The sequence below is a fragment of the Hirundo rustica genome, chromosome 10 (assembly GCF_015227805.2).
Source record: "Hirundo rustica isolate bHirRus1 chromosome 10, bHirRus1.pri.v3, whole genome shotgun sequence".
Lineage (NCBI taxonomy): Eukaryota > Metazoa > Chordata > Aves > Passeriformes > Hirundinidae > Hirundo > Hirundo rustica.
In genome coordinates, this window is record NC_053459.1 from 16,412,460 (window position 1) to 16,514,720 (window position 102,261).

Below are 102,261 nucleotides of genomic sequence, written 5' to 3' on the forward strand. Positions count from 1 at the left end.
ACATGTAGCTCAGGCTGTTTTCTTGCAGGACAGTGCTCAAAAGACTCCAGAAGGGACTTAGAAATGGTCCTACAGAGTGCTTTTGAGAGTTTGTGTTACAAAACGTGTCCAGACTGTAGAATGATCCCATACATGCAATTTTCTTTTTTTTTTTTTCTTTTTTTTTCCTTTTTTTTTTTTTTAATCTCTTCATAATTCCTCAGTTTATTAATCAGGCTGCTCTCTGACCACTTGAGGTCACGTGGTGCTTGAATGAGGTGCTGAGCTTCGCTCAATTTCCAGGGTGCCACTTGGGAAATCTGGAAATGGTCAACCTGGGAGTGTTGAAAACAAGATAAAGAGGCTTATACAGCCCTAAGAGGCTTCCAGTAAACCTATAGGAAAGAGTCTAGGAATGTTCTGGAGATGCAACAGGAAACCTCCAGAAAGACTAGAAAAACATCAAGGAAATGGCCAGGAAATGTCCAGAAATCTTCTGGAAAGATGATAGAAAACCTCAGAGAAGGCTCAGGAAACCTGTGGGATCCTGCCCCCATGCTAAGGGGTCTGACCAGTTTCTCTTGGGTAGATGAAGCCAATAACTGCAGGACTGGCTCAGTGCTTTGAATAATGTCATTTAGTTTCAGTGACTCATTAGTGCTGATAGCTGAGGAAGTGCTGCTCTCCTGGGCCTGTCTGGGGATGCTGCGGAGGGGCCCACCCTGATTGTTTGTCAGGGGCTAATTGGACTTAAATACTCCTGACTTTGCCAGAGGGAGAGGCCAGGGTGACAGGAAGTGTGCTTCTATCCCTCCTGACTAATGGGTTTCATCTCAATTAACCCCTGTGTGAATTAAATCACTTCTAAAGCATGCTGCTCTGACAGATCCCAGAGTCCCTCCAGGCTCTGGATATTTCCTTAGCCTCCCCTTTCCACTCCTTAACTCGGGTGCAAGCCTCCTGCTTGGCACCATGCTGGGGACTCAAGTGATGAAGGAGATGTTGGAGGTAAAGCTCCCAAGGCAAGAGGTCTTCAGGCAGGGGGCTGAGAGTCCTACAGCTCCCCAGCATTGCTATTCCTCCCCTGCAGGCATTCAGTGGCCTCATCCTCTCACCTCTGCCCATCACAGCAGTCACCCTCCCTATCAGTCCCCTTCCTTCCAGGGCCAGGCAAAGCTCTTCCTCCTTGCCTTTCAGTGTGAAGGGTGGGCACTGCTGGTAATGATGATGATGTTGGCCATTTATCTCCTGCATCCTGGCAGCTGAAGCACCCTCCACCCTCCCCCTGCCAGATGCCAGCCAGCCCCAGGCTCTTCCCTTGCTTGCTGTTGGCATTGGTGATTGGTTGGCTTTTCAGCCCAGCTCTTGGGCCACCTTGAGCGTGCAGCAGTGGCAGGATGGGAGAGTTGGTAATCATGGACTTTGCAGGGCTTTGCAAGGCTCATATTGTTGGCTTGTAACCTCTGATGGGACCAATGGGCCTGAAGGCCTTCACCCCAGGGTACTGATCTTTTCCCAGGGTGGTTTTATGTGGAAGCAAGGGTCTTTGGTCCCTCAGTGAGAGCAACTTGATTGCACAGACCTGGTTCAGTGTGTTTCTCCAGCACTTCCGGGATTAGCCTGGCCCATGTTCTCTGTCTTGGGAGGAGCTGCTGCCCCAGCCTCTGGAACTGGCTTGACTTGGCCTCTGAAATCCTGTTCTGTGTGGGTAAATGTTCCAGCTGGCAGCAGTCTGGATGTGGAATTTTGTTTTGAGCTCCATACTCCACTTCCTGGCATTGGCTGCACAGCTAAAGCTCTGGATTTTTTTCTGAAGAAATACCTGTGCATGTGCTCAGGTGAGCCATCGTCTCTGCCACTGGGGACTCAGTGGTACCCACATATGGCAGAGAGGGGACTCAAGAACATCATCCCAGACATCTCTGCCCTGTGCACTCAGTCTGATGGGCCTTTCTGCCTGACAGGATTTGGTTAAGCAATGTGTATGTCTGGGTTTTTTCTTTGTGTTTGCAGAGCATGAGCAGAAAATGGGCACAGGAGGGTCCACACAGTAAGGGTCCAAGTGAAGCAGGTCCTGGGCAGCAGGGCAGGGTGCTTGGGGGGACACCATGGGTTCACTGCCCACTGCCTTGGTGTAGGGTTGGCCAAGGGGAAGGACTGGTTTGGTGGCAATAGCATCCCTGGCCAAGGGTATAAATAGCTGCTCTGGTGACACAGGGAAGAATGGCTGCACAGGCGAGGTTAATTGTCAGCAGAAATTATGGGCACATTGTTCCTCCCAAGATAACCTGCAAGGGATGAAGCACGGAGCAAATTTTTCCCCTTCAGAGTGAAGGAAAAAGGGCCTGAAATATTGGTGCAGTGTCTTTGTTCTCAGTTTTAGGGTGGCTCTACCATTTAATTGGTTTTTTTCCATTCCATGTCAATGAGAACCAAGATGGATTAACTTTTTGTCTCCCTACCATGCCCTCCCATAGGAGGAGCTGAGATAGCTCCTGCAGGGCTGGGCAAATTCTCTGTTTACTCTAGCCTCATGCCAGGATCTTTTTTATTTTTAGTTTAAGTATGAAATCTGGGGTTCAGCAGTGGACAATAAGCAGCTGAAAATAATTTGCTGGAAACAACTGCATTGGATAGCAGAGTTCATGGGCTCCTTCACAGACGAAACCTGATGCTTGCTCTTCTTGCAAGACCTAGAGGTTTTGCAGTTTCTCCATGAGTGGTTGGGCTGCTGGCCATGGGACAAGTGGCCACTGGCCTGTGTCGGTGGCAGCACCAAAGCTGTGCTGATGTGATGAGGGCAGTGAGGTTCACTGGGACTAAGGATGCTTCTGCTGCTGCTGAAGCTCTCTGTCCTGCTGTTTCTGTGCACCCAGTTCCCAGACTATTCTGTCCATATTCTTTTTTTCTAACGGAGCATCTCCAGCTCTTCCTTTCTCCCAGCCCCTTGCCATTTTTTGGCTGGATTGCCTTGCTGTTACTGCAAACCAGCTCTCTCACACATGGGTATTGGCCTTGGTTGGTAGCTTAATGACCCATGTGTGAAGTGAGCACATGCCAGAAAGCCCAGCTGAGGCCCCTTTTGGGCCAGAGGGACTGAGCTGATATCATTCCCAACAGAGGCACCCCCAGCCTCTAAAAAGCAGAGTCCATCTCCCCTGGACGTCAGCTCTTTTCCTGTAGGGGATCTCTGGAGGGTGATCTCTGCTGGAAAGGTACCATCAGCTGTTTTGCTGGATGAAGGAACAGAGAGAGTGCTGGAGGACTCCCTCCTTCCACACCAGGGTGGTGGCAGCAGCAAGAAGGTTTTGCAGAGGTTGGAGAAGGCAGCGTCTCCTCCAGGAGCAGTTGAGACGCACGGGGGGCTGACATGGTAGGGGAGTAGGCTGAGCCCTGATGCTCCTGTCCTCATCTGTGAAGTCCTGCTGGGAGAAGAAAGCTCTGGCTCCTTCAGCACTGGACTGCAGGTGCCAAGGAGCCTCCTTCACTGTTTTCAGCAGTGAAGCTGAAAGGAGCTTTTTGGGGATCCACCAGCCAGTCCCTCCTCCCTCTCTGCCCTGAATTGATCAGACCAAGAGGTTTCTGGATTTTAAGTAGAGCTGAGTTCACCCTGTATCTCCTTCATGCATCCCAGGACACAAAATCAAAGTCTGTTGTGCTTCTCCTGGTCAGGACTTGGAAAGGAAATTACTGAAGAACAGTGTGATGTAAATAACCTGACACAAGCTCACTGAATCTTCCTGGGGAGAGGCAGAGGACAGCTGAAACCTGAGCCTCAGCATCCATCCCATGGACACAAAGCAGCTTTGTGGCAGCCTGATGCTGGGGAGAGCAGAGAGTTTGTGCAATTCCATTGCCTTGGTTTTCTGTGCAGACGGCCCCGGGGAAGCGTTGCTGTGTAATTCAGTGTGTGAGCAGCATCTCAGCTGTCTCAGCACGCGACACTGGTCCAAGCAAACCCCTCTGACCAGTAAGTCCCAGTAAGAGCCAGTCTGTGCTCCAACCCAACCAACAACAACATGTCATCAACTAAAATCTCAAATAACTTCCTATTTATTTATTGCCTCAAAGTTCCTTCAAAGTATTAATTGAAAATCCAAACCAAAATATTTTTTGGCAATTAAGAGCTGAAGCATGACACAGAAAATAACAGGATGTTTAAGCTTTGAAAAACGTTCCTCTTTTCACTGCTTGCTTTTCTTTTTAATGCAACCACTTGGAAAGGCTACTGCAAGAAGAAATTTCATGCAAAATCTTCCACTTGGATACAGAGAACAGCCTTCTCTTTTCAGAACAATCAACAGGTTATGATCCAGTCTGGGATCTGCAGCTAGCAGAGCCAGTGGCCCAGCCCCAGGAATGCTCAACCCCTGGCAGAGATGGGAGTGACACCTGCCCCAAGGAAAATCCATACTCTGGAGCTGGGATGGTGCCCCAGGTGATGATGAATGTCCTTCTTTGGATACACAGGACAGTGGAGTCTTGCTTCTCAGGTTTGAGGCACAAGTCTCACATCTTCCTAGTCTTTGCCCAGGTGCTGGCCAGCAGTAGATGTTCCCTTCCTTGGGCAGCACCGCCCTGAAAAAGTTTCCCTTCCTGAGAAGCCCAGGAGCATGACACAAGGCATAGCAGCCTTGCCTGCTCACTGGAGTAGAAGTTCTGCAAGAACGTGAGGAGAAAAAGAACCAGAAAATATGATCAAGCAAAGCCCAGATTCAACACAGCCCTTCCCACCATCCTGCCCTGGGCACGATGTCAATTCTGTCTGGCTTCTCAGAGGAGAAAGCCAGCTGGATGCACATCAACCTGAAAAATGAGACTCTGTAAATCTTTCTTTGGCCACTGAGCAGTGCCTGATCATCACCAAAACAAAGCAGGTGAGAGGGAACACAGGGGAAAGTGAAATTCCACTAGGAATTGGAATTCCTATAACCTCCAGCTTAGAAATTCCACTTTAGGAGACTTTCAAAGGAACAAAGATGGCGCTGCGCTGTGTCTGGTTGTGGGAGATGCAGAAGAATGGGTCTTTTTGGTGGAAAACAAGACTATAGGAAGTGGAACCCAGACCCTGGGCAGGACCTAACTGACCATACAGCGTTGTTTTACAGCGTGGAGCTAACGTTTGCTGGAAAGCTGTTGTTAATGGGAAGAAGTTCATTTCCACTGTTAAACGAAAAAGGGACAAAGACTCGGTAAGAGGCTTGGCCAATCCTCCCCTTTGCTTTGATGGGATTTCCATCAGGGAAGGATTTGCTGGACACGTGCGGTCCTGGCACGGCTCATCCGCCCACGCCAGGGCCGGGGTTCAGCCTCCTCCCGCCCTGCTCGGTCCCTGCAAAGCTCCGCCCTCCTCGCCCGGCATTTCTTTCAAACGAAACTTCCAAGCAGAAGGCTTTTCCCTGCCCAAGGCGGAGCGGGGGCACAGGAGCCCCTGTTAAGGCCGTTGATCATTTAAAAACCCGGAGTGACCCCAGCCCGTGCCGGAATCCCCTCAGGCCGCCGCACGACAGGCGGCGCTCTCCTCCCGACTGCCGCCAGCACGCCCCCGCCACGTGACCGCCGGTCACGGGTGGCGATTGGCTGGGAGTGGTCACGTGCGCGGGACGCGACGCGTGGGGAGGGGCCGCGGTTGCCGGGGCGACACTGGCGGCGGCTGAGGGGAGATTGGGACAGGTGGGAATGGGGGACAAGAGGGAGCGGGGGACGGGAGAGATTGGGACACGTGGGAATGGGGGACAAGAGGGAGCGGGGGACGGGAGAGATTGGGACACGTGGGAATGGGGGACAAGAGGGAGCGGGGGACGGGAGAGATTGGGACACGTGGGAATGGGGGACAAGAGGGAGCGGGGGACAAGAGGGAGCCGGGGACTGGAGAGATTGGGACACGTGGGAACGGGGGACAAGAGGGGACGGGGGACGGGGGAAATGGAGGACAAAGGGGACTGGGGCTGGAGGGAGTGGGGAATAGTGGGGATTGGGACGGGGGAACTGAAGGACGGGGGGACTGGAGCGGGTGGGAATGTGGGAGAGGTGGGGCTGGTACAGGGAGGATGTGAGGCAGTGGGATGTGGTGCAGGTGAGAGCGGGGCAGGCAGATCGTGGCCACCTGTATGCATCTGTGTGTGTGTCTGTCTGTGTCTCCTCATGCCCTATGGAGATGCTGAAGGGCCGTGCTGTGTGAGCCCTGTGCTGTGCATTAACACCCCCTTCTTTGCCATTTGCCAGCTTTATCAGTGATGAGAAGTAGCAGCAGCCCTTAGCAATGGGTGATGTTTTAGCGTACGAAGCTGAGTTACTTGGACTAGTGAAAGAGGTTGGTTTTCTCTCTATTTCTTTTCTCTTTATTCCCTTTTTTTTGGGGGGGTGGGGGTGGGGTGGGGTTTGTTTGTTTTGTTTTTGTTTTTGTTTTGTTTTTGTTTGTTTGTTTGTTTTTTAAGTTGAAATTATTCTTGCAAGGCAAGATTTCTCACTGTTTGCATTCAGAGCCAGACATTGTAACTGAGGTCTAAATTCTGGAGTTATTTATCTGGCTAAGTGTAGCTACAGTCTGAAATTGTCTTGACTCCTGTCATGCTCAGTTGGTTCAAAAGGCTCAATGTCTGTTAAATGGCAGCAGTAAATTTTCTTCTTTGGTTGAATGAAGTTACTGGCTAAACCAAGAGGCATCATTCTTTCAGAGTGGGTGTACTCAGTTGTCCCTAGGCTGCAGAAGGAAATTGAGAGGCAGTATTTTCCTGCCATGAGGTATCCATTCTTGGTTTATTATTTTTGCAGTCTTTGGCATTTATGGACCAACCTGCAGAGAAACTTTGGCATTTCATGGGTCATTCATTGAAGCATTAATCACCTAAAAAAAGGATTAATCATTTATTGAAGCATTAATCATCTAACAAATGTCATTCCTCTATGTTTTTATCTTGTAGTATTTGGATTTTGCTGGATTTCAAGAAACAGTGAAGGTACTTAAAAAGGAATGTAAAATAAAAGGGAAGCCACTACTTAAACCAGCAGATGTTTCCTCAGAGGCTTCATCGCCTGTTCAGGTAATGCTTCATTTACATTTACATTGAGTAATAATGAAAACAGAGGCCACTAACACCACTGTGAGTTATTACAACAGTAAACTCTCTGCACAGATTCTTCATATTTTGGGAATTCTTTTGGTAGTCTTCTTCCAGCACAGGAACGTTCAAGTTTGGGGTTTGTTTTTTTTTTTTTTCAGAACTGCAGTCCCTTTGAGCTCAAGACACTAGTTTTGATTTACACTACTTTAAGTTTTTACTGATATGCTTGAAAATTTGGGCTTTGCTTCTTGTATTGATGGTTGATTCAGGCTCTCAAAGATATTAAAAATACATGAAGGAAGAATATTTGGGTGGTCATTAAATGGTGGGAGATTTTTGAATAAAACTTCTAATTGGAAGTGTTCAGATGACACTGGAATTCTTCATTCCCTAATCTACTGCTGAGAAAATCTGCCTCTTCTGTGTTTGGGTTTTCACTTGATGCTTTTCCCTTTCACAGGAAGGAATGCTTAGAGCATTTGAAGATGGTGATCAGAAAGTTTTCTTCCAGCTCTGGGAGGAGCATATTTCGTCTTCAGTCCACGACAGTGATCCAGTTGCTCAGAACCTGGAGTTCTATCTCCACATCTACTTTGCCACCTTCCTCTTGAAACAAGCTGTGGGAAAGCCTGTAAGCTTAGCTCACAATTCAAACCTCACATTGCTGTTGTCTGTTTTACTTCATTTATTTGTCTGTAGTGTGGATGAGGATGGGATATTTTCTAAGAATCATTCCAGGAATATGTATCCAGTTTTGGCCACAGTCTGCATTTTCATTCAGCCAGACCCTTTGTATTACGGAGTACAGAGATGGAAGTTGGAGCTGTCCTTATCCCAAAGTTCCTGAAGTATTTCAACTCAGAAAATACCCAAATGGCAATACTTTCACACTTGTATTTATAGATCATAGCAGATTCTTAAAACATGTATTTTGCTCTGATTTTGGACTGAAGCTGTAAGTTGAAATATAATAATTTCTGATTAAATGGGAAAGCTCAGTTTTGACCAGCTCAGTATATCATGCTGGGAAATATATATCCCGAGATATTATAAAATAAAATCTCTGTTACATGGGACTTCTGTCATGAAGAGATGTTTAAGTAGCCTGGACTCAGCCAGATCAGCCAAGGCTTAATAGCTCCTGGCCTTCACCTATCAACTGCTACACGAGTATTTGCATGCCTGCAGTCTCTTTTTTAGCCTCTGAGGAACTTTTGTTCTGTTTTGTGTGCCATCTTCACTTCCCACTGCTGTGCAAGAGGATTTTTTTTTGTTTCTGCACTTACTACTGAAATAAAGCATGCCCAAAGTAGGTGTTTTCTCTCTGCCCTGAGTGTAGCAATGGCATTTTTCTTTAAAAACCTAGCCTGAAGTAAACATGAATAATTTACATGCAAAAAGCAATTTTCTGTCTCTTTTTTCTTTGGACCTGGGTGACAGAAAAAACAGCATTGGTTTATGTTTTCCTTTATGACTGGTGAAAACATACAGCATATTCTCTGGTTAAATGAAGACTGGTTTTTATATAACAAATATTCTGGAATTTCAAACTTGGTATTGATATACTTGGGTCTCTTCTTTTATTTGCTAGCTTTACAGTGCATTCAGAATGGTAGTTTTCTAAATTAAATCTGCTGCTTTATTTCCTAGGACAAAGCTGAACTTGAGGAAAGGATTTCTTATTTCAAGGCATACCTGGAAACAAAAGGAGCTGCACTGAGCCAGACTACAGAGTTTCTTCCCTTCTATGCTTTACCTTTTGTTCCAAATCCCATGGTACATCCTTCATTTAAAGAACTTTTCCAGGCAAGTATCTGTGTTACAGAGATGATTTTTTGATGACTTACACTGATCACTCTGCACACCATGCAGGTGGATGGTTAGATGACTTCCAGAGCTGTGATGTTCCAAAGTATTGCTGGCAATACCTGTGGGGAAGGTACAGCCACCATTTCCCCTGCTGGTGGCTTGCTCCTGCAGTACAAAACTGCACCTCAGCTTCTCTCTTGTGCTGAAAATGTCTGGTTTGTGGCTGCCCTTGGACTGGATCAAAGAATTGCTTTCTTGCCTGTGAATGTGTGTGTGAACAGCTCCCACATGCACGTACCTACACAAACTTGTATGTATGTATGTACAATATTTTTTAGAGTTATTTGCTCTGAATGCTCCCCTGACCACGTGGACAGTTGTGCTGGCCTGGCTTAGCAGCTGTGGGCAGCCGCTCTGGTGCAAGGAGATGTCTTCAGCCTGCATTGCTGCCACACTGCTTTTGATATCAAAGCTTAAGTGATACTTGCCCTAGGGCTGACTTTGGATGTAACAGCTGATGAGGAGCTCCAGTTTAACACCAAAAAAAGGCATATCCTGCCATTTTCCTTTGGGACTAGCAATAAATAATGAGATAGACTTGTTGACCTCAGAGATGGAATATGACTACTCTTTTTAAATTTTACTTAGCAACATTTTTTTTTAATGCCTTATCTAAGACAAGCTCCTCAGGTTTATTCTGAGTAACCCAGCATCCAAGCTCTTAGTCCACACTCACTCATATTTTCTTGTGGGAATTGTTCAACTCATTCCATGTTAATGTTGAAACACAGATTGTTTTATGTTTGAGCAGCAGTGAGTCACTAGTTTACTAAGCAGAGTTCTTATGGCATATATTTTTCTCAGGCATCTGATGCTTTATATAGCTGGAGTTCCTGTCAGTTTGTGTAACACATCTTGAAAAATCATATGCGTCCTCTCTGTAGGAGACAAGGTTTCTTGGGTAATATACAGCGTGCTGTGGTACACCACTGCCTGAGTGCTGAGCTGGTAAATGTAACAAGTAAATTCTGTACACTCTCCAGCGTGGTGAAATAAGGGCCAATCTGAGCTTGTGAGAACAGCTTGCAACATATATGTATACAGCAGTAAATTTAGGGAGCTCCTGCTACTTGCTGGAAGACAGAGCATTTTTTTGTTGTTGTTGGCTGGCTTTTCCTCAAGAAGAAACTAGCTTCACTGAAGGCTTGAAATAGAAGACGTGACTATTTGGTGGATTCTTAGGTGTAGTTTGACTTTTGTTCCTTAACTGTTATTTTCTTGTGCCTATGAGACGCTACGTCAGGCAGAGGACAGCATTCCAGTAATGCTGTTCTTCTGTTGTGCTGGTCTGTTTTTCCTGCACAAGCTGTTTTTCTCCAAATCCTTATTTTAGAAACATTTTTACCCACCAGTGTCACGTCATGATGCTTGCAGTAGTTATTGACAAGACTTAAAATTCCCAGATCTCGTTGAGAGCAAAGGATGAAAACTGAGCAGTGCAAAATTACAAACTTTGTACTCTATTTAATACATGTGAAAGTAATTTTTTATCTTTTTCTCGAGTTGCTTGTCTTTTAAAGATGCTTTTACTTTCGAGGCAACTGTTGCATGTGCATACAAGGCACCGACACTATGTGATAGTTTTGTACTTTAAATAAAGCTACATTGTGTCTCTAGAACTCTTGTCTAGAAATAATACTGAACTCCCTTCTGACTTCTGTGTGCTTTTAGGGGGAGTGAGCAAACACATTCGCTTCAGTAACAGTGAAGGGAAAATCTTTTCAATTCACTGCTGGCTGCCTTGTTTACTAGTGGGAAGTTGCTGTGATCTAAGCAGTACTTTCTGCAGAGTGTACATATTTGGTGTACAACTGTCATTATTTGTTTTTCTTTTCAAGGATTCTTGGAGCTTGGATTTAAGGACAAGATTGGAAAAGTTCCTGTCTCTGACTCTCAAAGCCAGACGGACTCCTCGGCTTCTTACTATATTTGTATCCTTCTAAGAAAACACTTTAGAGATTCGTTACAGAATTGCAATAATGTTGCAGTTCAGTGTTTTTATGCTAGGAAACATTGCTTATATTCCACATTCAAAAGTAAACTTCTGAAAAAGTCCTATAAAAACCATGTACAGATCCATATGAACCTACATGTTTATCATGTGATCATTCTTTGTTTCCACGTGTAAATACAGGATACCCAAAGGCACCAACCTGACCTGACTTTTTTCTTAGCATTTCTAAAGCTGTTAGTCTTTTAAATGAGCCATTTCAGGGGCTAGTTGAAGATTTTCCAGGGCTTTTAGGGGTTCTAGAAATTATTTTCCCTCATAGGTCAGGAAAAGACCCCAATTCCCTAGGCAACATTTTGAGTTGTGAACTTAGGATATTTTTATGTATTTCTTGTTGATTTACGTGTTCTGAGGAGCATTAGGCTCACTGTTGGCTGGGACAGTAGGAATATCTGGCTTGGTTGAGTTTCTCATTCTGAGTCTCTGGAACAAACACTGAAAAGATGCACATTTTCCTGAACTGCTCTTACTCTTGCAACAGAAGGAGAGTGGACAGTGCAACAAAGGTAAATACTGGGCTGTGGGTAAGGATGTTCTGTAAAATTGTCAGGTACTGTGAAAGTAGTGGGAGGTTCACCTGCAGGGATGGGGAAGCCAGTGGTGCATGGCAGAAAGTCCTTGGAAATCCAGACCCCAGCTTTGGTGATAGCTGTTGACAGCTGCTTTTTGAGCTCAGTAAGGTGCAAGCAGTCAATAAGTATCAATAAGTATGGGCTAGAAATGGGAAAGGGCCTAGTAGTGGGATTTGTATTAAATATCTATTCTGTCCTGAAACATGGTAAAAACAAGTGGAGAACTCCATACAAAGTGCATAGCAGCTCTCCTTTTCTAATTCTGATGAAAGTAAGTTGCCTCAGATTCCTTTCCTTTGTTTCCAGGTTTTATGTCTCATTCCATTGTTCTGATGACTGTCTGATGATCTTAGACAAAGTTGATTTTTTTCCTATTTACTCATTTTTTTAAAAATAGTACCTCCTAAAATAGTACATATTAGTATCTCCTGAATAAGAATGTGTTCATTTGAGTGTGACTGGCTGATGTGTTGCATTTTGAGGTAAGCTGCTTATACACTTATACACTTTAGTGCATGTGTATGGCTTGGGGCCCTTTAGAAATAATAATTTCAGCACAGAATCCTGTTAGATGCTGATAACACTTGAAATATGTGCCTTTAAAACTCAGTTCAATAAATAGAACTTAGGTTTCCAGCCTTGCATTCATTTTTTCACTTGACTTTCTGCATACACTTTCTAGTTAGGGATCTACATGAGACCAGCTGAATTCTTAAAATTACTTTTCCTCTTGAGTTATTTTAATCTGTAGGTTTACCCTGAGGATTTACTTCTTGTAGATTGAATTAAGCAGAAAGTTAGGTTTTCTCCCAGTGTTTCATGTATTTTCTTTGTTGTTTTGTGCTTTGTGTTCTTGCATTAGACTTTCACTGAATAATAGAAACGTCTTTTGGATTTTTATTTTCCAGATTTTATTTTTCCTTGTGGAAAGACTTTCCTGAAGGCAATAATCCCATGCTCTTATTAAAAAGAAATAACTACACAATTGGACCTGACTTATTTGGGGCCTAATTATTTTTAATTTGCACAGGTTCTGTGCTCTATCCAGGGACTGTCATGGAATTCAATTTATGCAGGTCAGCCTTAATTTGCAGATCTGTTATGTGCCTTGGAGGTTGAGTCAGTTTGGATTTTTCATAAAGGTTACTTGAGGACTGTCTCATATGAAGGTTTTGGATCCTACAGGTTATTTTTGCAGTATTCTGCACACATCATGTGGGATTCACAGCACTTACTCGCTGCTGGAGAATATTTACTTTATCAGTGAAGGGGAAATGCAAAGAAAATTTATAGGCAACACACGAATGAAGAGCAGCATGGCAGAGTCCTGAAAACAGCCTTTTGTAAATATTTGCCAGTCATCAGTCTGACATGCTGAAGTACTTCAGGTTTGGGTGGGGTGGTGTAAATGCTTTTGAAGGTGTCCTGGAGTTTTCAGAGTATTTACTTTGCTTGACTTACCTGCTACAATCTGGCTTTTTACCCATTTGCTAAAAAAATTCAGTTTCTGTATGACTTCCAAAGCTATTTGTGTTGCAGTTGTGCTTAACTTACAGTTCTCCCATATGTTTTCGGTTTGTCTGGAAAGGAAAAAATTGCAGAGTGGCTGGCATCTTGCACAGGGAGGTTCAGACCTTCTTTGTGTCCTCTCTACTAACAGGAACTGAGGGAATAAAGTATTTGGGAGGGTGTTCAGCTGCTGTTCCCTTCACTGCCTCATTACAAATCTGTGGATGAGTTCACAGCCCCCCTTCCACCGTTTTGGGGAGGGGGACGTGGAGGAAGTGTCAGGCTCCTGCAGTAGAGAAGGTGGAATGTGACCTACCTGTCTGTGAAGAATTGCTAAAGTCTAAATGACTATTTATGTGGAAAAATGTCAGTTTAGAATATGGATAGTAATTTTTAAGCAAGAAGGAGACTCCTGCTTCTCCTAAGAACAAGATTCAGTGTCCACCAGCAGCTCCTGAGACCTGCAGCTCCTCTGCCCAGAGCTCTGCTTCAGTGTGTGCAGGAACTCAACTGCCTTGAGTCAGTGCTTCTGGACAAGTATGTGAAGGTGGGCTGAGATTAGACAAAAAGAGACAGAGCAAGCACAAGTTCAGGAAATGTGTGTTCAGGTGTAGGTAAGTTGTGAAGGAAAACAACTAATCTCTCACTTAGAGAGAAAAGTTATCATGGAATTAAGTGCATGTGTGTAACTCTTTGGCTGCTTGTAGGAGCTGGTGTTAGAAGACTCGACAATTACACACATGAGAGAGCAGGCAAGAATTCTGGTAGAAACATGCAGTAGTTCAGATGATGCCTAGTGCCAGCATCTTCATTTGGCAGAGTCACAAGCTTTATTGTATCTTGTATCTTCCTACACCAGGAGGTTAGTCCTCTGTGCTGTATTTTTCCCCTCTTTTCCTCATATGAACAATGTTCCTGGTAGGTATTTGGTCCAGAGTATTTTTTTTTCTCTTCAATAAGTTTATCATATATGCAAAGCATTTGTCAGTGTTGGGAGTTGTGTCTGGGAAAGAGAGAAGCCACAGTGTTATTCTGATTCCTGTAATGATGCAGTTTCATCACTATTGCAAGGAGACATGAATGTCAGCTGAAATGCCTCTGAAAGGTGCCATTTCCTTTTACCAAATCTGGACTGGGATGGTGATGATTTACTGTTTTAAACAAGGAATTTAATACTAAGTTTTACCTGGGCTGGTAATTCCCTGATTTGTCTAAATGAATGCTGTTATGGGGATATGGCAGGAATGCAAGGAGGGAAGAGGGCAGCACAGGACCAGCTCTTCCAACAGCTGTCTGAACTTGGAACAGCTGCTTGCCAGTGATGAGAACTTCCTGCTCATTCAGCAAGAGAAGCTGTCATGAAAAAACTTCCCCCTTTTCAGTAAATTACTTATGTGTGAGAAGATAGTGATATAAAAAATGCAAGATATGCCAAGACCTTGAGATTCCTCTCAGACACCCTTTTCTCAGTTTATTTTTGATAATCCCTAGATTTAACAGCTAAGGGGTAAAATTGGACCCTTTTTCTGAATTTCCAAGACTAGTGTTCTTGAGCAGCATTGAGTTTTGGTTGTGTAGTTTTTTCCTGCTGACTCCAGTTGGAAAACATATTTTCATCACTGGAAATTTTACCCACTGGGCTATGAAAAGTAAGTAAACTCTGAGAGGGTTTATGCTTTGTGATTTGGTGCTTCCAACTTTCCTCTGAGTGAAAGTCACGCTCTAGATATATCCATTGGAAATTTTTTAATTGAATGTGTTGTGTCACTGTTAAATAAAAGTATATTCCCATTTCCTCATCTAGGCAGCAGAATAAAATTCTAGAGTATCTAGTTTTGTGCAATGGTTGCTCTCAGAATCTTTGTTAGTTTAGAAAAATGTTCTTTTTATGAAGCTGTATCATATTCAAGATGTGGTAGCAGTTTAACAGTAATGTCTGTGAAATAAAAAGAAAATCAAGGTTGAATTATTATCATCATGGCTGAATAATTTGGTTGTATTTGGAAGTTATTTTAACTCCTCTGATTTTTAAGTTAATATTGATTGGAGTGGAGATGATTTTAACAGCTCACAGAATTGTAAAAAGCTTAGCAGTTTCAGCAGGGCTGCTTAATATTACTGTTCTCGTGGTGTTTATTGGTCTGGGGTTTTTTAAGTGCATTTTGCTGGATTTGAGCAGGATCTGTGGCTTGTCACAGCTTCTGTTGTTATTTCACATCAGGTTTAGCTCCCTCCTAGGAAATATGAGAAATATCATTAGGGTGGCTTGATTTGCAGCCTGGTATGAGGTGTCAGTCACAAACCCTGCAGGTGCAGAATGCTGTGGGTCATGAATGGTTCTCAGAAAGCAGCCATCCTTAGAGGAGAGGATAACTTTGAGAGTAAGATTACTGTCTTGTTGGGGTTTTTTATCCTCTTGTAGAAGTATGAAAATATGCCTTCTTGTACCCCATGTTTTATATTAAGACTATCAGTTTATAGCTGGTTTATAGCTAAAGTCTACCAATGCACGTTATCTCTAGAAGATCCCATTAAAAAGATAACTTTGTTATATTTTCTGAAAGAAAAAATAGGCTGTTCTGCTGCCTAACTGCTTTAAATATCAGTGAGATAAATTGTGTTGTATTGGGTTGTTTAGAATGCTTTACTTTAACCCAGAAAAAATTTAAATCTGTGAGAGGGGGTTCCTGCTTTTGTCTGAAACTCCACAGTCAAGCTGATTCCTTCCCACTGTTTAAGAAAAGGTCCCATGGTAAATACTGCCTCTGTTTGCAGATGGGCCTGGTGCCATTGTCACAACACTAAAGCAGTACTGGCTTCTCAGCAAACCAATTTAAAACATAATGTTCTAGCAAGATACACAACATCAGCTGTAACAATAGAATTATTGTGCCTCCCTTGGTGGTTTTGTCTGGTCACAGAGATGTGCACTGTGGACCACAGCTCCAGGTTCCCTGCCCAGTTCCATGCAGAAAGCTGCTTTTGCTAGGTCTGAGACTGGGGTGGAGTACCCAGATTCTGGTAGTTGGTTTGCTTTTGTCTCTGAAGGAATTGAACCTGAAGGAACAGAATGTATCAGAAATGTAACTTTTTTATTTATTCAGATAGAAGTTAAAGACAAATTTGAGTTATTTTCAGAAACTGAGGATATTAAAAGTAATTGATGTAGTTTTCCATCAATCATTAAATAATGGATTATCCTCTTCACAAATTTATTCAGTGATGTTTACTGCTTTATAGTTGTGTTGCTACTGTAACTGTGGAGCAGTTGGTTCTTTGGGCAATTAAAGCTGAATAAATACTCAAATGGAATCTTGCTAGAGTTGTGAAATTACCCTTGTGGGCAAATTCCACACCTCAGAAACTGAGGTTGTCCCTTCAGAGCAGTAAAAATCCTTGTGGATTCTTTTGTCCTTTTGTTTGAATAGGTGATGCTATTCCTTTTTTTATTATTCTCTTGACAGAAATGATGCAACATCTTCATCAACAGTTAGTGAAGCGTGAGCAAAGGTATGTGGCCAACCTGAAACGATTTCACAGATTGCAGGTGGACTACTATAATCTCCTTGGAGTCTCTGCAGAGCTGGTGGATTCTTTGGCGGCCACAGTCACCGGCAAGATGGTAAGAGATGACCCAGGTGTGCACTTGCTTCCACACCCCCCAGAAAATGGAGACCAAAGGATGGATTAAACTTTGTACTTAGGTGCATTTCTGTTAGAGCTGTGGCTCTTTACTATTGAAACACAGTATTTGGATGAGCAGTTCTCCCATTGCCCTGATGAAAGAGGATAAAAGGAGTGCAAAAAGTGGGTTGAATTGTGTTGGCTCAGAAATCTTGAAAAAATTATCGCCATCTCACAAGACATCTCAGATCTCTTGTGAGAATCCCCTTTTGAGCTCTGGCATCAGCAGTGATTAGAGGGCATTTCAGTGATTACTGGCTGCAGTCCATCCCATCAACAATTGTTGTGTATTTAGAACTTCAATCAGGTCTGTTTTAAATTCCACAGTAGTGGAAACAATCTTCTTATCCAAAATTTTGGTGAGGAAAAGATTTGCTCTCTCTTCTGCTAAGCTGGACTTGTTAATTTTAATTGATAAAAGGAACAGGGAGATAGGGGTGAATAAGTTATTCATCATGTGAAATGGGTCACATGTGACTGGAGAAGGTACAACTTTCTTAGGGCTGTTTTTTATATGAAGATTGTCTTTTCCATGTGTTGTGCTGTCTCCTCTGGTACCTAAGCTCTGTGTGACCTCAAGGCTGTTCTTATGGCAGATGTTAGTGGCCTCTAGGTGCTTTTAAAGGAACTGTGAATTGTTAGCAGGGAGAATGACCTGTCATTTCCTGTGCTGCCTGCTGAAAAGTCAATATGTACCTTCCTCCTGTCGTCAGCGTGAGCACCTTAGGGTTTGTTACTCTGCATCTGGGATCACTGCAGGGAAGAATTTGCCTGTGAGGATGGATTATGCTTTACAGCAGATTAGGGAAGGTATCTGCTCCACAATAAAATCACAGTCATTCATTTGCTGCCTCCCATTTCACACCTCTGTGCTCTCCAGGCGATATCCAGTTACCCCCTGTGGGTGGGAACGGGACGCCGCTTCTCTTCTGTTGCGGATGTTCAGATCCCTTTGTGAGCTCGTTTGATGCTTCCCAAGTGTGTCCAGCTGAGGGTGCTCTTCCGTTATGGATCCTGGATTCTGTCATTTCTGAATCCAGAGTGGAGTTGGGTACTGAATAAAGTGATACTGAAGTTACAGCATTCTGAACTTGAAGGCGTTCATTGTCCTGCTGAAGGTCTGGGAATATAAGAACTGTCCCCAGTTGCATTTCCATAATCTCGGTCCTCTCATCTCACTTCTGGGGAAGGTGCTAACTCTCCTGAAATTCAGCTGTTCTCTTGTCCTGTAGATTTCCCAAAACAAAAAAAAAACCTAAACCCACTGAGATGTTTTGCATTGAAATACAAAGTGCTGTACTGTGTAATTCATAGTTATTCTCTCTGCTGTACAAGACAGTTGTGTAAGTTCAGCTCTTTAGGTACCAAACACGTCAGCATTGTTTCAAACTCAAAACTGCTTCATTTTTTAATTTGGTTTCATTTTGAACTTTTTGATTCACAAAAATCTATGCAAATAGAGGTATGGCAAAATCTGTTTTTCTCCTAGACTCTGGAAGTGTTTAGCACTAGTTTTGTGAATAGCATAACAGATAATTCCCAGATAAAGAGTATTTACAGTTTTTAAAATTTCTGTACAGAATGGGAGTTGCAGTATATACCTTGTGCTTGTGTCAGTGAACCTCAGGTGTATGATTTCTCACTCTTTAAAAAAACCAAACAAACAGCCTTTAATATAGAAACACTTGACTTGGTAGAAAGTGTAAATTTTGTGTAATACTGTTCTCACTTTGTTTCCTAATTTTTAGATTTCACCGGAGTATCTTCAAAGTGTTTGTGCTTGCTTGTTTAGTAATCATTTGAGGCAAACTGTAGCACACAACATTGACTTCACAAGGCCTGGAACTGTAAGTATAAATATTTGGGATTTTTACAGTAACTGTCTTAAAAGCCAATACTACTTAAGCTACATATGGAACAATAAATGTTCTGTAACAGGAACATAATGTGTTCAAGCTTGTATAAGAATATGGCAATACATTGTTTTGTTGATCTCAGATGCTGGTCAATGATCTGTTTGTGTAGTTATAGCTGTGTTAAGTATGGTTAATTCTGTTATTGTGAGGGCAGTAAGATTTGTATCTGTTAAAATGCTGACAAAATGCTTTAAAAAACCCCAACCCAAATACTAAAACTGATGTTCTGAGTATGGTTTGATGGCACATCTTAACCAGTTTAGTTTAGCTGAAAAAGGGAGTGGTGTTGCTCAGCTCTGGGCTCATGCTCTGTTCCTTTCTGTTGTCAGTGATGCTCCTATAACTCTACAGAGAATTGTCTTAGCCAGCTGAAGGAGAAACATCACACAGGATCATGAGAACAAATGTGGAAAAGAGGAGGAAGAGCTAGTTTTAGATGAGCAGTTAGCTGATACACCTTAGCGACTTTACTGATTTATGTGATGGTCTTTAACATCCTATCTAAGAAACTTTAATCTTATTGATAAGCAGCTCAGGGTCCTTAGGGTTGGGTTTTTCCTACTTGACCACTCTGTGGTTTCTTTTCAGATGACTGCAGTGCATCTCACTCATTTATGTTCTGCTCAATCTCTTCTGCTTAAGTGGGGAGAGAGCTTTGGGGTTATTTTTTGGCAGCAGAGCCAGCTTAGGATAGTTTCTATTGTCTATGAAACTATTCCTGTGAGATTGTAAATGACTTAATGATAGTGTAAGAGCTGTTCAGTGGTACAACTTCTTTTAATACCTCACTTGTTCAAGTTTTTCAAATAAGCATTAATCATAAAACTACATCAAAACCTTTTGCTAAGAAAATATTGTGTACCACTGTTTTACAAAGACAAGCCAAAATCATGAAGTGTGCTTATTGTTTTTGCCATGGCAAGCATTCATGTGTACTTAACTTTGTAGCAGGGGAACTTAGCGAAGTGTCAAAGGAAAAGCAGAAGAAAATAAAATTCCTCCTCCTTATTCTAGCCAAGTTTTTTAATAACAATGATGCTGTGAGTACATTTTGTTCCTCTTGAAAATTTGCTACAGAAAGATAAGGAGATAATACAAATACTTCCTTTTCTATTCTATGTGGTAATATTTTCATAGATAAGTATTAGTCCTCCTTGCTCTTCAAGCTGTTTTAAATGCCCTCACTTTCCTGTTAACGGTCAGAACTCTTTTCTCAGACCTGCCGTGAGTTTAGAAAGGGCACTCTTATGCAGCCTGCAAAAGCTGCTATTTCAGGGTTTCAGGAAGGAACCAGGATCTATTCGTCTGCTACCTCAATATTAGGTGCTGTCTGCTGCTAACCTCTCCTCAGATTTATATCATATCTATAGCTTATGTCAACTTCTATCCCATAATGTCCTTCCTCCCACCCATCTTTTTACTAACCAACAACTTTCAGAGATCTTTTTTCTTTCCTTGCCAGTGGCTTTCTGAGACAATGCTTTAGGTACCCCAGTAGTCTTCTGTATTTTTGCCTTCTGATGTTGAGGTTGTGTGTGTTTCTCCTTCCCTGTACTGAGATCATCCATTTTGTACAGCCACGTGCCCTCTTCTCTCTATTCCTGCTCTCTGCTTGCATCAAGACTTCTCTTTTTCTCCTGTGTTTTCAAGGTGCTCCATTTGCCCAGGGTTTTGCTCATTATTCCTAATCTTGTTATCATACATCGATCCTCCAGCCTCTTGAACCCTTTTAGGAAAGGGACAAAGGGAAGAGTGTCATCCTTATGCAAGGTTCTGATTTCTGCTTTCCTAAAAGTGTCTCTAAAAGCATTTCTGCTCCAAAAGCACTTCTGCCACTACACTTATGGCACTCTGGCCACTTTGACACAGTCTCCAGCTATGCAGATAGATTAGAGAAAGAGGGTATGTTGGTGGTGGATTTTTTTCCCTGCTGGAAGTAAATTTTTGTCTCCCTTAACTAGGTTAACCTGAGTAAAGCTGTGTTCTCCAGGCGCAGTTGTATCTATTTTTATACTAGGCTTTGCTAGCAGAACTATTTCTGTCTGGCTTTGTGGCTCATTTATCCACACTATTTGAGGTAGTTGCTGTGACAGCCAAGCTCTCTAGTGAAGGACCAGTTCAGTTATAGCCCTGAGACTGTTCAGATTAGGGGTTTCTAGACTGGTTTAGGTCACGCCTGGAGACTGAGGTTCTAGCAGCTACTGTGGTTGTTTCTATAAGCAGATCCACAGAGGCTCTCTGAGGCATTAGCCAAGTTTTGGAGGGCTAATCAGTCTTTGCATATAAACATTAACTGCATCATAATCAGGTTTCCTCATCTTATCCTTTTGTCCCCTCTTGATTGATCATATTTTCTTGTTTATTTCCCATGTAAAGAGTTCTGGTTTTATACATGGATAGCAAATATGTAGAAACACAATCAAATATTAGAAGAAAAAAAAGATATTGTCTTATGAAAAGAAAAATGAGACTCTTTTCTCATCCCAGAAGATTTCTAACCACTCCCTGCCTTTGTTGATGCAGGAAACCAGATGAGATGGACTAAAATTCTGTTTGCCACTAGGCCACTCAGGCATGCCATTACTTTTTCTTCAAGGATTCAAGTACTTCGTTGTTATACACTCAGATGTTATTGTTCTACCCTTAAGTGGTTTCAGGTTTTTGCATAAGTTTTGGAATAAAGCTGGAGGCACCGTGACCCAGACTAAGTAGTAGCACAAGTTCACAGCATCTGTGCTGGATTTGTGTTGGAAGGTTCCTTCACTTTTTGCCCATGACTACTTAGGCACTGGAGTGTGGGCTTTCCAGCTACTCCATTTCACAAACCTCCTTCTGCTGCAAGGGCAGCCAGCTGCATAATTGCAGAGGGAAGAGACTAGCAGAGGGGCAGCTACTTTGTTCATCCTTACCTTACCATCATCTTACCTCATTCTGTAGGCAAGATTAGTGAGAGGCTTTAAAAAAAAAAAATCATTGTCTAAAGAGTTTTACCAGGCATTAAATATGTGGTTTGTTGGTTGTTTGGTTTTTGGGTTTTTTTTCCCCACTTCACCTTGACTGTTCAGGATGATCTTATCTCACTTATCATCACCAATGTCATGACGAGACCCTGAAATAAATTGGTTCTGGTGGATCAATATCTAAATAAATGAGCAGAAAAATAAATAATTAGCAAGGAAATTACTTTCTTTTGTTGTAGTGTCATGCAGCCTTAAATTTGCACCACTGTTATTTAGAGTATGAGTGGATGTGCATTACATAGTTTGGAAAGAGGAGGTGCTTGAGTTCACAGCCAGTTGTACTGATGCAGCTCAGGGGACCATCCAGGTTTTGAGTCAGGTTGTGAGAGCAGAAAATGCTAAAACTCCATAATTCTCTGAGATCTGTACTTGAGCTTTAGAGTACATTTTGTTAAATCAGCTACACTGGTAATTTTTAGTTACACTGGGAAGGAGGATTATATGAGTACTGTAACCAAAATGAAGTATTGGCCAAGGAAGTTAAGGAATATACCTTGGATTACATCCTTGGTAGCACTATTTGTGTGCAAAGTTGATTTTGTTCCCAGAACATCGTGCTTAACTTATAATGTTGGGCAAAGTTATATTGTGTAATAGAAAGCTGTGAGGTCTCAGGCTTTGAAATTACAATAAAGGTGACCTGTATCAGTTGTTAATGTGCAAACATCAGCTTCCTGGCTTGCCCCCTGCCGTGGCTGAAGGCTTGTCCTTTCAAACTGGAAGAAATTTGTATCAGGAGAACAAATCCCAGAGGCAAGTCTTACTGAGCTGGCTTTGAGACCTGAGGCAATGACAGCCAGAAGGATTTTCATTGTAACTGTACCCCGAAATCTTATTTAGCAAGGGCTTCTAGTGTCAGCTTTGTGTTCTCTGGTGAGCTGGGTTGGATCTCATTCTTTTGCAGAACAACTCCATGTCTCTTGCCAGCTCTGTGACCTCCTGGGTCAGCTCGTGAGCCTGATCTACAATCCATTAACAGGATGCATCTGCTGCCTGCAGTGGGAGAGAGGCCACACTACTGTGTTACACTTGGGAGATGTTCCCAAGGCCTCTCTAAAGCCCTCTTCTACCATAAGGTTTTTCTCTTAGCTGCAGTTGAATGTTATCGCCACCTTCCATCATGTCATTTGACATGTGTGGTCCTGAATTGGGAGATAAACCTGAGAGAATTGTCAGAGCAAAAGGTGTGGATTTAAGAATGGAAGGTCAGGGCAGCAGGTCTGACAAGCTGAGGAAACATTTATTTGAAGATTTAATCAATTCCTACTTTCTAGTGTTCCTTTGGATAGTGAACTGATGTGTGTAATGGTAAATTTGAAAAGTATAATTTGTAGTACAGTAATCTGTTACAGGACTATCACAGTCCCTTATATTTTTAACACTCTTGAGATAAGTCTATTTTTAGTCTTTTTTTTTTACCATTTTCCTTTTCTAGTCTTGATTTGTCTGGTGGATAAAAAGCTGGGTTTGATGTCTGCAATTTTCTGTTCAGTACACATCATGAAGCCAAGAGGATTCTGGCTTTTTATCACAAACACTGTGCATTCACACTCCATCAAAAGTAGCACAGGCTCAAATCCAAAACCCACAAATGTGTTTTTGGGATTGAAGTAAGGTGTACACCTTCCTGGAATATTTTGGATTAGGGATAAGGTAATAATGTTCTCCTAAGTTTTGGATTAGAGGCAATACAGGAACTGCTTCTTCAGATGTGCGTTCACCACTGGAGAATCTTTCTGTGACCTGAAAGCTGTAAAGTTGTTTGCATGTATTGCACCTGTGTCATGGAATAGAATAAATGCCCATTATGTTTTTGCTGCTATTCAGTCTGATTATATTTACCTGTAGCTACAATTAGGTGAATTAATGTCCCTTGCAAGTTTTGGGTCTCTTTTGATACCACTCTTGAAGCTGTGGAAAAGCAGTGGGGTGGGTTTTTTTAACTTATGTCACTGGACAAAATTACCAGCTCCTCTGTAAAATTAAACTGTCACTTACAAACAGTGAACAAGGAAGATTTTTTTTTTAATTATTTTTGAGATAGCTGTAATGACTATTATGGACTTCTGTTTTTCTGGTACTCTGTGCTTTTTTTCCTCAAACATGGTTTTTACTCCAATTTGTGCATTTGCCATCAAACTGTAATAGTTGGTGGCAAGTATTCCATTTCTTACTTACAAAATTTCTGCACCAGCAGACCACATGAAACCTAGGATCAGGGTAACAGAAGGTTTCTAATTTGTTTTTTTTAATCACTCTCTAAACCATTCAGAGTGGATTTGCCAGGCATTATTATGCAGGTGTTTGCTCTTCCATTTAAAAATAAAGTGCACATTGCAGCAAACAGCATCTACCCTAAGTGTGCTTTTCTTTGGATGACATATTCAGTTTTGTGCATCTCTGTCCATGGGTTTACTTTTATATGTTCCCATTTATGTATGAAAAAAACAAAACAAGCCAACCTCTTCATGTAAGCAAGGAGAAGTTAATTTTTTTTTCCTGCTGATACAGTATATAATACCCTTTTCACAAGTTGCTGCAAGGTTTTTTGTTTACATGAACTCTTTCAGGGTAGGGGTTTACATGAACTCTTGCCTTCAGTAGGGGTTTCCACAATCTTTTCCTGTTACTGTCCTCAAATCATAGAAGAGCCCAGTTTGGAAGGGACTTTGAAAGGTTGTCTGGGCCAACATTTTGTGATTTCCTTTAATGTTAAAACTTTAATGTCATCTTTTATCTTGATGTCTACATCTATTTTCACTGGCTCAGGTCATGCACGTGTTGAAATATCTCTCATCATGATGCAGTTTATCTCCTGGTTTCTTTTGCTCACTTATTGGTCTCTATCAATGTCATCCTTTGTCTTAAATTTAATTTTAAATTGTCTTTGCCAGGAACTGTCTATATGCCAGTATAGCACCACGAATGTTAAAGTCATCATTCACATCAGGGAATTCTAATTGAAAGAAGAATGTCAGATTTTTAAAATTGGTTAGAGAATAAAAAGAACTTTATTTTCTGCTCACAGTGAAGAGTAGCAAATTTCTTATATCTTCTTTGTAAGGCTGTATATGTCTGTTAAAGCACCCTGCTAAACAGGGTGTTTTTGTGCTTATTCATCTGTACAAATATGTCCTCTAAAGTACGTACTGGCAGGTTTGCATAAAAAGATTGGAAGCAGAATAATTAATGTTGGTCTTATTTCATTGTGTTGGGCTGTGTACTTTTATTTTTAATTAAGACTATTCTTTTTAGATACAAAGCTATTCTAAGTATTTTAGTCTAATTAAGGAGAACATGGCATATTTTGTACTAAACTACTCAAACCCTGAATTAGCACCATTCTTTATTTTAGTAACTACATCCTAGGTTTCCCTTCCGAGACTTTCTTTGTTTATCCCTGGAACCTTTTGGGATGAAGAATTGATAACCTTGCTGAAACACCTTAAATTGTCTCTCTCAGTCTTTGTTACATGCTGGTCAGAAACTCCAGTCAAAGCAAGCGTGGAGAGTAGTGGCAGGTGCTTTCTCAGAAGCTGAGGTTTCTCATCCAGGCCATATTCAGGGTATCTCTCTTGGCTGCCTCAGTGGCGTGAGCAGGACAGATCCTACACTCCTGTAAATTTGTCAGTGCTTTGTGTGTGGCTGTTCTGGCACTGACAGTGGGGAGCAATGTGCAGACTAGGTGTGTTTGCCAGGTGTTGAGAGGAGAACTTCCAAATGTATCACAAGAGAGACACAGCAATTTCAGTTCTAAGACGCAAGTATGAGGATTGGGAGGACATGTTTATGCTTTTCTTTTCAAAGCTAATAGTCTGTTATTTTTTAGCTAATTTCTATTGGTTGTGGTTTTTTTAGAACTATGCATTTCTCTGTGATTTATTTCTGTTAACTTATTTTTTTTAATCTTCTTTATTTTAATGTGTGCCTGTTTGCCTATAAAGGGATATTACTCTATGAGCCCTTGTGATGACGGATATGTAAGTGTCCATCTTTATTTCCTTTCACGTTGCCTGCTCAATCTGTCACAGTCTGTATTTCTCTTTATTTCACAATGTGCAGCAATTTTCCCTGCATTTTAACTTGTAATGACATTAACTGTGTGGTTTATGAAGAGCCAGGAAATGTGCAGGGCTTGGAAATTCTGCATGGGGAATGGAATAGATGTTCTGGGTAACCTTGTGGCTTCATAATGCACCTAACACGGCATGTCGACATAAGAGCAGCTTTGTCCACATCTTTTACATGAAACACAGCTTCCTATAGCATGCAGAAAGCAATTGTTTCTTCCATGGGATCATCTGTATATAGTATACCTTCTCTCTGAAGTGTGCCAAAACCACCTGACCCCACAACACATTTGACAAAGCAAATAAATATTATTGCTCAAGATAATTCAAGTTGAGTCATGCTCTTCAGAGGGAGTTTGTATTCTACATATTTGTATTTTTCATTCCTGAACTCAAACTTCCTTTTGGTAGTAAAGGATATGAAATTCTTTCACACAGATAAAATGATCCTCTTTCACTGAAAACACAAAATTATATTCTCTGCACTGCCTGTGACTTCTGTAACCCAGATGGAAATTTGTATTCTGGCAATACTTATAAGTACACCATAAGTATCTAATTTTGCCCATAGTCAGTGCATTCTTTGTGAAGAAGGGAAATGAGTCTACTTCTAAGTAACTCAGTATGTAATCAATTCATAAAAGTGATTGACACCAATTCTGAAAAATGCCAGTCAATTCAAAGTAATACATATTTATATTTTTATCACCTTCTTTAGGTAAAACAAGATTTTGCCTTTCAAGAAAATCTGCCTAAATTTCAAACATATATCACCTGGAATTAAACCCCTGGGCATTCAACTTTCCACATTTTATTTTGAGAAATAGTCATAGAAGTATTGAATGCAGTGGACTATTCCTTACATACTTATTTTTATCTTGATGTAGAAAACACTACCCATGTCCACCTTTGGTGAAAGATCATTTTATCAATTAACCTATTCCCATCAGTGACATGAATGTCTATAATGGACACTTTTTGCATGATGTTAAGTGTTTTCTTCCTTCATATAGTGTTTTGAGATTGAGAAGGGTTGATTGACAGGTGAGCAATTACGAATCAAATAATTTTTGCTAAAGAAAAGCTTTTTCCTTACACGGATTAGTATAAAGCATTAGTTAAATGTAACTTTATACAATGAAGAATGTAATCCTTTACTGTGCAGGGTTGTTTATAAAATTTTTGTAGAGCTGTCTGGCTCTGATTCTGAGGTATTTCTTGAATACATGGGTAGCTTTCAGCTCCCCTCACTGTTTATGTATAGCGTTTTATACTTCTTTCTGACATTTGTGTTGTCATTACAATATCACACAGTATTACCGTGTGACTTTTTGATGTACACATCAGATGTCTTAGAGAACCTCTTTTATATGGCAAGTGGGAAGTTTTCATAACAGCACATCTCTAGTATAAGCAGGAAAAAAAATAATTAAAAACATTTGCAGATCTTCTTATGAAATAATACTTTGCATAGCCCCAGCAGCCTGCCAGGTTACACAAGCTCAGGGTCCAATCCCTCACAGCCTGCATGAAGCAGTCTTCTTGTTATTAGTGTGTAACAAATGAACTCAACGTAGATTAGTGACTTCTAATAATTTGCAGAAATCTGCTCGAATTTTGTTTTTACTCTTCACATATTCATCACGTATCTTTGATTATTAATTCTGAATCTGCACTGAATTTACAGTGAATTCTTACAGAACATTTTCAGAGTGGGAGCTGAGGAATCTGGCTTTCAGCTTTGCCTTCAGCTTATTATGAATATATACATCAAACAGCAAAGGGGATATGGCTTGAATATAGAGCTGCAGTATTTGATAAAATCAGTTGTGGTTTTGGCTTGCACATGAAGTGCATCTGCTTTCTTTTATAAAAAACTGATTTTTTTTTTTTTTCCCCTTTGAACTTCTTTGGTTTATTCCATGCTGTTCGTATTCCTGCCTGTCTTTGTTCAAAAATAAAGGGGTGGCATCTGTGGCTAATGTGCATCGTGACAGAATTATTTTATTTAATGTGGCACCTGGTTTGGCTTTGGCAAGAACCAGTGCAAACATAAGTCATACCCCATGATCCTACCAGAATGAGCTATGCTTGGCCTGTTTTTTTTCTTGTGTTTCTCTTTCTTTCCTTAAGACACTGAGCTTCTGCATGTCTTTTGGTTATCACAATTCTCTCTCAACATAGGTTTTGCATGAAATGTATTTTTTCAAGATGAAGTCTATGCGTGTTGGGACATAGGAACATGTTTGTCCAAGGTTCTTTACACTCAGTATTTCATTGGCAATCTAAGGTATACTGTTACTCAAAAGGTTAAAATTATGGTTAACCTGTTCCAGGAAGAGCTTGGAAGAAAATGCAGAGGAAATCTTGTAATCTAAGAAAAATGAGTAGAAGAGAGGCTATTAAATCTTACCTATTTATGGTGATTGTGCCATAAGTATTCAATTGTTTAATAGCAAAATAATAACTTTTAGATCTTGCACTCTGCCATTCATTGGTAGATCTCAAAACCCAGCTTGTTCAAGTTTGATGCCTGTATCTGCTTTTCAGATGAGAAAAATTGTGGCCCAGAGATGTGACATGACATGTTTGGATTCTGCCTGCAGTTGGTGGCTGAATCAGGACTAGAAGTGTATCTCCTGAGCCAATGCCTTACTCAGCATGCCACAGATACAGATTAGCTTGCTTATGACTAATTGCAATAATGCAGATGGAAAGGAAGAAAGGAAACCTCTGCCTGTAACATGGTTGCATTCTTTCTGCTTTATCAGTGGTGCTGACCATAGTAAGATTGAGAAATGACAGTGCAGTGAAGAACAAACTAGCCCCCCAAAACTTTCTCCATTCCAGTTTAGCCTTGATGATTGAACCTGATGTAATATGAACTTTATCCTTATTGCTTTCCCAGAAACACCAAAAGCCTGAAAGAACTTCCTTCCTCCTGTGCAGGCTCTAGCCTGATAAACTGGGTGTGATCAGCAAAGTGACCAGAAGTCTTTCCAGCTCAGTGGTTCTGCTCTCAGAGCCCCAGTGCAGGGCCTGCCTCACTCTCTGGTGCTTTTTTGGTGTAGGAAGAGTACAGAAGGAAACCATATTAAATACCTTGCTGTGCTCCATCTGCTGGCTTAAAAAGTAACTTGGGAATTAATAGGACCTTGTCCCATTTGATCTGAATGTTTTTCTAGTTGAAGTTCCTGTAGTTTGAAATTTTATAAAAGTTTTCAAAATCCTACATTTGCCAGAAAGTTTTATTTGTGTAGAAGAATGATATGTGTATCTTAACCAGTTATCCTCTGGATAGATTTTGTGTTGTCTTTCTTTCTAAGACAGCAAAGAGGTGTGTGAAAAAGACTTTGTTGAGAAGCAGAGAATCTTTATCTTCATCTATACAGCCCTAGTGCCCTACTCTGTTTCTTTTCACACTGCTATTCCCTGTTTGACCTTCCATCCCCAAGGACTCTGTAATTTTTTTTTTGCATTCAGGTGCTATGGTCACTTTCTTCCATTTCCTCTAATGGAGAAAGGAGAAGGGTGCTGACAGAGGCAACGAAAGTGATTTGTGATTTCATTGCAGAGGGAGCTACAAGGTTTTAGGTTTTGACTGGAAAAACATTTTTGTTTAAACAAAGTTAAGTCTTTATACTTCCCAAAAAATGCTAAGGAAAATGAACGAGGGCAAAACAGTGGCAGAGATGATACTTAGGAAGACTTTTGTATTGTGTGAGATAAACTATGATGTGAGGACTGCTGGTCCAGACAGGTTACTTTTGAGGTGTATGATCTGTTAATTGTCTATTGTGCACAAATCATTCATTGATATAATATAAAATGCTTTCCAACGTTCATATTAGCTTATTTCACATCTAAGAGAGCAGTTCCTTGTATTACAAAGATACCCATGAAGTTGTGTTTTCAAGAATATGTCAGCTGGAGTAATTCAATATTCTCTGCAGTATTTAATGCTTTTTGTCTCCTAAATCCCACAGTTTTAAATCTCACAATAGACGTTGATTATATAGTTCCCACTGAAAGAGGCTCGGTTAGGAGAGAAGACCAGTTTTACAGGCATAAGTGGTAATGAGAGATTTTTAGCAGAGAGATCAGCACAAAGAGATGACATTGAATATTCTGCAAATACAGCATGTAGTTGACATCAGAATGCATGACATGAAGCACTCTTATGCCAGAATTGCTGCTTCTTGGCTTACCTACAATTAAGTCTAGCAAAAAATATTTACTGAGGCAGACAACTTTCATGTGGAACTTTTATATGGTGTTGGTGTTCCCTGTTGCACAGTGGTGCCTGTACAGGCACTGAGTCACCCTGCATCAGAGAAGAAATATCCAGGATTTAATTATAATATCCTAGGCAGAACCACTAAGAAATGGCACGCTATTTCATATTGGTTTTATCCATACCAGAATACATAGCCCTGTCTTTACATATTAATAATTATATATAGGGGTGTATTTTGATAGCAGCAGGCACTTGATAACATTAGTGTTGAAACAAAGAATTACAATAAATTTATATGCAGGAATGCATGCTGGGTCTCCAAAGAAATATTATTGCAATTTTAAAGGTACGAAAATTTATGAAGTCAATGAATGTGCTTAGCAAGTTCATCATCTTCCTCAGCAGGCTTCCAATAGTAGTTTCTATTCATTTTTTATTATTATTTTTTAAATGCTTCAAGCACAGGTTAATTTGTGGAGTATGTGGGTGAGGATAATATAGCCAGATCATAACAAAAGAAATTTTTACCTGTGAAACACTTCAAGGAAAAAGAAAGATAAACACTGAAGTGTTCTTTCTTTAGCTGTGTTTCTGGTTTGCAGCACAGGTTTTTAGAGGACAAGAACTGAAGAACCTCAGTGAAATGAGGTCACTTTGGATCTAATTAGTAACATTATGTGAAAGTTGGACTTATATACTGTAATTTCCTTTTTTCTCTTTTTTTGTAATTCAGGCTTCCACACTGTTAAGAGCATCTTTAGCCTCTATGTAAGTATTTGTTGCTGAGCTTCATTTCTGTCCATAGAGATGAGGAGGGGTTTGTAAACTGAAGTACACACAGTGGTCTGCAAATGGGACTCACTCCTCCTCTGTGCTTCCTCTGACCTCAGTGAATATTGATGCAAATATTGTGTGATCTGTGTTCTTCTGCTGGGCAGCTTCAGTACCATTCTAATTTCAGCAGAACATGTTAATCCAGTAAATCTGCCACCTGTGAGGTTGTTGCTGTATTTTTAGTGTTTCCACATATTTCAGTCCTGTTGTTCTAATTGGTTTGATTCTCACAAATCCAGGAAAAGGGGAAATCATTAATATGGATTTTTGGGTGCCTTAACTTTAATTTTTTTGTGACTTGACTATGTCAAGAGCCACGAGCTGCTACCCTCATGCCCTTGTGGTCCAGTAGGGGAAGGAAAAAAAGGATGTTACTGTACTGTTTTGTGCCAGTAAAACTCTCAGATCATCAGCTGGCTGGTTTTCAGTTTACTGTCTGCAAGTTATCATGGTAAGCGAGCTGCGTGCGTAATTCAGAAGTAACCCCAAATTTAACAAGTCTGTTGTTCTAACACTGTAAAGGTAATAAAAGTAATAAAAATGTGAAAATGTGGAAATTCTTTTCCTAAAGCAGACTTCCTGTTTTGACTCTTCTCACCTCAGTAACATCAGCTGCACTGAACGAGGAGAGAGAGAGAGTTTTGATGGATGTCTTTTCCATTTGCATTTAGGAAGGTACAGGATGTGCCATTGTTGCCCTCTTTGGATTATGAGAAGCTGAAGAAAGATTTGATTACAGGGAGTGATCGTCTCAAGGCCCTCTTACTGCAGGCTCTGCGCTGGGTAAGGACAGGTTCTCTGGAGGCATCCAGAACTCAGATCCCTTTTGCAAACAAGACCATTGTTCTGGTGATGAGTGCAACATCACAGGCAACTTCCTTGGTGCTGAAGCTTGCTAAAGCTGTTGAGATGATGAAGGTAGCCTAGGCAGGAGGTATCTACCTGTAGTGTAGCAGTGTCCTTCTCATCTGAGGAGAGACAGATTCCTCACACAAGGAATTACCAGATTTCTGAGATATTCAGTGGAAATAATTTCTGGTATGCTTTCATACAAATTATTGGTTTAGGCAGTTCCTTTTTCTGTACATCCTTTTGGTTTACATTTATATAAATACTGCTGTATCTAAGACATACCTGACTCTAATCACCAGTTTTCCTTCATAATCAAAGTATTTTACAGGAACCTACCTTTTGGTTGACTTGGGTTAGTGACATTTCAGAAAAAATACAGGTGACAACAGGAAGTTACATTTTCCTGCTGAAAAGGAAGCTGATGTGTTCAAAGTGATAGTCATGAAAGATGATAATAGTGGAATTCTGATCAAGTTTCAGTGCCTGCTTTCACATAAAAAACAATCAGTTCTGACCAGAGGTACTTCTAGCCCAGTACTCTGTCTCAGATGTTTAAGCAAAGCGCCACATCTGTAACTATTAGAGGGGTTGTTTTAACTTTATGGGAAGTAACTCTGTATCCTTCCTGTAGGGAAGCTCCCCAGTAAGGGTTTTGTAATGGATCACAGAGCTGAGGTCAGGTGAGTTCATTTCATCTCTTTCCCTTAGGTCACTGAGGTTGAATTACTGCTTCCCATGAAAGAGGTTTCTCAGCTACAGAGTATCAGCACCTTTAAAATCTCCCGGGGTCATCAATCCATAGTTTTGGCTCTTTGCGGTTTTTTGCTTGTTTGTTTGGGTTTTTATTTGTTTGTTTGTGTTTGTTTGTTTGTTTTTAAACTTGTTTATTAATGTTGTTTTTTATTTTAGCGCTTGACAACTTCATATCCTGGAGAGCAGAGAGACACTATCATGCAAGCCTACATCAGCAATGACCTCCTGGATTGCCACAGCAACTGTCAGGTCAGCTGAAACTGAGAGTTGTCAGTTGTCCAACTTCTGTGTGATATTGCTCATTTGTGGCTGTGAAGTGCTGATCATAAAATTTTATTGCTCTCAGGAAGTGGAGAAGGAAAAAAAGGTAGTGCCAAAATCAGGTGACACATTTCGCTTCTGTATCCCAGTCTTTAAATGTTGATGGCAAAGCTTTGCATTGCAAGAGCTCTTAGTGTAGACACAGTTCTTGTAAACAAATGGAAGTTTATCACCTCTGTGCTTCACTTCTGTGAGTTCAAGCGAAGCCTGAGGCCCTTTATTGCTTACTTATCAGATACCGTGTCTCTTTTTGAATGATTGTGTATTGTTAAATAATACACTCAATTAATTTCACTGATATAAGATAAATTTGGACTTCAGTCCCAGTGCCTTTGTGGAGTGTCATTGTGCACCTGCAGTAGCGTGGTCAACTGTTCCTGTGAATTTGAGGTGGATTGGCACGTTTCTTTAGGAAGGGGAATTGCTGGTGTTTTGATTTTGAAAAGTTGTTTCAGTCCCTGATAGCCCAGTACTGTTACTAAGAAAAGCACAACTTTTTTCATTGGTTGTAGTGATTTTTGTGTACAATTGAGTCCCCCAAGGGGCTCGAGGCACTGAGCCTATTTGGTTTATTGTGGCTTCATTGTCTTTGCAGCAGTCATTTTTACCACTAGGAAATGTAAAGGATTTTTAAATCAACCATCAGTTTCTCTCCCTCTAAATTTCTGTAAGAGGAAAGTTATATGTAAAGCCTAAAATAAAACAGATTAGAAATAATTGCAATGTGGTGGTGGTGGTAAGTTACTGAGCTGCTTCCCACGCTCTTCGTTGTCAAAGAAAAGCATTCCTATTCAGATAATACTACTGCACTTAATTTCATCAGCAAAACTAAGTTGGTTGTTTTGTGGGCTTTTTTTTGTCACTGTCTGAGTATCAATTTTTAGGTACCAGTTTTAACTGGACTGTGTTGGCTCCTTATAACTTCCCCTCTACACCACAGAGTTTTAACAGACTCAGCTGAGGAGCTGTAATTTGCCTATTTGTTCATTTTCTATATCTCCTTCAGCCCCCTGCCAATTAAAAAAAGAAATCGTACATCATATTGACAAATCAATATGCATTCAAAGGGGTTTTTTTGTTCTGTGTAAGTTTAATGAAACTTTTAAAACATTATAGAAGACTAAGTTACATATTTTCCTTCTTTGTGGTTTATTAACATTTGCTTTGTTTTTCAGAGAAGTGTCCTCCAATTGTTATATTCTAAGAGTGAGGTAGTCAGACAGTACATGGCAAGGCTCATCAATGCTTTTGCTTCACTGACAGAAGGTAAAAAATTCACTGCAAAAAATAAGGTAGCATTTTCATGTAATGCTGTCTTATTGGTGCTTCACAAGTACATGTCAGTGCATGTGGAAATGCAGAGCCTTATTTGCACCCTTTTTCTAGGGATTCACTATCTTTTGGTACATGCACTCAAAACAGCTTTTCAGTGTCTGGAAAGTTTTCATTTTGACACTGTATATTCAGCATTTCTGACTTGTTTTGATGATTTGTGATCCATATAGGAACTTACTCAGACACTTTAATATAATCTTCAGTTTCTCCATGAGGGTTAAAGAGAAAAATCTCCATTAATTAGGGATCCCATGGGCAGACCTGCTACCAGGCAGGTAATAGTAACTACTGTGTCTCCTGCATTTTCCTGGTCCTCACCTGAATAAATCTTTGTGCATCACTGCTAACAATCCAGATGCATATATATCTAGCTTTGTATCTCTGCCAGCCCCAAATTAGCTCTTGATTTGCTGCTATTTTTGGAGCTAAGTATTGCTAGGCGCTGAAATCTCATTTGAAGTCAGTAGCAGGAGGGCACCTGACTTTCACAAGCTCCTTGAACATTTTTGTTTTTGTTTGATTGTGAAAAACTGATAGATCAGAAAGCATATACTCCAAGTGGATTCTGTGTGGTGCTGATTTGGCAGTGTGGCCCTCTAATACCCCAAGTGTCTGGATTGAATACAACTGGTCTGCTACACAACTTTGTACAGGTCTCTTTGGATCTTGGCACAAGATTGTGGCTTGTCAAGAGGAAACTGAGGTCAATCCTACTTACTTTTCCAAAGAGAGGGAGCTTTTCTGTCATAGCTGCTATCTCAGCATCTGTTCTTTCATCGCTTTTTGCACCAGGTCGTGCCTACCTTTCTCAGAACCCAACATTGCTGCAAATGCTGGAGGACAGACTGAAAGCTGAAGACAAGGATTCCCTTACATGGGAGAACGTTCTGGGGGCTCTGCAGAAATTCAGCCTCAGGTGATGAAAGCACAGCGTGTGGTGGTGACAGCAGGAGAGGAAATGCAGGCTAGTTAGGCTCTGTTCAGGGAGGAAAGAAGAGCACTTGATTTTCCCATAACAATCATCAGAACCCCTGATGGCTGATGAAAGCAATGTCACTTATTATGGAGGAGAACTCAGTTTTGCTGACTGAATTAACCTGACTTCCTACCAGCTGTCAAGGCTCAAGTAAATGTACATCTCCTGCTACAGCCTTGTGTGCCTTGTACGTGTTCCTTCACTGAAGAAAGTGAAAATCCTAACGTAGAAAGCTCTGACGATCCCACATGGAAAAAAAGAGTTGCATTACGTTCCAAAGCATAAGGTTTTCATTTTCCTTTCTGCAAACATTTTTTAGGGATTTCATCCTTATCCTGTTGACCCTCTTTCCTGGAGCTATCTATGCCTGGGCTGTCTTGTTTCTTACTTTTGCGTTAGCAGTTTGACTCAAGTGCCCACCACAAAAGGAATATGCAAAACAGTAAAGGGCATGCTCTATTTATTAAATGAATATGAACTTAGGAACTCTGTTTTCACAGCAGTCTGGAGAAATATTGAAAATTTGGCAGTTTTTTATTTTCTGAAAAGTAACGATCTTACAGAAGGTTAATTCCAGGTATTTGACATTAGGGAAACTTTTTAAAAATGTGGTCAGATGCTCCCTTGTTTTGCTTAATCCATGCCATAGACCTGCTGCAGTATCCAGCACTAAGAAACATATGAGCTTTCAGGACCAAAGCCAGGAAAGCACCTGCTTTGATCTTTGCAATTTAAATATAATGTCTCTTGGAAATAATATTATTAAAAATGCTGTTCTTCAGTAAGACTTTTCTACCAGTATATACTTCTTTTGTTCTATTTTAAAGTGTAGAATTTCTATTGTAGATCACAGCTGGCCACCTGACACTTTATTCAGCATAGTCTTTGAAGGTAACTGCAAGTTGAGTTAAAAGAGCATGGGATTTAAGAATCTCTAGAGAAAAGTGCAAATGGATTCAAGCAAAAAAACCTCATTTGTCAAATTGACAGCACAAAAGTGCTACAGTGCTATGGCTACCTATGACAGAAAAAGTAATTAATTTGTTTTATGGATCTGTTGTGTGTAGCTGGCTTTTTAAACCAATTTTAAAAGACAATTGAAAATGCCATTTTAGCTGGAGTAAGAAGCCTTAGGAAACAATGAAGAAATTTACCTCAGCAGTTCACAGGTTTAAAAAGAACAAAATCAAACAAAAGACAAAACCCTCTGATCTATCCCACAATCTTTTAGTCCTCTAACCATATGAGAATCTGCATCTTCAATTTCTTCAGGCTTTGTTAATTACTTGGTTTAGTGATTCTGTCAAAATGGGTAGTTTGGGGATTTTTTTTTTTTTTTTTTTTTTGGCAGGCTAGTGTATTTTAAATATCGTTGTACTGGCTGTAAATGTATATGAAAGCTATTTATGTTGTGATCTGGCATTTGTGATTTGTGATCTGATTTTGTTTTTTAATCCTAGGCGTACACTGCAGTCGGCAATGATCAAAGATGGGCTCATTTTCTGGCTGGTTGATGTTCTAATAGACCCAGATTGCCTGTCTGAGTACAACCTGGAGTATTGTGCTGCCTTGCTCATGAATCTTTGTCTGCGGAGTGCAGGTGTCTTGCATTTTGAATTACAACCTTATTCCAAGAAATAGATAGGGAAGGAAGATTGTGAATCTTTTTTTCCTGTTTTACCAGGATTCTTTCAAGTGACTACAATCAGCAGCAGGGAGCACAACCAGAGATATTTGAGTGTTTTAACCAAGGCTTTTGAGCACATCCCTTTTCCCAGGAATTCCAATTATGGGAGGTTAGCTTCACCAAATTTTAAAGAATTAAGCAAAGAAATAAGCAATGACACCCTATAAGATTTGATCTTTTTTTCATACTAGTATGTGAAGGCTGCCATTGCTACATTCCAGGCCCACTTTTCAAAGGACACTGTGTCCAATTACAGACTCTGTGTAAGAGATTTCTTTGTAAACAGAAAGAACCAGATTGAGGAGTAGTGGCGAGGAGCTTAACCTTCACCTTGCCTTCACTTCTACAATGCAGAGATTCCCCCCAAGAAAATAAAATCCTGTCTGTGTCCAAGAGACTTAAAAAGAGCTTAAATTTCCTTTTAAAAAGGAAAGCAAGGTAAGGGTAAAAAAATCGTCTGCTTCTTGTATGCAAAAAAATGCTTTTGTTAAATTTTTAAATCCCCTTTGTGTTTCATCCCATCCAAGACTACAACTGTGTAAATCCAGAGTAACTTCACTTGATTTCAACTAAGTTATGCTGAGCAGCTTTTGTCAGGAACAAGGAGCAGTATTGCTCTGTGCAAATTATATTTAATACTGATTCTAAAAAGTAAGAAAAACACTTGCTCTGATCGGTTCTATTTTTTTTCAAGCGTATTTATGTGTTCTGCCTTTGCAGGGAAGAAAATTTGTGCAAGTATCCCAAACCACATGCTCAGAGTTCTTTCTAGTCTTCTTGACCACGAGAATCCTAAGGTATTTGTACAGCAAACTTTGGGTTAATGAAAAGGTGGAAAGAAAAAATTTAAAAAAAAAAAAAAAAAAAAAAAAAAAAAAAAAAAAGATTGGTTTTGTTTCCTTTATTAGACCCTCATGTGATTAAGTTGTGTGACTTCTTCCTAAAATTCACAAATGCATAAATTTTACTTTGTTGAGCAGAGGTTTTTCTAGACAGAAGCATGTCTTGCTTTCACAAATGTTGGCAGCTAAGAATGGAAGCTTTTGGATGCAGTTACTGTGCAGTCCATGTGCCATGACTGCAGTTTCTGATGCTGCTTAAATGTCATGCACCAAATCTCCTCGAGCTTAACTCATTCATGAGAACAATGTGTGTGATGCAAACTCATTATGCAGAAAATCAGGTGCAGTAGTTTTAAGGAGTTTTAAATTGAACTACCTCAGAGGAAGATACTAAAAATTGTGAGTTATTTCTACCTGATACTTGTCAGCACATCACTCTAATAACTGCTGTCTGATATATAAAACATTGCTTCAGCTGTCCCTGCAGAGGGGCATTTTTTTAACCATGGAGTAAAATTTAAGGCAGAAAGAAATGCAGACAAATATTGTACAAAGCTGAATTCATGGAGGCAGATTTTTTACCAGGGTGTTCTAGAAAAATTCCATGATGATTGTGCAAGGTGTTTGGAAACTTCTAATAAAAATGAAATATAAATTCTACTGTCTTGTTTTTATATGCAATGACTTGATCATCAAGGGGTTTTGTTTATATCTTAAACTGACAGTAGAGAATACACTTCAACAAAGTGTTTCGTCCACTTGTTATGAATTCCTTAGGAGATGTAGATCAGTTCTTCACTAGCATTGTTTTGATTAATTTTGACATACCTTTATTGGATTCTTTCACTGCCTTGTTTTGTGAACGACGAAAGTTTAAGACATTACATAGTAATACAAGATAAAATACCTGTCTCTAGACTGAAATACTTAGAAAATGCTACCATGTTGTTGAAGTCTGTGCCTTAAAATTACATTGAAATGTCTCTCAGAGAGTGCATTCTTATAATGTACTTTGCACTTACTTTGGCAGAAGTTTTACTCTTGAAGTCAAAAGTACAACACAGTGCTCTGGGGTGTGAGGAGAGCTTTCTGAGAAGCTATGGAATCCTTTTGTAAATCCCAGTCCCTTACCTTCCCTGGCTTCCCCTGCTCCCAGACCTGCTAATTTTTCACTCTTCCAAAAGTACAAACAGAGGATGACTGAAAATCTTAGTGCTTCAAAAGTAACTGGCCTTTAGAAAGGGTCACGTAAGTGCTGGTAAAACTAGTTTGACAGATCTGGTGCCTTTCACTAGCCATAATTCAGAGCTTGTGTGCTGGCAGGTTTTTCCCCTGTCCTGAGGGACAGTACGAGGCAGCAGATTGAGAGGATGTTTGAAGCTGCTTTGGCTTTATCATTCTGCCTAAGGCTACAATGCTTGAAGCCTCTCTTGAGTTCATGCTGGCAGGGTATTTTCTCTGTTCTTTGTCCTGTTTTTTGTACTGCTATTAGTGTTTGTCAGAAACTAGCCCTTTTTTTTCTGCTTTTCTCTCTTTTCCTGTTCATTTTGGGGTTTTGGGAGGTTTTTTTTTTACTTTTTTTTTTATGGCTAGGTAAGTTTGCAAGAATACATTATCAGAAGCAGGGGGGGCTGTTTGGGAAATTGGCATGCAGCATACTGGTTTAAATCAACCATATCACAGTATAATTGCATCCTAAAAGTTCTCTGCTCCCCATGTGGGAATTTTTGCACGTCCAATCAAGCCTGGTTAAACTCTTTGAAGTATAGTTATTCTGCATTTTCACTTTACATTTTGCTGACAGTCAGCTGGGATGAATGTAAGTTTTTCTTCATGGTATGTCTATTTCTTCCTCTTAGGTCCAGTCATATGTGAATGGAGCACTGTACAGTATTCTGGCCATCCCCTCTGTCCGAGAAGAAGCCAAAGAAATGGTAAGAAGTGCTGCTTTGCATAGCATGAAAATCAACACCCTGCTGGGCAGGGCACAGCACGGCTGTGAGGTGGGAGCCAGGGAATTTTGAGAGGGGAACCCACAAGAGGCCCTTCCCCTTTGATCCTCAGGGAAATCTGAATGTATGTCTCAAACACTTCAGCCATTTTTTCAAGTCATTTTCCCAGGACTGGAGCCCCAGTAGTGTGAAGGATTCTGTCTGAATTATAAATTAAAGGTGTTCGTTTAGAACTGTGTGTCCTTCTAGCATTTTGTAGACTCCTTTGTGGCCCAGGAGATGCTTTCATCTCACCTGCTACTTCTTCCCCTTACGTAGCTCATTCTCTTAGTAGCCACTAAAAGGACTTCTTGCTGCTTTTCCTGCTGCCTGGTATAAGCATGGTTATTTGGAGAAGGCAGCAGGAAGAAGGTTTCAGAACTAGGAACTGATTTCCTGTGAAAGCTAGTCTAACGGTAACAACTGTGTTTCAACTTCTGAGTTTGAGAAAGCTGCTCCTGGGATAGCAGCATGTCTTGGTATCTTGAGAACTAACCCAGAGAGTTATGGGGACAAAATTGTTGTCAGATGTTCTACCTCACAAAGCACAGAGGATTGAAAGTGATCTTAAATGCTTAAAGACACATGAAGGCTATAAGGAGCCATAGAGACCAGGTTTAAGGTCAAAGCTGGTTCTGCTTTTTGCTTTCCTTCTCTGAACCTTTCACTGTTGTCTCTGTGGATGCAAATTTATCCTGTTCTGATGACTATTGTCTACTGAATTCAGAAGGCAAAAGCAACAGATCTGTTGTAAAAATTTGCTGTTCATCATGGACACGTCTCTGTTTAAGTCTCGAAGCAATCTAGAGAGGATATTTCTTTTGTCTATGCAAAACTTGGAGCTGGACACCATGGTATGCTTGACACTGCCTGTGTTTTTCCTGACCAAAAATAAAGATATTTCAGCTAACAGATCTCTGTCACCATGGTCACATGAAATACTGATCTACCGATGTTTTCTGCTACATCCAGGGAATGGAAGAAATTCTGCGCTGCTTTATCAAGGAAAGAAATGAAGAGATGGTTCGACAGATGGAATTTGTTATCAAGCAACTCAATTCAGGTCAGAACACATGCAGCTATCAGAGCTTTAAATCTTTCACAAAACCCATAAAAAAGCTCATGTTTTTACTTGGCATTGGAACCCTCAAAGAATAACAATAGTGTGATGGTCTGAGAGAGAGTGAATAATGAATGTCAGGATTTGAAAGCCATGTATTTTAAAATTTCCTTTATGTTGTAGTAATAAAGAAAAATAAAAGGCTGAGTAAGACACAATTCCAAGCTTTTGGGACCATAAATAAAATTACCTTGGCGGTCTTCAGTGTTCTGATGGCAATGAGAGACTACTGCCAAAATGCAGTAGAAATTTGTAAAACAGGATTTAGGGACTAGGTCTGTCTGTGCCCATCTCTTGCTCTGGTGAAGTGTAGCTTTATGTGAAATGGCTTATCCTGAATAGGGGGCAGAGACCATGCTTTTTGGGGAGTATGTTGATGGGTCATAAGAGTTGTAGATGCTGTTAATACAGATTGAGAAGCTGTAATATTTATTCCATTTTCTGCTGCCTGTGACTGAAAGGAAGGATGCAGAAAGAGAAAGAAACTAATGAAAAGGAGATTCGTTCTGGTTGCATCTTTCTGTACAGTAAACATAGAACAAGTTAAACTTTGGCTTTTGAAAAGAGAATGCAGCCTGTCTTACAGTAAGTTCTAGCTTCTAAAAGAACAATATAAATAAAGTATTTAAGCACTATATTGCCACTATACAATATTTGTTCTATGAGGTTATAGAGCCATTTTTCTTCTACTTGAAAACAGCATTTTTAAGAGCTTTTGTCTGAGTCATTGATGAGTACAGGTTGTGTTTTCAGATGTCCAGCATAAGCCTGGCCACTTTTTTCCTGAGGAAATAATTTTGTCCAAAAGTTAAAATAAATATTCTGCATGAGTACTGACTTTTTATGTACAAAAGCAGTACAATATTAAAGTGTTTGTAGGGAGAAGTAGAGTCTCTTATTAAAAAATATTTGAAAAATAGACAAATTTGCAACTGTACACACTTTCATTCAAGTCTTGTCAGTAAATACAGTGAGACGTCACCGTGGATTTTATCAGAAAGTAATTATTCCACAGTGTTTCTATTTCTGCCATTTTCCAAATTGTGAATTGATTTCAGTGATTTCTAGAATGCTTATAGATTCAAATTATTCCAATAGTTGTCCTAGTTAAATCTTGCTCCTGTAAAAGTGGGGTAATAATGAGATTCTGTTAAGTTGCACATGTGCAGCTTAACTGACACCATTTTGTTTTGCTTCTTTCTAGAAGAGCCATTCAATGATAATATTGTGTCTGATGATGATGATGATGAAGAGGAGTATGAGGAAGTAAGTAAAGGCTTTCTGACACCTTTTAGAAAAAATCTTAACCTTCTAGAAAGAAAATATTTGTGTCAATAAACCAGACTTTGGGTTTCTGGTGGGTTTTGGTTTTTACATTTACTTAATTATTCTTGCATGAACAAGAAAATTTAATCTGTTTCCATTACCTTTTCTTCATTTGGAGTCCTACTCTTTTATTTTGGCAACTCACCACCTCTGTGATAATTAGAAGAATGTAGCTTGACATAAGTGAACAGGTGAAGAGTTACTGTAGCAGTAGAAATCTTGTTTTCAAGCTGACCTATTGGGTGCAGTTAGGGGAAAAAAAAGTATAATACTAGAATAGTTTACAAACAGGTTGTCACATTTTCTTAAGGTATCATTATCCATTCAGAGTGTGACTTCATTTGCGGTTTAAAAACTTTCATAGAATGTCTTTTGCCCTGAAGAGGTCAGTGACATGGAGATTGAGTGAACTGCAAAATATTCATGTATTAGAAGTGTTACTGCAGAACAGATTCACTGAAAAACATGCTTTTAGACAAAATATAAGCTTTTTGTCCTGAACCAACAAGGAATAAGACAAATAAAACTTAGTCAGTTGTGTCCACGTTCTAGTAGCTCATTGCACATTAATGGGAATGACAGTGACTGGGGAAAACCAAGGCTAAAATTTGTCCTGTTACTGCAGCGTGACAGGATGCATTTTCTAGTGCATGTCGAACTTCTGTTCTGAAAGCAGATAAAAATGCAAATATCCTGATTCTAACAGGTGGGTGTGGTATGCTCTCAGCTCTATGAGGTGCAGCACCATGCAGGATCCAGCCTTTGTCTGGGAGTGTCCAGGGAAGCCTGGCACCGGTTGCATTATTTATCCAGTTTTTATGCTGTGGATACCTTTTGTGTTCTGGCACAATAGGTGGTGAACTAATAATCCCTTTGCTTAAAGTTAGAGCTATGTGGAAATTCTAAGTTTAGAGCCACAAGGTTTTATTTAACAAACAATTTAACAATCCCCTTTTTATTCTATGGGAACACAGTAAACTCTTTTTTTTCTTGTAAGATTAGATTATTGTTTCACCTTCCGCAGTCCTGAAGTCAGTTTTTGATGATCTTTCCACTCCTCCAACCAAAAATCAATGCCTGTGGTGCAAGATGGGCTTCCTGGAGATTAACCTTTAAAACTTCCCTTTGCTTAAAATGGTGCTTAACACCTTTTAATTTAATGGTTCAAGGCTTTGAGTGTCTTGGGTGTATGGTGAGAATCCAAGGTGATAATACCTTTGCTTGAACTTCGATGTACTTTTTTTAAAGGATACTGTGTTTCGTTGTGAAAACACATAGATAGGGAATTCCTTCCAGAAAGTGGCATTGAACCTTACCTGTTACTGGACATGAAAGAAGGGTGAATTTTCCAGTTTAGTCCTACTCCCTAGATGAGCTGCTGCTGTTTACAATCCCAGCAGAGGCTCTAGGTCAAATCCTTTTGAAACATGTTTTTGCTACTGGACCATCATGTGATTAAAATGGACTTCTGGCACTTCTTATTATTTGACTCAAAAAAATAACAGTAGGCTTTTGAAACAGACAAGTGTCTAATTCCAGTTTGTCATTAGCTTCTCCATTATATTTTAAAAAAAGCCAAGTTTGAAACTGTTTCTAGTGTAACATTAGTTGCAACATATTCTGAATCCTTATTGCTGTTGGGGACTATAATTCTGTCCTGCTACGAGGAAGTGTGGTTTCTTGGTCCCTCAGTTTAGAAAATATAGTTTACAAATATCATGGCAGTGATGCATAATGTTGTTACTTTGTTAAATAAACAAAGATTTGTTGACTCACTACCTCAATGCTTGGAACTCTTTTGTATTTTGGAATTGCAGTGAGTTATTGTTCTCAATGGTGTTCTGTGATAACATCTGATGTTGTGATCTAGCAACAGAAAGTTTTGGAAAATTTTATCAAAAGTCTTTCTTTTACGTAACTTCTAAACTACTACAGACTGAATGTATTTCAGGATATGTCCATATATTGCAAATTTTGCCAGTTTAGTGACATGCTTTCAGACTGCCTACTGATGTTAGAATTTGTTGTTCAATACCTTTATTTATACTTTTACAACTTAAGAAACAACAAAAAGACTCTCATGCAGCCTTAATTTGCAGGTTTTGCTTCAGCTTTAATTGTTTACAAGAGCATGCAAATGTTCCCAGTGCTGTTACTGTTACCTTTCATTGGGGTTTTTTTGCTTTTATCTGTATTTAATTTAGATTTGATCAATTCTCTCCTGGCTTTGAGCAGATCTTGTGGTACTTTCTCCTAAACACTGTGGCCAAGATGCAGTTGAGCCTGTTAGAGGAAAATTCTGGGATTTCTAAGGGCATCATACATTCAGAAATTTAAGATTCTGTACTGTGCGACACTGGAGCATATAACCATATAAAAAATGTCTCTGTGTGTGCTGTTATTCAGAAATAAACTGGCTTTTGTGTTTGTCTGGTAAGCTTTAAATTACCTAGTGTAGAGCTCAGGATACCCTGGCTCCTGGAGTACATACCCAGCCTTGTGGGGTGTGTTGACACCCACAGTCACGGTGTGTGTTTCCTGGTTCTCAATATTCTCTTGACTGCTCTGTTTAATACTAACTTAATTTATCTTCAGCATTTGATCTTTGCGTTTGCTTTTTATTTGACTTGGACCATCTTGAAAAGCTGCTTGTAAAAGTGAACGTGTGATATTGTAGCTCTGATTCAGAAGTTTAATTACAAGCTGGAGCAGTGTGAGGTGACTGTACAGTGACGATCTATCAGACACCCTCTGATCCTCTGTCACTCAGCACCTGGCAATAAGATCAGGGGGCTGCCGTGTGAAAATACACTTCAGGCACAGAGTACATCAAAAGAAAGAGCTTAATCACAGGGCTTGGAGCCGTTACACTGACGGGCTTTGCTGCCAGCATCTGCTGCAGCCTGCGAGCAGTGGGGAACAGGGCACCAATTGTGTTATTTCAGCACTGGAGTGATGGCACATCAGGCAAAGTCCTTATTTTGTACAAGGAGGCAGAGGGCGGACACTTTCAGGCTGGGTTACCTGGTAGGTTAAATAATGTCAGGGAGCAGGATTGGCTGCATTAACAAGCCTTGTAAAAAAAAAAATCCCCCAGACCTACTTATAGAGCTTATCTTTGCAACTTTCTTCCTCCTCCCCTCCCCATCAAAATACAGTATATTGCGGACTTTGGAGTGTGGTTTCTTGGTGAGGGGCAGGGGGTGGTGGGTTGTTTTTTGCTTGATACAGATGATTGTTGCCTAGTCTACAAATGTTTATCCTTTTGCCACCATCTGGATCATTTTTCACACATACCCAGCTTTCCAGGTAATTAAGAGCTGACTGTGGCTATTTAAAACTGAGTCTAAATCTCACTAAAGTAAAACTGCTTTTCATTTTCATTGTACTCTGGAGTTCATCAGAGTCCAGTGGCCATTGTTTTTAATGTAGTTTATGCCAGGCTCTCTATATAACTATGCAATAAACCTTTTTAGAATGATTCCTTTACTTTTTCTCACTTTCTGTTTTTGACAGTCATTTACATTTACTGTCACAACAAGTTTCAAAAGCAAAGAACGTTTTTTTCATCTGGAGTGGGTCTGTCTTAGGATATCTTGTGCAGGACAGAAGAGAATTCTTTTTAGTAGCAGAACACAAGCAAAAATACTGTCTTGTTCTTATACTACTGGTTTTGGTTTGCTGAAGGAATCCCTCAAACTTCAAAATTTCCTGGCTTTTTCAATCTGTAGAAGCTGCAAGAGTTTTTCTAGAAACAGGCACAGGAGAGTGAATTCTTGGTAGTTTTTACCTGAAGTTGGTTACATTTGGGTTTGTGGAATGAAATCAACAGAGGATTGTTGCTTTGTTGTATGATATTTTTGTCCTGAAATACTGATTCCGAGCTTTTTGTACCAGTCCTGTATTATCAGCTTTAAAGCTTCCTTGCACACCTGAGTTTCTGTTTGCCTTGCAGGAGGACAATAACATCCTGGAGCCTGATCTGGACAAAGATGAGGTTCTGCTGCCTCAGCTGGGGGAGCTTTCAGGAGAGAAGCTGCTAACAACCGAGTACTTGGGAGTGAGTACCACTCCTTAGAATCTTGAAATAAATTAATTTCCTGAGTTAAGTGTTTTATCTCAGTAGTTTCACCACTTTCTTCAATTTGTGGCTTGAAGAGGCAGGTGCTATCTGTGGAGCAGTCTGAATCTTTTGGTCTGTGCATGAGCTGCTGCTCAGGAGAAGCAGAACCAGTGTGGGAAAGGAGAAACCCTTTCACAGGGGGTGGTCAGGCTGTGGCTTAATAATAAGCTACAGGCAGCCTTAGGGTTCTAGTGCTATACCAGTGACTCTGCGAGCACACAAAGCAAAGTGCTGAGCAGGTTAATACTGGAACATTCTGCTGGTCTGAAATTATTTCAGAAAAAAGAAAAGTTGAAAAGTCAACTGCTCCTGCAGGCGTTGTGCCGGATCAAGTATTGTCTGCCTTACTTCAAGCAGCAAAAAGCTATTAAGTAAATAAGCATAAAGTTTTTATGAATGCCATTTAGTGTGCTGTGACTAATTTGAGTTATTTGGAGGGCTGGAGTACCTCTCCTGTGAAAACAGGCTTAGAGAGTGGCATTATTCAGCCTGGAGAAGAGAAGGCTCCAGGGAGAACTTATTGTGGGCTTCCTGTCCTAAAAGGGCCTACAAGGAAGCTAAAGAGGAGCTTTTTCACAAGACTGTGTAGTTGTAGGACAAGGGGGAATGTCTTCAAACTGAAAGAGAGCAGGTTAGATTCGATATAAGGAAAAAATTCCCTGTGAGGGTGGTGAGGCTCTGGCACTGGTTGCCCAGAGAAGCTGTGGCAGCCCCATCCCTGGAAGCGTTTGAGGCCAGGTTGGATGAGGCTTTGAGCAATCTGATGTGGTGAAAGGTGTCCCTGTCCATGGCAGGGGGCTTGGAACTGGGTGGTCTTTATTAACCTGTCCAACCCAACCCATTCTATTATTAATGTATGCCTTCTGGATTGGAGAGCTCAGAATCCTGACAATGGAAAAGTGACCTGAAAGAAGATGTGAAAGAGCCTTCCGTGATTCCTGGCAGTTTTATCCACTGACACCAGAATGCAATTTACTTTCTGCTGCAATGTCTCTATAGAATTTTCTCTATGGCTTCAAATACCTGGTTTTCCACTGCAATTTTTTTTCTTCATTTCCTGTGTATCAGATAATGACTCACACTCCAAAAACTAAGAAGAAACAATTTGCTGGTGTCTATCACAGTATGGATGAACCTCTCCAGAGACCTGTGACACCAAGTTATCACAGAACTGCATATGTAATGTAAGTCCAAACAAATGAGACCAAGTTGGGTTTTTTAAGCTCTTTTAAAAAGTATAACAACAACAAAGAAAAGAAACCCATAACTATGCCTGATAACTAAACCATCCCTATCTAAAAGTGCGTTGCCATTGTCGTTCATTACAGATAATTTCAAAAAAAGGAGAAGAACATTGCAGGGAGAGAACTCCATTGATTGAGATCACATTCTCGAAATAGTTGAATAAATATTTGCTGATCAGGTTGATTTAAATTTGCATTATATCCCTCATGTTCTTGCATCTTCTTGTAATATTATAATATAATAATATAATAAATATTCCATTGGAAAGTTGCACCAAACATCTACAATGCCTGGGATCTTCCACTTCACAAACAACAAAGTTTATTGCTCTGGGGAGGTTTGTTAGAGGACAGATGAAAAAGAAAATGGGTAAGATAAAAATTTTGTTATGTTGGGTTTCCCTGCTTTGGAAGAAATACATTTTGCATCAGAAGTGTGTGTGACACTTTGCTCTTGGTGTGATCTGGGTCAAAGTAGAAGGCTTATTGTAAATGGAGTAAAGGAGTCTTACCATGTAGATCTCCTTGAATAGTCTCTGCCTTCTGTTAGAAGAAATATATCTTAATTTCTGAGATGAGCTTTGTCCTGTTCACTGTGCTGACTGAGGAAGTAAAATACCAATGAGATCCCAAATTTAAATGATTTTTTTAAATTTTAGTTGCGCAGTTTTGGATTTGATCAAGTCCAGGTAGCTATGATACAGGCATATTTATTGTGAGGATTTAATGTTTTCATTTCTGTGGAAACTTAATCTGAGAGACTGCAAGACTAACAAAGTGTGATAATAATGCTCAAGATTCACAGGATTGGTATGGGAAAGTATGTTAAAAGGAATGGGTAACCTGAAAAACCACAATGTAATGAAATTACAGGCGGTTCATTGAACACATCAGTCCTGAAGATTGTCCCACGTCATCCCTCTGCCACTCTTTGCTTTCCTGTTTATATTTTCTATTTCTTAAAATACTTTTCCTCCTCATTTTAGTGTGGAAAACGAGTACAGAAGACAGTAAGGACTGATGTGGGCTGTAGTTGCACAGGCAGAGGTAACTCTGAGGGAAGTGTGTTGTTTTGGACAAGGAGTGATTACAGCTTTATCTTAGCATTAGCAATTAGCATTATAGTAGTAAAATAGTGATTATCTAATAATTTTCATGCAGTCCTCCAAAAGAACTGCAGGCCTTAAAAATCTAGACTGGTTGATCTATGCCTAAATATACATTGCCACTTTACTGTGGGGTCACTGTTAGAGTTCGAGGTCCCACTTCCCCTGCACAGTGTTTTACCCATGGTGGGCTTGGAGAGCTAGACTGATTTTGTGGAATTGGCTGTTAGGGCAGTGTTACAGTCCAGTTTTTAAAGTTATTAGAAATTCCTCTGCCCAAATTAAGGTGCAAATAAGACCATATGCCAAAGTCAATAGCGTGCATTTTATTTGATAATAAATATGTGAGAGAGAGGGAGAAGAAGGAAGAGAAAGAAATAGAAAAGAGGTGGGGGTACAGAAGGAGTGACAGAGACAGATTGAAGAAAGGATCACCACTCCTTGGATCCCAAGGATGTTCCATTGATCCTCTCCAGCTCCGGTCTTCTTGGTGCTGAGGGTGCCCCGAAAAGCACAGAATCCAACGGATTAATGCATGCTCAGGCCGGGTGGGAATGCCCAGGTACCTCCCCCTGCGGGAAGCAGTTTGGCACAGTCCCTTGCAGCAGACTCTGGGTCTATTGCATCCCTTTTCATCACGTGCACTCCTGTGGTGCAAGGCCTTAGGAATGAGCGTGAGGAGCACTTTGGGAGTCTTTGATGGGTTATGACACCCCCTCAGCTGCCTCCCACATCAGTGTCCCATGGATGTGGCCTGTGGGATTGGGGGTTTCACAGCTGGGCCGGTTTGTGTAAGGGAGGGTGGATGTTCAGTGCCTCTGACCAGAGGTTACACCCAAAACCGCCTCCCCCGCCTCGTTTTTGGGGGGAGTCTGTGTAAACCTGGCCTCCGTGGGCTGTGGTCTCCCTCACCCCACACCCGGCCAGGGATGATTCTCTGCTGCATTTGGCTTTCTTGTGGATGCATTCCTTTCTCTCAGCCTTGTTTGCTTCTCTCTAGACCTGAGATAATTGAACATATCCCCTTTATCTTATCTAGGTGTCTTAACTCACAGTCCTAAGTTCCAGCCAGCCGTCTTCAAGGAGGGCTGGGCTTCTGTGGTTGTAGCTTCTTTATACAGTTTTTGCTGCAATGGGCAAAACTCCTTCCAAACAGTGTTTAAGGCATGAACCATTTCAGTCCCTGACAGGCAGCCTTATGGCCTATTTAGAAAGTATACTTCCAGGAATAAATCATCATTATCACTGGAGTGTCTAAGCATTACATTCTTGCTTTATAAGTGGAGAGAAAACCAAGCTTGTGGAAATGAAATGACTTTCCTCTGGGAAGTCAAAAAAATGGTGTCAAACCCATGGGAATGGCTTTTATTTCCTGGTGTTGTGTACTGCACTGCAATTTTTGCATCAGAAATAATCTCTGGAAGTGATTGCTGCCTCTCTTTAGCACCATCTACCAAGGCAGGGTTAAGTGTCCTGGGTAGATCCCGGAGTGACGCGAGTCTTGCGTTTTGGCACGACTTGAATCTTCTCAGTTGTGCAGCTTGTGCCTCTGCAAGATGGCTTGAGGTCACTCCTGGGTACAAATTAAAAACACACTTCCATCATGCTGGTTCTGGTGGCTCTTTGGTCTAAGAGAAGTGTTAGTTTGATGGTGTGAAGCAGCCTTTACAGATTACCTCGCTGTGCAAACTACAGAGGAGAAATGTAAGCAGCAGAAATCTAACACTGTGAAAATACGTGAAAATTAATTTCCCTCCTGCTCTGCCTGAATGGCAGAAATAATTTGAGTGTTTGGTGCTCCCATGTTTTAAGCAGGAAACAAGCAATACCACCCTGAATGAGAAGTTTGTCCTTTGTACCTAACTAATTTGTGTGCAGGAAACTGCAGTGACTAGATGAAGACGTTCTCGAACTACATTTTGCAGCAGAAAAAGACAAAGCTTTGATGGCTTCTATGCTGTTCTAATTTTAGTACAAATTCATTTACTAAAAGAAGGAAATACACACTCGGAAATTACTGCAGGAGGAAGACAATAAAAGCTTAGCTGCCCTAATTTGAAAGCAATATCTGAACTGAATGTATTTCATACTTTAAATAATTTGAGTGGCTTGTATAATATGAAATCTTATGAAAAATGTCAGACACTTTTGCCTGGATACAGCTTGTCTACCGGATACAATCCAGGACAGTTCATCTGAATTATCTGAAGTCTCATATTCAGCAGAGTGATTAAACTACATTAAAAATTGTTGTAAATGCTTCCATTCAAAATTGAAGTGAATATAACTTGTCTGAAGTTCTTCACGTGGGACTCAATACAATATATTCCATTTAAAAACATCATGAAAGAGGAAGCAGTTGATGAGATGCTGTAACGTATCTCTTTGAGTTGTTGGTTCATACCTCCAAGAGGGAGGGGGAGGTAGGGGGTGAAGATCTTTAGTGCTGAATAGAAGTATTCACACAGAAAATTAATGCAGAATAGCTACTGCACACGTAGCAGCCATTTCATGCTAATTTTACATGACTTCCCAGTGCAGACAAGGCTCTAGTTACTTCAGATGAATTGTCATGGGAGCCCTGTATGGACAAGCTCTTGCTGTATGAAGCTGAGGGAGTCAGGAAATACTGGAACGCTGCCTTCTTTCTCTTTTCTTCATTTTTCCCTCCTTCTTTAAAGACTCACTGGCTGAGCTCACTCAAGGGGGCCTAAACTACTTAAGATTCTGCTAGCTATTTCCTTAGAAACTGATTTAGCTGTGAAATCATTAACTGCCTCCTTGGACTGCATCCATTTTACTAGAAATGTAGTTTACTTACCTTAACCTGATATTGTGCAGGGAAACTTTCAATGTCTGCCAACTTCTTTTCACACACTTTTCACACCCCTCTCACTTCTGCAGTGTTTTTTGGTTTTTTGGATTTTTTTGCTTACTAGTAAGCAATTGTATCCCTGTTCTGTCCTTCAGTTGCTTCAGTTTCCCATTGATCCACTTCACTTGTGAAATCACGAGTAGTATTTGTTGCCTACTTTGAGTCTGTTTTGCATATTGCTCTTTAAAGTGAAATCCTTGTAATATTCAGAAGCAAATCTTAAACCCTTGAAAAAGTCAAGTTTTGAAGACCTCTCAGGCCCATTTCTACAGTCTTTTTCTTTAAGTGTCATGGTGGTATTTTGGACCTTCAGACTGCAGGGAATTATGGTTTCGTTTCCTCGGCTCTTTTATTGCAGTAGGAAAAAATGTTAATTTCAAATACATCTGATGTCAGCTGTTTTGGGGGAGCTACAGTCAAGCGGTTAAATTACATCCTTAGTGTTGGTTTGCAGTATGAAATATAAAATAAATTTCAATGTGTACTATGTGATTACAGGCAATTAGAAGAAATTAGAATTTATTCTGATCAAACTTTTTATACTGTGAGCATTCACCTTGCATTCTCCTTTCTCCTCCAGGCCAGAAAACGGTACCAATTCATGTCACAATAGGGATGAGAAGCTGCAGTCTCCACTCAGTGGTCCTTCTTCCATTTGTGGCGGGAGCCAATCCAGCATTTCTGACTTCTGCATTTCCCCTTCATGTAAGGATGGTCTGTGGATGTTGTTCTTAATTGCTGACATCTTCCTTGACTGGGGCAGGTGTAGGGGGCTGGGCTGCGTGTTTTAGATTGGGGATTTTTTAGCGTGGTGTGGAAATGGCCCTCTGTTTGCAGGGCCTTGGGCCACACTGCAGACTTTGGCTGAAGCTGAATGAAAGGCCACAGAAGATAACGTGCGGTCAGCAGACACCAATGGTCTCACTTGCCTTGCTCCATCTTGCTTCCTGTGGAAATGCCAAGGATCAAAGCCAGGGCTTCCAGTGTGTGTGAAGGATACTCTGCAATGTCCCCTGCCCAGGGAAGGAGCTGCAGCCAGAGACTGCGCTTCCCAACGGGCAAAGCCCCTTGCTTGATCAAATCTACCCTTGTCCGGATCTAAATGAATCACTGTCTGCTGGCACCTGCAGGCTCTGTTGGCTGTACCTCAGTGTTAGAGCTGAGGGCAGCTGCAGTTATCTGCTGAGATTTGCAACTGCATTTGGACCAGCCAGGGCTGTGGAGGATGGGCAGCCCGGTGCTGTGTGGCTGCATTGTGAGTGATGCTGCTAAAGATTCTGCCCTTGCAGCTTCAGCTGGAATGAGTGCAAACTCAGCTGGGCCTGAGAGCTCAGAAACATGTGATGGAATTTAAAAGGTTATAGCCTTCTGGATTGCTGTACTTCTGATATCCACGAGATCACGGAACTCTGGATGTGGGAGTTTCAACCTTCCTGCAGGGATTCATTAACATTTCCAATTACAGATCTAAGGCAAAATGTTCAGCAGTCATAGATAAAGGATCTCGCAGCATATCCGGGACAGAATTATTAATAAGTTCAGGCAAAGTGTGCCTTTTCTTTTCTGAAAAATATGCTTTGAAGCAAAAAGGAATAGCATACTTTTTACTTTCTCTTCTATTTTTTTTCAATTTCCTAAAGGAAATGAAAAGGATTCTGAGAAAAGTAACCGAGGACTTGCAGACAGGAATTTGCTTGCGTAATGCCTAGAGCTGATAAATGTAACATGCTGAAGGAGGGAAGGATGGGAGATGGGAGCAGGAGAAGCTCCTGTCCAGGATGGGCACTTGTGTTCTTGCTGTTGTGTAGTAATGAGAGCTGCTCTTCTCAGCATCACTGTGTAACACTCGGGTACAGCTCGGGGGGTTTGGCCAGCCAAGGGCAGCAACTCACACCGGCAAAGGTTGTAAACCAAGCAAAAGCATACTGATTGGGCAGTTTTCCTGCAGAGAAGGAAAAAAAAAAGAAGGGATTTTTACATACCTGTGCTTTGAAAAGGAAATTAAGCCAAATAATTATCAAAGGTGTTCCTCTTTGGGGTTTTAAAGTGTAATTGGTTGCAATTCCTACGGCATTATGCAGCCCAAGTGAACCAGATTTTGATATCTTTCAAGTATTGAGATGCATGGACTCACCTCTGTCACTTTTGCTGTGCTGATTGTTTTATAGAAATTTGTGAGGTTTAAACAGGCAACCTGAGTCAGTCAGCAAAGAAAATGTTGTTAATTTTTGATGAATATTGATTTAAAACCTTCATGCTGAAGATATTTCTGCCAGCTTAAACATTTCATTTTGTCAGAACTTTGCTTGTAGCCTCTGTTTAAAACAGTCTGTTAGCTGCTTTCAGTCAAAATTATATGCAGGTGGCTACTAATAGGACTACTAGATTATATTATTTTCCTGTACAAAAATCTTTGAGATCAGAATATGCAACATATTGCTAGTTTATATGAATGATACATGTAAAAAGACAAATAATTTCTGTGTGTGGCAGAGGAAATTCTTCCTAGCATTAATCCAGGCTTTAAAATAACATTGAGCTACTTGAAAGATGGCCTGGGGTTTGTTTTGGGTTTCTGCAAGTAGCAGTGACATATGTGCTTGTCTTTCTTTTCTTTTGGATTTAGAAATAGGTGTAAGAGAAGAAAAAAGAGAGCCTGCACTGCTGGACCCCCTGGTTGTTATGTCAGTGACAATATTCTGCTTATTTCAGAATATTTTTTCCCAGCATCACATGAGTACCTTGGGACTCAGAGTTTCATGCAGCCAAGTCATGAAATGAATAGTAAGAGACAAAGAGTGGGGAAAAAAACAGTATAAAAGCTTCATGTGAACAATTAGCCTCTCAAGGGGCTATCTCAAGGAGGCTGAGTTTAGCCTCAAGGAACCTTGATCCTCTTTTGTTTCCTAGAAATGAGCATAGTTCCTTATGTCCTCCTGGAAATATTTGGTTGTTCTTGAACTGGTCTGATTTTGTCTGGTCCATCCTCTCCCCCTTTTTTCCTTTGGTTAAGAATCAATAACTCTTGCACAATTTTATTTTTTGTCTCCTGTGAGGAGAAAATTTGTGGACCAAAGATGAGTCCTGGTCATCTTGCTGTATTTATTATGCTGAATGCCAGACAGAACATGTGCTGGGCAGCAAAATGCCTGTCTGAGAGTGACCTGATCTGCATTATTATCAGCATGAGAGAGCAATCCAGGACAGCAGCCTGTCCTGAGCATGGCAGGAGTGAAGCTAGAGGCTTTCCCTAAACTTTCATTGAACTTGCACATCTTGGTAGCCTTGTGTTTCTAAGCAAACTGAGTGTCCTTCACTTCCCCATTTGTGTAAGGCAGAAATTGAGTCTGACAGAAGTGTAAAACACTTTTTGTCTGCAGTGGCCCTGTTACTGTGGGTATGTACAGACAACTGCAAGGGGTTGTGTTCCTGTGGCTTAAATGAGATATTGGACATAGCTGATGCGTGTTAACTGGGGGTCTATATGCTCCTATCCCGTTGCAAGTGCACAGTGTAGCCAGTTTACTTTTCCAACTGCAAAGTGCTTAAATTACCACACTTGTAGCTGTTTTGCTGAGGTGATGAGCCATAACACACTCTGCCACACCAACTCAGTAACCTGCCAGAACCTCAAGGTTTCCTTCATACAGCAGGAACCGTGATTTGATTGTATTTCTAATAAAACTGTATTTCTAATAAAACTAATAAAGGAGACAACTCCTCACTGAAGTGTGTTTCTTTTTCAAACAGCAGTTGAAATGAAGTCATCTGAAGTATCTGCATCAGGCCACAGAATGGAGCAGCACATCCCAGCTGGTGATGCCTCGTCTTCTCGATCTGCTGGCTTCACTGAGGACAAAGTAAATGGGCAATCACATAGGTATGATCTATGCTGAGGATGCCTGAAATTCTGAGAGGAGTCTGACAGGATTTACCAGTTAATTCCATGCTGCTGTAAAGACAATCTGTGAAGTCATTTGATGTATGATGTAGTCTGGCCCGAGACAGCTGTGGTGGTGCTTGCCAAACAAAATACCCTTTGCTGTGCCAGAGGCAGCTGTTCAATTTCTAAGCATCTGGTTCAGAATGGAAGAAGTCTCAAGAAAGACATTATTAATGAACTTCACATGTATGCTCAATGCAGCCTTCTGAAAATAAAACTTCCTGATTGCTTCCTTAGACGACTCAACACTAGCCCATGAAAATCATTTATTAGTAAAGAAATAGGTAGGAGTGTGGGAATAGGACAGGAATTAGCATGCAGAAGGAGGAAAAATGAAGCATTTAAGTGGGTTTAAGAGTGTTTAAACTTGCTGAATTGCTAGCACTGCTGACCAGAGTCCCTCATTATCCACTAGATGGGTATAGTAAAGGAGGCAAAGTTATGAGATCACCCAGCAATGAGTTTCAGCTCTTCCTTGAAATTTTTCCTGTAAAATGAAACATCTTTCTCTCCTTATCTTGCTTATCCAGTTCACCTTGAGCCCTCTGTGAAGCCTTTGTTATGTGTACAACTGTGATGTTACATCTTGGATGAGAACTAGGAATTAATTAGCATCAGACCAAAGTCTACCAAAGTTTTCAGGGCCTGCATATGTCCTTCAGACATTAACAGCTTTTTCCTACAGCTAATTCAACTGGGCCAACTTCTAAACAGTGTAGACAAATTTTAAAAGGAAATATGTTCCAGAACTAAAACACAGAATGAGTGGAGATGTGTTAAAGGAAAGGTTTTGCCAGCTCTTTATACACCTGATTTTTCAGCAGTGCTTGGTTACTTGTGTCAATTACAGCTCTAGCGCTTCTGAATGATTCCGTGTTTAGAACTTTGTTTCCTTCAGGCCTGCAGATGCCAACGTGTGGGTTTGGGGTTTTGGGGGTTTGCTGTGGTTTTGGTTGTTTGATTGGGCTTTTTCCCTGGTTGTGCTGTTTCCTTGGTGAGATCTGAGAAATTATACATTGTAAACAAATTATCACTGGTTTCAGCTGAAGTGCTTTGTAGTCATACCTCTGGCCCAGCATTACCGGTTTTATTTCTGTTGTAACAGTAGCTAAGCAGATAGTAGAAATACAAATAGACCATAAAAATTTATGGCCAATTTGTTTGCTTTGTGGTGGAGAGAGGGATATTATTTTTCAGGCTTTGCTTCCAGGAAGCAAGTCAAATTGGCAGCATCTTGTCCCCCGCCTTAGTGAGATGCTTTGCTCCTCTGCATAGCCTATTATTAAAAAGGTGTGTTCCCAGGAATTTTAAATATTTGTTCACAAATATTGAAATATGTCTAGATCTCAGGATGGATTTTACAGAAGTGAAGGCAAGGTGCAGTATTTTGCAGAGGAAGATCATCTCTCTTCACTGTGTGTTTCCTCAGCATGCATGCAGTAATTTGGATTACCAAATGCAGCCTCAAGTTACAGATACAGGAATGCAGCCTTTCATAGTCAAAGAGAGCATAGGGTTTTCTGTGTCAAGAGTCTTTTGTTAATATGTTGGTGTTGCAATAGCTAGACCTGCCTTTTCAATCTTTCACTCCTGGATGCAGACTATAATTTGTTTGCAAAACAAACAGGACTAACAAATCACTGCTTTGCTCACAGTTTTGTCCACTGTAAGAAATGTCTCCTTCCGGGAGACAAATACCTGTTAGGCAAATACCAAAACCCACCTAGCAGAGGTATGTATGAGAAAAGGAGTTGGGCTGTGGAAGTGATCACTTCTCTTTCCCCCCTTCCTTAGCAGTATAAATTGGGGACTAAACTGCACAGAGATGAGTGAAATGATGCAAAATCAATTGGAGAGAAGAATGAGACCTTAGTAGTGACATTTCTGCAGCAGTTGTTTTATTTCCACAGGAACAAATGATTGTTCCAGCTGATGCAAGTCAGGCTTGCGGCTGGTTTTGCACTGATATTCCCTGTTGCATTTTTATCATGGGAGAATATAGCTGTGTTGTGCTTTTTTTAGCCAATCAGGGATGCATTTGTAAGAGACTTCAGTCTACAATTGTGACTGGCTGAAAAAGCAGAGTTTTTTTGGTATTGTGACTATATCCAGTATCATCATGCTAAAAAAGAGCTTAAACTCTGCAGGACATTCTTATGTCTCTATTAGCCTTGCTTTTCTGAAAATCTGGTAAAAATGGCCAAAAGTCCCAGTGTATTCTTGGAGAAAATTGTTTAATTCATCTTTACACGTTCAGGTCCTGTCTTACTTCCTGGTTGATTATTCAAATCCTAGTGTCAGTCCATTGTGCACTTTTTTATAGACGATTATTTCAGTTTTTCCAAGTTAACAATTTTTTTTCTTCTCAATGCAAATGTAGGCTTTTGTGTGAGTTTGTTGTGGGTTTGGGTATTTCTTTTGGGTTGATTTTTGTTTTGTTTTGTTTTTTTCTTTGAGCACACCTTGTCATCAGTGACTCCTTTACCAAATGCTGAAGAACGTTTCCCACACTAGATTTTGCTTCTTCTTTCTTCAACTCATCAACTTCTAAAGGATAACAAATAGGAGTTTTAGGTGTTATCCTGAGGATCAGTTATTTTCTGTTGATCTTAATCTTTTTATTGATGCAGTAAAAGATGAAGTGATTCTGTGGTACTTGGACACATGGAGAGCCAGATCTGCTCTGCATCCTCTCAGAAGAACAACAGAATTTTTTCAACTTTACAGTTTTTGCTACCAGCCTGTTCATATAATCCTTTCCCGAAGAGTTTGCACAGATGTGAACCATTTTGTGTGAGATCTCTTTCCTTGGTAAAGTGATGTGACTCTGGTTGCATTGCTTTGCTCTGTCGCTAGCCTGGCTGCCGAGGTTACTGCCCTGAAACTGTGGAGATGGTTGAATGGCTGTAAATACACTTTTTTGTGTGGGAATACAGATCCAAAGGCTTTGTTATCTGCTGTTGAATAAGGAAGAAAAAACCTCATTTGTGCCTCAAAAACTGCCTTGAGGCTGGTGAATCTTTCTTTTTAATCTACCTAAAAACATCATAGTACACATAAGATTATGAAGAGCACTTAGAGAATTGAAAACCCAATTCACTTGAAGGAACTCTACCAAAATGACAAAAAAAGCAATAACAATGACACTGCTATATGGAGATAAAGATGTTTAAATATCTCTGTGGTCCACGCCTTGAGGTTTTTATCTAGCCAGTCTTAATTCCTGGTGTTGTTTTACCGGTCTGTTTCTGCTGCCATCTGCCACCTCCTCCTCTGAAGCTGAGACAAGTGTTAACACTTGTAATACTCACAGGTAGAGGGCTGCAGCGATGGCTCTTAGCAGAGCAGTTGGCACTTCTCTGCCCTTAACAGTTAGCATATACATATGCAAAATACAGACAATAATGCTACTTAAAATACAAAAGGAACACTTGCTCAAATCTCCCTGCGAGGTGAAGCAGGGCTATCGAAGGGCTAATCAGCACTGACTCAGCAGCATTCCCAGGGGAGGAGGGGAGATTAAATATCTTGAAAATCCTCCTAATCACCCTACTGATGGTCACAAAGGGTTCTTTTCATGGAGCTAATAACACGGGGACTTTCTATTTTAATCGCCGATTTTTAGGCGGCACCTATTTTTTTTTTTTTCGGTGTCCTGCCTTTGGCTCTCTTATTTACCTTTTAAAATATGATGAAGTTTTCACGTAGCTGTTACTTTAGTTTAACCTTTTCGCCTTTTAAGAGAAAATCGACTCGCTACTGCAAACATTAATTCAGATTCAGAATTATTTTAGAGGCTTGCTATTTCCTGGTAGCCTCCATTTTTATAACTGGGAAAAGCTATATTTGTGCTGGGGGCAAGGAAGGACAGTGTATCCTTGCACAGTTATTGACTAAATTTTAAAGAATGGTATTTTTGCAGCACATGTAAACTGTGAAATAGCAGCACCCAGTTTATGTTCTCAATGTGAACAAGGAACTTGTGTGTTTAGGGCATTTATTTTATAGATGCCATCACAGCTTTTTGCTCTTTTGACAAAGCCTTCAGGGAGTTCTGCAAGTCTTATCTCAGACAGGAGCCAGGGAGGCTGCCTATGTCTGCCAAGACTGACCTATAACTGGAAGAAATTGTGGTGTCTGTGCCCTAAAAGGCTGTTTTTCTGTGCTGTAGCATATCTGTGCATTTTTTGCACCCCAGAATGAGTCACTGGATGTGATAAACACAACAGAAAACAAGCTCAAGCTCAGTCACTGGTTTGCAGGGAATTTAACTGACCCTGTTCACTGCTGTTGTGCGAAGAGTGAGGTTTGAGCCGGATGGACGAGTCCCTAGAGCCAGGTTAGAGGCTGTGCAGTGAGCACACGTGCCAGGCAGTGCCTGTGCTGCCATGTTCCTTTCCATCTGCAGTCTCCCTGAGGTCTGAGCCCCTGCCCATACTGCAGGTTTCACTTGGTTGCAGGCTCGCTATGCTTACACACTTCATGCTTTGCTAACCCTTTCCCTCTCCTCCTCCAGCGAGTTTGCCTTAGCCTTCACCAGCAAACCCAAGATCCCTCGCACTCCTGATGGGCAGAGCAGCAGCCCTAGGAAGGGAAAGGTCCCAGCCATTGCCCCCCAGTTCTCTCAGTCTGGACCCATCAAACAAGCCATCCAAGCTCCTCGGGATCACCCACAAGGAGCAGACAGAGTAAGTAGAAAGTGTCATCGTTCTGTTTGTCGTTCCTTGGGCTGGGAAAGGAGGGAGCCTTGTAGAAACTCTTCAGGAATGAAGTCGTAGGCTACAAATGTGCCAGGAGTGTATGACATTGTAATTGTCATCTGCAGGATGTGCAGCCATGTAATTATATCCTGCTGAACACTGCTCCTATTTCCAGGCTGTCATGTGAGCAGTTAAAAGACACGCTTTTTCCTGTCTCTGGGTGGAGAAAAGTGGCCCAAATTCTCAGAAGTTTTTGGGGAAGCTTATGAGTCTCAGATTAGACCTTCTCTAGATGTCATCAGAGTTTTTCCTTTTCTTTAGACACTTGCTCATCCCACTGTGTAACTCCAAGTCGGATCCCTGGGTGTGTCTACACTGCAGCTGAATGTAGAGCAGATGTCAGGCAGCTCAGGAGATGGCTCAGGGCAGCTTGGTAAGCAGAGAGCCAAGCACAGTGTGCTGCTTATGGCAGTCTCCTTTCTGCTGGAGACTGGTACTCTAGAACCATGTGGGCCGTGCTGTGCCCTGGAAAACTTTATAAAAAGTGCTTCATCTGTGGGGGGGTTAAGAAGAGAGGGTGGCTTTGACTTGAGGATGGAGGAAAATGATGGACACTTGCTTTGAGCCAGGCAACACAAGCTCAGTACAGAGGAAAAATTGATTTTGCATGCTCACACATCAGTAATAACATGTGGTGTATCAGCTGTGGAGTTTTTTTGGGGTGGAGGAGGAAGAAAGGTGCATTCTTCAGTAATGAACAAACTTTTTCCCAGGCATGTGGATAGGAAAAGCTGGATTCAAATACAATTTTGTGTCCATCATCAGTGAAAATAGCTGGAGCAAATGCATCATAACAAATTTAGTGATGATTATTTGATCACAATGTAACATCAGCTCTATTCTTTAACTCAGTTACCTTGAAACATTTGACAAAAACATAGTAATACCTTCCCGAGAAGCTCAAAATGTGTGTATATCATTAGCTACTCATTACAGATAGGGAAAATAAAATTAAGAGAATTTAAGTAACGTAGTAAATCAGTAACAGAGCTGGAAAGAGCATTCTGAGCCTTCTGTGTTGCTCATTCATTGTTCCACACAGTTTCATGTGCAGAGAAGTGGTGTGGTTTCGTTCAGGGAGTACAGGTGAGGCATTGGAAGGGAATGTTCTTGGTGGTGAAAGGGGGTTTTGACCTGGAGGCTCCTGGCTTCAACACTCCTGTGCTGAGGTAATGAAGCTTTACCTTTGCTGCACATGCCCCAGGTTTTACCTCTGACATCAGTGCTCTCTGTTTCCTGTGACAGCAGCACTGTTCTGCCCTGACTGGATGTGGTGTTAACACCCAAGAGTCTGTCCCTGGTTCCTGTTTCGGTTCATTTCCAAAAGCATTGGCCCATTGAAAAGAAGCCCTAGTGAAAAAAGGAAAAGCACAGAGTGTGTGTTTGTGCACACAAAAAATCTCCTGCATGTTCTGGTTTCTCCAGGGCAGCTTTACACTGCTGGGGAGAGTGTCCTAGGAAAGATGTGACATACCAGTGTTGCTTTCAGGAGGCTCTGGAGCAAGATCCTTTTCTAGTGGCACGGTGTGAAATGTATTTTATTTTTAAATTGCTTTAAAGTCGATCACTTGGGGTTCTCGTGGATTCAGTATATGTGATCTGTTAGTCCAGATACTTGAGCTCTTCTAACTTTTATTATTTGTTTTACCCTGTACTTCTTCTCTTTGCTGGGAATGTTTGCTGACTGTATAACAGGCATCCCAACTTGCTATGTATCCATTTACCATTTCTCCCAATTTTTTGCTTGGGATTTCAGGTTATCATTTTCTATCTGTCCACATGTGCCACGAGACAGTGTCAGCAATTGAATGTTAAACTCTTTCTGCTAAAAACAGAAAATAAATTATTTTGCAAACAACTATCTTCCACTCACTTTGTGTACATGCATCCAGCCTTGTTGTCTGCTGTCAAAGAGCACCTGTTAGTTCTTGTCCATCCTGCAGGGGCTTCCACACAGGTAGAAGGGTTGTAAGGTTGTAAGGACGAGATTTTTAAAGGACTAAAAAGGGTTTGAAGTGCTATGCTGAAGCTTGAAGTTCTCAAAGGTAATTCTCAGCTGTTACTTAAAGACACAGGGCAGGGAAGGGGTCTGAAGCAAGTGAGCCCCTAATGTTTCCCTAGTAAAGCTCTGTGCATTTACTGCTCCTTTAATTTCCTTGCTGACTCATCTGCAGGTCAAAAATGGTATCAGATGCACAGATACCAGCAATCAGTAGATTCCAGCAGTTGCTGCCTCCCATTTGCCTGCTGCATAGGTATGTAGGACCTTACATATCAAGATTCCCTGTTCCAGTGGAAGACCAAGTTGAGGGTTTCTGGTATTTCCAGAGAAATGCAAACTTTTATAGCTGATGGACATGATGAGAAAAAGATGACTTTCTGATTTTACTTGATGCATTCACTTATTTCAGAGGCACGTTTTTAGCTTGATTTTAGTATTTATTACAGGTGTATTTTCTGGAAACAAGTTGATTTTATGTAAACCTACCTGAACTAGCTGGACCGCCCCTCTTGGAGCAGGGAGTGTGCGGAATGCCTGAGGAATGCAGAGGAAGTCCAGGTACTTAGTGCAGCTACAGGCCTGGGGCCAGATTCCTGCCTGAGATGCAGCCCCTGCTGTCAGCTGAACTCCTCCAAATAAAACCAGCCGTGCTGGGATCCCCTGCGATTTCCACTTCCAAGCTGGCACAGGGATGACACTGGCAGCCTGGCTGGAATACAGAGTTCCACAGGGAGCATAGGCACCTCCAGATTTAAACCTTTCAACTGTGCTCCATGTGGACATTGCTGTGTGGTTTAATCCGCTCCAATCCTTATTCTCTGTCTGTTCCAGGCAAGTCTGCATGGGCATGCTGAAGCTGTTTGCAGTGTACCAAGCTCTGTCTAAGGCACATTGGAGCTAGGGCAGTACAAAAATCTCTACCAGAAGAATGGGGAATGTTTTTTGGCAGGACTGCAACTGGGCCCCGGTGACATTCTTTCAGTTCTTTCAATATCCCCTGAAAAGGGGTTGCCATAAATACATTCTGCAGTTTTAAGTTGCAGCATCACGAGTTAAAGTGCCCTCCTGCATGTTTTTTGTGATGTTTGTGTCCCTGTACAAGTAGAACAAGTGTTGCCCTCAGGCAGCTTCTGTCTTGTAATAAATCCTGCTTTCGGCTGACAGACCCTTTCTCGATGTTTTTCTGCAGGCAGCCAGTCCTACAGGAAGTGAGAACAGTTCCTTTCCTCGAGAATCACCTGTCACATTGTTGAAGGACAGAGCCAGCTTCCTGTAATGAGCTGTACTGGTGACCTGCAGAGGAGAGTGACACTGCAGGCCTTGCACGGGAATTCGGGATTATCTGATGGGATGCTTCTGTGGTCTCTAAAGCTGGCGAAGACAAGAGCCTTGTTATTAGAATTAGAGGTCTCAGCAGCAGCCCAGGACTGACATGGGAGATGGATATTCTCTGATAATTTACTCCAAAGTGACATTGCCACCTTGGGAAGAAACTCTTGCTCTCTGCCCTCTGTGTCAGAGTAACTGGCCTTTGGAAACAGAATGTGGGCTCAGCCCAGGAGTCTTATCAAGCAACTGTATTTTTTTACTTATTGCTTGCTGAAGCAGGCTGCCAATTGCTTTTTAAAATTTTTTTCCTGTATGACGGGGTTGGGAAGTATCTGTGTTCAAAGGATCTGCATGAAGAGTGACAGTGTCTGCCACATGTGCAGAACCTGCCTGCTCAGAGCAGTCCTGTGTGGGATGAGATCTGTATGGCCTTCAGACCCTGAAGAGGAGGTATTTTATCAAAATATTTTCTGGTTGACCTGTAGCAGATGAAAAACACTGTTGCAGTGCTCAAGGCAGCATCCATGCTCACCTCTGAGGTCTTTATCGGCAGCAATTACTCCTATTCCTTCTTTCTGCCTTTTTTTTTTTTTTTTTTTTTTTAATTCTACTGTTTTAACATTTGTGGAATGAAAGATCTCTTTCTTTTTTCCCCTGGAATGAAGAGCTTTGCTTCTTTATTCATAGAAGAAACCATGAGTATGTGAACAAATCAGGAGCAGTTTTCTCTTTACATGTAACTGTGCTCCATCTTCTTTGGTCTTTGTTGCTTTTTTATGTTCTTCACTTCAGAGCAATGACTGTTTATGTCTTTATGGAATTTGTGCTGGTCTTTGGTGCATATGAAGTGCTGGCTAGGCAAGAGAGATTAGGAATCCTTCCACTAAATAAAAAGCAGTATTTCTGCCAGTGAATTACAAAGCTAGTGCTGTTTGTTGTTCTTTCTCTCAACAGTGACAGTGACCAGGAAACACTAAAGTCTTCACTGGGGGTTGGCTTCTTAGTAACACCCCCTCATGTGACAGCTGTTGGGACACATAAATGCAGTTTACATTGGAACTTGGCTGCTGCTGAGGCAGAGATGTAAAAAAGCAGACAGTGTATTTACCATAGTCAGAAACAAATGTTTTAATGAGTATGAAAATGGGGAAGGTAAGGCTTTAAAACCTTTCTCAAGGTTTTAAAGGAGTTTCACCTTGAGAAACAAACAGGTGGAATGCAACCTGAAAGGTATAACTACTGCTATGATGACACTGCCTTCCCCTAAAGTAAAGAGTTGTAAAGCCATTTCCACAGAGCCAGAAGAAAGCTCTGTGCTTCTGACAAGATGTTGAATTGCGCCTCTTGCTCTGTGGTGGCAACTGAAGAGCCAAAGCCACTGCTGTCATTGCCTCAGACCCACTGAGATCAGTGATGCTGTGGCAAATGTTTGCAGAAAAGGCTCCCACACACAAGTTCAGGAAACCCTTTTGGATAGACTTTAAATTGGAATGGGAGTGTTTTGTAGGAGAAGACCTGTAGCTTAAAATCCAGTCAATTCTTGTGGAAGTTATGATTTACTACTCAGTAACACTGACCCAACACCAAGCAGGCAGGGCAGGGGTGTTGCTTTAGCTCCCAAACTACATGAAGTGACTACAGGCACTTGATAGCCTCTGTCACACAGGTCCCCATGCCAAACAAAGAAATCACAGAAAATAAACCCCTGACTTGTGCTCAGATTCATCTGCCTCCTCTCAGAGCTGATAAACACAACTAATGGAAAAATGTCCACTGGTTTACAAAAAGGCAGTAATGGAAAACAGCCATAAAAGTTCACCTCGTGGCTTTCCAGGGTAGGCAGAATTTCCTCTGAAATTCTGCTTTTTTTCCAGCACTTAACATGAACAGCCAAGTTGTTAACGCTGAAGTGCTAAGCAGTTCATTTGCACACATGAATAACACAGAGTGCTCCAGCAGCTGAGTTTTATTTATCTTACAGCAGTGCTGAGTTTCATGTTGGATCTATGCTATGTTCATGCTAGATCTGATTCTGTAAGATGGAGAGAAGCTTTTGGAAAGTGTCGAGAGCAGACTAATTTTTTTTTTTTTTTTGGGGGGGTGGGGGGTGGGCATGGGACAACAACCCAAAACCTCACTGATTTTATGACCCACCCCTTGCCAGACACCCAGAGGTGGTTGGTAGGAGTGGCAGCTGCTCGAGCAGATCAAGATTCATGAAAACCAAAATGCATCTTGCTAAGCTGGACTGAAAGGAACAAACAGGAGTGTGTGTGCTTGTGTGAGTAAGAATGCTCTGTTGCAGTGCAGAACTCTGTGTGCATATTCTCCCATGTTCTCTTAGCTGTGTGAGTATGGAGTTTGAAATCCAAGACTATTTTTATATTAATGCCCGAGAATCTTAATTTTCCAAATACCTGAGAGAAACTATGGATGTGCTTAGAAATCAGTTATCAGCTGAACAGTAATTTGAGAGGTCGAGGAAGCAACACACGTCCTCCTTTCCTCTGTCTTATTCACAAAGAAGCCCCTGTGGTAGCAGTCAGAAGATTTGAAGCTAATGAAAAATGTCAGTTCAGCCTTTGCTCATAAGACTCCACTGTTTGGGGTAGAAAGGTCCCTGAATGGAGGTCAGTAGCACACACATAGCAAATTCAGCACCTCACTCTGAAAAGCTGTTGGGTGTCTTTTGTATGTGCCACGAAGAGGCAGCTGCTAGATTCAACACCCTCCTGGCGGAACAGGAGCAGTGGAAATTGCTGCCCCGGTGGGAGTGGTGTGATTGCACTTAGAGTGGCTGTAATGTCTTTCACAAAAAGCAAATAAAATTATTGCAAATGGCGCACGGATCTGCAAGGAAACTTTCCGGGACCGAAGTCCTGCATGGTGCTACCATGCCTTTTGGATGTAACTGCTATATTCAGTGTCATTTTGTTTATGCAGACTGTTATTTGAGACTCTGTACGTCTGTTGAAGTTTGCATAGAGGGCTCATTTTCTGTACGAGTGCTTTAAAATTATCTTTCAGTGACTGGATAAAAATGCTCTTATGTTTTGGGGGTTTTTTCTTCTTTCTCTTTTTGATATATTTGGTTTGGGAGTCATACAACTTTTTTTGTGTGCATTTCCTTTACATTTCACTCTGGTTTATTATTGACAGATTCTGTCCCCGGCAGTTTTTATCTCCATCTAAGTGGAAAACACAGCTCCTTCCAGTTCACCCTGGCCTGCCTCTGCAGAGGTAATGTTGTTTACTCAGAAGTGCTGCAAAGCAGGCATGAACCACTCATTGTTTGTGGTCTCTCATGAGGAGAGCCCGGGCATGTGGGATGCCATCAGCGACACTGGGTTGGTGTCAGAAGTGTAATTTGTTGTACAATCTACGTGTGTAAGGGAAGACAAGCAAGGAAGTGCTCTGGAGGGAAAATACTGCTGTGATGGGGAGGGACAGTGGTTGATGGGTCTGGCTTTGAGTTGTCCCTTTAACCAAAGTGTCACTAATCTTTGTAAATCATGGGGGAGATGGCAGTGCAGAGATACAGAGCTCTGCGGGGTGTTCATGCACGTCTTGGCGTAGTGGTGGCAGAAAAGCAAACACGCTGCAGATGTGTAAGTACATCCAGACCTACTGTTTAGCTAGGGGCTTGAATTTATCTTCGAGAAAGAACTTCCTGGCAGTTTGGACTATCCTCACGCTTGCTTGCAGTCTGACTGAATACTGGAACAAGCCCTTTCCCAGGAGAGGAAATGTGGGAGAGTTGGGGGTGCTCCTTGCTTGAATCTAAGGAAGGAGTGCGTGAGCCCTGCCAGGCACCCCGGGCACCTCCTGTGCCCCGTGAGCTCGAGGAGGTGTGTGGGCATGGCAAGCAGAGAGGATATATAATTATAGCCTTGCAAACCTGCACTGATCCTGTGGGAACTCAGTGCCAAAATACCTCTGTGACTGAGCCACGTGGACTTCTCTGGGCTAGGCAGCACTTCCCCGACCTATTCGTAGAAATTGTGAAAGGAGGGAGACTCTTGAGAATTTATTGACAGGTGATAAATAGCAAGTTGTTTCAAAATAAACAAAACAGGCTAAGACCAGACTGTTCTGGCCAAGCTATGGCAATCTGCTGCTAATGGACTTGAAAAAGAAACCAACTTCTGGGTGCAGAACACAGAACTTTGTCCTACTGTGTTATCAGACCAGCAATTCTGTAGCCTGACATCTTGTCAGGAGTTGGGATCTGATATTTCAAAGCATGTTTCCTCCCGACTCCAGGCCGCTTTCTACCCTGCAGTGACATTGTATTCAGTTACAGCATCACGATCCAAATTTCCACTTTTTGAGGACCTGGTGCTCTCCGAACAACAGGCTCAGTGGCACACCCTTGGACATCTAATAACTTTCTGGAACATGTCCTCCTTTTAGTACAAATTCTCTCAGCAGTCCTTGGCATATGGTCCAAGTTTCCAAGAAACTAGGGCAGTAACTGATGGCACTGAAAGTGAGAATGCTTCACATAAGCAGTAAGAAATCCAGGTGACAACTTTAATGTTTGGTCCTTCTTCTGATATGGGAAATAATGATATAATTTTAAGTCAACAGATTTGGGGAGTGTCAGTTATTTTGTTCACTCTGCATGTGAGTGACCCAGCGCTGCATTTAATTTCCAAAATGGTTTTCAGTATGCTTTGCTGGCTTTCATCTTAAAAGGCTTTAAAAGTGTTATGTAGTATTATGCAGTGAGCTAATTCTTCCGAGAAAGCAAATAAACAGGACAAATGAAAAGTAGCGGATACCTGAAACGATAAGGTTTATTCTGTAGATGTTTAAGGTGCCTTTTATGTTAGGCTGCGACTGACAGCTACAAATGCTGAGGCCATTTGAAAATCAGCCCGCCTGAGGAGGGATTTTAGGAGTTCGAGGACACCTCCTTCTACTGATCTCAAGGAAAAATTCTGGCCTTTGTAGATCCAGATTTAGTTCTCCTCCTCTGAAGAGTGAAAACGTCGAGCTGGAGCGAGGATGGGATGAAAGTGCTGGAAATAGCAGCTGTGTGCCAAGTGATACCGTTCCTCATTTGGGCTGCCGTGTGCCGCTCTCGCTGTCCGAGCCCTTGCCTGGATCCGGCTGTTGGCAGAGGTTGAATCCTTCCTGAGAACAAATCACTTTATTGTTCGTGTCTGCTCATGCACTGCCTTTTGGGAGCGTGGTTCATGTTGTTGCAAGAAGCAGAACCATTAGCAGCAAATGAATTCTTTGTCAAGCAGCACAGCCTCCCTGAAATTTTTACTCTTTTCTCCAGCAGCTTTCCCCCAGGATCAAATTTGCAGTGTTGTAGGGGACTGGCTCCTGTTAAGCAGTTGACTTTTTTTTGTTAATTCTGCAGATCATGGCCTACCATGATTTTCCATGAAACTGGCTCCTTTCTATTTCTTCCTCATCCAAGTGAGCAGCTGGGCAATGAAATGTGGCAGCTCTGGGACTTGGAAAAGTTTTATTTCAATTGAGCCCCTTCTACCCTCAAGGCTCGTGGAAACTGGGTGGTTTGAAACAGCCAAAATTTCCACCCTGACTAACTGTACCAAAAGCTCCATGCCAGGGAGCTCCTGGTCATGAGCCACCAGCTCAGGGATGATCCCTGGCAAAGCACAACAGCAGTGCTCAAGGGTCCCATCAGTCCAGGCTGTTTCTGCCCAGATCCAGGGACTGGGTCTGTCCAGAGCAGCTGCACTGGTGTAACCACACTGCAGCTGAGGGGAAATAATGGATTCTGAGCCACCAAAACTGGTCCCATGGCTCAGAGTCAGCCTCAGTGCTTGTGTGACACAAGGCCCTGAGCAGCTTGGCCCACAATTGAGGCTTTTAGCCCCTAACAGTAGACAACTAAGAGAAGCAAGCAAGAAGAGTTTGGCTTGCTCCTCCCAAAATTCAAAAGTTGGTCTGGTTGAGTCCTTAGCCATGTGTGCCTGGAGCTGACCTGATGTTTAGTATCATCATCTTGCTCAAACTAAGGATCTGGCCATTGCAGAGAGAAATAACTGACTTTGTTTTCCACATAGATGAAAAACTTCTGAGTGTCTGAATGGTTCTTTCCTGGGCTGCAGTTTAGAACCTTGGTGTGTTTTGTGCAGCATGGTAATGCTGTTTCCTCTCTAACCCTTGTTATCCTCGTGACTCTGAGGTGGTGAAGATGCAGGTTTAACAAAGCTGTGCTGAGCATTGCAGAAAGGGGGGTGTGAGCCACTGTGAACTTCCACAAATCTCAGAACCACGCTGGGGCTCCTAAGGTTCTCTGAAACCACATTTACAGCAAGTAAAGCAGTGTCAGCAATTGTGTCACTGCCCAAGTCACCCCGAAATGGCAGCAGTGAGAACCAATTTCATCTCGAGTGATTTGGCTCCTGGGTCATGTCCATGAATGGGGCAGAGACCAAGGCTTCTTAACCAAAACCAGTCCAGGTGATCTGGCACCTTTCTGGTGACAGTAACACATTTGTGTCTGTAGAGTCCGTTCTGAAAAAGACATTTCCTTGCTCTACATCTCATTATTTTCATTATTTGTTCCTAGTGAGATGGAAATATCTCCTGTGTTTCAACCCAGTCCAGCTTCCCCCAAGCAGCTCTGAGGAGGCAGCTACCTTTCTACAAGCTCCTTGCTGGCAGCAGGGGATTGTTAAACTTTTGCACAAAGCCGGTAAGTTTTGTTCAGGTGCCTAAAATCAGTTTCAGAGGGAACCTCAGCAGATTCATAAAAATCTGTCCCTTTATCCTGCAGCAGTGGCCTCTCTGAAGAGCGTCCTTGTAGTTTCCTGTCTCTGCTTCCTTCCCTCTCTCTAACTTTTTGTTTGGAGTGGGGGGTTGCCTTGTCTTTTCCTGCAATGGGAATTATTCTGTGGGGCTGGATCACGTTCATGCATTACAGAGGCAAAGGAGGCTTTGAAAGATTATTGTCCCAGGCTGGAATTCTGCAAAAACTGGCTGGATGTTTGGTGCTTGCTGGTTGTAACCCCTTTCATTTCACCTGTACCACAGCCTCTTCCTGCAAACGGACCTGATCCCAAAAAGATCCCAAATTAGAGTCTCTGGTATTACGCAGGAATTCCCTTCCCTTTCTGCTGGGGCTGATTAAAATCTCTCATTACCTTTACCTTCTAAGGTCAGTACTTCATGCAAAGTCATTTCCTAGTAAGAAAAGTTCAGGGCAACTCAGCCCTCAAGTGTTACCTGTGCAGAGGTGAGATCTCTGGTCACCCCTCAAACCATTTCTGGGCAGTAGGAGTGGGACAGTGTGATGACAGATGATCTGGCATATTTTGCTTCTTTCTTCCAACACCGACAGTTGTGCTGGGCAGAGAAGTGAGCTCTCAAGCTGCCTTATCTTCTGCAAAGCTGGCCGGTCCTGCAGCTTGGCACAGGCACTGGTGTGACCCACGTGCTGCCTTGAATTAATTTTCTCTGGGCTATGAGTGTAGTTTGTACCAGGAATACCCTGTCCTTGCTAGGAAATCAGCTCCTGGGGAAATATGTCCTTGCTTAGGCATGTGGGAGATGATGGACGGGGTGTTATCAGCAAAACCTTTGGGGTGTGTGGTGAGTTAACCCTGGGGGGCAGCTCAGCCCCACACAGCTCTCATCTGCTCCCCCCCAGAGCAATGGGGGAGAGAAGCAGAAAGGCAAAGGTGAGAAAATCCGTGGCTTGAGATAAAGATGGTTCAGTAGGTACAGCAAAAGCTGTGTGCACCAGCAAAGCAAAGGAAGGAATTCATTATTCTTCCCACGGGCAGGCAGGTGCTCAGCCTTCTCTAGCAAAGCCAGAGCATTCATCGTGCATAACTCTTACTTGGGAAGACAGACACCATAACTCCTTCTCTCTCCCAGTCTGTATTGCTGAGCACTTTGGCACACGGTCTGGGATGTCCCTTTGATCAGCTGGGGTCAGCTCCCTGTGCTCTGTCCCCTGCTCTTGGGCACCCCCAGCCTGCTCACCGGCGTGGGAAACAGAGCTGGCCTTCGTGCTGTGAAAGCAACAGCTGCAACACCCCTGCCTTATCGGCGCTGTTTTGCTCCCAGATCCAAAACACAGCACCACACCAGCGCTAGGGAGAAAACCAGCTCTGTCCTGGCCCCAGTCAGGGCAGCTGCGTCTTTTTGTTGTGCTCTGCGTGGGACCGGCCACAGCACGCGAGGAGCGGAGGCACAGAACAGCTCAGGAGAGGCCAAAGCTCCTCTGAGCCCAGCTGGGCTCCACAGGAACGGGGTGGGTGGCAGCAGGGGCTGGTGTGGGGCTGGCACCCCGGTACTGGACATAGACCAGTTAGAGAGGGTAGAAACTGAGCGTTTTCCTGAACAATTCTGGGAAATCTGAGAGGATGTGCATGGAGCCCTGAAAGGAGAGAGGACTCTTGGTCGTCTCCTGCATCTCCAGGGAGTGCTGGCAGGGGCCTTTAAACCCCCAGCAGAAGAGGATGGTGCTTGTTTTTCACCACTTCAGGAAAGGTTCATGCTGCTGCTGCAGCTCTTCCAAGTCAGGCTGTCACTGCCTGACTGTGCCAGAGCTGTTGCAGGCTCCTTTTCAGCCCTGTGGATCGGGATATCAGTTTTTTTAATCGGGAAGGGCTTTTCTTCTGTGTCTCATCATGAACTGACGCAATAGATCTGTAAGTGCCCCAAACGGCTGCTGCTGTGGCTGGCTTTCTGTGCAGACTGGGGCTCTGAAACAAAAGGATGGGGAAAGAACAGAAGCTAAAAACTCTGGTTTGCTAAAGTAGCACCAAATCAACAAGGAAGCCTGGATTATTGTTTAGAGCCATTTGTATTCAGGATTCTCTTAGAGCAGGTCAAACCTGGAGTTTGACCTGCGTTCAGGTGTGTATGAACCAATTCGTTTGTATTAGGCTTAACCACGAAGAAGGTCATACAATAGTCGAGGTGCAGGAAAGGCTGAATCAATATGAAATATAAGTTGTTCCTGTAAAGATGTAGGGATGGAAACTTAACCACCACACCTACTTTCAGAACTTGCACATCAAAAAGAAGTTGAGAAATACCTTTGTGGTGGATGGTTGTCTCAAATGCAAATGTAATGGTTTAAAAGTGTCTCCTTATTTTAACTCCTTTAAGGAGAGAGCTTTGCACCTGCCTCAGGGGAGATGGGGAGATACAGGGCTTCCCCCTGAGCCTCGCTGGAGTGTGGGCAGGGAAGCTGCCGGGGACGAGCACCTCAAACAGGTAAAGAGTGAGTTTTAGGAGGGGTCCTACTTTAATCCTTGTTGGTTAATCTGGGGGTCCCATTTCCCTCTGGTAGGGGTGATTCTTATGATCCCTTAGTCTCCTGTGTTCTTGCAGCAAAGCGAAATTATTTGGGCAGGGTGAGGGTGCAAGAACTGCTCTGTGCATTGGGAGGGTGCAGCTGGGGGAACAGCAGCAGTGTTGTGCTTATGGGGGCTGCTGAGATTGTCTGGAGACTTCAAATGTCAACATGATCAGTACTAGCTTCTTATTTTCTTTTCCAGGCACAGTTTGAAGCTAACATGCATCACCCTGAGGGTGAGAAATAGATGGTGTTTGTCTGGACAGCCACGTGTCTCCTCTACTGGTGTGCTCCAGGAGGAAAGCTCTTACATTCTATTAACTTCACAGTGAAATTGAAACAGTTTTGATCCTGCTTCTACATAAACTTATCCCGTGCTGTTCCCACATCAGCTAAGAGCTGTTACATAGGATCTGACTTTTCCTCCACATCCACTGAAGGTGAAACCCACAGCAAAGATTGGGGCTGTGCACACCCAGCCCAGGTTTGCCTTTGCTGTGCCACCCCAGTTTAATGGGGTGCAAAGTGCCCGTGCTACACATCTCCTGTGCACTGCTCCTTTTGCTCTAAACATGAACTTCACCTTTTCCTGCGGTATTGTTCTGCGTAGGCAGCATCTGGTCAGGTTTCTGTTGCATCAGTGAGTTTGCCAGTATTGGGTTTTACTCAAACAATGTGTTCTGCCACAAAGGAGCAGGTTCGAGCAGGTTAGAGCTGTCCAGCCTGGCCGTGCAGGAACCAGTGACGAATAAAGCTCCCTAAATACATTCTTCTGCCTCTCCCCTTCCTCCACACATATATCAATTGCTTTTCCAGATTATTGAGAAAAGAATCTCTGTGTTTCCTGGGTGTGAAATGTGTTGGTTCTCCCTTTGCAAGCAATGAAGATAATGCTGCTGGCAGAGCTGCGGCTTGGCCCAAGGCTCTGCTGCTGGATGGGTGATCCCAAGGCCAGCGGGAGCAGTGGAGATATTTTTGCCTCAGCCCCGTGGGCAGATTGCTCCACTGGGATCCACCTGGGACTCGGGACCAGCCCAGAACAGAGCTGCCTGCAGGGGCCGGGCTCCCCTCCTCCCCTGCTGACCCCAGCACACAGTGCCCTGCATGGAAAACCTTCACTGGCCCTTCCTCCACGTCAGTAACACTAAGCCTGGGAAGTGGGGTCCCTCGGGGCTCTGGATATATTTAAACCTCATCAGTGAACTGTCCCCCTGTGGCTGCCATCACCATCCTTCAGCATCATAACATCTGGCACAGCTGCCCTTGCCCTGAAAGCTGGGTCTGGTCCTCCCCACACACTCCTTGGGCTGTGCTAAGGGGTTCATGGGATCCAGCCCCCTGCTCCCTAACAAAACGAGGCAATGTTGGGAGGACAGCTGAGGAGAGGAGGGGTGGAGAATGTTTCTGCAGCCTGATGCAGCAGCACTTGCTCTGTGCTCCAAGGCAGTTCCAGCCTGTGGGCTGCGCTCACCACAGCATCCTGCAGTGCCTGGTGACAGGACACGTCCTTCCCCTGCGGCGGCCGGTGCTGGTGTCCACACACACACGGCTTCACCCCACAGCCAGGAGTGCACTTTCCACTGACCTTTCCAGGTTAAGCACAGCTTGCAAAACCTCATGCCTCTTTCCAGGCTTATAAAACTCACTCATTTGTTGTGACGGTTTCATTTGCAATAGGGGCTGAAGAGGGACTTCACTGCTACCGAAACCTGGCGAGCGCCCAGAGGGGAGGGCGGCTGTGATGCACATCTCAGCCCTTCAGCTACTGCATTCCTCCCACCAAGATTTTGAGATTTCCCCTCTCTTGCCCTACTTGTGGAAGAGGACAAACAAACCCTCTAAGGAGAAATGCCTGGGCAAGCGCAGAGGTTTGTCAGGCAGTTAGCAGCAAAGCCCTGGTGGAAATTCCCCTTGAGCCTGTTCAGCTGCCTCTAGCAGTGTAGCACAGTCAGGGTTGCAGGTTTTTCCCACTAACCCCGTTCCCAAGCTCAGAGCTGAGCTTGGTGCGGGTCCAAATGCTCTACAGGTGTAAATCAGCACAGCTGCAGCTACCCTGGTGACCCTGCCACGCTGGCCAAGGTGTGAGGGTGAGTGAGACCCCTTTGTCCCCTTTGTCCCATCTGCATGGAGAGCTGTGGTAATGGCGATCTCCCTGGACAGACAGAGAAATCTGTTTTGTCAAGGACTTTGGGCATTCTGGCAAACTGAGCAGTAAATGACAGGTGAAAAATGCACCAAAGAGGCAGGAAGGAAAGAGGCAGAAGATGTTCCTGCAGTCTCAGGCCCGGAGGTTGCCGCTGCATTGGCGCACATCCCCAGTGTCAGCCAGGGTCACAGGAGTTCACTTTGCTCTTTGTGTCTCCTGAGGCATGCACACCTTGCTGGAGAGGACGTGACAGCTGAGCAGCCCTGCTGTTGGGCTGTGGCAGGTTGGTAAAGCTCCTTTTGGGGTACACCTGAGCCTCCAGCGCTTCACCCCTGGCCATTAGACACAAGGCTCTGGGGAGGGCCAGCAGGGCCCAGTGCAGTGCAGGGGCTGGTGCTGCCCCGCAGGCAGCGTGGCCCCAGCCTGCTCTCTGCACAGCCCTGGCCCGGGGAAAGCGCAAGTGGCTTTTGCAGCAGCTCCTCTGATGGAGGATTTTGCAAGGTTTCCAGGTGAGGGGGAGGTTTGGATGGCGATGCCTGCTCCCCTGCTAGTTTGGGAGCTGGGCAATAGAGAAGCCCCTTCTCTGGCCCCATCCCCTACAACAGACAGAGCCCCGCTGTTGGTCAGAGGAAGTTTGGTGAAGGCAGAAAGGAGGAAAAGATTCCTGACAGATTTCATCTGTCCAAGCCAAGAATGGTCCCATTAGAAGCTTGTAAACCTTTTTCTTCTCAAATCCATCTATTTATTTTTTTAAGCCGCTGGCCGTTGCTCAAAGCAGACCCGGTCTGCTTGTCCATCCCATTCGGTCGAGCTCTTGCCTGCGCCTCATCCTGGCCCCGATTTCTCCGGGAAGGTCTTTGGCTTCCCAGCCATGAAAGCCGCTCTCTCAGGGAGGGCGTGGATGTCTCCCCTTGGCCAGGAGCCTGTGCCAGCAGCGGGGCTGGGATGACTGGGACAGTGTTCGGGGCCCAGGGCTGCTGAAAGGGCTCAGTGTGTGCCGAGCGTGACTCACCCGGGCCGGAGGGCAGCCGGGAGCCGCGAGGAGAGCGGGGAGCTGCCGCAGGAGGGGCCGGCTTCCCAGGGAAAGGTGGTGAAATGGATCTCATCGGCTTGGAGTGGGGGCAGAAGGGGCCGAGGAAGGAGGGAGGCCGGGAGGCGGTGTTTGCAGGGCTGGAGGGGTTTGAGGGAGCCTTGCATCACACCTGGGTGTCTGCGAGGGCTCAGGGAGGAGAAGGGGAAGGGGGCGGCGGGGGCTGGCTCTGTCTGCACCCATCACTGGATTTCCATGTGACTTCGGGTGTCAAACACGGCCTGGGGAAGGGCTGGGAAAGATCCTCGGGGTCCTTGAGATAGGGAGCTACCTCGTGTCACATTTTGGTGCCTCGAGCACTGGTTTGCAGGGCTGGGGCTCCATCCTGGCTGGTGTAAAACATCCCTGGAGCCGCCGGTTTTCTTTGGCTCGGGTTGGCTGCGCGCTTCCCGGTCTGGCTGACACACGCCCAGGCGGCTGCCAGGCTGTGCCAGCGCCTTACACATCCCCAGCATCAACTCCTGGTCCCCAGGGATGTCACCTGCAGTGGCAGAGCCAGGAGGTGGCTTGTCACTTCCTGGAGCCAGCAGCATTGCTCACAGCTCTGGGCAGTCCCAAAGGGAGAGTGGCTTCCTGGTGATCCCAGTTAGGACCTCTGTGCCCGGCTGCGTGTGAGATGAGAAGCAGGGAGGGATTTCTGGTTTGGATTGGATGCAGGCATGTATGGGAAGGTCTGGTTTTATCTCAAAAGCAAACAGCTCTGCACATGGGGTTGCTACCACCCGGAGAGGTCCCCCATGATGTGTCTGAGGGTCAGGCATGTCCTACTGTCCTCCAGAGGCATCACCTGCTTGTGTAAGACACCAGCAAGAGAAGAGTAGAGGCTCCTTGGGGTTCAGCTCGCCCCTGTCCTGGAGCCCACGGCTGCTGGGGGGAGCAGGAGGAGGGCACGGGTGCAGAGTGTGCAGAAAGCGCTTGCAGCAGTGGTCGATCAGGAGATGCATCCCAAAGGGATATGCATTTTAATGGGGATTTAGCTGACTGGATTGTGAGGGAGCTGAACTCTGATGAACAGTCAGATGAAGATATTTCTCTTTATCACAAATGGCTGCAGCCCAGAAGCAGAGGGTCTCACCGGTGGGCAAATGGGAGGGCAGCTCTGGGCAGTGTGGCCACATCCCTGTGCCTCCAGACCTGCAGAAAACCACCCCAGAGGCTGGGAATAATCCTATCAACTCACTGGCTGACATTTCAAGGCTAGTTCACCCACCACACCTCTGGTTTGTTGATCTGTGGAGCCCCATCGCTGAACTCTGCAGCCACGCGCTCGGTGTTGGCATCACGAGCTGCTTGTGCCAGGGAGTGTCCTTGCTGCCTCTCCCCAAGGATTGATGGGCTTTCCATCCTGCTCCTTCCATGATGCCCAGTTCTCTGTCCTTCCCCACCTCTCTCTAGTGTTGGGCAGATCCTCAAAGCTTTGGCCCTGCAGGAATGACCTCTTAGGGCGGTGCACTTCTGTCCTGTTGTCACCAGTGACAGCAGGAGGATGAAGGGAAAGCAAACCACGATGGGGAGCACAGTGTGATGATATAAACGGGCTGGAAGGACCCAGGAGAGCCATCAGTTTGTCCTCCACCCTGTGCAGGAGCTGGTTTCCCATGGTGAGGCAGGGATCAAGGCAGCAGCGGTGTCTGGAGCCTCCCCACACCAAGACACTGGAAATGCCAGAGCCACGTAAGAACCGTCGGCCCCACGGATGGCACGGGGCTGTGGCTGCGCCTGCTGTGAATCAGGGAAGGAGCTGGATCCATGCATTAACTCACTGGCCATCTCAGCCCACAGCATGGAATGACTTCACCGTCGGGTGAACATCCCACCATGGAAACCAAACCTCAGGAATGCGTCTGGGTGTGCCGACTCTCTTCTCCTCTCCAGAGGGCTCTCTTACGTCTCAACTACTCCCAGGCTAGCAAATTGCTGTTGTCACCTCTCTCACCAGCTCCCTGAGCCGGGCTGGGGAGCGGTGCCCACGCAAGGGGCATCCCCTGTGCCCAGCGTGTGCCTGCCCAGGGGTGGCACCGCGGGTGCCGCCCTCCCTTGGTGCGCGTGCGGAAGCAGGGAGCTTTGCCGTGGCTTGAGGCCAGTAGCCCCAGCCAAAGAGGGGAAGTCTGCACTCCACATGCCCTCCTTCTCCCTCTCTCCATCTCTCGCTGGAGGCTGATCCACCAGTGTCTGTAGCAGAGCCCAGGTTTTGGCGACGAGCAGCAGCAGCAGGGTGATGATTAATGCTGAGCAGAGCCACAGAGCCAGGGATGTCTGAGCTGTCTCTGCCTCTCTCCTAAACCGATTTGGCCAAAAAAGGCTAATGTGAGCACTTCTGCATCTGCCAGCCTGGGAGGGGGCCCAGCCTGAGCTGGGGTCTCAGCAGGCATGTATGGGGCTGTATGTTTTTCCACTTGGGCTGGAGAGGGGCCGTGGGCAGGCAGCCGCCGGGCTCAGGTGACTCCTGAGCCGCCCTTTCCATCTGACTCATGAGAGACGTCGCGAGCGCTCTCCTGCCCAACGGAAAACGCGTCTCCTTGCAGCTCATGGCTCCTGGGCCCACGCCAGTCCCCAGGCAGCACAGCTTCCCAGGGCTGTGCTGGCACCTGGAGCCCAGCTCTTGCCAGGCCGGAGCTGGGAGAGCAGCTCCATGGGATGATGCCCAGCCAGAGCTTTACATTCAGGCTGTGCCTGTTGCTGGCATGGCAGAACAGTCAGGGTGGCAAGGGCTGGGCTGGCAGGACAGGCCCATGGTCCCTGCGATGGGCAGGAGCATCTCTACAGGCAGAGCTCCTGCTTTCACTGCTGGAACATCGCTTTCCAAAACTCCTGATTTCCTCTTCTCCACCTCTTTGGAGGGTCCAGGATGGAAGTGATCATCCTTCAACACCAGGATTGGTTTTTCCCTTCCCAAGGCCAAGCACCCCATCCTCCTCTTTCCTTTCTGGGTTTGGGCAGCATGGGAGTGTCTACCACCACAAATCCCACATCCATCTCCCCTGAGATTTCTCCATCTTCATCCATCTTCATGGGCTTGTTTCTTTCAGTGCCTGGATGCCATCCCACCATAGGTTCTCGGGAAAAACCCAGACCCTGGGGCTTTCTGCACAAGGGAAACTGAGGCACGTTGGGGTAAGAACCTCTCGCTGGGGCATGATCTGGGAGAGACAAGCCAGGGCCTGTGGCTCGCCGTGCCCAGCCTCAGGCTGTTTGCATCACACCCCAGAGCCTGCCCCCTCTGTGCCCACCGCCCAAGCTGCAGCACTGGGCTTCCCCTGCTCCTCTGGGAAGGGAAATGTTTTCCCTTTCCCCTCCCGTTGTGCTCGCCAGCAGCCAGTGAGTCCTGTTTCCCCTGCGCGCTGCCGCCAAGCGTCTCTGGAACCACTGGAAAATGCATAAAAGGCCCGGGCAAGGCTGCGGTGAGGGTTACTCGCAGTCACAGCTGGAGGCAGCTGCTGCTTTAAAGCAACAGCACAGCCACACAGGGCTCCCCAGGACACCCAGGTGTCCCACAGTTTTAAATGCCATGGGAAGAGAAGGCAGCGTGCTCACTGAGCAGCAGCCCTGAGGCTGGAGGGGGCCTTTTCACTGGGGAAAACGGAGAAGGGGCAGCTCAAGGACACAAACCCTTGGGAGGGCCTGGGGTTTGCTCACCAAGGTTTGCAGAGTGCTATCCCCTGCCCCGCTCCTGTGGCTCACAATGACCAGGAGAGTGCTTCCCTGCCAGCCCCAGCTGCATCCCACGGCTGGGGGTCTGCAAAGGGCAGCAGCAGCTTGGGGACCCCGGAGCAATGGGGGCTGCCATCACCCTGCAAAGCAACTTACACTCCTCCCCCATCTTTGGAAGAAATCATGCAAATCCCAGAGTGGCTCCAGGCAGGACCGAGGGTGTGGCTCTCAGCTGTGGCTCTCAAGATGCTTCAGCAGCCCCCAGTGTTTCAGGGTGTGAGATGCCGAGGCCGATGGAGTGGGATGGAGCAGCTGGCTCCCACAGCTGGCTGTGGGGAGGCAGAAAATCTCCTGCATCCTGGTAGCCAGCATGGTGCTGCTCTGACAGAGATGCTGGGATGGAAACAGCCAGGGGGCACGGGGGTTAATGAGTAAAATAACTCGCCCCCACCCAGGGTCTGGTTTATGGCCCTGTTTGCATGGGCGAGCAGAGGGAGCTTTCTGTGGGGGTGGATGTTCTTCCCGGTGTTCCCACGTCAGCCTGGTCAGTCCATGACGTCTGCTCCACCTTCCAAGATGCAGCAATAAATCAGGTTAATAATTAATCCCAACCTTCCCTGGGACTAAGGCAGAGCTGGTCGCAGCTCCCAGTATCCCACGTGAGAGCCGCCGTGATGGGCGAGTCTCACAGGATTGCTCTTTACCATAGCATCGTGAAAGGAGTTCAGAAAACAAACATGGAAGAAGAAAGGACCATTCCCTGTCCTATCACATCCAGGATGTTTGCTCCTGAGTGTGTGCAAAATCTTGATGTGGTGCGAGTCTGGCTCAGCCAAACAAATTGCAGCCTTGACCTCCCTCCCTGCTCCAGGGTACACCACAGGTGAGTGGTTTAACAAAGAAAAACCTAAAAGTGTGACCACCCTGTGCAGCTGGTCTTGGGTCAGGCTGAGCCCTTGGTCCTGCTCCAGGCACTCAGAGGTTTGGGAGGAGAGGGCTGGTTTGTGTGTCTCCGCAGGGCAACGGGACCTTGGCTTGTGTGGGAAACCCAGCCCAGGGACCACAGTGTTGGCACAAGTGGTCAGGAGGTGTGAGAGTTCCTGGAAAAAGAAGTGAGAGTTTTTTCTGTGAATGTATAATTTGCTGGAATGAAAATAAATCAGAAAACAACGCTCACAAACACCAAAGGAAAAAAAAACAAAACATATCAAAGAAACCAGTGCAGCTTTCCCCAGTGAAACAAATTCCAAACCATCAGTGGGAAAACACTGGCTGGGTCAATCTGCCACTAGCCAGTCTTCTGGGATTACATAAACTTCATAAAAAAAGCTCACTTCTTTCTTTGTACTATATTTTTTAATGAAACATTTTAGCTCAGGTCCACTTTGAAATTCAAAGAGGATTCTTGAAACAAAAAAAGCATTGTGGCTCACTTTGAGAATATCTAAATGAGCCACTTGGGCATCACCCCAGTCCTCATCCTTTCCCTTAACCCAGACCATGTCCTGGAGCCCTGTTTGATGCCAACTCCAAAGCCTGGTTGTCCCCACAGGTTGCCCGTCCCCACCTCTGGCAGTGCCACCAGCTGGGATAATGCTTGGGTGGGGGGTGAGAGTGTGGCACTGGGTCCAAATGGGTCCCAGGAGTCATCAGATGTGGAGATCTGGTGTCACCCTGGCTGTCACTCGGGTGTCACCCTGGAAGATCTGTGCATTGCGTTCCCTTCTGCATCCTCACCCAGTGCAACCACAGTGCGTCCAAATGCTATTCCTCACAGGTGCCCTGCCAGCTCTCCCAGGGCTGCAGTGGCCTGGCACACCTCAAATGTCACTGGTGTTGTACAAGGCAGAGGAACTCGGCTTTTCCGTGTCCAAGCAGCACCTGCCACCCAAGAACACTTATCCAGAAATCCGCAGCTCTGCCCATAGTGCCAAAAAGGCACCTGGTGCCTCCAAATTTCAGTCTAATGGCTCACACCTAAGAAATACAGGTGGTGGGTGCTGCAGAGAAGGAGGGGCAAGGCTACAGACTCAGCTGCTTTGCTGGAGGCAGGGCTGGGCAGGAATGGCAGGGATATGTTGCTGGCTGGGTCTGCTGGAGTGAACAAAAATATTCAGGTTTCTCTTTTTCATGTTTCATTCTCAGCAGAGTCGTTGTGGCTGCTCATGTGAAATCTGTTCTTGCTGGGTGCTGGAAAGAGGCAAAGGGAATGTGTGTAGACTAAGACTTTTTTAAAGAAATACGCTTTCAGATGGATTTTGTTCTTCCTGCTGCTTTTCTGCTTTCCCAGGGTGAATGTGAAGTGATGAAAACTTGGTTTTGTCCTAAAGTTTTCTATGTAATGATGAAAAAAATCATAAACAATTCTATTTCATTTTCATCCTTGAAACAGGAGCTGGTGGCACCAGGGATGCCCAGGACTGTGTTTATCCCAGGCATCAGAAGCCTGACCAGATTTGAGCCTTTAATGATTATCAGAGGCAAAGCTTCATGCAGCCATCACAGCCCAGGTCTGCAGTGCTCTCATGCAGTGGGATGTGCATCTTTTTCCCACACAGGGGAAGGTAGGGGGTTATTTGAGCCAAACCCCCACACAGCTGCATGGAATCATCTGGGAAGTCCTGTGCTTGCGGCCCTACAGCTTTCCTGCAGGGAAGCAGCCATCAGAGAGGTGGGAAGCTGGGAGCACGGCTGGCACAGGAGCCCTCCTTCCCCTGCAGCAGTGCCACTTCCATGCAGGGCAGGAGCAGCACAGCCCTCAGGCTGCACCACGGCCAGCCCTGTGCCTGTGGCTGGATCTGCTGATGCCGGGCCATCCACAGAGCCCCCAGAGACTGTCACACACCCACAGCTGCAGGGGGCCCTGGAATGGCAGCAGCCACCCTGGGGCTGTGGTTTGGGATTTACTGCAGCTCCCCACGAGTGCATGCTGCCACCCCTGTCCCCATCATGGTCCCAGGACAAATTGCAAGGATGAAGTGGTTGTGCTCTCGGGGCCTTCCTGCTCACATCCCCTTGTGCCTGTTTGTGCAAGGGCCATTCTCCAGTGGAGTTCTCCTCCAGTGTGAGCCCCTCTGTGCAGAGTGGGGTGAATTCCCAGCCGTGGGCTGGCATGCACCAACTTCCCTTGTGCTGCAGGGATGAGGTGGGTCCTTCTTACAGCCTGTTCTGGTCAAGCTGATGCTCAGTGAATCTCATGGGTATGATTTTCTTGGGGCCACGAGTGCAGCAAATACACACTTTCCTATAGGCACTGGGAACAGGCTAAAAAGGAATCAGGGAAGGTATGTATGGACTTTTGGTGGTGATAAAGACATGGGACTGTAGAGCTGGTGCAGACTGTTTGGGCAATGTTTCCTGGGGAGGTTTCACAGCCCCCAGGACACAGAGCTGCAGGGCACCTGGGAAATCAATAAGCTGAGATAAGGAGAAACACATCTGAAGAAAGCAATGCAATCTTCCTCCCCAGAATGAGCTGGACGTGGAGTTTTCTTGGTGCTCTTTGAGTAGCAGAGGTTGTGTGGGTCCCTCTGCATGTCCAGTCCTGGAAAGAAGAGCCTCTCCCATGAGAAGCTCAGTGTGTCCAGGGGATTGTGAGAGCTGTAGGAGACCCTAACCCTCATCACTCATGAAAAATGAAGAGAACTGCTCAGAAAGGGACTGGGATATCTCTGCAGGACAGGAAAGGAAATAGTGCAAATTTCCTCCAGGCTTCCCATACTGGCTTCATGGTGGACATGAGCAGCTGGTGGGATTGGGAGGGTGACAAAAAGGGAGATATCAGAAATTACAGGGACTTATTTTTATTGAAAACCACCTGCAACTAAAATGTTACATTTAAAAGGAAAGGAAGGTCTTTAATCTGCTTCCTAATGGGCAATGGGATGTCCCATGCTGATAGGGCTGTAGCAGGAATGCTGGTGAAACGGTATCCGAACCAGGGCTGAAGGAACAGTTTGGAAGGACATCTCACCTGCCCGTGATGCTATTGGAAATTTGACCCACGAGAGGTCCCAGCATGCGGAGCAGGCACCTTCCTGCTGCAGCAACTCCCCGTCAACTCCCTACACCCCCAGGTGAGCGGTGGGTCCCAGAAAATGAGTGAGTCCTGGACGGAGGACTGGTGGATGCCTGGTGAGACGAGTCCTGGGCAGAGTATTGGTCCTTGACAAGGTGTGGAACCTGAATGCGATGTGCATCGTGGGGGAACGGTGAGTCCCAGGAGAGGTGGGGATCCCAGGGAGTGCATTAAAAACTCTGGGGCAGAGCTAATGCACCCCAGAGAGGGCAGAGTACACGAGGAGCCGAACTAGGTAATCCCGGAGTTCCCAGATCCTGGTGAGTGTTCCATCAGCAGCGGGGAGGGTGCTCAGGGGGACGTGTGGGGTGTCACCCTTAAACTCCTTGCCCTGGGAGCACTGGGGGAGGTGTCCGTCTGCTGGGGCGGGCGGGGGGACGGGGCAGAGGGGCAGGGCAAGAGTTAACCTACCTGCTCCGCCATCCATCTCTAGGCTCCACCTCGGAGAGAGAGGGGAGGGAAAAGAGAAAAAGTAGCGAGAAGGAAAAAAAAAAGAAAAAAAGAAGAGGAGGAGGAGGAGGAAGAGCGCAGAGAGAAGCGCCCGGACCGCGGGCAGTCCGGCCAGCAGCGGAGCGGCCGCCCCGTCCCACTCCAGCATGTTCCAGTGGTGAGTGATCTCCGGGGAGCGCGGAGCCCGAGCCCCGCTCCCGCACCGAATCCCGGTATCCCTGGCTCCGCTGTCCCGTGTCCTCCGCTCCCGCTGCCCGGCACCGCCGCTGCGTCCTGCCCGGAGCCGGGGGACTGCCAGGTCCCCTCCCCAGCGGGTCCCTCTCGAGAGTCGCCTCGGGGGCGACTGGCCGGGGAAGGGCAGCTCTGGTGGGGAGGATGGGCATGGGGAAGCGATTAAGGACGGAGTTTGTCATTTGCCCCTGTCCGTCTGTCCCCATCCCAGGAGCGACCCTCCCGCCGCCGCGGCTCTGCGGGGCTCCCAGCCGGGGTCTCCCTGGCCGCGGTACCCCGGGGAAAGCGCTCTTAGAGGTCCGCTCCCGACAAAAATTTCTCTCCATCCTGGGGCACCGGAGCTCTGGCCCGGCGGGAGGCAGGATGGGGCAACGGGCAAGGGCGGCCGGTTGGTGCCCCCAGTTCCCTGGGGGTGCCTTTCCCAGCTTTTCCCTGAAAAGAGCTGGGTTGTGTGGTGGGGCCGGGGACAGCAGGGCCTCCAGTCCTGCCCGGTGGGGTCCCTGTCCCACGGCAGCAACAGCTTGGGGGCAGATGCCCTCGCCGGAGGCAACACCCGGGGTTTCGTCTCCTGCCTCTTCCCCAGAAGCGTTGTTTTTTACCGCCTTGTACTTAAACCAAACGACTTTATGAGGAGGGGACGCATCTCCGGGCACTCTCGGCGAGCTGCGGCCCCACTTGGTGCTTGCGCCCATCTACAGCACAGGCTACTGCTGGGGATATTTGTGTGCTTTCTGCCCAGCATCTGCCCCTTTATAAGATCCCCTCTCCAAATCCTTGGCATAGCCAACAGACAGGACTCTATGGTGGCGGTGCCCCCAGTGACTGGGTCTAATTGAGGGGCCAGAAAAAAACTCTATCACATAAATAGATAGCGCTGGCAGATCAAAGAGGTTTTCACGTGAGTCCAAAATGAATCGGATAAGGATAGAGAGCCCCTGTCTCCTGGAGCCTCATCTGCCCTCGAGCATCAACACCTGAAAGGGGTACTGCCCACCTCTAATTTGGAGTTTATGTTTAACTGCCTGATGGCGCAGCCACCTCACAGGGGCAGCTTTTGAAATTTCCCTGGTGGATAAAAGCGAAGAGGAGGAGTGTGTTAAGGCCTTTTCAAAGCTTTCTTGATGGCACCAACACCAGCAGTTGGGGCAGACAGACCTGGCTGGCACCGATGGGAGCCCTCCCTGTGGCTACCACCCTTGGACCTTGCAGTGCTGGGTGTCCTCGACTTTAGGGGACACTGTGGGGACTGGCTGGGGGCTGTGCCCCAAGGAAGGGTCCTGGGGCTTGGCAGGGTGACTTCTCTGCGATAGCAACAAACCCAAAGCACCTCCTTGCCAATGCATCCCCAGAAAGCAGGAGTTACTTTTCCAGCCGTACCTAAAGTACTTCCCATCTGAGGAGACCACAGGGCAGAAAGACTCATAATCCGAAAAGATGCACAAATAACTGTTGCTCTTTCCCCCCCCCAAATCCTTGGTTTGAGATGGAAATTACCTGCAGTTGTGCCTCAGGGTCCTCCCAGTCCCCATCGCTTTCCTGGCAGTGCAGGGACGGGGTTTCTGCAGGGCAGTTGGCTGTGGGGCTCCTGGTTCCTGCTGGACCTGGTTGGGTCCCCCATGGTTTGCAGTCAGATCAGTTGGAAAAATCCCAGATAGGTTCTTGTGACAAAGCAGCAATTACACTGGTAAGAACTGGGAAACAGGGTCCACTGAAGGAAGGAGGAATAGTTTCTGTGTGGTTGTGCAACACCTCACCTACAAACACACTCAGGTCACTTGACGCTCCACCTCTTAATAAAAGCTGGAGTTGCCCCCTCAGCTCTGGGTCAGAACCTTCTGTCTGGACCCAAGGAGAGTAATGGGGTCAGTACACCGGTGCAGCTCCTCTCTGTTAGGCAGAGTCTGCCAAGGCTGGGACCATCTGTGCCAGATAGTGACAGTCCTACACGTGCAAATTTTTACAATTCTTATCAGTAATTCCCTGACCTTTGGCTTCTGGGGAATCTCTGGCCATCCTTCAGGCTGGATGTTTTATTGCTTGTTGTCATTGGGTTACAGGGAGTGTAAGAAAGTGATGGGACAGGACTGGATGGGATGGGCTTGATGCAAATGAAATTACCATACGGGGTGATGGGGTTTATTTCTGCAGCAGTGCCGGCTATGGATGAGAGGTTTTAAACATTGCTTGGCTGTGCTTGGAGCAAAGTTGCATTGGAACTGAAGGGTTTGTAAAAATAAGTTCAAAGCTGTGCAGGCAGTGCTGGAGAGGGTTAAGGGAATGGTGAGATCTAATCACAACTGCTCCCTCATCAGTCTCAGATGAGTGGCCACATATAAAACCGGATGAGGAATATCTATCCATTTACCCGTAATTACTTATTTCCACGCTGGCTCCCACAGTCCACATTAGTGATCACAGTTTTCCCACAATAACGTTGGGCTCAAAAGTTCTTTGTGCTTCAGGGCGAAGCCAAAGACAGGAGCTCCTGAGAGCTCCTGGTTCCTCTCTGGGATTCCTGCATTTCAGGGTGAATGGAATCCCCTGCAATCCCAGCACAGTATTGTCTCCTGCCCAGGGGAATCTGATGACCTATGGGGTGTCCCACAAAGCAGGTGTTTTGGTGCAACTTGAGGCCCAAAACTCCAACAGCTTCATGGTGGTTCTGATCACAATCCAGTCCCTGGGTCTAGGAGAGTTTTATGGCTTTTGGGGTTTTTTTTTGTCTACCTGGAAAATACTTGGGCTAAGTGTTTCAGGTTTCAGCCCCAAGCTCCTTCTCTGGACTATCCTGAAGTGAAGGTGCCCTCTGCCTGCTGGAGGTGATTCTGGTTCTTTCTGGCTCTGACAGGAGCAGGGGGCTGAGGGCTGTCCACAGTGGTGTCACCTAGGCTGAGATGTACTTTTAAGCGGACAGGCACAGGTGTGTCCCAAGACCAGTGCCACATCTGTTTCTGTCAGCTTCACAACCCAGTGGCAGGAAAAAGGGGTCCAGGGACTGCCAAGCACCTTCTGTCAGAGCAGACAGAGATGGAGCTGCCCTTAGGAAGCTGTTGGGAGTGGAGACGAGGAGCTCAGCTGCCATCCTCCCATGCCCAGTGCTCATCTGCACAGGGAGATGGCCTAAGGTGGTGGGAACATGCAGGACTGAGGCAGGAGGGAGTTGCTGCAGATGTGCAAGCTGTAGAGCAAAGCTGAGCTCCCAGGAGATACATTGTGCAGCTGGGCAGAGATACATTGTGCAGCTGGGCACTACCTCTCCTCTGTGGTAGTGGGATGAGAAACCCACCTTTAGCAGTGTGGAAAAGCAGGCTGGGGAGGAACTGTGCATCAGTAATCTCAAAGTGCAGCAGTCCTGCAGTCCCAAGGACCTCAGGAGCATCCAGCTCAAGCCCCTCAGGAGCTCCACCCAGGGTTTGTCCCATGAGCCAGCAGCTTCCCAGGGCATAGGTCTGCAGCAGAGGAAAGCAGCAGCATGGCCCCAGGAAGAACTGGGTTTTATCTACTCATGCCCTGAACACCCTGGACATGCAAACACCTGATTTGTCACAAGCTGGGAAAATCTGGCCTGCATCTGCTGCTCTTTAACACTACAAAGGAAGCAACAAGACCCAAAAGCTGCCAAAATACCCAGGAGTGCCCCCAGAAATACTGGTTCCCAAGGTGGTTGTAGGGTTAGGGATGTCTTTTTTCCCACTGAACCATGAAATCTGACTAATTCTTTTTTTTTTTCTTCCTGATGTGCCTTTTTGAAATGAAACAACAAATGTTGACTCCTGTGGTCTTTCCAGCTCTGGTTTCTCAGTGCTGTATAACCTGTGATGCCAGTCTAGGCCATGGATAGTATGTCTGTCTTAGAGCTAAGACTTCTGTGGAAAATATAATTCCCTCCTGCTCTTGTCCTAAACTGCAATTTTCAGATGTCTGAAACAGCGGTTTCCCTTGGGATTTTCTTCCGAAACAGCTGCCTTGCTGAAACTCTCACCCTGACTTTTCTCTCCCTCTCAGCCCATTTTCATCTTCCCTGTGAACCCTCCCCTGATTAGCACTGGGGTTATCAGTGGGCTGCACTGATGGTTGCAGCCACCACCACATACCTTGTGCCTGTCCCTACAGTGAAGTGAGGCCCCAGAGCCATCCCACAAGCAGGATGCAGCTGGGAAGAGTATGCATGGAGGTGTCCTGCAGCCCTTCCATGAGGTTTCTGCTCCTCATGATGGAACACAGATTATGAAGTGCTTTTGCAGACAAGCCTGTTGAAGCCTGTAGTTTCTTCTCCTTAACTCCTTGTGTCTCCCCTTTAGGAAGAAGACTATCTACAAAACAGTTTGTCTCTCCTTCTTGTTGATCATTACAGTGACGGTGCTGCAGCGTGGAATGGCCCCAAACCAGTTCATGCAGGGCCAGCAGCAGAAAGAACTGCCCCCTTCAGAGCCCTTGAAATCGCAGAAGAGAGACAACGCCTTCTCCATCAGCAGCACTTTCTGGAAGACCAAGAAGGAGAAAGCTCCTGTTAAAGAGGAGAGCGTGACGGCAAAGCAAACAAAATCCTGGGATGTCACCATTACCAACTGCTCAGCCAACCAGAACTTCAGCAAGGTGGATTGGTTCAAAGGGCTGGAGCCCAACTTCCAGCAGTTCCTGCTTTATCGACACTGCCGCTACTTCCCCATGCTGATCAACCACCCAGAGAAGTGCAGCGGGGATGTCTACCTGCTCATCGTGGTCAAGTCCATCATCACGCAGCACGACCGCCGTGATGCCATCCGGAGGACCTGGGGCCAGGAGAAGGAGGTGGACGGCAAGAAGATCAGGACGCTGTTCTTGCTGGGCACCACATCCAAGGAGGAGGAGAGAGCCAACCACCAGAAACTGCTAGATTATGAGAACCACATCTATGGGGACATCTTGCAGTGGGATTTCCTAGACAGCTTCTTCAACCTCACCCTCAAAGAGGTCCATTTCCTGAAGTGGGTCGACATCTACTGTGACAATGTCCACTTCATCTTCAAAGGCGATGACGATGTGTTTGTGAGTCCCAGCAATATCCTGGAGTTCCTGGAGGACAAGAAGGAGGGAGAGGACCTCTTTGTGGGGGATGTCCTCTACAAGGCCAGGCCAATCCGCAAGAAGGAGAATAAGTACTACATCCCCAGTGCCCTCTACAACAAAAACATCTACCCACCCTATGCAGGGGGTGGGGGCTTCATCATGGATGGAGCCCTGGCCAAGAAGCTGCATAAGGCCTCAGAGACACTGGAGTTGTACCCCATCGATGATGTCTTCCTAGGGATGTGCTTGGAGGTCCTTAAAGTGTCACCTGTTGGGCACGAGGGCTTCAAAACTTTTGGCATTGTGAAAAACAAGAACAGCAAGATGAACAAGGAGCCGTGTTTTTACCGGAGTATGTTGGTGGTTCATAAACTGCTGCCTCCGGAGTTGCTCCAAATGTGGGACTTGGTCCACAGTAACTTGACATGCTCAAGAAAACTCAATGTCCTTTAGCTCCGTCTCTCTGGAGAGCTGTGACTGCAGGAGCTGGGACAACTGCTCCCTGCTCTGGGGTGGGGTGAGTCTCTGCTGGTGGCACACAGATCCTTCAGGGGCACTGCCCTCCGGGGTGAGGAGGGCAGAGACGCTGTGCTCATGGACAGGGTTTGCGATACTGTTTGTTCCTGTACTGTATTGTGGTTCACATATCTCCAGCTGGGTTGGGGGTTGCTGAAAATGAGAAAAAAACCCAACAAAACACGACAAGTCTAGCACAAAATGGAGAGAGGGCAAAGAGGTTTGTACTCTGCTTTAGGTACTTCCTCCAAAGCAGCATGATGAGTGGAGGGTTGGGTGCTGGCAGGGAGGGATGTGGCACTGGCATTTTTTGGAGCTGTTCAGGGTCTGGCTATCCAGGGAAGCTGCTTCAAGGGAGTTCAGCCAATTACAAGTGCATTGGGCCCTCCCGACTCAAAAATCATGGGATTTTATTTGTTATCTCATATTTCTCCTCCATGCAAGGTTTTGGTAACACTGACCTTGTGTGCATTTGCTTCACCCCAACAAAGTCCGTGTGTCCCCATATGCAGCTGGGGAAAGGGGCTCTTCTCTGAGGCTGGCCCTCAACAGCCCTGAGTCCCCATTAGGGTTTTTGCCTGGCAGTCGGGGGACTGGGGTCCTTGTCCCTGTCAGAGGGTCCCAGGCAACGGTGGCTCCCAGCACCAGCCTGGGCTGTGCTTGGCTCCCCATCTCCTCTGCAGCCTTACTGCACGTGTCCTCGGAGGAACGCACCCAGCTGAAATTCCTCAGGGATTTGTTCCTCCTGGCAGGAAAGCGGCTAGGCCAGCTGCCCTTGCCTGCGGCCAAGGAAGCAGTGGAGAAAACTGGTGGGCCCCCTTTAAGTGCCCCAGCGATTTGTCACTTCTGGGACCCTACTTCCTGGGCATCTCAGGTGGGGTGCTGTGGGGAGACTCTCTCCGTGCTGCACAGCTGCCCTCGTGGCTTTGCCTTGCAGGGCACCACAGCCCCAAAGGCCCTGTGTGTGGCTGCTTCGGGTTCAGCCCCATTTTGCCGGCAAGTGCAATGCTCCAGGGTAGGTTGGGGACCTTGGTCCTGCTCTGCCATGAGGAGCAGAGTCCAAGGGGACAAAGTGAAGGAAAGCTGGTGTTTCACACATCTGCTTCTCTCAGGGTTGTTGCAGTGTTTATTCTGCAGGCTGAGGTGCAGGAGCATGACGGGGCATGGTGTCACAAGACACGGCCCTTTTTTCTTTGGGCTGAAAGGGCCGTGAGGTCTCAAGGGGAGCCCTGGGTTGGCTGCTTTGGTGGAAATCACCCAACAGAGAGACATGTGGCCACACAAGGGCCACGGATGCTCTCCAGCCACCGACTGCAGGCATGAGCAAAGCCACAGGAATGTGCAAAGCCACACACAGTCACACACGTGCTCCCAGGCACAGGGTCTGCACACACAGATGTCCCTGTGTGCAGGGCTGGCATGCCCAGATGTCCCTGCAGGGGGTGGACACACACAGCCACATCCATGGCCCTGACCACGCACAGCAAAACGCGAAAATACGGGCACAAATGCTCTTACTCCCTCTCTCTCTCTGGTGCCAGACAATGAAAGGAAAAAAAAATTACTACCTCAAAGGTCCCCCTGTGCAGTGCCTTTTTTTTTTCCCCCTTTCTCTCTTTTTCTTGATGCGTTTTGGAAATGGGCCTGTTTCATTTACTCCAAGTACATTCCCCAGGTCAAAAAACAAACTAAAAAAGGGCATAAACCAGTCAAAAAGGGCACCCACATGCCAAGCCACACCACACTCAAAATGGCCCTGCTCAGATGAGATGCAGATTTGAAGAGGAGGAAGAGAAAGAGCCAGTGCTGCCCAAGGCTCAGCTGGTGGTGATACTGTGAAATTGGATGTACAATGCACCAGGTCCCTGGAGGAGCAGGGCAGACTCCTGAGGGCATTTTTGGTACCCACTGGGCTTAGGCAGCACACAACTCTTTCCTTTTCCCCTCCCCTCCCTCCTTCCAACAGGAGTGAGTTCAGAAACACTTTCCAAATTGATACCTCCATAATTTACGTCAGGTACAGTACTTTAGGCTGTACATTTATCCTGGATGCAGGGTCAGCTCTCGCTCTCTGTAGCAATGTGTACAGTGAGCCAGGGCTGTGTGCAGACATCTCTCAGTGTTGTTCTTCACCTCGTGGGACCTGTACAGAGAAACCTTGTAGAGTTTGGTGAATATTCTAGTTTCTAAATAAAGGTTAAAGAAGAAAAAAATCCTACAAGCCTTCACCTTATTTCATTACTAGTGAGTTTCTGCTGGGAACGAAACCTGGCAAGGAGTTAGTGACAAAACTACTCCTTGGAGTGGGCATCTGGGGACTGTAGCTGCCCTGTTCCAGTTTGGCACAGCTTCATTGTGGAGCCTGGCATGGTAACAAGGCTAGTGGGTATTTTCTCTCTTTCAGGCACTCCTCCACCTCCATTTCAAACTAAACTTCAGAGCCTCCTGGTGCCTTGCAGGGAGGAGCTTCCCATTTCAACCTCTGAGGCAAAAGCCACCTCAGCAGGGTTGGGAACTCACTGGTTATGTTGAGCACTCTCTCCTTGTGCAGAAGGAGATGGGCACCCCCTGTTCCTGTTACCCTCCCCAAAGCAGGGCCTTTCTCACTTCCACAGCCCAAGCACCACCATGGGCTAACACAACCCCTGGTCATGAGCTTTGAATCTGCCTGGGGTGAAGAGGAGGAAAGCCACAGGCGAACCCCTGGGTCACACCTTGGCGTTTGGGCACAGGGGGCTCAGTTTCCAGGGCTGGCACCCAGTTGGGTTACTCCCATTGCTGGGGAGCAGAGGCCAGCGAAGTGGACCAGGGCATACTGTATTTGGCAGGCTGGGCCATCTGTCACCGGGGCTGGCTTCTCCAGGGCACCGAAAGCTTCATACGCATGGACAAAATGCAAATGCAGAGTGGATGCACTCGCGGATACTCCTGCCCGTTTCCTCTCCGGTGTGACCTCACGCTGTCACATGCCACCGTGTGCCACGTGTCCGGGAGCGGGATGAGGGCCCGTGTGCGGGAGCGGAAGGGGAATTGCCCCGGTCCGCCCCCTCACGAACAGCCCCGGCAAGCGCGGCGGGAACGAGGCGGCGCGCGGGCGGCTGCTGCCCCCTGGCGGCCGCGCCCGCCCCTCCGACCATTTGCCGCGGGGCCGCGGGTGCGGCTCCAAAATGGCCGATGGCGAAGGGCCGAGGGAGCCCCGGGCCAGGGGCGATACACAGGGCACACAAACCCTCCAGCTGAGGGGAACACAACACCAATGGTTTAGTTTTAGCCACAGGGAATGGCCTTTGGCAAAGGGTTCTGTGTTGGGAAGCCAGGGAGAAGTGGCCACAGCAGCACGAGCAGCTGTGAAGGCTCAGCGAGGCAGGAAAGAAGGTCCCAGCCCTGGCACAGCGCTCCAGGAGGGTGGAACGGTCTGTGACCCACAGCCAGAGCTGGAGGTCACTGGCACGGGCCAAATACCAAAGGCCAGGGCAGGACCCTTCAGCAGGGCAGAGGTAGTTGACGCTGCAGGACGCTGGAAGGGTCTGCGACACAGGCCTGCTTTCTGTGCCCCATTTTTTGCACCCACAGGTCAGGGAAAACCACGTACTCCAACAGCTGCCACTACAGGGCAGCACCCCAAGCGCATCTAGAAAAACTGGCCAGTGACCCCTGCCACAGCACTGGCCAGGACTGAGTCCCTTCAGCCCCAGGCTGGTGCCTGATCCAGTGGAAGGGAAGCAGGCCTGAGTTTGGTTACAAACAAGCAGCCAGTTATCCCAAACTGTTTACGTATTTGCTTCGGAAGAGGCAAGAGGAGACAATTTGGAATGAAGCACAAGAGAAAACGCCTGTAGGAGAGAGCAACTGAATTGCAGGGCCTTAATACAAGATCTGATTTACTTTGTTTAAAAAGAAAGTAGAAAAGCAATTTGCTAGCAAGCACCATCACAGCATCTTTAGTTTAAAAAAAAAATTAATAAAACATGGTGTAGTTACAGAGCTTACCTTGGCCATCATATTCTTCTCCCCTACTTCCTGCTAACACAGCACACATACACTGCTGGGAACTGACTGAGGCTAGAGCAAAGCAGGACAGAAGCTGCTGCTGTGACACCAATGACCTTAAACCAAAGAGGGAAGGCTACATACAGCCTGTTCCTCAGAGCCTGGCTTCGTTTAGTGGCAGAGAAGTAACACGAACCAGTTTAGGTCCTTTAATCTGTCCAAGACAGGGTGCTGAAGCACAAATGATAAAACATTCTGCATTTTTACAGCAAAAATGCTACAGAAGTTTATAGGAAAAAAAAAATTTGTACATGGGTAAAACATTATAAATTCAAGACAACTCACAAACAAGGGGTAAATTCCCACATCTACCACTCTTTGTTTTAAAAAGTTCAAATGAACAGGCAAGCAGTCAAAATGGCTTGCTCTCTCTTCCTTGAAATGAGAATTTTATCTTCCAAGTGGCTCACAGTACTGCTTCGCTTCTTGGAATGTCCTCCGAAGGCTCCGCCAAGATCAAAGGAGAATAAAAACCCCCGGAGTCCTTTCAGATAGTCTTGGAGAGCAGGAGAAGGGAAAGGAAAGGGGAAGTTTATTCAAACTTGATCTTCTTCCCTTGTGGCTTGTGATCTCCACCTCCTCCTCTGCCTCCTCGGAAGCCACCTCCTCTACCTAGAAAGAAAATTATTGTAAAAAACAGAGTTATCACTACAGTATTTATTATATATTTCTCTCTATATACATGCACGCAAATATACTTCCAAACCCATCCTGGCACCGGACAAAAAATAAATTCACATCCAATGCTCTGTGGTAGCCCCACATAACCCCAAGAATGGCTTTGGGTGGTTAATTTCTGAGTACATCCCCTCCAAACAGCACCATTTGCTTCCTCTTACCTCCAAATCCACCTCTGCCACCACCTCTGCCACCGAAGCCACCTCTTCCTCCTCCTCGGCCACCTCCTCTGCCACCACGACCACCAAATCCACCACCACGCTGGAAGTCACCCTTTGGCTTGGCAAAATCGAGAATCACTTTGTTTCCATCTATCTCTCCGTCTTCCATGGCTTCTTTAGCTGCTTTGGCATCTTCTGCAGAGCTGAAGTCCACAAACCCAAACCTAGGAAACAGTTACAAGATTGAGTCAGTCACATTCTACAAGCTGCAGCACCACCTACAGGTTCCTGACATAAATCCTTCAGGAATCAAACACGAGCACTTCTGCATCCCACAGGATGTGTCACTTGTAGGACAGCAGTGGCTAATCACAATCGATGGAGCCCCACTGTGAGTTTGCCAGTACTGAACATTTAATTTTCTTCTCGTGCGAATCCATCAGCTGCCACGGAGATTTGTTGGCAGGAAGGAGCTCATTGAGAAGAGGTGAGAAGTAAACACACACTGCCCCTCCACCAGTGGACCCAAAGCTGCGTGTTCTCTGCTCCCACCCTATTTACCAGTTTCACAGAACCACCCACACGAGCATGAGAAAGACCCTGCACTGCAGAGTTTAGCTAAAGTGAGGTGCTCTGTAGCACCTGAACGCAGCCCGGTGATGTTTTACCCACCCTTTAGATGATCCAGTGTCTCTGTCTGTGACTATTCTTGCGCTTATTGAGCCTTCAAATGATTCTCTTAACGTCTCCTCTGTGGTGTCCTCTGAAAGGCCTCTGACAAACAAAGTTTTGCTTTGCTCTGTGAAAAGGGAACACATTCAGAAATCATTCAGCCTGAGCAAGGCAACCTTCAGCTTTGTAACATCACATCCAGCCTTCATTACTGGCTCCTAGAACAGCTCTCAGGGATAAAAGGGTTGTTTTCAAGGAACAGCTCAAGCACCTGAAATCCATGACAACTTTTTCAGGACTGCAGTTAGAGCCTGACATCAAAGGATTTCCATCAGCCAACCCCATCCTGCCAAATTAAGTTTGCCCCGCTCCCTTTCTAAAATAGATGGCTGCACCTTATCAACAGCGATAGTAACTGTACAGACACTGCTGGATCAGCACTTGACTATCTAGAGGAATTTGACAACAGTTTCATCAGCGTTTCAGATAATCAGTCATCATATCCAGCACGCTTGCTTATGATGTTTGGTGTGGGGTTTTTTTGGTTTTTTTTAAAGTAGCCCCAGATTTGCCTGGATGGTGCCCTCCTGCCACAGCTGGAGATCAAACATGAACACTTACGATTGAATCCTCCTCCTCCTCGTGCATTCGCGTTCCCTTTCTGCCATGATGGTGAACTGAATTCCAGTCTGATTGTTCTGCCTTCGATCTCTGTGTTGTTACAGGAATTCAATGCCTCTCTGGCATCCTCAGCTGTGGCAAAATCTACAAACGCATACCTGTGTGGAGAGGATGATTACAGTCAGCCTGGGAGCAACAAGGGATTTCCAAGAGGCAAGTCATTTGCAATGCCACCCTGGAGGGTCAAAAGAAAGGCACAACATACCCTTTGGGCCTGCCCTGGTTGTTCTGTGGCACCTTGATGGAAGAAGCTTTCTTAAACACTTCTTGGAGAGTCTCTTCTGTAGCAGCATACGAGAGGTTATTGACAATTAGGGTCTTCGACTCTCCTGTGGAGAAAAAGTCAGTGCTGTTAAGCGCAACTCTTGGAGGAGAGCTCTCTTCCCCGAGTTACCACTGCCAAGGTGTAAGAATACTTGCTGCCCTTTTTTCACCTCAAGGTGAGGCACAATGCCAAATCCAGACTTGTTTTACTCACTGAGACCAGTTGCCCCCCCCCTCCCTGAAACATGCAATAGAGACATAAAATGCATAGGATGCAGAGCACAAGTCAGGCAAAAGGTCTGGTATCTTAATTTTCTTGCAGTATTTGAAGTTGCCATACCCCCTGGAACTTCTGAAACAAGTGGAAATGAATCCTGAATGTCATCTGTATGCATGTTATCAGTATGGGAAGTACCTTTCTGATGTTCTTGCTGGCTCTTCTCGCCAGTGAAGTCAATGACCACAGCACGACCCTCAATTTCTGTGCCCCGCTTCTCCTCCATAGCTTTGTTTGCCTCAGCTTCTGTTTTAAATTCAACGTAGGCCATCCTAAAGCACAGAAGAGAACGTAAGCCAACGCCTCCTCCCAGGAATTACAAAGTTTGCAAATGAGAAGGGGAAAGACGTAAAAGAAAAATGCTGCAAAAAGTAGGACAATTAATGCAGCGGGTTCCTTGAGGCAGCCAAAGGACATTTAAGCTTATCAGAATATGCCAAGAGCTAAAGGAATAGCAAACACACAACTGTCCTCATCCTCTCAGCTACACACCCTTTGCTGCTCCCGTCCTTATTCATCACTATCCGGACTTCCAGCGCATTTTCAAACACCTCCTTGATTTCATCCTCGGTTATGCGGTAGGGCAGGTTCTTCAAAAACAGCGTTCTGGCATCTCTCTCTGCAAAGACAAAGTTACTTTCAGGTTACCAGCTAAAAATCCCTCCTCATCCACATTGCCAGTTCAGTGAGACTCAGCAAGTTGATCCAGCAGAAATTAACAGCAAGCATTCACATTATCACAAGCTGCAGAAGCAACAGAAGTTAATGAATCTACTGCACTTCTCTTTAAGGACATCAAGTCAAAAAAAGGTTCTAAAGCTTCAGAAAGAAACACATTTCCTCCTTAGCCCTCCCAATATGCACTATTTCTTGGGATCACATTTGCAGATATTCCAGTCTGAACTTGTATATCTGTATATAAGCATTTAAAAAACTCTTTATTGGACCATACCTTTCTTGTTTTCTTTCATGGTTTCCTTGCTCTTTGCTTTTTCTAGTTTGATTTCCAAACCCATTAATTTCTTTCCGTTCATTTGGAGAGCTTTATCCAGATCCTCAGCAGATGAGAAGTCCACATAGCCAAACCGCCTGAAAGAACAGCGTCCTTGAGATCTCAGCCGACCATAAACAGAAACCCAACACCAGAGAGGACCCTGCTGGTCAAGTTCCAGGCAAAGTTAAATCCTCATCACTACCAAGCAACCATCCCAGCATCTTAAGGGGAACCAGCACACTTGCATCCCTCCGAACAAATTCGTGCCAAATAAAAGAAACAAGCAGCAAAATTTTACTGATGAACTTACTTGGAAGCACCGATTCTGACATCTAAAACTTCAATATTCTTCTTCCCAAAGAATTCTCTTAGGCCAGTCTTCAGCTCGTCAAACTCCTTGGTGCAGGCCAAATTTCCAGCAAACAGAGAGAAAGCTGATGTGGGCCCTTTAAATGAGAAGATAATAAAGTGAGTTTTTTTTAAGGCAGCTTTTAAAACTGGGAGATAGACTTCAGACAGCTTTAGCACATCAGTTTTTGCTCAGAAGTGACATCATATTTCAGTATTAAGTCCCTTATAATCATCATTTGTGCTGGGAAACCCCACCCCTGACATCCTGGACCTTCACAGTTACATTCTTCATGTAACACAGTCCAACCACAGTCCATCAAACAACCATCATTTGATGGTCCCACACCACTTACCATCTACTTTCTTCTTCTTGGGCTCTGGTGCACTTTTATTGGCCATTTCTTTCTTCCTCTTTCCAGGTGCTTCCTTGACAGGTTCTGTGACAGAAAACAAAACACTGAAAAATACAGAACTTTTCCCACAATGAATGAACACAGGAGCATTAATCTTTCTACCAGTCATACAGAAGACTTTCTCTTGTCATTCAACAGCTGCTCCTCAGCACAGAAGATCATTACAGCACAACATTTTTGCAGGCATCTTTCCTGTTATTAAAGAGTTATGGTCTCAAGAACACTGAAACTCACTTTCATCCTCACTTTCCTCCTCAGCATCCTCTTCATCCTCCTCCTCCTCTTCATCATCATCCTCATCGTCATCCTCCTCATCATCTTCCTCATCTTCAGATTCTGCTGCCTTGGCTTTCACTGGTGCAGCCTTGGCTGGAGTGGTTTTCTTCACTGGAACAGGGGCTGTGTCCATGGCTTCATCTTCAGACTCTGAAATGAGATGAGCACAGTATTCAGACAGTTCCATGTTAAGCTCCTTTTGAAACTAAGAAAACAAAATGCTGTTAGGCAAAATGTTTCCCACACCTCCTTAAGTTTCTATACTTCAAGGAAAAAAAGTTTAATACAGTTAATTTTCACAAAAGTTGTCTCCCTTGAGTTTTACTGCATTAAAAAAAAGAATCCAGTACCTGTTCACCAATAGTAAGTTTTACCAACAACAGGAAAATTAACACCCATTCAGCAACCAGCTGCAACCAGCTGAGCACACACTGCATCACTCCCATTATCCATTCAGTTACCTCCCTCCCCCAGCTCCCTGTAAATGTTAAATGATAAACATCTTATACCATCGTCTTCTTCATCGTCCTCCTCATCATCCTCTTCATCCTCATCCTCCTCCTCAGATTCCTTCTTTGCTGGCACCACAGCTGCAGGCTTTTTGGCTGGTACTGCTGCAGGTTTTTTGGCTGCAGGCTTCACAGGCATTGGTGGTTCCTCTTCCTCATCTGCACCAACAGCACAAGTCTTTACTGCTAAGGTTCAATGGATGAGTGGTATAGGTAAAAAGTACTTAGAGCTTCCCAAAATTTTGTCCAAAAGTTCAGGAAAGAGCAATCAGGAAACTAGGAGATGCTTTATGGGCTGTGTGTAACGCAGCTGCAGACCAAGTTCTCCTCCAGACTTCACCCATTGTCTACTTCTCATTCAAAACCCCTCTTAAACCAATGAAAGCCCCCATCCTCAAGTATTAAAATCATACAAATCTTTTAATTCCAAATTAATTCCAATTCTCATATTTAATGACTTGATTGAACCAGCTTTAGTCAATACGTATTTCAAAAGTAACTTACCAGACTCTTCTTCATCATCATCCTCCTCCTCCTCATCATCTTCGTCATCATCTTCATCGTCTTCTTCTTCACTCTCCTCCTTCTTGGCATTCTTTCCATTTTTTGCTCCTTTAGTTAAGACAGCAGCCTTTTTAGGAGTTGGAGTAACAGCCTTTTTGGTCTGTGGAGTAGCCACAACCTTCTTTGCAGGTGTAACTGCCTTTTTTGCAGGAGTAGCAACTTTTTTTGCAGGAGTTGCAGCCTTCTTGGCTGGGGTAACAGCAACTTTTTGTGGTTTCTTCTGGGGGACCATCTGAAAGACACATTAGTGTAAGACTCATTCTGGCCTGTTTAAGCTATCATTGCTTCACTATCGGACAAACATATGGCCAACTGAAATCTAAAGCATATCCTTCTGACAGTTTCTGTTCGGTTATCTCTAATGCCCACCCCGATGAATCAATAAAGCTCAAACCCAGCTTTTTCATGCTTTTAAGAGCCTACTTATGGAACATCAAAGCACCTCCAAATTCTCTGGTCCTAACCCAAGACCAGGGATGCCTAATATCATTCAGCATCTTGGAATTTTTACACTTCCACATTATCTGCATGTGACAAATTTCATATTGCTCATTACTAGGGTAATTAAGTACCCAGTTGCTTATCAGCTTTAGGAGAGTTTTAAGACCCCAGCAGTACTTCCAAAAGCCTGGAAGCACAGACTTAGCAGCTGAGCTACTTTTCTCCACGCTGCTCTGGCCTTATAAAACCTAATTTCTTCTATAGCCACAGTTTAGTGAGGAACATCGTTTTGTAATGCCCTGTTACAGTGTAACCCACAACCCTCAGGACACTTCTGTAACACGTGCATCCTTTCCACTCCATCTCCAGATCAATCACCTCTTCTCCGCTGCTTTCGTCTAGGTCAGAGGACTCCTCTTCCTCACTTTCCTCGAACTTTTTCGGGGGAGGAGCCATTTTTTTCTGTTTGTTCTGATTCTTCGGGGTCTGAAAAGAGAGCGTGAGCAGCACGTTTAGCAGCCGTGCTCACCCGGATCCCCTGCCAGCGCCCGCTCCGGCGGGCAATAGTCCCCACCACGTGGCCGCCCCCCGTCCCTCGCGGCGCTCCGGGGGCCGCGGGGTCGCGCCCGCCGGTGCGCGGGGCCCGCCCGGGAGCGCGGCGCGCTCCCACGTGCGCGCTGTCCCCGCGCCCCACGTGGCCGCACTGTGACGTAGCCCCGCCCCGCACCCCGCGCGCGCTCGCACGCGGGGCCCACCCGCGTCCCTGGCACACGCAGGGACCCGCACCCCGCACCATGCCCCGCGTCCCCTCCCGCCCCGCGCCCCCGCCCGCGGCCCGCGCACCGAGCGGAGCGGGACCGGGGGGGGGGGGCTTGAAACCGCTGCCTGCGGGCCCTCGGCCCCTCCCCTCGCCGCCATCTTCACGGCGAGGGAAAGCAGGCCCGCGGCCACGGCGCGGCCCGAGCGCGCGGCGGAGAAAAGGCGGCCCCGGCTCCCTCCCCGCCGCGCCGCCGTCCGCACGCGCGCGCCCCGTCACGGCGGGATCCGCCGGCCGCCGCCCGGCGGCTGCGCCCCGACGCCCTTACCTTGGTGATCTTCACCATGATGGCGGCGGTGCCTGGCGGCGCAGGGGCGGCGGCCGGGTTGTGTCGGGAGCGGGGCGGGCGCGTCCGGCGGAGCGGCGGCGCGGGGGGGATCGGGCCGCGGGCGGGCGGCGGGAGCGGCGGGGACGCGCGGGCGGCCGGGCCGGGCACTAACACGAAAGAGCGAGCGCGCGCCCCTTCCGCCCCCTTTCCTAGCCCCGCGTCAGGCTCCGCCCCCTCCGCCCCCGCCCCGGCCAATCGCCGCGCTCGCCGCGCCGCCCGGCCAATCGCAGCCCCCGCCCCTCGAGCCGCTGAGCCAATCGCCGGCGCTCTGCGATCGGCCAACCGGAGGACGCGTTACAACCCCGGGGCCGCGCGGCGGAGGGGGATCTCGGGGTGGGGGGGGACGCACCGCCCGCCCGGGAGGACCCGGCGTCAGCCAATGGGACGGCGGCAGCTCGGCGCCTGCGCGCTGATTGGGCGGGGGGGCCGGGCCAAGGGAGAGCACGTGGCGGGCGGCGGCCACGCGGTGGGGCCGGGCGGGGGTCGCGGGCGGGGGTCCCGGGGTCTCGCCGGTCCCGGGGTCTCGCCGGTCCCGGGCCGGCAGAGACGCGGCCCCTCCCCGGCAGTCCCCGCTGCCCCGGCCGGGCCCTGCGGCAGCTCGGCGCCCGGCGTGGAACTCTGCCCGAGCACGCTTTTGCCTTCAGCTTTGGGGCTGGGTTCGTCCCAGCGCTGTCTCTGCCCCAGTGCTGTCTCTGCCTCCCATTTCCGCCTCGCCCGGCATCCCCTCCCCGACCCTCGGGACGCACTAAGCACCCGTGGACAGCTTGAAGAAGCATCTTAGGAGCCATTGGAGCCGATCAGTGTGCTGCTGCTGAGGTTGCAGCTGGCGCAGGAGCACTCTCCAGTTGGCGCTTCACTGCTTCAGGCTGGGAGAAAGGCCCGAAGTGGAAGAAAAAAAAATAAGCCTGTGCTTGCCTGATGGATGC

At 45.0% G+C, this 102,261-nt stretch overlaps 3 protein-coding genes and 2 non-coding genes across 12 annotated transcripts; 2 read left to right on the plus strand and 3 right to left on the minus strand.

Annotated features, from left to right (window-relative positions):
• Window positions 1-5,089: 5,089 nt before the first annotated feature.
• On the plus strand, window positions 5,090-64,271 carry ARMC9 (armadillo repeat containing 9). Of its 7 annotated transcripts, XR_009208188.1 has the most exons (27): window positions 5,554-5,652; window positions 6,205-6,292; window positions 6,903-7,022; window positions 7,504-7,674; window positions 8,694-8,849; window positions 10,751-10,843; window positions 11,405-11,429; window positions 16,469-16,626; window positions 18,437-18,535; window positions 25,569-25,604; window positions 30,665-30,699; window positions 31,437-31,548; window positions 32,527-32,619; window positions 33,867-33,957; window positions 34,819-34,942; window positions 36,463-36,602; window positions 37,410-37,486; window positions 39,391-39,465; window positions 40,495-40,585; window positions 41,847-41,908; window positions 45,924-46,028; window positions 47,160-47,275; window positions 51,897-52,021; window positions 55,067-55,196; window positions 59,776-59,947; window positions 60,281-60,392; window positions 63,211-64,271. XR_009208188.1 is itself a non-coding variant. In XM_058421986.1 (26 exons), the coding sequence occupies exons 2-26, from the start codon at window positions 6,242-6,244 to the stop codon at window positions 63,295-63,297; spliced, it is 2,544 nt and encodes an 847-aa protein (XP_058277969.1). In that variant the 5' UTR covers window positions 5,090-5,171; window positions 6,205-6,241; the 3' UTR covers window positions 63,298-64,271. The 7 variants fall into 7 exon arrangements, 6 of the variants coding, with proteins under 6 accessions (XP_058277969.1, XP_039930557.1, XP_039930554.1 ...); XM_058421986.1 differs by lacking the exons at window positions 5,554-5,652; window positions 60,281-60,392 and adding an exon at window positions 5,090-5,171; XM_040074623.1 differs by lacking the exon at window positions 60,281-60,392 and having other exon boundaries at window positions 62,456-64,271.
• An 18,942-nt stretch (window positions 64,272-83,213) lies between these two features.
• B3GNT7 (UDP-GlcNAc:betaGal beta-1,3-N-acetylglucosaminyltransferase 7) lies at window positions 83,214-92,072 on the plus strand. 2 transcript variants are annotated; one of them, XM_040073893.2, is made up of 3 exons: window positions 83,214-83,611; window positions 84,047-84,220; window positions 88,649-92,072. In XM_040073893.2, the coding sequence occupies exons 1-3, from the start codon at window positions 83,554-83,556 to the stop codon at window positions 89,794-89,796; spliced, it is 1,380 nt and encodes a 459-aa protein (XP_039929827.1). In that variant the 5' UTR covers window positions 83,214-83,553; the 3' UTR covers window positions 89,797-92,072. The 2 variants fall into 2 exon arrangements, with proteins under 2 accessions (XP_039929827.1, XP_039929828.1); XM_040073894.2 differs by lacking the exon at window positions 83,214-83,611 and having other exon boundaries at window positions 84,034-84,220; window positions 88,596-92,072.
• A 1,971-nt stretch (window positions 92,073-94,043) lies between these two features.
• Window positions 94,044-101,381, minus strand: NCL (nucleolin). Its single transcript, XM_040073895.2, has 15 exons — window positions 101,276-101,381; window positions 100,569-100,676; window positions 99,690-99,981; window positions 99,186-99,344; window positions 98,635-98,826; window positions 98,341-98,424; window positions 97,947-98,082; window positions 97,595-97,731; window positions 97,135-97,261; window positions 96,781-96,914; window positions 96,307-96,430; window positions 96,042-96,199; window positions 95,421-95,547; window positions 94,749-94,972; window positions 94,044-94,521 (listed from the first exon to the last, which is right to left on the minus strand). Exons 1-15 carry the CDS (start codon window positions 101,291-101,293, stop codon window positions 94,442-94,444), a joined length of 2,100 nt encoding a protein of 699 aa, XP_039929829.1. The 5' UTR covers window positions 101,294-101,381; the 3' UTR covers window positions 94,044-94,441.
• LOC120757527 (small nucleolar RNA SNORD20) lies at window positions 95,850-95,926 on the minus strand. Its single transcript, XR_005702570.1, has one exon. It is a non-coding gene; the product is annotated as a small nucleolar RNA SNORD20 (small nucleolar RNA).
• On the minus strand, window positions 98,161-98,230 carry LOC120757526 (small nucleolar RNA SNORD82). Its single transcript, XR_005702569.1, has one exon. It is a non-coding gene; the product is annotated as a small nucleolar RNA SNORD82 (small nucleolar RNA).
• Window positions 101,382-102,261: the final 880 nt, after the last annotated feature.

What these genes read in the sequence shown, in the direction of transcription:
- ARMC9 (XM_058421986.1), top strand. Translation starts at nt 6,242, where the DNA reads ATGGGTGATGTTTTAGCGTACGAAGCTGAGTTACTTGGACTAGTGAAA. An exon ending in GCCCTTGTGATGACGGATAT is followed by an intron (nt 25,605 to 30,664) that starts GTAAGTGTCCAT and finishes TTTGTAATTCAG; the next exon opens with GCTTCCACACTGTTAAGAGC. An exon ending in AGAGCATCTTTAGCCTCTAT is followed by an intron (nt 30,700 to 31,436) that starts GTAAGTATTTGT and finishes ATTTGCATTTAG; the next exon opens with GAAGGTACAGGATGTGCCAT.
- B3GNT7 (XM_040073893.2), top strand. Translation starts at nt 83,554, where the DNA reads ATGCGGAGCAGGCACCTTCCTGCTGCAGCAACTCCCCGTCAACTCCCT. An exon ending in TCAACTCCCTACACCCCCAG is followed by an intron (nt 83,612 to 84,046) that starts GTGAGCGGTGGG and finishes ATCCATCTCTAG; the next exon opens with GCTCCACCTCGGAGAGAGAG. An exon ending in CACTCCAGCATGTTCCAGTG is followed by an intron (nt 84,221 to 88,648) that starts GTGAGTGATCTC and finishes TGATCATTACAG; the next exon opens with TGACGGTGCTGCAGCGTGGA.
- NCL (XM_040073895.2), bottom strand. An exon ending in CATGAAAGAAAACAAGAAAG is followed by an intron (nt 97,262 to 97,594) that starts GTATGGTCCAAT and finishes TTGTCTTTGCAG; the next exon opens with AGAGAGATGCCAGAACGCTG. An exon ending in AACCAGGGCAGGCCCAAAGG is followed by an intron (nt 96,200 to 96,306) that starts GTATGTTGTGCC and finishes CTCTCCACACAG; the next exon opens with GTATGCGTTTGTAGATTTTG.